The 122,143-nt window shown below is 34.3% G+C and overlaps 16 protein-coding genes and 2 pseudogenes across 24 annotated transcripts; 10 read left to right on the top strand and 8 right to left on the bottom strand.

Moving 5' to 3' along the window:
* Positions 1 to 8,918: 8,918 nt before the first annotated feature.
* LOC141683447 (elongation factor 1-alpha-like) lies at positions 8,919 to 12,652 on the top strand. 2 transcript variants are annotated; one of them, XR_012560298.1, is made up of 4 exons: positions 8,919 to 9,453; positions 9,603 to 10,460; positions 10,540 to 11,090; positions 12,533 to 12,652. XR_012560298.1 is itself a non-coding variant. In XM_074488178.1 (3 exons), exons 1-3 carry the CDS (start codon positions 9,220 to 9,222, stop codon positions 10,963 to 10,965), a joined length of 1,518 nt encoding a protein of 505 aa, XP_074344279.1. In that variant the 5' UTR covers positions 8,919 to 9,219; the 3' UTR covers positions 10,966 to 12,013. The 2 variants fall into 2 exon arrangements, 1 of the variants encoding a protein (XP_074344279.1); XM_074488178.1 differs by lacking the exon at positions 12,533 to 12,652 and having other exon boundaries at positions 10,540 to 12,013.
* Positions 12,653 to 12,660: 8 nt separating this feature from the next.
* On the top strand, positions 12,661 to 15,005 carry LOC141683449 (tubulin beta-9 chain). Its single transcript, XM_074488179.1, has 3 exons — positions 12,661 to 13,184; positions 13,743 to 14,012; positions 14,090 to 15,005. The coding sequence occupies exons 1-3, from the start codon at positions 12,791 to 12,793 to the stop codon at positions 14,782 to 14,784; spliced, it is 1,359 nt and encodes a 452-aa protein (XP_074344280.1). The 5' UTR covers positions 12,661 to 12,790; the 3' UTR covers positions 14,785 to 15,005.
* Positions 15,006 to 15,028: 23 nt separating this feature from the next.
* LOC141683450 (serine racemase) lies at positions 15,029 to 19,317 on the bottom strand. Of its 3 annotated transcripts, none has more exons than XM_074488180.1 (7): positions 19,189 to 19,317; positions 17,815 to 18,008; positions 17,551 to 17,637; positions 17,233 to 17,463; positions 16,583 to 16,656; positions 16,306 to 16,492; positions 15,029 to 15,560 (listed from the first exon to the last, which is right to left on the bottom strand). In XM_074488180.1, exons 2-7 carry the CDS (start codon positions 17,988 to 17,990, stop codon positions 15,317 to 15,319), a joined length of 999 nt encoding a protein of 332 aa, XP_074344281.1. In that variant the 5' UTR covers positions 17,991 to 18,008; positions 19,189 to 19,317; the 3' UTR covers positions 15,029 to 15,316. The 3 variants fall into 3 exon arrangements, with proteins under 3 accessions (XP_074344281.1, XP_074344282.1, XP_074344283.1); XM_074488181.1 differs by having other exon boundaries at positions 17,815 to 17,998; positions 19,189 to 19,313; XM_074488182.1 differs by lacking the exon at positions 19,189 to 19,317 and having other exon boundaries at positions 17,815 to 19,149.
* An 11,258-nt stretch (positions 19,318 to 30,575) lies between these two features.
* Positions 30,576 to 36,416, top strand: LOC141682424 (putative copper-transporting ATPase HMA5). Of its 2 annotated transcripts, none has more exons than XM_074487115.1 (6): positions 30,576 to 30,954; positions 32,652 to 34,046; positions 34,145 to 34,399; positions 34,619 to 34,741; positions 34,819 to 35,298; positions 35,770 to 36,416. In XM_074487115.1, the coding sequence occupies exons 1-6, from the start codon at positions 30,661 to 30,663 to the stop codon at positions 36,184 to 36,186; spliced, it is 2,964 nt and encodes a 987-aa protein (XP_074343216.1). In that variant the 5' UTR covers positions 30,576 to 30,660; the 3' UTR covers positions 36,187 to 36,416. The 2 variants fall into 2 exon arrangements, with proteins under 2 accessions (XP_074343216.1, XP_074343217.1); XM_074487116.1 differs by lacking the exon at positions 30,576 to 30,954 and adding an exon at positions 31,936 to 32,242 and having other exon boundaries at positions 35,770 to 36,414.
* Positions 36,417 to 37,484: 1,068 nt separating this feature from the next.
* On the top strand, positions 37,485 to 42,904 carry LOC141682747 (multiple C2 domain and transmembrane region protein 7-like). 2 transcript variants are annotated; one of them, XM_074487443.1, is made up of 2 exons: positions 37,485 to 37,750; positions 39,665 to 42,904. In XM_074487443.1, the coding sequence occupies exon 2, from the start codon at positions 39,702 to 39,704 to the stop codon at positions 42,699 to 42,701; it is 3,000 nt and encodes a 999-aa protein (XP_074343544.1). In that variant the 5' UTR covers positions 37,485 to 37,750; positions 39,665 to 39,701; the 3' UTR covers positions 42,702 to 42,904. The 2 variants fall into 2 exon arrangements, with proteins under 2 accessions (XP_074343544.1, XP_074343545.1); XM_074487444.1 differs by lacking the exon at positions 37,485 to 37,750 and adding an exon at positions 37,813 to 39,039.
* A 1,855-nt stretch (positions 42,905 to 44,759) lies between these two features.
* LOC141683858 (uncharacterized) lies at positions 44,760 to 49,137 on the top strand. 3 transcript variants are annotated; one of them, XM_074488648.1, is made up of 6 exons: positions 44,760 to 44,874; positions 45,200 to 45,238; positions 45,655 to 45,774; positions 47,019 to 47,432; positions 47,523 to 48,380; positions 48,471 to 49,137. In XM_074488648.1, the coding sequence occupies exons 4-6, from the start codon at positions 47,019 to 47,021 to the stop codon at positions 48,975 to 48,977; spliced, it is 1,779 nt and encodes a 592-aa protein (XP_074344749.1). In that variant the 5' UTR covers positions 44,760 to 44,874; positions 45,200 to 45,238; positions 45,655 to 45,774; the 3' UTR covers positions 48,978 to 49,137. The 3 variants fall into 3 exon arrangements, with proteins under 3 accessions (XP_074344749.1, XP_074344750.1, XP_074344748.1); XM_074488649.1 differs by lacking the exon at positions 45,655 to 45,774; XM_074488647.1 differs by lacking the exons at positions 44,760 to 44,874; positions 45,200 to 45,238; positions 45,655 to 45,774 and adding an exon at positions 45,914 to 46,351.
* A 151-nt stretch (positions 49,138 to 49,288) lies between these two features.
* On the top strand, positions 49,289 to 50,451 carry LOC141686559 (putative copper-transporting ATPase HMA5; annotated as a pseudogene).
* A 3,710-nt stretch (positions 50,452 to 54,161) lies between these two features.
* On the top strand, positions 54,162 to 55,792 carry LOC141682465 (uncharacterized). The gene is made up of 5 exons (XM_074487162.1): positions 54,162 to 54,423; positions 54,503 to 54,740; positions 54,826 to 55,056; positions 55,140 to 55,259; positions 55,338 to 55,792. Exons 1-5 carry the CDS (start codon positions 54,182 to 54,184, stop codon positions 55,512 to 55,514), a joined length of 1,008 nt encoding a protein of 335 aa, XP_074343263.1. The 5' UTR covers positions 54,162 to 54,181; the 3' UTR covers positions 55,515 to 55,792.
* A 4,670-nt stretch (positions 55,793 to 60,462) lies between these two features.
* Positions 60,463 to 61,727, top strand: LOC141686558 (multiple C2 domain and transmembrane region protein 7-like; annotated as a pseudogene).
* A 5,104-nt stretch (positions 61,728 to 66,831) lies between these two features.
* Positions 66,832 to 67,643, bottom strand: LOC141686557 (putative phospholipid hydroperoxide glutathione peroxidase). Its single transcript, XM_074491584.1, has 4 exons — positions 67,593 to 67,643; positions 67,434 to 67,473; positions 67,058 to 67,176; positions 66,832 to 66,864 (listed from the first exon to the last, which is right to left on the bottom strand). The coding sequence occupies exons 1-4, from the start codon at positions 67,641 to 67,643 to the stop codon at positions 66,832 to 66,834; spliced, it is 243 nt and encodes an 80-aa protein (XP_074347685.1).
* Positions 67,644 to 70,000: 2,357 nt separating this feature from the next.
* On the bottom strand, positions 70,001 to 70,642 carry LOC141686555 (putative ripening-related protein 1). Its single transcript, XM_074491583.1, has one exon. It carries the CDS (start codon positions 70,640 to 70,642, stop codon positions 70,001 to 70,003), a length of 642 nt encoding a protein of 213 aa, XP_074347684.1.
* A 1,395-nt stretch (positions 70,643 to 72,037) lies between these two features.
* LOC141687536 (putative glutathione peroxidase 8) lies at positions 72,038 to 74,898 on the top strand. The gene is made up of 6 exons (XM_074492845.1): positions 72,038 to 72,179; positions 73,003 to 73,079; positions 73,278 to 73,339; positions 73,629 to 73,747; positions 74,283 to 74,450; positions 74,587 to 74,898. Exons 1-6 carry the CDS (start codon positions 72,126 to 72,128, stop codon positions 74,614 to 74,616), a joined length of 510 nt encoding a protein of 169 aa, XP_074348946.1. The 5' UTR covers positions 72,038 to 72,125; the 3' UTR covers positions 74,617 to 74,898.
* A 188-nt stretch (positions 74,899 to 75,086) lies between these two features.
* LOC141686786 (AT-hook motif nuclear-localized protein 5-like) lies at positions 75,087 to 79,231 on the bottom strand. Its single transcript, XM_074491869.1, has 5 exons — positions 78,430 to 79,231; positions 77,788 to 77,855; positions 77,228 to 77,359; positions 75,845 to 76,006; positions 75,087 to 75,699 (listed from the first exon to the last, which is right to left on the bottom strand). The coding sequence occupies exons 1-5, from the start codon at positions 78,854 to 78,856 to the stop codon at positions 75,433 to 75,435; spliced, it is 1,056 nt and encodes a 351-aa protein (XP_074347970.1). The 5' UTR covers positions 78,857 to 79,231; the 3' UTR covers positions 75,087 to 75,432.
* A 2,226-nt stretch (positions 79,232 to 81,457) lies between these two features.
* On the bottom strand, positions 81,458 to 86,696 carry LOC141687045 (uncharacterized). 2 transcript variants are annotated; one of them, XM_074492186.1, is made up of 3 exons: positions 86,429 to 86,696; positions 83,360 to 85,240; positions 81,458 to 82,370 (listed from the first exon to the last, which is right to left on the bottom strand). In XM_074492186.1, exons 2-3 carry the CDS (start codon positions 85,223 to 85,225, stop codon positions 82,050 to 82,052), a joined length of 2,187 nt encoding a protein of 728 aa, XP_074348287.1. In that variant the 5' UTR covers positions 85,226 to 85,240; positions 86,429 to 86,696; the 3' UTR covers positions 81,458 to 82,049. The 2 variants fall into 2 exon arrangements, with proteins under 2 accessions (XP_074348287.1, XP_074348286.1); XM_074492185.1 differs by lacking the exon at positions 86,429 to 86,696 and adding an exon at positions 85,427 to 86,418.
* Positions 86,697 to 88,633: 1,937 nt separating this feature from the next.
* Positions 88,634 to 94,700, bottom strand: LOC141683765 (ASI1-immunoprecipitated protein 3). The gene is made up of 8 exons (XM_074488518.1): positions 94,259 to 94,700; positions 93,516 to 93,578; positions 91,751 to 92,503; positions 91,477 to 91,611; positions 90,787 to 90,870; positions 90,182 to 90,241; positions 89,947 to 90,033; positions 88,634 to 89,256 (listed from the first exon to the last, which is right to left on the bottom strand). The coding sequence occupies exons 1-8, from the start codon at positions 94,607 to 94,609 to the stop codon at positions 88,975 to 88,977; spliced, it is 1,815 nt and encodes a 604-aa protein (XP_074344619.1). The 5' UTR covers positions 94,610 to 94,700; the 3' UTR covers positions 88,634 to 88,974.
* A 1,976-nt stretch (positions 94,701 to 96,676) lies between these two features.
* LOC141684252 (5-amino-6-(5-phospho-D-ribitylamino)uracil phosphatase, chloroplastic-like) lies at positions 96,677 to 98,717 on the bottom strand. The gene has a single exon (XM_074489124.1). The coding sequence runs from the start codon at positions 98,087 to 98,089 to the stop codon at positions 96,944 to 96,946; it is 1,146 nt and encodes a 381-aa protein (XP_074345225.1). The 5' UTR covers positions 98,090 to 98,717; the 3' UTR covers positions 96,677 to 96,943.
* Positions 98,718 to 104,032: 5,315 nt separating this feature from the next.
* LOC141683496 (uncharacterized) lies at positions 104,033 to 106,879 on the top strand. Its single transcript, XM_074488234.1, has 3 exons — positions 104,033 to 104,124; positions 104,280 to 104,564; positions 106,154 to 106,879. The coding sequence occupies exons 2-3, from the start codon at positions 104,296 to 104,298 to the stop codon at positions 106,761 to 106,763; spliced, it is 879 nt and encodes a 292-aa protein (XP_074344335.1). The 5' UTR covers positions 104,033 to 104,124; positions 104,280 to 104,295; the 3' UTR covers positions 106,764 to 106,879.
* A 167-nt stretch (positions 106,880 to 107,046) lies between these two features.
* On the bottom strand, positions 107,047 to 114,950 carry LOC141683495 (serine/threonine-protein kinase BSK7-like). The gene is made up of 11 exons (XM_074488233.1): positions 114,762 to 114,950; positions 113,568 to 113,749; positions 113,275 to 113,495; positions 112,773 to 112,908; positions 111,067 to 111,200; positions 110,873 to 110,978; positions 110,354 to 110,439; positions 109,462 to 109,650; positions 108,834 to 108,986; positions 108,098 to 108,211; positions 107,047 to 107,728 (listed from the first exon to the last, which is right to left on the bottom strand). The coding sequence occupies exons 2-11, from the start codon at positions 113,632 to 113,634 to the stop codon at positions 107,483 to 107,485; spliced, it is 1,452 nt and encodes a 483-aa protein (XP_074344334.1). The 5' UTR covers positions 113,635 to 113,749; positions 114,762 to 114,950; the 3' UTR covers positions 107,047 to 107,482.
* Between the last annotated feature and the right edge of the window lie 7,193 nt (positions 114,951 to 122,143).

Here is a 122,143-nt window from a genome sequence, read left to right as displayed (position 1 = left end):
AAATTTTAGACTATTTAGCACTCAAAATAACATTTTGGTCCATTGTTTTCTAAGAACTCCCCCGTCTTATATTTTTCATGTCAAGGGATCGTATTAGCTCAGTTCTATCGAGTCGGGTAGATTTGTCTATAAGTTTAAATGTTTACTTAAATCAATATTCAATGTCTAACCATATCTAATTTCACACAACAAAAAAAGGTGGTGTGAATAACAAAATAATTTAATAAAAATTTTAATACCAAAAATTTAAGTGATTCGGCTAAAAGTGTGCTGAGTTCGGGTGTATGTATTCTAGAAATTGAACCCGAGTCTTCACATTCACAAACACATCACATTACTGCTACGTCACATTGCTACTTAAGTTTTTTATTATATACATAATATATGAGTGTCGTAAATAACGATAATTTATTTAACTTTAAACATGATTACTGATATATTTGTAGAGTTAATTTTGAACAATTGAATTTGAGATATAAAGTTAAGTACAGTATATAAACGGATTATTACCTTATTTATTAAATAATTTAGTTTGAAAAATATGTCTCATATATTTTTAATATATTTTTTCAATAAAAACAAATTATACATATAATTAATTTTTTTATATGTTAAAAAGAGATACACTTATATAAATAATATATATATACTACATATTTAGATAAGTTATAATTAACGTATATCGATTTATTTCGAATTCAAAATTATAATTTTACCCGTTTTTCAAAAAATACTCGAAATCTGACTAAATAGTCTGTCTGTAGATAACATGTCACTACATAAGTTTATTTTGAATTACGAGATTGACGAGAAAATCTTAACAACAAAATTAATATCTTTGGGATCTTTATAAAATCAAGTCAATTGATCTATATATCAAAATTACTAGTTTCAAAATCAGAATTTTACCCATTTTGGAAAATACTCGAAATTTGAATACATGACTCAGTCAAAAATACATCATCACTATCTAGATTTAATAAATTTAAATTACGAGTTTGACGAGAATATCTTACCAATAAGGATAAATTTTATAATATCTTATATTAGTGAAAATTAATATTTTTGAGTTTTTTATACGATCAAATCAATTGATATTATGTATTAAAATTACTATTTTTTATACTATTTTACTTGCAGAACATATATGAACTCCCGTACTGAACTAAAAATAAAGACTCTTATATATATATATATATATATACGACGAGCTACTTGGCTGCTTTCCGTAACGGCCCATCAATAGCAACTATAACAACAGGAACATGAGCAACTTGAGCTTCTTAGCTCTTTAGCTCCTTCTACCATCGACTACTAAGCTGATTCTTTCTCGATACGGCTATATTTCTGGGAGCGAACTCCGGGCGAATATGAAGTGCATGGATACAAGTTATGCCCTAGAATGAGAGACAAATCCGAATCCGCTTTGTCTACGAACAAGGAAGCTATAAGTAATGCAACTATGAATCTCATGGAGAGTTCGATCCTTAACATATATATATATATATATATATATATATATATAAGAAACTGGTAAAATTATATAATTCAATATTTTGAAAATAAAAATTAAATTAGCAATAATAAATTTACAAAAAAATATATTTAGTGTTGGAAAATATTATACAACTATTTTAAATTATTTGAAAAAAGGTTAAAACTAAAATGTTTTTTACTATTTGATTTAATCCATGTTATACTATCTAAATAAAATAATTAATATTAGTCGATATTTTGAAAAAATTAACAAGTTCAACTAATATTTAAAAAAAAAATCATCAAATTGAAAATATTTAATTTTAGAAAAATAGTATACAATGTTATCAAATTATTATAAAAAGAAATATTAGTATCATAAATGAAAGAAACATTAAAATGATTTGAATGATGATATTAGTACAAATTTCTCTTCAGAATTTTGAAAAAAAAAACTACCGAATATCTGTAGTTAATCTTGAGGATATATGAATTATTTTTCTGTCATATCCATGACTCATGCTCTATTGAGTAAATATAGATATTGTTTGATTTTGAGTGCTACTACGACTACGATATATAAATAATTGTAATCTATTTATTAGATAATTATCATTTTTGAATAATCATAAATACATGTTATTTGAGTAATTTACTGAATAAAAATTAGATATATACATGACCAAGATATTTAGAATATAAACAAACGAGATTAACATTATTTACTCAAAAATATAATAAATAATAATTTACATACATATACACACATGTGACTTTATCCTAACCAATATTAAAAAAAAACAATTTGATGTTGTATTTCAGAGTTATTGATATATATACTAGAACAAAATAACAAAAGTCTTTTATGTTCTAAAAACAAAAATGATCAATTAAATTTAAGTTTTTTTTTCAATGTGTTAAAAAACTAAATAGATTATGTCAATTTTAATTTATGAATTGACAATAAAATGACATCTTATAAAATTAAGTTTGTATAATGGAGATGATTAAAAGCTAAATATATGGTCGAGATCAACTTTAGTTAATGAATTAAGACATTGGCAATTAGCAATAATATTAAATTAACATAAACGTTGAATTAAAGAAATAATATTTTTTCTTAAAAAAATAAACTTATATTAATTGAAGTGTAAACTCTATTTTGTTGAATATTACGATTGCATCTCTTGACCACTTTAATTATGCATTAGTGATCCTTTTAAATTAAGCAAGATAATTGTAAATTAGTAATGATTTTAGTAATAAAATACCTTAGTACTCCGGGTTTATTTGACCAAAACTCAAAAAATTTACTCGACTCTGCAATATACATATATGTTATTTTTTAGTTTTTTTATAAACATATTGACAATATTTGATGGATTAACTACATTTTTTTTTCTTTTACACGTACAGTACAATGACTACCCTGCTTCTATTTATTTAATAAATACAAATTACACGACACAAATAAGAAAATATGTATTATAGTTAATGAGATATATTTAAAAACGTTATGGACGTTATTAATGTTTTACATGAAATCATACACATTGATAGATACTCAACTTATATTTGATATGTTTAGACGTTATACAATATTTATCAATAAGAAAACGATTAAAAATTTACTAATATAATTGTATGATATACAAAAAAAAATCTAAAAAATGACCCGTGCCTCGCACGGGTTATTATGATAATTATTAATTACAACATAACACAGTCGCGACAAATCCTTTTATTGCAGATACAATCCGGTTGAAAAACAAAAACCATACTACAAATAATTAGATGATTTGTTTCCTGATCGTTCAACACACAAAATTTAAAAATTTTGAAACTATAAATAAAATCTAATACATTTCAAGCAATCCAAACTTCATCAACATCCCTCAAAAAACAACATCACAATTGACCTTATAAAATAAAAACCATTTTTATAAGCAGCAGCAGTGGCGACACCGCAACTATGGATATCAGCCATACACAATGCCGAAATTGAAAACCCCAAAATGTTGAACAATTTTTTATTATGAAAGGTGGGCTCTTGCAATAATTACCACCGTCCAAGATTCGATGTTGACTTTGTAGGTCCCCAAAAACACCAATTAAATCATTCTTAACATATATGCAAACAGACATTTGTAATTCTTGTTTCCTTTCTGTTTACCTATAACGTGCTTGTATTCCCTTCATAAAGATATCAACATTGTTCCCAAATATACAAAAACATTCTCATAAATATATGATTATTCAAACTCGACTACATATGACTAATCATGAGTTGTCAAGTGGTTTTATGTCTTGAAGTTGTAGGGCAACGGTTGGGGAACTTCTTTGAGGAGTTTATCTCATACGATCCAAAGAATAATAGTATCATATGGAGAGAATGTATAAGAGTCAAAATAAGATTGGATTTGAGGAAATCATTGAAGAGGAAAAAAAAATCAAAAGAAAAAATGGATTTGAGTTTACAGTCTCATGCAAATATGAAAGATTAGGTATTTTTGTTTCGTTTGTGGATTAGTCACACATACAAAAAAGTTATGCCTTAAATTCACAGACAACTGAAATGATGGAGGAGTCAAGGCATGAGGAGTATACTTTCGTGCAAAACCACGACGAGAAACTGAACAAGGAGAAAGCAAGTGGCTGAGAGAGGGGAATGGCGCTGATTCGACTACGATAATTGGCATGAAAATAACTACCCGATCTTTCCAGATGATAATTCAGGAGAGCAAGATAGGGGATCAAATTTGAAGCGTGATATTAGGAAATACGGGGGAGAAAATTCAAATAATGTATCTCTAATATTAACCCAAGGCGGGAATGTAAAAGAAGTTGGGCCTAACTTGTTAGACCTTAAATCAATTGTAGAGGGGAGGTGAATACAGTTATAACAATCAATTCGAAATGATGTACTCAACTCATAAGAATAGTTTTTATATTTATAAATAAAAACTAATTACAAAACTCTCTCAAATAATAAACAGATATCTTTGAGAATTGCTAGGGTATGTGTATGATAAAATAATGTTCGACACATTAAGTATTAACCTAATATGTGCTTCTATACTGCACATTTACACAATCAATCAGTTGATATGATATACATAAATAAGAAATCCTAGTACATATCCAACTATTGATTGCTACAATAAGTAAAGTCATACACCGACATATCTCTACAAATCAAAGTCTTCTAGATAAAATCAATTACTTATTGAAAATCAGTCTTGACAGATGTTGATGAACAAATGCTGATATTAAACTCTGATCTGTCAAACATTGATGGCTTGATAAACTCTGATCTCTTCCGGTCAGTAAACTGTAATGGTAAACTCTGATAGTTCTAAATGATGATATCATCAATTATATCTAACAATCCCCCCGACTTGTGCATTAAACAATTATGTACAAGTTCCTAATGTATGATGTCAAAACTATCTAAATGCATAAATATAAACATATATACAGTCTTACTATCGGTGTAACAGGCTTTAACTTTCAATCTCGAACATTGGCAAAACCAGTAGCATTATCAAAGAATTTTCTGAGTAAGTTTTCTTCAAGCACATTCAAATACATCTTCATTCTATGTTTGATATCCTTCAGCACTTTAGTAGATTCATTATTTTGATAAATAGTTGCTCTGAGGTCATGAATGTTGGATCTACCAAGTGACAAGTCATCTAACTCCAGAAACCCGACTTTCTTACCATCTAGATTAAAAGTGAGAACTCTTATTCCAATAAAAGTAGTTACCCTAGCTCATCTGATAGGCATGTTAATAGTGTGACCATCTTTATTAATGTATTTTGTAATGTATTTGGATTTGATGAACATTCTTTTCTGTTTTCTGGATACCAAGTCCTTCAGACAAACAGACCACCTTGTAGTTATAGAGTTGATGACTTTCAACAAAGTTATGATATATTCCAACTCCTGCCATGGTTTGTCCCTCATCTGTTCCTGTGAGATCTTCAACCTTTTACCTGAGTCAAGAAAACATAACATATCTTCTTTTGGCTTATTTATATCAAGCACAATTTGAATTGAGATGGTCTTCTGTAAATCGTCAAGCTTCACATTTTCACCGATTCTGGTCAAATTCCCTTGCTCCCTTAGAATTAAAGCATTTCCTGTGTAATTATCAACATTTGGAAGACCCGGGCCACCTTTTCGGCCAGCCATTATAGCTTGTGAGTTACCACTATAAATTTAATTAATATTCTTTGAAGAATCTCTCTTTGGTGCTGTTGTCTTGCTGCCCCAGAGTAGCTTTTTCTTCTCTTCAAAAGTTAGCTCTGTCTTATCAGCTTTTGAGCCCTCTGTATCATAATTTGAGTCTTCTTCCAGCTTTTATGTCTCGAGCAGTATTGTCATCAACATAGTAGTATCAGAGGTCGTGACTGGTTGAACTACATTTTCTTTAACTTGAGCAATGTCAGAGGTTAATTTTATACTTTCATCAGTTTTTACCGGACTATCTGCAACATGAGCTTTGCCGGGGGCTAAGACTTCGGAGTTAGAGTTTGATTTTTCTAGTTCAAGCCGTGAAGTTTCATCAACTTTCTCTTTTCCCCTATACCTCGTGTCAGCATTTAGAATAGCTTCGAACCTTAGAACATGTCTTTTAGCATCTACAGTTTGACTGACTTCCTTGATCACAATTCCTCCTCTCGATCTTTCTCTCCCTAACTGCACCAACATCACTGAAAATGACAACATTATAATCTGTTAAGAAATCCCAATCGCATAAACTGAGGTAGGAGTTGTTACATATTGAATTCTCAATGATCAGAAGAAATTCAGGATCTGATTGTTCGGGTGTCATCAGTATCTGATGTGTCATCAGGATTTGATACGTCATCAACATTTGGATGTCATCATTATTTGAAGACGGTCTGCTTAAAGGATTTGTTTTGTTCCTTGTAATGTGGAGCAAATATCTTTTACGTCTGAGTTATAGGAATTTATCTATCGAGTTGTAGATATGTATCAGTTTCAGTTAGCTTTTGATAATGCATATCTTAGATTGATTTGTTGTAGCTGTGTAGTATATAAACACAGTTGAGGTCATCACTTAGTGGATCGATCTCTCGAGTATCATTCGACCTAGCAGCTCTCAAGAACATCAGTATTTCTTGAGAGGATTTTGTAACATTTTTTATTAGAAATATAAAAAGCTGTTATATTTTATTACTTGTTCGAAACATTGATACAATTGTATCCAACCCCCCTTAAACAATTGTATCTTTACTGGGCAACAATTGGTATCAGAGATCACTGATAAATTTACAATCAGAAACGATCTAAACATGTCTCTGAACAAGTATGAAAGTATTAAAATTCCCATTCTGAAAAAGACTGGGTATCATACATGGAAGGTGAAGATGTTCATGCACCTTGAAACTACAGATCCAGATTATTTCGACGTGATTAATGATGGATCATACATGCCAACAAAACTGGTGCCTGCAACTCCTACTGTTGCTGAACACTATCAGCTAAAGGAGAAGACTAAGTGGACACCAGAAGATAAAGTAGATGTGCTGAAAGATGCAAAGGTAAGAAACATTTTGCATAATAGTCTTGATTTTGTGATGTCAAACAGGGTTATAGCCTACAAGACTGCCAAGAAGATCTGGGATGCTCTTGAATCTCAATGTCAAGGAACCATGGTCATCAAGAAAAATAGAAGGGCTGTTCTGATTCAAGAATATGAACACTTTGAGGCTAAGCCTGATGAAAGTCTCACTGAAATCTGTGACAGATTTCTGACCCTGCTCAACAATCTGTCTTTGGTGGGAAAGTTTTTTTTATAATTTAACAATTTTTTGAAAAAACATATAAAAAAGACTGTTTGCAATCAACCATATACGCAACTTATTTGAAAAATACTAAAATTTTTGTTGGTTGCAATTAAGATTGTATCTGTTGCATATGAGATTGCATCAATGAGTTACAAAACCGTATTTTTGCAAAAAAAACATGAACGTATTTTTGCAAATGAAAATAAAAAAAAAACGATTTTTTACAAAAAAAATAAAAATCGCATTTTTGCAAAAAAAATACTCTTTATTTTATTTTAATTTAAATTGTTCGTTCTCCATTCAGTGGTATAATTTTATACGCATTAATTTATTTATTTAATTGTATACTCTCTCCCTCTCTCCATACCATTTATAACTTATAATCAAAAAATTACAATAATTTTTTTTACTAGCTTTATATCGAGAAAAATGCTCCTTAAATCCTAAAATTTGGAAACAAAGGATTCAGAAAATCACAACTTATAAAAATGACTCTTAATCTATACTATATATACTATACTATAATAAATGGTGTATAATTTGGTTTAATAGTAATCCCTTAATCTTGGTTATTAAAAAGGTAAATAAATAATGTTATATATCCGTTAAACTTATCTTATTATTAAAAAATAAATAAATAGTGGTATATATTCGCTAAACTCCTAAATTCTTAAATTATGGTTTATTTATCCTACTAAACTACGATCACATGTTATCCTATTATTATTATTATAAATTTATAATTACTATATATTTATATAAATATTTTAAAACTATAATATGACGAGATAAATAAAAAAATTAAATAATAACAAAAACAATACATCATACAGGATTTAAGCTAGTATCAAAAACGAAACATATGCATACATTAATAACTTCAAATAAAAATTATTAGCTTTTCTAAATGGGCCTCCTAGGCCTTGTAATGGGCCTCTTAATTTTGCTGAGTAGCACATTTTTTTCTTTCTATATATCTATCTATACTATTATATTAAAAATGAAACATTAAAAATTTGGTCGTTGTTCCTTGATCACTCAATCTTGAGCCGTCAAATTAAATTAATGAGTACTGTTAAATATAATATTAAATATTATTATTCAAATAATATAAGATCGATATCTAGAATTAACATATTGTTACAATTACAATTTACAATATATAATAATAAAATGACCGAGTTATATACTAGTTTATCCATAGTAAACGTATTTGCAAATCTCCTTTCTGCATTATTGACATGCATGTTGAAAAAATATTTTTTTTTAAAAAATAAATAAAATATTTGAAAATTAATAAAACACAAAATATAAATATATTTAAAAAAAACACAGATAAAAATACGTTTTTAGTGATAAAAGGGACCTATATTAATATTATGAAATTTTGGGGCCTTTCCCCTAAATTATAATTTTATGGGCCATTGCCCTAATATTGAGCTGTCTTCATAATATAGGTGAATTTTTCTTTTTTTTTTCCTTATTCATACGTGGGTTTATTTGGATTGAATTTGTAAGCGATTTTGTTTATTCAAAGCAAGTTTTCTATCGTTTATATTACGTGATTATGTTGTGTTATATCAATTTTACCAATAAAAACACTCCAATTTGGAACACTCCAATTTGGTGCTTAATATGTACTAGACAAACCCTAATATGATAATTGATTGATTCCAGGTTTTTTGTTGATATGACGACTGCTGCATCTAACTCTGACGATCAACCTTTTACTATGAAGGAGAAAAAGGTTATGTTAAAATTGTAGTTATTGGCTGGAAAATCAACCATTATTCGCCATTTGATCAACCAGCTTTGTGGTACTGGTATAGATCATAGTGAAGGATCGGAGAATGAGGCTGCTGAGGCGAACAAGAAGACGTTTAAGTATTCTTGGGTGCTTAACAAGCTCAATGCTGATATTGCCATGTGGCAGTTTGAAACCTCGAGGTGTTACTGCACGATTATTGATGCTCCTGGACATCGCGACTTTGTTAAGAACATGATTGTTGCTACATCTCAGGCTGATTTTGCTGTTCTCGTAATTGACTCCACTGTTGGTGGTTTTGAAGCTGGTATTTCTAAGGGAGGTCAGACTCGTGAACATGCTTTGCTTGCTTATGCCCTTGGTGTCAAGCAAATGATTTGTTGTTGTAACAAGGTGAATCTGAACTCCGTTTTTATATTATTGATCTTCATACAGTTTAACCTCGATGAAGTAATAATCAATAAAGTATACGTTAAAATAATATTTTTTCTTCGTCTCAAGTACCGTATTACTGTAACATAATGTAATGTTGTCTTCTATAGATGGATGCCACCACCCTTTTATATTCCGAGGCAAGGTATGATGAGATTAAGAAGGAAGTCTCTTCATGTTTGATGGAGGTTGGGTATGACCCTAATGAAATTCCTTTTGTCCCCATTTATGGACTTGAGGGTGACAATGTTATTGAGAGTTCCACAAGACTGTCTTGGTACCGGGGGCCAACTCTTTATCAAGCCCTCGAGTTGTTAATTGAGCTTAAATGTCCCTCAGACGAACTCAATTGTCATCCACTTCAGGAAGTATACAAGACTAGATCTGTGAGAACTGTGCCAGTAGGAGGAGTTAAGACTCGTGTTCGAAAGCCTGGAATGGTTGTAACTTTTGGCTCATCTAGTCTGGAAACAAGAGTTAAGTCTAACAATCCACTTTTTGATACGGAGGAAAAGGTTCACATCAATATTATAGTTATTGGCCATGTCAACTCTGGGAAATCAACCACAACTGGTCACTTGGTCCACCGGCTTGGTCGTATTAGCAATCACTATCTTCAAAGATTGAAGAATGAGGCTACCGAGGGGAACAAGAAGTCATCCAAGTATGCGTGGATGCTTGATAAGATCAAGGCTGAGCATGAACGCGGTTTTACCATTGATATTTCCTTATGGAAGTTTGAAACATTGAAGTACTACTGCACAGTCTTTGATGCCCCTGGACATCGCCACTTAATCACAAATATGATTATTGGTACTGGTACATTTCAGGTGGATTGTGCTATCCTCGTAATTGACTCCATTAGTGGTGTTTTTGAATTTGGTATTTCCGAGGAAGGTCAGACTCTTGGATATGCTTTGCTTGCTCATACCCTTGGTGTCAAGGAAATGATATGTTGTTGTAACAAGGTGAAAGCTAATTCTGTTGTTAATATAATTTCTTATCTTATTTCGGGTTTTGATTAATATGGTATGCTTACTCCTGTAGATGGATGCCACCACCCCAAATTACTCCAAGGCTAGGTATCTTAAAATTAGGAAGGCAGTCTCTTCCTACTTGAAGAAGGTTGGGTATGAAGCTGGCAGAATTCCTTTTATTCCTATTTCTGCACTCGAGGGTGACTACATGATTCAGCGGTCTGCAAGACTGTCTTGGTACAAGGGTCCTACTCTTTATGAAGCTCTTGACCATATCGACGAGCCTAAAAGACCTGTGGACACACACCGTGGTCTTCCACTTCAGGATCTGTATAAGATCCAAAATATTGGAACTGTGCCAGAGGAACGAGTTGAGAATAGTACTTTAAACTCTGGAATGGTTTTCACATGTGGCCTTTCTGGTCCTGCAACTGAAGTCAAGTCTCTCGAGATGGATCTCGATTCTCTTCTTGAGGCAGGGATGACGCTGCTTTAATTACTAAGAATGCTGATATCAAGGACTGTGCATTTGTGGCCTCCAAATCTGAGGATGATCCTGTCAAGGAGCGAATATTAGTTTATGTTATATCTCTCGTGTTCTTAAATTTTAAATATTTCCTGGTATGTTAGCCAACTGACAGTTTTTGTTATTATCATTTCTTTGATGCTTCTTATTATATGGATATTACTGGTATTTGGATATATTGACATGAAGAACTGCTATCATAACATATTAAGAGGTCTTTGTCTCTTCCTCCGTGTGTGTCAATTTGTAGTAGAGTATAAGGGAGACCTCCATAAAATTGTCATATATTGTTATTGCGGCTAAAAATGACTGGGGAACTAATACTTTCCTGCTTTGATCTGTCAAACTGGCGCTGTTGGTTGCATCTGCAACCTGTGTAAACTGTATATCGAGTAGAAAATGTACGTTTTGCAGTGTCTGCTGGGATTAGTTCATGTCTGGAAGCAACCCCTGTTCTCTAAAGCTTGTGAATTTGCATTTAGAGAAGGAGTGTCCTGGTCACTTTATGAAGCCCTAATTTCGTATTAGGGCTGTTTTGTACCTATTACTTCTAGTCTTGAGGGACATTGTTGGTGATTTCAGAACACGAGTTAGTTTGATTATACAGTAGATTGATCTGCAAGTCTCGCAGGGTCACAGTTTTACTAATAAAAGGATGTGATTATACGGTAGATTGATCTGCAAGTCTCGCAGGGTCACAGTCTGTAGTTAGAGTATAGAATGTATCCCTTCTTTGAAGCAATCTTGAGTTCATTATAAGGAGTGAAAAGCAAGTTTAGTTCATTTCATCATAGTATAGTATGATTGCATTGCATTGCACTTTGCAGAAGGTACAATACATTTTTCAGAGAATAATTACTTTTGCATTATAGCTAGACCTAGCAACGTTACGTGGCGTGTACAAACGTTCCGTTTACTTTCGTGTTTTCGTGTACTAAACTAGCTGACTTGCAACCCCTAGGTCATAAGAACCCGACCCCGACCCGGATTTGCATTCGTGTACCAATTTGGTGACACTAACCCGAAACTAATATATTCGTGTTTACCCGGTTTAATACACTAAAGTACACGAATTATATACGAAAAATATTAATTGTTAAAAAATGTAACAGATAATTAAATGGTGAAATGTTCACTCACGTAGTCAAGGAACAATAATATATATTTTAGTATTTATAATTATAAATATGTTATTTAGATTAGGTAAAATCCACATTTGGTATTTAGTATATATATGTATATTATATATTTTTAAAAATTTAATTATTTATTTATTCCGTGTACTTTCGTTCCGTGTCGAGTACCTATATTGGAAACTCAAACTCAGCACTACTTGTATTCGTGTTTTTTCGTGTTCGTGTACCAAATATTCGAACTCAAACACTAATTATTCGTGTCGTTTCGTACCGTGTTCACGTCTGTCAGTATTGCCAGATCTAATTATAGCCATCTTCGTCCACACAGAAGGACTGGCCTCAAGTTGAAGTTACATAAACATCTTCGATATGTCTTTATGATTTTTTTTGAAAACTCGCAGGCTTGATTCCAACAAAGGGTTGGGGCGGTGGTTGAGTTTTTGCCTCTTTAGCGGAGGTCGAGGAAAAATTCAATGATTTTTTTTTACATATTTTAGTTCCGAATCTTGAAATTTCACGTGCAAACGCTGGTTGAGTGAACTTTACGACCACTAACACCGTAAGAGGACCACGAGTCCACCACCTACAAAGCTCATTTTCTACTCAATCTCGCATCATATATTCATCCCTGTACATTCACAGACATTTTATTTTTAAAAATGAGAGAGATACTACACATCCAAGGAGGCCAATGTGGGAACCAAATCGGAGCCAAGTTCTGGGAAGTGGTCTGTGCTGAGCACGGTATCGACTCAACTGGCCGATACAATGGTGACTCTGAGCTGCAACTTGAGCGCATCAATGTTTACTACAATGAAGCTAGCTGTGGTCGTTTTGTTCCTCGTGCAGTTCTCATGGACCTTGAACCTGGTACTATGGATAGTGTTCGCTCTGGGCCTTATGGTCAGATTTTTCGACCTGATAACTTTGTGTTCGGGCAGTCTGGAGCTGGGAATAACTGGGCCAAAGGACATTATACTGAAGGAGCTGAGCTCATTGATTCTGTTCTTGATGTCGTTCGTAAGGAAGCTGAGAATTGTGATTGCCTCCAAGGTATTTATTTTTTTAGTGTTGTTTCTTATGCTGTACTGAATACTAGTTATGACTTGTTAGAAAGCAGGGATTCTTCGGTCACCCAACGAATCCCCGTATCCTCACGCACCCCCGTATCGGATACTCGGATTCTCGGGAACACTCCGATGTTCAATATTCTTAAAAATTCTCAACTAAAATTCATAATTTTTTTAATATTTATGCTACATATATAAGTAATTTTAGTTTAAATTCTTGTTTTATATACGCTTATATCATGTATTTGATACAATTTGAATAAAACTATTAGTTTTGTTAATAGATTTCATCATTTATAACATCAAATATATATTTATAATAAATATATGTGCCGTATCCCCCGCACCCGAATCCTCGTATTATTTTATTTACCGAATTCATGCATCCCCGCATCCCCGCACCCGTATCCTTGCTTTATAAGCAGTGACAGAACTATAATTTCAAAAATTCTTAAGAAATCATTAACTATTTGGCTGAGCATCGATATTTTTTGTAGTTGAATTTATCGTAACTGAACTGTGTTTATTGTTAAATTTATAGGGTTTCAGGTTTGTCATTCGCTGGGAGGAGGGACGGGGTCAGGAATGGGGACCTTGCTGATATCGAAGATAAGGGAGGAGTATCCAGATCGGATGATGATGACTTTCTCTGTTTTTCCATCGCCTAAGGTGTCTGATACGGTGGTGGAGCCTTATAATGCCACATTGTCTGTGCATCAGCTCGTCGAGAATGCTGATGAGTGTATGGTCTTGGATAATGAAGCTCTGTATGATATCTGTTTTCGGACTCTCAAGCTAACCACTCCCAGTTGTAAGTCACTCTGTATGATAAGTTGCATATTTTAAACATGTTGATGTGGTTTTAATAGACTGGTTTTTTTGGCATAGTTGGAGACTTGAATCACTTGATTTCTGCCACCATGAGTGGTGTCACTTGCTGCCTGCGTTTTCCTGGTCAGCTTAACTCTGATCTGCGGAAGCTTGCTGTTAACCTGATTCCATTCCCTAGACTACACTTCTTCATGGTTGGCTTTGCACCCCTTACATCTCGAGGCTCACAGCAGTACCGTGCCCTTACTGTTCCTGAACTTACTCAGCAAATGTGGGATTCAAAGAACATGATGTGTGCTGCAGATCCTAGACATGGTCGATATCTTACTGCTTCTGCCATGTTCCGTGGCAAAATGAGCACCAAGGAAGTTGATGAGCAAATGATCAATGTGCAGAACAAGAACTCATCGTACTTTGTTGAATGGATCCCCAACAATGTGAAGTCAACTGTCTGTGACATTCCTCCTGTAGGTTTGAAGATGGCCTCAACGTTTATCGGAAATTCAACATCAATTCAGGAGATGTTTAGGAGGGTCAGTGAGCAATTCACAGCTATGTTCCGCAGGAAAGCTTTCCTGCATTGGTACACTGGAGAGGGGATGGATGAAATGGAGTTCACTGAAGCAGAGAGCAACATGAATGACCTAGTATCAGAATACCAACAATATCAAGATGCAACTGCTGATGAAGAAGGTGATTACGAGGAAGATGAAGACGAAGAAGATGAAAAGGCTTATGAAGACGAGGCTTAAAGCTTAGTCAAGTAGATATTTGGTTTTGAGTGTCTGTTTCAGCTGCTTGAAGTTGAAACTTTGTGTTTTTCACAAAGATATTTCTGAGTTTTGATGCTGAGTGCTTACAGGGTAATTGTTTGTTGTCTCAGTTTTAATCCTTGCCAGTCACTTGTGTTTGTTTCACTGGTTACAATCCTGTAAACTTGCATAAGGAGGGATTCTAAAATGGTTTTGAAATTTCTCTATCAATCATAACAATGACTAACAGCACAACAGTTCAGATTTATATATGTTTTCCAATTTGATAACAATGAGTATCCAACTTCCAATTGCATAAACTTTAATGACAACACAAACTTTCCGAGGAGCTCGTATTCTTGTCATAAGACGAAATGGAATACTCGTTCAAACACGTGAACGTAAACAGATAGCTAAATGACAACTATTTTGCCAAGTAAGAAGGGAAAATATCGTGAAGAGGTTTGCTTCAATCATTTAAGAGAAAGACAGAGGCCTCTTTCTGTAGGAACTGAAGCTTCTTCTCGACTTATCAACAGAGAGAATCCCAGAGAGCACCCAGATCAAGATTTCCTCCTGAAAGGACAATTCCAATATGGTGGCAGTCCTTCCAAGCAGGATTGCCTCTAAAACTATCGGATAGAACTGCTGCAAGACCTATGGCTCCGCTAGGCTCTACTGCAACCTTGAGAATTTCATAACAGAGTCGCATGGCTTTTATTATTTCCTTATCCTCCACAACTATGACGTCATCAACAAAATCTCGGACGATAGGCCTGCATGTCAAATCACATCATCAGTAACCTGAAGAAAAATTTGCAATAGTGGAAACTTAAGATGATCTTGAAAAATTTTTTTGTTGCAAGCACGACCTTAACAGAGGTCAGTAAAAGAACAAATAGGAACGTCAAGAATAAAACCTAAAACTAAAGCAGTACATAAGTTCAATGTTACTGCAATTCCCTACATGGCGACATTATCTCTTCCACGAGAATGGTTCAACAACACCATGCTTAGGATAACTTTTATTCATTGTTTAGGAAGAAAGTACATGAACAATAATGATTCATTCGAAACATTAAATGCCCAAAAAACAAGGAGTATGCAGTAGACTTGTGCACTTGCTGCATGCCTAAAATTAAAATTTAAGATATGTACACTGGATAAAAGCTACTCAAACTATCAGTTGACTCAACCTAGCTTTCTCACATCTTATTTCAGATTGTGTTCCCTTTACTTATTACGTTACTTGACAAGTACAAATAGAGTTATTGAGGGTTTATTTTTCAAAAGGAAAAAACTATCTCTTTCGAACTTAAAGCGTTAGATGCCCCCTAGCAGCATACTTATTACATATGTTTATAGGTTTGCATATGATTTAGACTTGGACATTGAATCCAGTGTAAATCAGTAACAAATAGGAAGGGTTAGTCAAACTCAAATAGTTGAATCTGGTAGGAAGCAATTATACATAGGAAGAGTTAGTCAAAACTCAGTTAGTAATATCAGGATAACATATACCAGGTAAGATCCCCAAGAGAAGCTCGAAGACCGTCAGCTATGGTGTTCGTTTCAGACAAAGTTATAATTCTACCAGCTGCTTTGGATTGAGCTGCATCATTTGCTCCCCTGGGTTCAGCCGCGAAAATCCGAATATTTGGATTAATGGACTTGGCAGCTAATGCCACTCCTGATATCAAACCACCACCTAGTTTTACATGTAAAACATTAAAAAATGAATAAAGATTTCAAAACATCATCCTTCATTCCTTCCTAAACCACTTCAAAAGTGACATACCACTTATTGGGACTATTATAGTGTCAACTAGTGGCGCTTGCTTGAGAAGCTCCAATGATATGGTACCCTGGCCACTGCAAAACCACCAAAGATGTCTCAGAGTGCATTGTGCAATATGCACAAACATGATCATCGTATTGTCAATAATATGTAAAACTCTACAAACATAACCACTTAGGCGTATTCTTGATTAACTTTACGTGTTGGGGGTTAGAATAGACAGGTAAGGAGGACTTTCGTGAGGTACTGAATGGACAAGTAAAAGACTGTAATTAAAGTTGTACCAACTGTTTTATTACTATTTACTACAGAATCAAGAAGAATTCCTGTGTACAGAATAATTTCTGGTTTGCATTTCTTGCGAATATGAGACCAGGATAAAGTGCAATCATGTCAAGTGCATAAAAACGAACTTTCAGATGCATGTCATGGCTTGTTGTTCACAATGTCCTACTACTATAAAAAGAGAAAGAGAGGCTTTAGTAGGTTGTAATAACCCTTATAAAGTTGTGCAATGCCGCCTCTTATTAAATGAACATGCCATATTGTCTCAGAAATCCAATCATATTATAAGACAAACAGAATTATCAGACTATATTGTTTCATATTATCTGTTTAGCTTACAAATGATGTACATCTCACCACAGTACCATATAATCCACTTGTCATTATATGGGTGAAGCAGCACTGCACCAGTCTCCTGCAATACCCTACTTGCAGTCTCTTCTCTAGACTGCATGGTGGCCTCACTCCATATAATCTGACCACCATAGCGATTAACATTCTCAACCTTGCAACTTGGAGCATTCTTTGGTATAACTATATAAGCTGGGATGCCACGTAATTTTGCAGCCAAAGAAAGCGCGGCAGCATGATTTCCACTATTTCGAAGATAAGATCAGGGAATGCTTAGATAATAATTAAGTTAGAATAATTAACTTAAAAATCAACTTAGCTCTACAACCAACCTACTATGGGTTACGACCCCTTTAGCTGCCTGATCATTATCAAGTGAAAGGATGGCATTTGAGGCACCTCTGAATTTAAAAGCTCCACTGTTAAGCAATAGATGATAAATAATGATTACTTGGTCAAATCCATTTCATTTTAGAGAAATATAAGATTGATGAAATTATTACGTAACATATTCGGGGAACAGATTATTATTGTTCATCAATTTATATCCTGTCTTTAGTTGATAATCCAAGAGTAAAATGTCAAGATCTTCTTACCCTTTCTGAAAACACTCACATTTAAAGTAAAGTTTTCTTCCAGCAATACAATTCAGAGTTTCTGATGTTAGGACTGGAGTTGTGTGTATAAATGGGCTGATGCGTGCTTGTGCTTCTCTAATTGCGGATATGTCAACTCCATAAATTTCACCATATCTTTCGGTGTTCACTTCCATCTCGGATGCTGCAATAGACTGTTTTAAGTTTCAAAACTCAAAGCAGATCATACTTCATAAGCCATAACAGGGAAAAAAGTTCAGGAATATCCATATCATAAGGCCTAGATGCTTACTTCTACTCTGAACTTAAAAAAGTGGGGATCAGTCTGTCAAAAAACACTATGCCTAATTAACTAACCATCAAATACTAGTTCTATGATTGGTTTGAAGGAATGATATTTTCAATCAAACAAATAAGTACCTTCTCGTAAATATATATACACAATTCTATCCTTTCCTTCATTCCATTCCTACAAACTTCAACTACTTAAAACCCAAACAATTTTGGCATATATAATCATTCATACTTGCTATGTACCCGTATTCTTCGCAGACCTTATCATCGAAAATTTGTGCTCCATTATCTTTTCCACTCCTCTTTATGTTGGTTCTATAATTAATAATTCTAAAAACATTCCTATGTCCTACCTAGTTCCCTTCTAACCAAACGGACCATAACGATGGGCAGATACGGAAGAATTTACGGGTTCATTTGCTTCCTTTGGCAACAACAAGTATTAAAAAAATCACAAAGCTAGCAACTTTAATTCCATTTTAAAACTTGTTAATGCCTAATTTAAGCTAAATGATGTATTAAAGGTATCACAAAGCTAGCTACTTTAAACACAAATTCAAGCATAATAATCCATCAAAGAATCATAAAGATAGCAACTTTACTTACAATTTCAAGCTAAATAATGCATCAAAGAATCATAAAGCTAGAAATTTTAATTACAATTTCAAAACTTTTTTATGCCTAATTCAAGCTAAATAATGTACTATTAAAGAATCATAAAGCTAGCAACTTTAATTACAATTTCAAAACTTTTTAATACCTAATTCAAGCTAAATAATGTACTATTAAAGAATCATAAAGCTAGCAACTTTAATTACAATTTCAAAACTTTTTAATGCCTAATTCAAGATAAATTAAATAATGTATTAAAGAATCATAAAGCTAGCAACTTTGAATACAATTTCATAACTTGTTGACTTGGGGTTCTCAAGAATCACATAAATTAACTATTTCAACCACAAAGTCATATCAAGTTTGTAATTATCAAGATTAAGTTAATATGACTTAATGGCAATGGCATAGATATATAAATAATAAAAAGCTGATATATTTGACGAGGCCTAAAATAATAAGACTTACAGCAAACTAGAAGAAGAAGAAGAAGAAGAGAAGAAGAAACAGCTCTTTTTTGTCAATTCTTTAAGTTTAAGCTGTCCATCTCACTGAAAGTGAAAAGTGAAAAATACACAAAATGACTCTTTTTCTTTGTTATTTTTGTTTTAGGAAAATCACGGAGTAGTAAGTATTCTCCTTGTTTAGCTAATAAGAAAGCTAGAAGTAATATATTTTTGATTAAAATAAAAATATGTCGATAATTTGTAATATGTAAATTAGTATCTGTAATACAAAATTATAATAAACAAAAAATGAATCTATAATATAAAAATATATTCATATAGATTATATATATATATTATAAATCAATATATCTATATCTATCTATATATATATATAAAATTGCGGTGCATTTTGAACCATAATGTTAAAATGTCAAATCGCAAACCGATTGCGGTTTGTCAAAAATTCAAACCGCAATCGCACCACAAAAAATAATAAACCGGATTTCGCGGTGCGGACGGTTTGTGCGGTTTATGCAGTTTGATGAATTTTTGCAGAAGTACATTTTCTTTCTAAAAGCTTTTGCAAAAATTTCATTTTCTAAAACATATTTGCAAAGTTACCTTACGTCCTTGCTTAACCTTGCAAGCATATTTGCAACTAAAATAAATCACAATTTCAAATTTAAATTAGTAATTAAAATACTTTTTGGTTCCAGATACGTTGTTTAACAAGTTGAACAAGTTGCACTTTAAAGAATTGGTAATTTTGAAGATTACTCTTTACAAAATTAACTTTTCACTATTCTTTCTAAAAAAATTAGATTAAGCCCATTAAGTAGAGGCTGCTTGATCCATTAGACCAGAATATGCAAGAAAACAGCCCATCACAAAAGCAGATAAAATCCACCAAGGGCTGTTGAAAAGCATCAAGCCCGCGAACCTCAAAATAAATATTTCCAGCCCATCCATAAGATAACCCCTAAAAACCCAGCCCAACCAAACAACACGGACCCCACATGATAAATTTGAAATTCTAATTTATAAAAATTTTAAATCAGAATTATATTCATATGTTCGACAAAAGTGTATAAATCTCGATGTTTGATACCGACAAAGAATTTACAGTCATATAATTTGGGTGTACACTGTACAAATATCGATACTCATCTATATTATATTATAGTATAATAACTCGAATAGAATATAATATGATATGCCCTTTTTTGGTTGGTTTGGTTATCCTCATTTATGATTGTCAGATTTTTTTAACCAAGTGATCAGGACCGTTAGATTTAAATACTAAAAAATTATACACTACTAAAACTCTCAGTTTCGAACCCCGCCAATAACAAATATTTATATTATTATTTATACATTACTAAAATTCCCAAGTTCGAACTCCGCCAACAACAAATATTTATATTATTATATATACACTACCCAATATTCAGATTCGAATCCCGTCAACAACAAATATTTATATTTATTATTTATATATATAAAATAAGGTGTTGTTAGGCCAGTATATTTAGGGTTTGGTTACAATTTTTAACCTTCGTGTGCATATACTTTTCCTAATTGACTAGTACTCCCTCTGTCTCTAAAAAAATTTCTTATTTGTGTTGCACATGTTTGTCAATGCACACTTTTAATTGTTAATATCTTTAATTTTGTATTAGTATTAAATACAAAATTTTCATGATATTAAAGTAGTCATAAATACTAATTCAACGACATCACTCATGACTATATTTGATCTTATAAATTAGACGTAAATTAATAGTTAATCACTTATCATTAATAGTGTCAGGAGTCAAAATAGGAAACGTATATCGGGACCGAGGGAGTACCGAAGAGGGCGGGGAACTACTTTTCTTATCTTTCATTTCTTTACTAATTATAATTTAATACTACTAATGCAAATACATTGTCAAATTAAACAAGAATTTAATCAGGTTTTTTCTTCTTATAAGTTAAACTTCTTCCCTAAAATTCTTGATAAGATCTAGATACGCATTCATCCAATACAAGCCAACAATTAAGAGATCAAATTAATCACAAATGTGATACTAACTAATTAAACTTTATTGACCATTTTCTTGATGGAGACATAATTGGACTTTTAACTCCACCAAATTAACTACTTAATTACCGTTTCTTGGTTTGTTTACCGTCATAATCACATGAGTTAACAATGAAAGATGTTAAACAATAATTAAATAAACAATGTTCAACCTCAGACGTTAGCAAGAAAATTACCAAAATTATATAAAAGCAATTACAGAGCTGAACATCTCACTACAATACATATATGGCATTTAATTATTATGCCCGTTGTTGGAAGTTAGTTTTTTGACACAAAAATATTTTTTAAATCAAATTAGAGTTTTGATTAAATAAATTTTTAAATGTTAATCTTTTTTAATTAATTTTTTGAAATAGTTTTTTATCCCAAAAAGTTAATTTTGAAAAAAGTATTAGGAGGAGCTTTTTCAATACAAAAAACTAATTAAAACATTTATTTATCAAATAGTTGTATTCGAAACAGTTAAATTCAATCCGTTAATCAAAAAAAATAACTCAATCAGCTAATAAAAATAAATGTTTTAAGGGTGAAACAAAAATACCAATAATTTGGGGATAAATACCAAAATACTAATAGGCGGGAGCTGTCCAAAATACTCAATGAATAGACATTCTAGACATGTGTATTCACTTTTTTAAAAAAGACAAAAGTTTCACAACCACAATTGGTTCGGGGCTGCTGGTAAACCAACAAGGGATCTACAGTGATTCATTGCGGAAGTCACTTGGACTTCCGCAATGATTCATTGCGGAAGCCACGTGTACTTCCGCAATGATTCATTACGGAAACTATTTCCTTCTTTAATTATTTTAAAATAAAATAAATATATCATCCTTGTATTATATTAAAATTTTGGTGTCGATATTAAATAATTCAACTATAATAAAATTAAGTATTTCATAAATTAAGTAAAAATATGTATCACTGAATAATAAAATTATAATTCAAATATAATAATCCTCATTTCATATTTATTACTATTAGATTATTTAGAGAAACGTTTATCCGAAAAGGTTTTGATTCGTAAACTCCTGAAACCACGAGTTTATGAATCAAAAATCATGACGGGTACACGTTTCTTAAACTAATATATAATAGTAATAATTAAATGAGTAATATTTAATAAAAATTATTAACATTGTATTATTTTATGAAATATATTTTTACTAAATTTATAAAATATTTTTCGAAAGATATAAATGTGAACATAAGAAGCTCACTTTATAAATATTTAATTTATTATATTTGATATATATTTATATTCATATTTATATTTCAAATTTAAATGTACAAAATTTTTTATTTCGAAAAATATGATAGAATTTACACTCAAAGTACTTCATTCGTGGTTATGATGTGTTAAAATATTTTGATACATAATTGTATATTATTTTCTTTTAACCGAACTTTATACCATAAATAAATTATTCTAAAATTAATATTATATTTGTTATTTTTTTTTATTTTTTTAGTGTACTTATTTTACCAAAATAGAAGGTCAAATCAACAATATTTATGTTCAAAAATTTTTAAAAAATGATATCAAAAATTTATATAAAATCAACAAAGGATATCAAATTTATAATAAATTTAAAAAAAAATTATAATTTTTTCTTGGACAAAAAAAATTTATTTAAAAAAAAAAATCATCGCGGAAGTATATGCTTCCGCAATGATTCAAGGGTAAAAAACCAAAATACCCACATGCGGAAAAACTGTCCATAATACCGGCTGAGTACGTATTTGTATCATGCGTATCCCTTTTTAAAAAAATTTTGTAAAGGATACGCATGACATGCGTATCCACTGCTACACTGAATACACATGTCAGACATGCGTATCATTTACAAAATTTTTTAAAAAAGGAATACGCATGATACAAATGCGTATTTAGCGGGTAAAAAAGACAGTCCGCGCATCTGGACATTGTGGGTACTTGAAGGTGAAAAGTGGTATATTTTGGACATTTTTTCATGATTCATTACGAAATGAGAGAATTTTTTTTTTTAATTTGTGCGTCGCTGGCACGTTGGTTGTTTGGAAAATTGAATACTCCTTCCGCAATGATTCATTGCGGAAGCAATAAATACAACTTCACCTAACTTCTTGCGTATTGAATCATTGCGGAAGGAGCATTAAATGCATTCTTACCAAACTCCTTTTTCGAATTTTCAAATATAAATTACTTAAAAAATTTATAAAAAAATGAAAATAATATAAATTTGGTCAAAAAAATTACACTGCTTATTTTCAAAAAATATAATTTGTACATTTTTTTCTGGAATTTTTTGAAAATATTTTTTTTATTTTTCCTTTTTTCATCACCTACTATAATTTTCATATTTAAATTACTTCAAAAAATCATAAAAAAATAAAATTAATATAAATTTAGTCAAAAAATTACAATATTTTTTTCTCAAAATTTTTTTTTCCTACATTTTTTTTCTGAATTTTTCTAAAAATATTTGTATTTTTCCTTTTTTTATCACTTAATTCGAATTTTCAAATTTAATTACTTTAAAAAATCATAAAAAAATGAAAATAATATAAATTTACTTGTGAAAGGAGAATAATAAGAAATTTCGTCTGTCTTAATCGCTTGAAATTGTGTCGGTTATATCTAATTTTGAGTTTTAATCGAATAAAAACTGTTAACTAAATAAAATAAAATTTATCAATTTTCGGACATTCCGCGATGATTCATTACGGAAGGGTTGGTTGGTTTGAAATAAATCTCAACCAATCATGGTTGGGGAAGGGGACCCATTTTAAAAATAACAAAGGATATGCGTTACGATGCGTATTCATTTTTGTATTTTAGTGAATACACAATCTTGAAATGCGTATATAATATTTTTTGTAAAAATATTTATATAATATTTTTTGTAAAAATAAAAAATATTAAAGGATAATTAAATTGAATATAGTAACTATGTATTATTGAAATTAATGATACATATAATTTTTTTATTATACTTTTGTCGGATTCAAATTTGGATATTTAAAATATTAAAATTTAAAATATTGTTCATATTGAATATAACGATTCTCATGTATTGATTTTAAAATTTAATAATACCATCACATATTAATACTAAATTATTAAAATCGAAAGATATTAAAAATGTGACATGACTACTCATATTTTAATACTTACACCATAAATTCTTTATTTTATAACTAAAATTTTAGTGTACAAATGTAATATTTCTTAATTTTTAGAATAATAATAATAATAGGATATTGAAAAAAAGATTAAAATTTGATTAAGATTAGAATTTAAAATTTAAATTAGACCAATGAGCCATAATTTGTAGGTTAAGATATAGAGTTTTGTATCGTTATAAATACATCATATTACTAAAATTAATATTGAAAGTGTTTGGTTTTTACAAAAAAGGTAATAAAGAAGTTGAGTGTAATTAGATATTAAATTAGATAAAAATTTATAAAATTTGTAGTTATATATTAGATATTTGATTTATTTTTTAATAAAATTATATTTGTTTAAGTTTTATTTTGAAAGGTGTTAGCATACTTTTTAAGAAGGTGCTAACCAACTAAACAAACGAAACTATAATAATATACTTTTTAAATCACACAGCTAACTGTCGGGTCTGATATTAGCGTAGGTTATTTTTAACTGCAAATTGCAAGACTTGATTGGTCAAATTTCACTTGTTATTTTCCACCAATGAACTTTTTAGTAGTAGGATGTTACATTTTGTTAAACATTATGACATTAGTATTATAAATTTACAAATAAACGAATATTATTAATTTACAAAATCGAATTATAAACTTAAATTGTTAGAATGGTTCTCTATTTTTCTACTCCCTCCATTTTATTTTAATTAGTATAAATCTCGTGTGATGCACGGGTTTCCATTAATATTTTAAATTTTTATTTATCAGGTTATATTATATTTTTAAAATATTTATATAAATATATAATGATTATAAATTTATAATAAAAATAATAGAATAACATGTGGTCGTAATTTAATAGAATAAATAAATTATTTATAGTAGTTTAACAATTTAGTAGTTTAGCAGATATGTAACACTATTATTTATATCTTTTAATAATATGATAAGTTGTATTCGTAGTTTAGGAGGATAAATATACTATATTTAGTAGTAGTTTAATAATTTAGTAGTTTATTAAATATATAACACTATTTATCTATTTTTGTAATAATCAAAATTAGAGAATTATCGTTGAACCAAATTATATGTATTCCGGCTATTATAATATAATATAGATTGCTTTTAACTTTTATCTTCTATATTGGGATGTTAAAAGTATTAAATATGATAATATTTGCCACGATTTTTCTTTGACACGTTAATTTTTAAAAAAAACCCGGTTATTTAATATGTAATCATATTTAGATTTAAGATGGATTTAGATCTGATTCATGTACCCGATTTATTCAGTTCATCAATTTTTGATATCGATATTAATTACTAGCTGTTTGGTAAATCGATACGAAATGTGTCGTACAATCAAGAAATGTGTTGCATAACGTAATTAGAGGGTAAAAAACCAAAATACCCACCATTTGGGGGCCTGGTGCCCAAATTACGATTTGACGGGACGGAGTGCCCAAATTAGCTGTTGAATACGCATGTGCAACATGCGAATTTTGTTTTTTAAAAATTTATAAAGGATACGCATGTCTGACATGCGTATTCGGTTTTTTGTTTTTAGTGAATACGCATGTCTGACACGCGTATTCCTTATTTTTCAAAAACTGAATAAGCATATCACACATGCGTATTCTTTAAAAAAATGAAAGTTGTATACGCACTGTTATAATGTGTAATCCGTCGGTATTTTGGACAGTTCGCGCGCATCGCGCATCTAGGTATTTTGGGCAGTTGGACTGGAAAATGGGATGTTGTAATTAGATGGATCTTATTCCGATAAATTACCATTTTAGATACACTAATTATAATCTTAGTTTTACTTTAATATATACATTATCACAATTGGACTAGTATTTTCTTGTTTTACAAATTTCTACTATTATTAATCTAGGTCGTGGGCCATGGAATATCCCAATCGGATGCATGAATATTGAAATGAAGATTCTCGATGGAATCTAGACATCTAGTCACCAAATCTTTTTCATCTACGAGGAGAATTTTTTTACTCACTCCGGTCAACTAAAACATCAATATTACAAAATGGTAAGCATCAATACATACATCATCAAAACATTATTCTAAAAAATGTATATAATTATACACATAATGTACATAATGATAATCGATGCATACACGCGAGATAGTAATTTGTATCTTGCATTTAAGTTTGATTTCAATTATAATTTGTGGCGGATTAGTTAAAAAAGCTGTCCAGTAATTTCTTTTAAATAAACCACGAGAAGTTGATTTGAAGTTTAGAATTTTTGATAAATTCAAAAATAAATCACTGGCCATGGTATATTTAACATTCATTAAAAAAATAGAAATTTTTATGATTTCAAATTTCTTACGGTTATTTTATCAAACAGTTGTAACGTATTTTATAAGTATATCGTTCAATTGTTTCATTAATTATTTTTTAGGTGGTGTTCACTTGAATGAAATGGAACGGGGAGAGAATAAAATGAAATTTATGCTATTTTCTGGAAAAATTAGATGAAATATTTATAATTTTCATTACTTTCCAAACTTTTTAAACTAAAATTCTAACCTATATATTTTGGATGGAATGATCCATTTTTCATCCTTATCATTTTTCATACAATATTCATCATTGAAAATTTTTACTCACTCGTTTTTATTCACTATACTCTCATGCATACTCTCTTTTTTCGTAAATTTTGTTTATAATTCTCATTTCATTCATTTCTCGTTCCATTCTCCCGCACACCTTATAATTGCAAATTCGGTGAATCAAGGTAACATGAAGGGTCTTAGAAATTTGAAATACACTCACTAATCCTCACTAATCGGTGGCTCTCTCTATTTCTTGATTTTGTTCTCATGTAAATTTTCATGGGCTAGGTCTGCTTCTAAATACACCGAACATAAAATACGTTTTACCATTCAGTTCGAACTATAAATAGTACAAAGATTTAAATAAGAGCCGAGTATGAGCTGCGAATCTTTCGCAATATTTATTTGAATCAAATAACCTAATTTTTTGGGTGTTTGTGTGTCTGTCCGTTTGGAGTGTGTGTTTTGTCTCTGCTTTTAGAGTGTTTTGTTTAGTTTTTGTTTAATTATGGTTGGGTTTATTGGTTGAGAACGAGTTCCTTAATATTCTTGGTGATCTGCAAAGCCTGCATCGAATCTGGAGCGGTGTTGATTATTGCAATAGCTCACCTTTCACAACTAAAAATTGTTCATCTTTCACGGATTTACACTTTCGACATATCTATAGCTGGTATCCAGCATGTAGATACCTGGGGTGTTTTCGATATGTCTATAGCTGGTGTCGGGCAACTAGATAGCTGTGGTGTCGCTTCTCCGATCTTAGTTTATGTGATTGGTGTTTCTGAATATTGGGCTAACAATGGTTTTAATGTGATATGATCAATTGCGATTTTGCTATTTTCAGATATGTTGGTACAATTTGGATCGTTTGGGATGTCTTTAATTTCGTTTTTAATTTCAATAATTTTTAAATTCTATGTGTTAAACAATCAGAAAACAAATCATCTAATTATTTTTAGTATGTTATTTGTTTTACTACCTGGTTGTATCGACAATTGGGAATTTGTCCTGACTGTATTATATTCAAGTTAATGAAGTTTTTTGCATTTGTCAAAAAAAATTATTTTTTTTAAATGCGGTATTTTTTAAAAAAATATATAAAAAATACGACTTGTTGTGACACAATTTCCAAAAATACAATCTTTTCAGTTTCTTTTTTAAGAATACGATTTACAATTTTTGCAACCTGAAATGTAATTTTTATTTATTTTAAATAAATATTAAGGTTGATTCGGTTGCAAACTTAAAACGCAATCAATGCAATTTTAAAATCAACATTTTTAAAATTTGAAATTAAGTTGCATAACAAGTTGCATAAGTTGCAAATCGTATTTTTGAAAATGAAATTGAAAATTTTGTATTTTGAAAAATAAGTTTAAAAATGACATTATTTTGGAAAATAAGTTTAAAAATAAAATATTTTGAGTAATTTCGCTTAAATTTAAAAGAATATGCTTTGTCTCCATAATTATACATGGGTAAAAAGGAGCCGAATATGTGCGTGAATCATAATACGATAAGATTGGTCTGAATCTATAATACTTGTTCGAATATATTCGAATTTAAATTCAATTTTTTACATTTTGCTCATTTGAATTCGAATATGAATAATTATAACTGATTCGGTTCGACTCAGTTGAGTACCGAATTATCCATTTTTTGTATATTCAGATTCTAAATTTTCTAGACTTATGCTAAAAAAATTAATAATACTCGACTAATTATTTACATGACTAAAACATGATCGTTTTATAGAATTTTATTTGAATTTGTTGTACCATATGTAATAAATATTATATACCTAATTTACGAAATCAAATGATGGAATCGAATATTTTAATAAACAAATATTTATTTTTGACCATAAATAATGACATATCATAATTGTGAGTTTCGATTCAATATTCGTTTCAATTATAAGATGATATTCGGTTCTATAAAAATGTAAATTATATTCATCATTCACAAGTCGAATTCGAATTTCAACCCTACATATTATTAGTAAAAGAATTCGGATTATCTTATTTTCAAAACCTAAAAGAATGATAATAAGTATTGGAGCACTACGATCCTGAGTTCGATTCCCACAAAACACATCTTTTACACAAATATTAAAATCAGGGGTAATTTAGTCTTTTCAATGAGATATCTTAATCTCGTGAAATTATATCCTTTTTCTCCTATTATATATAGAAGAAATTACATGTGAAAGATGTAATATAACTATTATAACAAGTCAAAAAAATTTAGTATTTTCGTTAATATCATATTCCAAAACTTGAAAATTCTAATGTAATCAAAATAAGAATATTTACTTAATTTAAAATTTAAATACATATTCAGCTTAGATGTACCGTGAACACTATAATAGGAGACTAGGAGCTTTATTATAAGTATGGTTAAATTTAAATGCCGAAATTTATTCTTAAAGGCCCACCAGGCCACAACTGTGTCTGCTCCAAGAAATTTATTATGTACTATTCGTAAGATAAAATTAATATGCCAAAGTTATTTTCAGATAAACCTTGCGTTAGTCCACATTTTGTACTTTCTATAGGAGTACAGGAGTAGTAGTTTAACAAAAGTGGTTGTAAAAATCGGTAATCGGCACTAATCGGTTTGGGTACCGATTAGGGATTAATCGGCAAATTGGGGATTAATCGGAGAGATTAATCGGAACAAAAATCGGATATATTTAAATATTTTAATAATATTTAATATATTTACCTTATTTATTATGAAATATATAATTCAAAAATAATTTATAAATATTAATCGAATTTCAAAAAATAGATCGGTCAAATATTTTTTAAGGATTAATCGGGGATTTTTAAAAAATCGGGGATTTTTAGAACAGTGAACAAAACTACTAAATTACAATTACGTTTGCCACTTAAATTTTAAAAAATATTTGTGAAAATACATTCTGCAAATTTTGCAACTAAAATGTAATATAGAATGCTGAAATACAATCTAAAACATCTCACGTGAGGAGAATTTATGATTATGCCTATTAAGTTAGAGTGTCGCTTAAATGCGGTTTACCTTGGTTCACGTGATTAGCAGACTATTGCGTATTGTGTGAGCGTGTGTGGTTTGCCCAGAGCGCACCTGAATGGTATCGGCTGCAGGTTATCCACGATAAAAAAAATACAACCTAAAACAGTTGCACAATGCAATTTGTTATGCAACATCATATTCTTACAATTCAAACTAAATGCATTTTGTTATGCAACATCATATTCTTACAATTAATTTCACAAAAAATAGTATTCTTGTAAAAAAATTCAGAAACCGGTAAAATCGTAAATAATTTTACAAAGAATTATATTTTTGATAAATTTCCAAAAATTAATTATATGTTATGGTAATCATATAAAACAGTTTTTTTTCCTTAAAGGTTTAATAAGTTTATGTAATAATTTACCACGTAAAATATGATGAATACCGCGAATACACGCGAACATATTCAAATATATATTATATATATTTCAAGATAGGTCATTTTGCTATTATAATGTTTAATTCGTAAAAATGTCAAAAACGTAACATTGCCGCCTGTTAATATTTAATTCACACCGAACATCTCATCTTATATATTAGGGCATTTTCAAATTTGATTTCACATCTTCTTCTCGTTACAGAGAAAGCTAGCTAAAGATCACTATTAATAATATGGCGTCAAGATTATTATCGATAACATGTATTCGACAGAAGAGTCATGGAGATTTATCACCTACACCGCATTATCCGTCCATGACAAAGTATCCGAAAGGTGTTTCATCTGAACAGGAGAAGCTCGTTCAAGGATCGGAGTCGAAAGCTCTGTTTTCGGTCATTGGAATGACATGTTCCGCCTGTGCTGCCTCCGTCGAGAAGGCGGTTAAACGGCTTCCCGGTATTAAGGATGCTGCTGTTGATGTTCTTAATAATCGCGCTCAAGTCATGTTTTATCCTTCGTTTGTTAACGTAAGTGGTTTTCGTTATAAGGATTATTTTATTTGAATTATTGTGAATTGACGATGATGTTGCTGTGTACGTGCTTAATAATCGTGCTCAAGTCATGTTATCGTTTGTTAGCGTAAGATTTTTTCGTGATCAGTATGATTTTATTTGAATTATTGTGAATTAAGGATGCTGCCCTTTATGTGCTTAATTATCGTGCTCAATTCGTGTTTTATATCGTACTTTATTAACGTGTTCCGTTATACGTATGATTTTATTTGAATTACTGAAGGGTGGTAGAGTTGTGTAGTTTAAGATGAATTGCAGTAAAACATGATTGTGTGTTTGTATTCTTGTTGTACTATACAACGAGTGGCGAAACCAGAGATGAGCTAACCTAGGCTGAAACTCGTCTAAGTTAAAAAAAGTAGTGTTTTTTTTTCATTCTAAGTTCATTTTTATCCTTAAATATCAACAGAATTTTTATTAGTCTGGCTGATCTGTGAAAATTTTATTATCAAGCAATTTAAGCCTGACTCATTTTAAATTCTGATTCCGCGGCTATATGCATCACGGATATGAAGAAAACTGGACTTGAACTCTACCTGTGTTCGAGCTAGAGTAACGTATAAAAGAACCATACTTACTCTTGTTGTTTAGATGTTCTTATCAGTTGCAACTTGATGCTGAGTTTTCAAGCTATGATAATGAAAAATTAGCACCGGAATATTATTTCTTAACTTAACAGCATCTACTTATATGATTTCTATTCTTTAATTAAGTGTTTTAACTTTTTCTACGCAACAGAACTGCAGTACTGATGGCTATTTTTGCTTTCACTTCCGTTTAAAATATGGCTATGAAGAGAGCAATATATGCATGTTTTGTTAAGGCCTTTGCCGTGTGATATGTTCATTAACAGCACAGCTGCACAAACTAGGCATGAAATCCGTAATTTTATAACTTCTTATGATTAATCTTATCACTTGAAGAACACAAAAGGGACATGCAGTTACAAATTCTAATTATCTGATTGTCTAAGTTCCTTGCTTTCTAGCTGTTCCTATTAACGACGCCACAGTAAAACAGGATATTTACGTTTGATCTATTTTTAGTGTTATCATGAGTACTCGATGAACATGATTACACAGGATTCACATAACTTTGTACTGGAGGCTAGACCGGCCTTATGGACAACAAAACACAGTGATTTCACTATTGAAACCATGGAGTTGCATTAAAGGACTCCATGAATCATAGCCAATTTCTGGTTATGTTTGCGGACTTGGGGAGGGACAGACGATAAGAAAAGGTTGTTTGAAAAGATTTGCTTAGAGACATCATATTTTTGTCATCCTCGCAACCTCATCCAGTTTAACATTTTAAACTATAGCATGTAGATATCTGAGTTTTCCCCGGACACTGGGTGGAAACACTTGAACTTCATACTGTACATTTTTTTCGGATATAAGCTAGGATAGTTGAAGTGCTGATAATGGTTAAACTTTTACGCTTGAATTCAAATTTTAATTGTTTCAGATAGTTGATGCCTACTGTATGATAACTAAACAAGTACTTGATGGATTGTATGAGCAGAAATCATATTGTTCCTCTTCTTATTGTTTACAATCTTATCTTTTTGTGTAGTTGTGATCCATTGTCTTTTAAGTAAACCTGTTTTTTTTGGACCAAAACTTACTGTGTTGTGTTATCGTGTGCAGGAGGAGACAATCCGGGAGACCATTGAAGATGTTGGATTTGAAGCTACTTTGATAAAAGAAGAGAACGGTGATAAATCCACACTAGTATGCCGAATCCTCATCAAGGGAATGACTTGCAGCACTTGCTCCACTACTGTTGAATCCGCTTTGCAGGCTGTACCTGGCGTGCTTAAAGCTCAAGTCGCATTAGCAACTGAAGAAGCTCAAGTTCAATATGATCCGAAGATTGTGTCCCAAAGCCAGATTTTGGATACAATTGAAGACACTGGTTTTGAGGCCATACTGATTAGTTCAGGGCAAGATCTTAGTAGGGTTGAACTCAAGATTGATGGAATGAGATCTGTTAATTCTATAAAAATTGTTGAAAATTCTCTTGAAGCACTGCCAGGAGTTCAAGATATCGATATTGATCCTGAGCTCCAAAAGTTTTCTCTTTCTTACAAATCAAATATGACTGGACCTAGAAATTTCATCAAAGTCATTGAATCGACGGGATCAGGTCGGTACAAGGCAAAAATCTATCCAGAAGGGGAAGGAGGAAGAGATGCGCATAAGCGACAGGAAATCAAGCAATATTTCAGATATTTCCTCTGGAGTTTGATTTTTACAATTCCGATATTCTTAACATCCATGATTTTCATGTATATACCTGGAATTAAGCATGGTTTGAAAAGAAAAGTTGTCAATATGTTGGAGATTGGGGCGCTAATGAGGTGGATACTGGCTACTCCAGTGCAGTTCATTATCGGAAAGCGATTCTACACTGGCTCCTATAAGGCATTGAAGCATGGCTCTGCAAACATGGATGTTTTGATTGCACTAGGAACAAATGCAGCCTACTTTTATTCTGTCTACCTGGTTTTGAGAGCTGCTACATCCCCACATTTCGAGGCTACAGATTTCTTCGAGACAAGCTCAATGCTTATTTCATTTATTCTCCTCGGGAAATATTTAGAAATTTTGGCCAAGGGAAAGACTTCTGAGGCCATTGCCAAGCTTATGAACTTGGCTCCTGATACCGCCACACTATTAACCTTCGACAGTGAAGGAAACGTAGCAAACGAGGAAGAAATAGACAGCAGACTGATCCAACGGAATGATGTGATTAAGATACTCCCTGGTGCAAAGGTAGCTTCAGATGGTACTGTCATATGGGGACAAAGCCATGTAAATGAGAGTATGATTACAGGAGAAGCTCGTCCGGTGGCTAAGAGGCAGGGTGATACAGTGATTGGAGGCACTGTGAATGAGAATGGGGTGCTACATATTAAGGCAACACATGTAGGTTCAGAAAGCGCTCTTGCACAAATCGTTCGACTTGTTGAATCAGCACAGATGGCTAAAGCTCCAGTGCAGAAATTTGCTGATCGCATCTCTAAGTATTTTGTGCCAACGGTAAACTTTATGATGCTTTCTGCAATGAAGATTTTTAAGTACACCTAATACTTGAATCCAATTTTTACGATCTTGTCAACAAGTTTTAATGTCTGCAGGTTATAGCTCTCTCTTTTTGCACTTGGCTTGCCTGGTTTTTAGCTGGCCAATATAAAAGTTATCCAAAATCTTGGATTCCGTCTTCCATGGATAGCTTCCAGCTCGCGTTACAGTTTGGCATCTCTGTCATGGTCATTGCCTGTCCATGCGCTCTTGGCTTGGCAACTCCAACAGCTGTGATGGTTGGTACTGGAGTTGGTGCCACTCAAGGTGTGCTGATCAAAGGTGGCCAGGCATTAGAGAGTGCTCATAAGGTCAGAACTCAGAAAGCCCCAAGTGATTTTATTAGTCGGATCAAATAATTATCTATAAACAGTCAAATATATTACTTCAACTATTTCCTTCAAAACTTTAAAATTCGGAGCACATTGTGAATTATTCAAAAATTATCACAAGTCTTAAGAGCTAAGAACTTAAACTATGTATGTAGGAAGACAGCATTTAAGTTACTTTACACTTTTTATCATCTTTAGGTAAACTGCATTGTCTTTGACAAGACCGGGACTCTCACAATGGGCAAGCCACTGGTAGTTAACACTAAGCTTCTAAAGAATATGGTACTTCGAGAATTCTATGAGTTGATTGCTGCAGCTGAGGTAAATTTTTGGCTTTGGGCTACATTATTATGCGCAATAACAATGCATAATTACTGCGGGACTGAATTTTATTTCAGGTAAACAGCGAGCACCCCTTGGCGAAGGCAATTGTAGAATACGCTAAGAAATTTAGAGAAGATGAAGAAAACCCTGCCTGGCCAGAAGCTCGAGACTTTGAATCAATCACTGGACATGGTGTGAAGGCCATTGTTCGTAATAAAGAGATAACTGTGGGAAACAAGAGCCTGATGTTGGATCTCAACATTAAAATTCCAATTGACGCAGAGGAAATGCTTGCAGAAGCTGAAGAAATGGCTCAAACTGGGATTCTTGTGTCCATAGATGGGGAGTTGGCTGGAGTTCTTGCCATATCAGATCCATTAAAACCTAGTGCTCGCGAAGTCATTACTATTCTTAAGTCAATGAATATCAAGAGTATTATGGTGACAGGTGATAACTGGGGAACTGCCAGGTCCATAGCCAAGGAAGTTGGGATCGACACAATTTTTGCAGAAGCCAAACCTGAGTTTAAAGCTGAAAAAGTGAAGGAACTACAGGTAAATACTTGAAGTGCTTTAAATAGACATACTACAGTCACAAGATATTACACTAGTTGTGCTCATGACTAGAGTCTAAACCAATGCAAACCATATATACTTTCAAGAGTAAGATGTACACAGACCCTATCTGATGTTGTTTCTGTCCCGGCTTCAAAATAACAAAAGGCGCAGTAATAAGAACATGACCAGAGTCTAGTCTGAGTTATACAATTTCTTTTGGTCAGTACCTTTTCAGCCTAGTCATGTTGCAGAAATTATGGCGCTTTAAGGTCACAATTTTGAGTAAAAATTTAGATGACAAAAATAAAAAATCGTGGAGGCTCGATTACTTGAAATTTACATATAGGTTGCAGATCATAAAGTTGACTAATTCAGGGTTTAATATGCATTCAAGCTTAATTTTTGTCATGTATTTAGGGCATGGCTTGTATTTCTAATACTACGCTAATGTGCATGCCTTACTGGTAGGCTTCGGGACAAACTGTGGCAATGGTTGGAGATGGAATTAATGACTCTCCAGCCCTGGTGGCTGCTGATGTAGGAATGGCAATTGGAGCTGGTACAGACATTGCTATCGAGGCAGCTGACATTGTTTTAATGAAAAGCAACCTGGAAGATGTGATCACTGCCATTGATCTTTCGAGGAAAACCTTCACTAGAATCCGCCTGAACTACATATGGGCCTTGGGTTATAATCTACTAGGAATTCCTATTGCTGCTGGAGTCCTTTTCCCTTCAACTGGATTCCGCTTGCCACCATGGATCGCGGGAGCTGCAATGGCAGCATCATCAGTCAGTGTGGTTTGTTGTTCTCTCCTGTTGAGGTACTACAAAAGGCCCAAGCAGTTAGATTCACTTGAGATTGGTGGCATAACAGTTGAGTGACATAAGTTGATACTATGGTCTATGCTTCATGTTTATAAGTGAACTGCTCTTTTACTTCAGTTAAGCTTTAAAATTGTGATTCCCAAGTCTTTATCTGTAATAAAGCAATAAGATAGATTTGTAAACTCATTAAGCTTGCCTAGTTCTTGTACAAATTGTAGTATAAATAAGAAGTTTCCAATAGTTTAACAAGAATGCTGGCTAATGGCTATTGTTTACGTTTGTCTAATAGATAACGATAATGCTGGCTTACGTTTGTCTAACAGATCTCGACTGTCTATACCGATGTTTAGAACACTACTCAATTTACTACCTTATCCTCGAAAAAATAAAAACTATGCAGCATCAGATTGTTATCTTCAGATTCTAGCTGGAGTAATCTGAGTGCATCGATATGCGAAACATCTGAACTAATCACCATTTGTTTTGTATTAGTACCAACTTTGAATCCATAAGTACACTGATGACATAATTAGTTGAAGAAAATCATAAGATAATGATCTGAAGTACAGACATAAGAAGGTGACCACTCCCTAGGCACAGGTTCAGGTTGAGGACCCATCCCCATAATGCTGCACCAACTGCTTCATTGCATGTGTTTGTGTAATTGTAAAATGCATAAATTATATCATTTTGCAGAAATGCAGGGGATCAAATATCAACAGAGCCATTCCTAATGGTCCATTATTATCGCTTGGAACCTTCTTTCTTTATAATTCTATCTCCTTTGTTAATACACACTAGTACTCTTAGTAGATTTGGTCCCTGATCTATTATTTACCTGTAGATACTGATACATATCATGTGACCAACAATTGTACACTTTCTCACCAAACTGCATTTTTAGACCTTTGAAAATTTCGGAATTTAACATTGAGATGCTGGTCTTTTAAGTAGAAATATGTGTGCGTAAGTAGGTAGAACGTGTCTCGAAAATCTTGTAGTTCAATTGATATTGTTTACCATTATTTGAATATTCAGTTGTACACAATCTTTTATAATAGGGGTCCGATCATGAACAAACGATCATTATACCTGCAAAAAGTCCACCCATACGTGTACTAGAGGATTTTTGGTATGTGTATATGTTGGCCTATCTTTGATAGGCACCGTGAAAATTTTATTTGTATGATGTGCCGTGACAATCGTTTCGTCAAGCAAGGTAATAACATGAACATTGAGTAAGATTTGGTCAGTCAAAAAGCAAGTCAAATCTTTTGTACATAATGTAACTACTACTCCTAAACTAACACATCCTTCCTTGAAGATCTCACTCAGAATCACTCTCCTTTCTCACAAGTTTAATATGGTCTACTTAACATAGAGACACTAATGCCACCCTTTTGATAAAAGCCCCCTTAAATTAGTCTCTCTCTCTCTCTCCCCCCCCTCTCTCTCTCTCCCTCTCTCTCTATTTACTCCTTGCAGCTCTCCCCATACAGCCACACTTCTCTCCATGCTCATTATATATTTTAGTTTTTCTTGTCTTGCTCATTTTACTCATTCACTAAGCCTGCGCTACTCTTTAAAGATTTCAACTTTCAAGACCTTCAAACCAACCCAGGTACTGACCTTCTCTAACCTTTCTCATTTCAATAATGTGGTTGCATTTTTACTGTTCTTTGTGTGTTTATAATCCTGAAATTTTTCAATATAGTTCTAGAAACTTCAGTGAAGTTCAATTTGAGCATTCTACACTAAGATCTTTCTTGCATTTTCAAACACAGTCTTTACAGAAACATCCCTACTCTTCGAGCTAAACTCTGCGTATATCTTACCCTCCCCCGTACTTACTCCAAAACAAATATGCATCTAGTATGATTTGCTAGGAAACACATTGTATGTGGATGTGAGAAAAAAAAATGAAATGTACTAAACAACCTCTACCACTTCTCATTAATTACACAATCTACTTATCTGGAAGATGTACTTCCCTGACAGATCTACTCTTATTGGTATTATTATTTTCTCTGATACCGACTCCGTCCTAAAAATGTTTCCTATTTGTGTTGGACAAAACGTTTGTCAGTGTACACTTTTGATTGTTAATATCTTTAATTTTGTATTAGTATTAAATATAAAAACTTCATTGTATTAAAGTACTCATAAATACGAATTCAACAAGATCACTCATGACTATATTTGATCTTATAGATTAGAAGTAAATTAATAGTCAATCGCTTACCATAAATAGTGTCAGAAGTTAAACGTATAATGGGACGGACGGAGTATTTCAAATTTTTACATGGTAATTGAACATTTTTAATTTTAACTTCTTTATAATACCTTTATTACTACTGTATAAAGAGTACTTTAAAGTTATGTTCTTTTTGTTCAGATTAAAGGACTATAGCTTTCTTTTTGTTATTTTGTATCATCACCTTTCACTTTTTACCATAATACTTTTTAGAACACTGTACTGCTTTGATGCTTATCTATTTGGTTGAGCTTAAGTAAAGTTTAGTACTTGTAATCATGTGTCATTACCGGTAATTAAGGATTGTATCTTTAAGCTCATGCATGTCAATGTAAGTTATAGTTTTTTTAGTTTTATAAACTCATATTTTAAAGTCTTAGATCTTTCTACGAGGTAGTCTAGCACATGGTTCCAAAAAAGTATTGACCTGTTTGTATATCTGAATCTTACTCAAATTTAAAAGAGTTCTTATGACTCAGTTCCAAAGTAAAGATCTTTCATCATAGTATTGGCAAATTTTAAGCAGAGACATTGTTTTGGTTTTGCATTTGGTTGGCCATTATTCTCAATGTGATTTTTGAAAGAAATTTTTTCGGAATCTATGCTTAATCTACAAACCTGGAAGCTGCAGTAGACGGTTTACGATACAACCTCAGGTAAGCTAATTGAGGTCAAGACTGCTGCATCCATTTGTGCTAACCTTTTGTTGATTTGTTCTTGCATGATTTATGTGATCTGATGGGAATTTTAAGAATGTTATTAGTGCTTTGTATTTTCATAGATGCTAATTTTTGTAGCAGTAACAGTTTTACAATGACCATTCTTATCTATTAGTATTAGAGCTTCTGAGAACTATGCACTGTACCTTATCTGCTGTATGTTCTTCTAGTTGCTTCGTAATTTTAGGTTGAAGACTAAAAAAGATGCCGGTTTATAGAGGCTGTTATGAACTTCTAAGGTCATTGAAATGTTTTAGGCTGCCAGGATGTTAGAACTTAGAAGTCCTTGCATTGTCAGTACTCCCTCTGTTCAGCAAGTCTTGATAGTCTCCTGTACTACAATTAGTGTATCGTCGTATCCTTAAGCTGTATCTGCAAGACAGGTCTGCAGCTCCTAACTAATTGAAGTGATAGATTCAATAAAAAGTGTTGGGTTTGCTTGTTATCACTAGATTACAATATGACATGATAGGCATTGGCAGCTCTGCAATGTTGTACCCATTTATTTCTAGCGCTAACAATGTTTTTTGTTAGACTTCTAAATTTTTCCGTACCTTTCCAGATTCTTCTGATTACATCTCATCTCCAACAAAGTTGCGATGAACAACCTTAAGCTTGGAGTTGATGTAGCAAGTGCCCACAACCTTCTGCCAAAGGACGGGCAAGGCTCATCCAGTGCTTATGTTGAACTCTACTTTGATGGCCAAAGGTACCGCACAACCATCAAAGAGAAAGACCTTAGCCCCGTATGGGATGAAAGCTTCTACTTCAACATCTCTGACCCATCCAACCTTCAAAATCTAACTCTTGAAGCGTACATTTACAATAATATCAAAGTCGCCCAATCACATTCCTTTCTTGGTAAAGTTTCCATCAATGGGACTTCCTTTGTTCCCCACTCAGATGCCGTGGTCCTGCACTACCCTCTGGAAAAGCGGGGAATTTTTTCACGTGTGAGAGGAGAACTCGGTCTTAGGGTTTATATAACTGATGATGCATCGATAAAGTCCTCTAAACCACGAGTTGCAGCTGAAGAGACTGAAATGCATGCCCACTCGGCTGATGGTCAAGTATCAAGGGCTTTCTCTAATATCAAATCCGAATCGAGGCACAGTTTCCATCATCTCCCAAATCCTAATCATCAAATGCAGCAGAATCATTCCCCTTCTCTGTCAGTTTATGAATCAACAAAATATGGGGTTGAGAATATGAAAGCTGAACCACAACCTCCAAAACTTGTCCGCATGTACTCTGCAGCATCAGTGCAACCAGTTGACTATGCACTTAAGGAGACAAGCCCATTTCTTGGAGGAGGACGGGTTGTAGGGGGTCGAATCATTCATACAGACAAGGCTGCTTGTACTTATGATCTTGTCGAAAAGATGCACTTTCTTTTTGTACGAGTTGTTAAGGCTCGTGAACTTCCCTCCATGGATATTACAGGAAGCCTTGATCCATATGTTGAGGTGAGAATAGGAAATTATAAAGGTGTCACAAGGCATATGGAGAAACAGCAGAACCCAATGTGGAATGTTGTTTTTGCATTCTCAAGGGAGCGAATGCAGGCATCTGTCCTGGAAGTTGTAGTGAAAGACAAAGATCTGCTGAAAGATGACTTTGTTGGCCTTGTAAGGTTTGACTTGAATGAGGTTCCTATGCGTGTTCCACCAGATAGTCCACTGGCTCCCGAGTGGTATCGGCTCCAGGATAAGAAAGGAGAGAAAATAAAGAGTGAACTGATGCTTGCAGTGTGGATTGGTACCCAAGCAGATGAAGCCTTTCCTGATGCATGGCATTCTGATGCAGCAACGCCTATTGACAGCTCCGCAGCTGCCTCAACACTAATTCGCTCAAAGGTCTATCATGCACCGCGATTATGGTATGTTCGTGTTAATGTTGTTGAGGCACAGGACTTGGTTCCTACAGAGAGGACTCGCTTCCCTGACGTATATGTAAAGGCACATATAGGGGGCCAGGTTTTCAAAACAAAGACAGTTCAAGCAAGGTCTCTGAATCCTTTTTGGAATGAGGATCTGATATTTGTTGCTGCAGAACCCTTCGAAGATCATTTGGTTCTTACTGTTGAGGATCGTGTAGGTCCTGGAAAAGATGAGATTCTTGGGAGGGTGATCATCCCATTAAACATGGTGGAGAAGCGTGCTGATGACCGTATCATCCATTCTCGTTGGTTCAATTTGGAGAAACCTGTTGCTATAGACGTAGATCAGCTAAAGAAAGAGAAGTTTTCCAGCAGGCTCCATCTCCGAGTCTGTCTAGATGGAGGTTACCATGTTCTTGATGAGTCTACTCATTACAGCAGTGATCTTCGTCCGACAGCAAAACAACTTTGGAAGCCATCTATTGGGGTTTTGGAACTTGGTATCCTCAATGCTGTTGGACTCCATCCCATGAAAACAAGAGATGGCAGGGGAACATCAGATACATATTGTGTAGCAAAGTATGGTCATAAATGGGTCCGGACACGCACAATTGTCGACAATCTGTGTCCAAAATACAATGAGCAGTACACTTGGGAGGTGTTTGATACTGCTACTGTCCTGACTATAGGTGTTTTTGACAATAGTCAGCTAGGGGAAAAAGGTTCTCACGGTGGCAAGGACCTGCAAATTGGGAAGGTTCGGATTCGCCTTTCTACACTCGAGGCTGGCCGTGTTTACACACACTCTTATCCTTTACTAGTTCTTCACCCTACTGGTGTCAAGAAGATGGGTGAAGTGCATTTGGCAATACGGTTTTCTTGCACATCTTTTGTGAACATGATGTATATATACTCTAAACCTCTGTTGCCGAAAATGCATTATGCTAGGCCATTTAGTGTAATGCAGCTTGACATGCTGCGCCACCAGGCTGTGAACATAGTTGCAGCACGCCTGGGACGTGCAGAACCACCTCTTAGGAAGGAGGTAGTGGAGTATATGTCTGATGTGGACTCACATTTGTGGAGCATGCGTCGCAGCAAGGCCAATTTCTTCCGTCTAATGTCAATTTTCTCAGGATTATTTGCTGTGGGGAAATGGTTTGGAGATATATGCATGTGGAAAAACCCCATCACAACAGTGCTTGTGCATGTCCTTTATGTTTTGCTTGTCTGCTTTCCTGAACTGATTTTGCCTACTTGTTTCCTTTACATGTTTTTGATTGGAATCTGGAACTTCAGATACCGGGCAAGATACCCTCCTCACATGAACACAAAGATCTCTCAGGCAGAGGCAGTACACCCTGATGAACTTGATGAAGAATTTGATACATTCCCTACAAGTCGCAATCCAGAGATTGTCAGAATGAGGTATGATCGCCTGAGGAGTGTAGCCGGTAGAATTCAGACTGTGGTAGGTGATATTGCAACACAGGGTGAGCGTGTTCAATCATTGTTGAGCTGGAGGGATCCTCGAGCTACATCCATATATGTCACATTCTGTGTAATAGCTGCTATAGTGTTGTATGTGACACCGTTCCAGGCGATTGCTGCATTGGCAGGAGTTTACATGATGAGGCATCCCAGATTTCGCTATCGTCTGCCTTCTGTGCCTGTCAACTTCTTCCGTCGACTTCCTGCAAGGACTGATAGTATGCTCTAACTTAACAAGAAAATGTTGCAGAATGCAGGCTGACTCTTATATGTTACTGGATGTGCCAATTATTGCTACTAAAGTAACTTGTACCCTATTCAATCATCAAATGTGCCATGTATTTTCTGGCCATGGTGCTAACTTTGTGATCCTAATAATATATTTTTTGTGTTCTTTTTCTTCCTGCTGGCCAGAATCTTTGTTATAGTAAAACCTGGATATAGCAAGACTGCAACTGTTTTTTCTCGTTTCAGGTGATCTAATTTGCATCTATTTATCCGCATATTCTATCATAATCGCAGTCATCTAAGACTAAAGATGATACATAGAACTGAGATCAGAATGTTAGAACTTAGAAGGAGATTTTTAGTGCATGAACTGATGACTGGATTGATTATTCATTATCACAGAAATTACATCATGAGACTTTAGAGCTCATAGAATACACATTGCAAATTTGCATTATATGGCTCCAACAACAAAAGCAGTACAGTACTACATATAGTAACAAAGAAATCTGCATAATCACACTAGCTATTCTCCGCATCCATTACACACCAGATAATATTCATCAGTCGTCAAAAACTCAAGCGACTCCCAGAACTTTCTTGATATCAATCTGCAGAAAGTGAAAGAACACGTTAGACACAAGAAAAAGAGCTTAAGATATTGATTTTATAGAAATGCAGACACTGTACTATCTAGTAAGTTTTAGACAATTTTTACCTCAAAGCTAAGTGGAGTGATTAAGGGAGCATAACGATACAAGTTTTCCATCTCTATTATAGCACAATCAAAGATTGCAGCAAATGTAATATCTGTTCTAGGGGAGGCTAAAGACATTTTTCAGCAAAATATATCAGCAAAACAAAGAAAGCTATTGGTGGCTTTTAGTAAAAAGAGTTAGTTGCAGTCAACTAAGTCAACATGTATAGGTGTTATAATATTAGAGGTAGACTTTGTAATATAAAAGATAGATATCTTACTCATCAAGTTTTCAATCTATCATTTTTGTCCATACCTCTCTATATATATAGTATGTAAAGTCTACATGGTATCAGAGCTACAGAAAATCAAGATAATAGCGAAATAGTTGGACGAAATTCACAAAGCTTCGTTTCTTGATATAAGTCAGATATAGAAGTAAAAGAAGAATATAAATTATACATTTAAAGCTAGATGAATTTCAAAAAGGGTGAAATCAAAAATTGATGAAACCAAAAACGTATAATATATTAAATTAGCAATACATAAGGGAATTAAGAATACAAATGTTTAAGTTAAAAGGATGAAACAAAAATAAAACAAAACTAAATAGGTAGAAGTATAAAGAAACAAAAATAAAACTAAACTTAATAGAATCATACGACATTCTAGTATAAGATAATAAAAATAAAATCAAACTTAATAAAATCATAATACATGTAGAAGTATATAAGGAAGTTTAAGTTTAGTAGAATTAAAAGACATACTTAGCAAAAAAAAGACATACAAAAATAGAATTATAAGATATACATGAATGAATAACAGAATAAGTGAAACTAAAAGTTGGTGGTACCAAATATTTGGTGAAACCAAAATTAAGAGTAAGGAGTTTCTCTTATTAATAAAGGTTATTAATGAGAAACAGAAACAAGGAAGCCATATCTCTAGTTCTTTTTCTAGGTGCAGTTGCAGAAGTTTATCATAAATCTTCTATTCAACATGCTGGTTTTCAGAAACACACATGTAATTCCACATAGTAATGACAATAAGTCATTTGCTGTTAATAAATCTCGATTGAAGTGTTCTTACTGCCACAAAGATGGTCATCTCAAAGAACAGTGTTTCAAATTAATTGACTACCCAGACAAGAAGAAAGGCAAAGGCAAATTTCAGTTTTAGAACACCAATTCAGCTCAGTCTTTTGGTTTCAGACAGTTACCGCAGGCATTAAATGTTGCTAACCATGCTTCTTTTCAACATAACTTTTCTCCTGCTGCTGGTAATACACAAATGCAAGGTGCTTTTTCAAATCCTGCACAGAACTCTGGTGGTTTCTTCTCTGGCAGGCAGAATTCTGTATCTCCATTAATGGAACAACTGCAAAATCAAATGACTGAAATGAATCAAATGATAATGTTCATGATGAATAACAAACAACAGAATTGTTCTCCTGGAGAACATATTACTCCCATGGCAGGTATGGCCTATAATTTCCATACTCATTCTTTACAGAAATTTTCATCAAACATGTGGATTATTGATATTGGAACATCAAACCACATGTGTTGTAATAAGAATCTTATGAAGAATCTCATTGTTATTCCTCAGTCTTATCACATTGCTTTACCTAATAAATAATTAATTCCAGTTATTCATGAGGGCATTGTTATTTTAACTCCATCCATAATTCTTAAAAATGTTTTACTGGTTCTATATTTTCATTGCAATTTGTTGTCAATTTCTAAACTTACACAAGATCATTCCTGTGTTGTTTCCTTTTTGGCAAATAAATGCATTTTCAGGACCAGAAGCATCAGAGAGTGCTGGTAATCAACTTGAAGGTCTATACTATTTCTCACCTGACTCTACTTCAAGTACTTCAACATATGTTCTTTCATCTTCTCTTTATAGCATTCCTGCTGTCAATTATATTTCATCTTCTATTTCTAGTTCCAGATTATGGCATATGAGATTAGGTCATATTTCAGACAATTTACTTAGTCATATACCTATATCTGTTACTTTTTCTGAAGCTTGTAGTAAAGAGTGTCATGTTTGTCCTCTTTCTAAGCAATGTAGCAACCAACACTGATTGTAAATTCTTTTGCTGAATCTTTTGCTTAATTATGTTTCTAAGCAAAAGATTCAGTAGACAATTATGTTTCTACTGAATCTTTTGCTTTAATTCACATGAACATTTGGGGTCCATATCATGTAGCAACCAACACTGATTGTAAATTCTTTCTGACTATTGTAGATGACTTCACTAGAGCAACATGGGTTTTCTGATGCCTAATAAGCAGAATGTTCTCAGCATATTTCAAAAGTTTGTATTACATGTTGCTACTCAATATCAGATATCTTTAAAGGTTGTAAGGTCAGATAATGACGATGAATTCTTAAGTCAATCTTTTACTTCTTATCTTTCCGGTATTGGTGTTGTTCATCAGACTTCTTGTCCATATACACCACAACAGAATGTCAAAGTTGAAAGAAAACACATGCACCTTTTAGAAATGACTAGAGCATTGATAATTCAGTCTGATTTACAAAATATTGTGGGGATTGTGTTCTTACTGCTACTTACCTAATCAATAGATTACCCGCCCCTGTTCTTGATAATAAATCACCTTTTAAAATGTTAAATCATAAGCTACCAGATTATCAGGTGGCTAATAAGAATAAACAGTCTTTTTTGATCTTCAGCCATTTAAAGCAAAATTTACTGCTTTTCTTTCCAAATTTTATTAGTTATAGTTGTTTTGTTATTTTTGTGTGATATGGTTTTAAAATTGAAAATTGATCCGAATAAAATTGAATAAAAATTTTTAAATCAAAACTGAACCATCAATTTTCCCTGTCATCTCTTTCCTTCCATAGGCGAATATCAGCTTCTCTCTCTCTCTCTCTCTCTCTCTCTCTCTCGACAAATGCACACACACAATCAATTAATTGTAATAATCCGTTGCTAACTTTATATTGAGTTTTATTGGTTATATACATGGTGTTTTTCTCTTTTTCATACGCGGTTTTATTATGTGTTTTTTTTGTGTAGTATGTGAAATTGATTATGTGTTTTGTTTATGTAGTATGTGAAATTGTTAGTGTAAGATGATTTTGTGGTGAAATGTTTTGTCGAAACTCGAAAAAATTGTTAGTTTAGGGTTGTGCACATAACCTGTTTGATAAAATGCCGATAAGTGGGGAGGATATAATGTGAGGGAATCCGCCTATAACTGCAGTAATTAGGAATTATAGAGGCAAAGATTGGAGTATTAAGACTTATCCGTACGTTACGTTGTTTTGTTGGTTACATTATTTGCGTATACTGCTTATCATGCTTCGAGTATTGTATTCGTGGCCTATTGGGGAGGTTTTAGTAAGAGGGGATTGGAAGGGGGGGGGGGGGTGAGTTGATTGTGTATAAAGTTAAGGGGTGGGCTCCTTTTGATGGGAAGGATGGGACATTGAAGTTAGGGGAGATTGATGTGGCGTTTCTTGCGTTTTATTCGATGGGAGATGTATGTGGTTGGTCATTTAGGGGACATGTTGGATCTTACGTTGTTTTTGTTCTTTTGGGCTTTATTTATGGATTTTAATTGTTAAGAGTGGTTATTCCAGATGACGACTCGGGTTCATGCTAATATAATTTTAATTGGCCATGGTAACTCCGGAAAATCAACAACTATTAATAACTTGATCGAGAAGCTCAAAGAGGCTGCTAAGGTGAACCAGAAGACATTCAAGTATGCTTGGGTGCTCAACAAGCTCAATTCTGAGTACGAACGTGGTTTTACCCTTTATCTTGATTTCTTCAAGTTTGAAACCTCGAAGTATCGCTGCTCAGTTATTGATGCCCCTGGACATATCAAGAATATGATTATTGGTATGTCTCAGGCTGATTTTGCTTTGCTTATTGTTGACTCCACTATTGATGGTTTCGAAGCTGGTATTTTTGAGCGAGATCAGATACGTCTACATGCTTTGCTTGCTCTCACGTTTGGGGTTAAGCAGATGATCTGTTGTTGTAACAAGGTGAAGCCTAACTCCGTCATTTATATTTATTGATCCTTGTTATGTTTTGTGTTTTAACTAATATTGTTTCGTCATGCTTATCTCCTATAGATGGATGCTACCACCCCAAGATACTCCGAGGCAAGGTATAATAAAATCAAGAATGAAGTCTCGTCTGAGTTGAAGAATGTTGGCTATAACCCTACCGTAATCAATTTTGTCCCCATTTCTGCACTTGAGGGTGACAACATTATGGAGAGGTCCACAAGGTTGTCGTGGTACACGGGCCCAACCCTCTATGAAGCATTTGACATGTTAACCAAGTGTAAAATTCCCTCGTGTAATTTCCCTCATCCACTTCAGGATGTGCAATATATTAGAGGCCTGGGAACTGTTTTTGCAGGACGAGTTAGGACTCGTAGTCGAAAGCGTGGGAATGTTGTTACTTTTGGCTCCAACTTGGAATCCTTTGTTCAATCTGACAACGCACTCTCTGATATGGGAGGGAAGGTTCACATCAATATTATAGTGATTGGCCATCTCAAATCTGGGAAGTCAACCACCACTGGTCACTTGTTCCACAGTCTTGGCGGTATCAGTGATAGACATCTCCAAAGATTGGAAAATGAGGTTACCGAGGGAAATAAGAAGTCATTCAAGTATGCGTGGGTGCTTGACAAGATTAAGGCTGCGTTTGGACGTGGTTTTACCATTGATATTTCCTTATGGAAGTTCGAAACATCAAAGTACCACTGCACAGTCTTTGATGCTCCTGGACATCGCCATTTAATAAAAAATATGGTTATTGGCAGTGGCACTGGTACCTCTCAACCTGATTGTGCTGTCCTTGTTATTGACTCCACCAGGGGTGCTTTTGAAATTGGTATATCCGATATAGGTCAGGCTCGTGGATATATTTTGCTTGCTCATACCCTTGGTGTGAAGGAAATGATCTGTTGTTGTAACAAGGTAAAAGCTAACTCTATAGTTTATATTGTTTATCCTTTATCCTCTTATTTTGGGTTTGGACTAATAAAGTTTTGTGTTTAAATCCTATAGATGGATGCCACTAGCCCAAAATACTCCGAGGAAAGGTATAATAAAATCAAGAAGGTAGTCTGTTCCTATTTGACAAAGTTTGGATATATTGCTGATAGTATTCCGTTCATTCCCATTTCGGCACTTGAGGGTGACAATATGATTCAGTATTCGGAGAGACTTCCTTGGTACAAGGGCCTAACGCTTTATGATGCTCTTGACTCTATCAACGAGCCTAAAAGACCCAAGCCAGCGGGTGGACAAGTTGAGAATAGTTCTTTAAACTCCGTAAGGATTGGCTCACATGGCCCCTACGGTCTGACAGTTAAAATTGAGAGGCATCATGAGTCTCCTCTGGAGGCCTTCCGTGGTGACGATGATGCCTTCAATGTTAAGAATGTTGCTGTCAAGGATTTGGGAATTGTGGCCTCCAAGACTGAGGATGATACTGTCAAGAGAGTAAATGTCAAGGCTGTTGACGAGATGGATCGTGTTGTTACTTGTGCAGCAGCAAAAACGGGTGCATAGGGGATTTCTGTTTTTCTAGATTTTGTAGTTAAATTCTATTAACTGAACTTAGTTGGCCTTTTGATAAGTTTCTCTAATGCGATATTCTAGAAAAGATGTCAGGGTGTGGGACACACTTTATCTTAATCATATGAGAGTTATACCAGTTAACTGATAATCAGTATGTGTTATTTCTCCTGTGTTTTAAAAATTTTAAGAATTTCCTGGTAAATGTAGCAGATGCTTATGTTGTGTTTGGATCAGGAAATGGAAAGACGTTTATATCTAACTAGGAGTTTTGCCTACTGCCGGGGGGCTATCTTTATTAAATTTATGTTTCATTTATTGGGATCAACACAGATTTTGCAGAAGCCAAATCGGAGTTCAAAGTTGAAAAAGTGAAGGAACTACTACAGGTAAATACTTGAAGTGCTTCAAATAGAAATTATGTCACAAAATATTACACTAGCTAGTTGTGCTCATGACTAGAGTCTAAACCGAAGCAAACCAGACGTACTTTATAGAGTAATATGTACACATAGCTTGTCTGACGTTGTTACTGCAGACCCCCGGCTTAATATGACAAAAGGCAATAATAATAACATGACAACAGTCTAGTCTGAGGGATATTATTTTTATTGGTTAGCAGTTAGCACCTTTTCAGCCTATTCATGTTGCAAAAATTGCGGCGTTAAGGTGACAATTACGAGCAAAGGTTTAAACAACAAAAATAAAGATCGCGGTGGCAAAGCATAAAGTTGACTAAATTCAGGGTTTAGTATGCATTCAAGTTTAATTCTGTCTTGTATATAGATTTTAGAGCATGAATTTTATTTATAGTACTACGCTAATGTGTATACCTTAATGGCAGGCTTCGGGACAAACTGTGGCAATGGTGGGAGATGGAATTAATGACTCACCAGCCCTGGTGGATTGAAATGGAAAATGGCGCTGATACAGACATTGCTACGGAGGCAGCTGACATTGTTTTAATTAAAAGCAACCTGGAAGATGTTATTACTGCCATTGATCTTTCGAGAAAAACCTTTACAAGAATCCGACTGAACTACATATGGGCCTTGGGTTATAATCTACTAGGAATCCCTATTGCTGCTGGATTCCTTTTCCCTGCAACTGGATTCCGCTTGCCACCCTGGATCGCGGGAGCTGCAATGGCAGCATCATCAGTCAGTGGGGTTTGTTGTTCTCTCCTGTTGAGGTACTACAAAAGCCCTAAGCACTTAGATTCACTTGAGATTGGTGGCATCACAGTTGAGTAATATAAGTTAATGTTATGCTTCATGTGTATAAGTGAACTGCTCTTTTACTTCAGTTAAGCTTTAAGATTGTGATTTTTATGTCTTTAATTATCTGTAATATAGCAAATAAGTTAGATTTGTAAACTCATCAGGCTTGCATGTGTGTGTATAATTGTAAATGCATAAATTATCAATTTGCAGAAATAGTACAAGGGATCAAATATCGTTTGGAACCTTCTTTCTTTATTTCTATCTCCTTTGATAATACACACTAGTACTATTAGTAGATTTGGTGCCTGTCTGCCTGATACATTATTTACCTGTAGATACTGCTACATTTTATGTGACCAACAATTGTACACTTTCTCACCAAACTGCATTTTAAGATTTATAAAAAAATCGGAATTTAAGGATAAGAAGATGGTCGTTTAAGTAGAAGTATGTGTGCGTGAATAGGATGTGTCTTAAAAATCTTGAAATTCAAATAATATTATTTACTGGTATTTGGATATGTAATTGTACAATTTTTTTATAATAGAGGTCCGATCATGGACAAACAATTGCTGAAGCATATCATGTTGATTTTTTTAATGTGTATATGTTGACCTATATTTGATACATACTGTGTAATTTTCCGTAATATGATATGTTATAATAATCACGTGCTCCAATAAGGTAATAACATGAACATTGAGTAAGACGTGGACAGTCAAAAAGCAAGCCAAATCTTTTTTACATAATTTAACTCCTCCTAAAACACATCCTTCCTTGAAGATCTCACTCAGAATCACTCTCCTTTCTCACAAGTTTAATATGGTCTACTTAACAAAAAGACACTAATGCCACCCTTTTGATAAAAGCCCACTTAAATTAATCTTCTCTATCTTTTCTTCTTCTCTCCTCATATTTACTTCTTGCGCCTCTCCCCATACTAGACATGCACAAAAAGCCCATCAGGTCGGGTTTTATCATGGCTTTAAAAAATCCGGTTTTTTTTAAAACGGATCGGGCGGGGCTTTCTTAAAAATCGAGCCGGACCGGGCTTCCTAAGAAATATAAGGCCCGTTTTAGGCTCGCGGGCCGGGCCGGATCGGGCCGAACCGGGCTTTATCCGGGCTTTTTATTTATATATTAAAAAAATATTTTAATATTTTATAACTCGAATTATGAGTAGTTTAAATACCGGAGAAAATAATATCTTGATATATCAGATAGAGTATTTTAGACACCGAAATAAATAATTATTTTAATATCATATATAAATAATCATATATACTTTAATTGTTTCTAATAGACTTAATTGCACGAAAATGGCCTCAGTTATAATATTTTTGCACAAAACTGGCTCACGTTTAATAATAGGCACCCGCATGACCCTTGTTTATATTTTTTAACGCTCGATTGCATTCCGTCTGTTTCAACTAACGGACGTTACATATTATCATTTTTAAAAATAAGCAGAGGGCTAAATTAGTAAAATCACAGTTGATACACACATAACCCCTGTATTATTGTCAAGTCGATCATCTTATTTCCCTCCAAAAGAAGTCTCACAATTCCCCCCAGAACCCTAAATCTAATCGTAACCGGGACTTCAATCAGAGCAAAATGGCGTGGAGATTGAGGCATAAGGAAGATTCAAACCGTACCACTGTCCAGAATATACCGGTAATTTCTATTATCCCTCTGTGCATGCATATTCTGTTGTAAGGGATCATAAATTTGGGGGTTTAAGGTTTATTGTATGTTAAGTACTAATTATTTGTACTAATTATTTGTTGTGTTCGATTGTGCAAACAATGGTAATGTTAATTTATTTAGTTATTAGGGATCATAAATTTGGGTGTTTAGGGTTTCTTGAAGAAAAAATGTTAATGTCATATGGTTTATTGTGTGTTAATTACGTCTTTGTACTGATTTGATTATTGTATGTTTCTTGAATAAGTGAAAATTTGTACAATTATTTGTTGTGTTCGATTGTGCATACAATGGTAATGTTAACTTATTGATTGATTTTTGGGTGATTTATAATGTCAGATGATGATCTTTTCTCAATTAAACTGTACTATGATGGTGAACTGCTAGATAACCCTAAGAGATATAATGGTGGCTCTGTTGTGTATGTTGATTTTTGTGATAGTGGTGCAATTAGTCTATTAGAGATTAAATCTATGCTTGTTGAAAGTGGATCAAAGGTTGGGTATGATGTAATATACAATAAGATACCAGGGACAACAATGGAGAATGGGTTGTTTGAGTTAGAGACAGATGATGATCTAATGTTAATGTGTATATTGATATCTAATAAGGAAAGACCTAAGACTAATAGGTATGTAGAGGTATTTGTAACTCAGCCTCTGGAGCCATTAGATGTTATTCCTAGCCAAGAAGAGATTAATATGGACAATCCCTTTGGACAATCTACACAACAAGAAATAGATGAGGAACAACAGTTAAGGGAATTGGAGGGTATTTATAAAGATTTTTCAGATCCCGAGGATAGTGATGAGTATGAATTGAATGTGAGTGACAGTGATGATGAGTCTTGGCACTCAGATGCCTCTAATAAGGATGAGAGTGATGATGATCTGGTGTTTGAAAATAATGTTGATAGAATGGTATTTGAAGATCATGACACCCCTGAAGAGCCTGTTAAGGATACAATGTGGGTACGGATGAGGAGAGTGTCTATGCTGGGAGTGATGATGAGAGGATGCCCCTAATTCTACAGATGAAGATGAGCCACATTTTCCAGAATTCAACGAAAATATGGATATGGAGAGACCTGTCTTTGAGCTGGGTATGTTGTTCAAAAGTTCCCAGATTTTTAGAAAAGCTGTAAGGAATCATGCAATCATGGAGAGAAGACCAATTGAGCTTGTCAAAAATTATGGAAGAAAAATAAAATATGTGTGCAATAAACCTTGTAAATGGACTGTTTATGCTTCTCCATTTAACAAGACTCCTACTTTTCAGATTAGAACATTGGTCAGAAAACATACTTGCATGCGTACATTTAAACAAAAACAAAAAAATTCAGTTTGGCTTGCAGAGCATTATGAGAAGGAAATCAGGATGAACCCTGGCTGGCCTGTTAAGGCTTTTCATAAAAAAAATATTCAATGACTTGAAAGTGGAAGTGTCAAAGCATGCTGTTTATAGGGCTAAGACTAGAGTACTGTTAAAGATCAATGGCACTCACAAAGAACAGTTTGGTCAGGTATGGGATTATGCATATGAAGTGAGGAGGGTTTTGCCTGAAAGCACTATTAAGATATTGTGTGAAGATTTAGAGTCAGGTGAACAAAGTGGGAGGTTTATGAGAATGTATATTTGTTTGGGGCCATTGAAGAAGGCTTTTGTTCAGTTCTGCAGAAAATTAGTTGGCCTAGATGGTTGCCACCTTAAAGGACCATTAAAGGACCATTTGGTGGGCAACTCTTGGCAGCAGTTGGGGTAGATGCCAATGATGGCATGTACCCAATTGCATGGGCAGTAGTGGAATCTGAAACTACAGAATCCTGAAAGTGGTTCATGGAGTTATTGAGCCAAGACTTGAAGATTCAAAATGATGCAGAATGGACCTTCATCTCTGATAGGCAGAAGGTAAATATTTTTGCACAATTTCAAAATATGAATTATATGTACATTGATGCAACATAGTAATTATTTGTTATGCATAATGTAGGGACTTATAAATGCACTGGAGGAGGTGGTACCAAATGCAGAACACAGATTTTGTGTTATGCATTTGTACCAAAATATGCATAAAGAATTCAAAGGTGTGGCATTGAGACAACTCCTTTGGAAGGCTGCAAGGTCTACCACTGATTGGGAGTTCAATTTACATATGAATAAGATGAAGGAGGTATAAATGTCATTATACTTGTTTAGGTAGTTATCTTTAACTTTATCTTACATATATTTGTTTTTTCATAGATTGTTGTTAAGTGTCATGAGTGGTTAATGGCCAAGCCCAAAACACAGTGGACAAGGGCAGCTTTTAGAACACATGCTCACAGTGATATGTTTGTTAACAATCACTGTGAGGTGTTTAATAGCTCTATAAGAAAGTTCAGGGACTTACCTATCATAACAATGTTCAGAGATTTGCACAAGGTTGTGATGAAAAGAATCCAAGTGAGGAGAGATAAGTTGGCTTCAAGAGAAACAATTATTTGTCCTAGTGCCCTTAAGAAATTAGAAAAGTAAGTACTTCTTTACTGAACTAGTCTAAGCCTTACATTACTATCATTTTCTAATATTTCTGTCATGGCTTATATGTAGAGCAATTCAGTATGCTGGGAATTGTGCAGTATCATGGTCTGGAGCCACCAAATATTTGGTAACTTGCACAAATGGGGGTCATGAACTAGTGGTTGACCTACATAACAGAACATGCACTTGCAGAAAATGGGATCTCACTGGGATCCCATGCTATCATGCTTGTGCATGTATAGCTATTAAGAATGAACCATGGGAAATGCATATAAACAACTGTTATAGCAAGGAAGAGTACATGAAGGTATGTATTTTTCATAAATAATTAGTACTCCTTATTTGTTCAACATCTATATAATTAAAAACTAAGTATATTATTTGTTCAACAGCTATACAATTGCACACTGGACCCCATTGTGGGGCCTGAATTTTGGCAAACAAGTGCTGAACCAAAGCCCTTACCCCCAAATGTTAAGACCCATGCAGGAAGGCCAAAGAAAAAAAGGGTGACAAAGAATGATATCCCTCCTGATGCCACAAAACTAAGCAAGGCCGGGACAATTGTGAATTGTCATTATTGCAAAGCAAGGGGTCACAATGCTAGGACTTGTGTTGCCAAGGTAAACTTAGATTCATGAAATATTTTCTTGCAATTTTAAAGACTTAATTTCAAGACTTACTTAGATTCATTGAAAATGTACAGAAAAATGATGCAATTAAAAAGGCTGCTAAGGAAGGAACTGTGCCTAATATAGCCAAGTCAACTTGTGTGTGCAAAACATGCAATAAACCTGGTCATAATTTAAGAACTTGTTCAGTTAAGGTACAAGTGTGTATACTACAGTTTATGTTCTTAAGATAATGATTTGTGCTAACTTGCTTTTATTCAATTAATTCACAGAAACAAATGGTGCAAGGGGGCAATTCTTCTACAAATCCATCAACAGATCAAGACCAGCAAAGAATACCTGAGATGATGCATCAACATGAAGACAGACAGATTCATGGAACCCAAGGAAGCTCAACCTCTGCATTTCAAGAACAAACCAGGAAAAACACCCCAAAGAGAAAGAGATAAATGTCATGTTTTATGGTTTATGTTGTGTCCAAGAAGAATGGTGGTGTAGTAGCAATGTGGGTGAACATATTTATGACTGTCTTATTTTGTGGTTGGGTCTGGTAGTTAGCATATGGTATGGCTAAACTTTTAATTTCTTTTGTTTGCCATTAAGTTTGTTGGGCATGTAATAGCTGGTATTAAAGGCTTCAAGCCTTCCTTTTGTCAACTGGTTTTTGGTTATCAGGACAGACTATTGTATTGCCAACAATGTCGTATGTTGGATTTATGATATCTAATCAAACACTTTTATGTCTTTATATTACAGTTAAGGTACTTTTATATTGCATTAGTTGGTATAAACATGTAGTGATAGGCTAACAATTAATTCATAAACATAAACCATTACATTAGACTTTATTACAAGATTTAAATTTCTTCTTTGACATCTTCAACTGCTGGTACATTCCAAACAAAAAAGAAAAACATAAACACTAAAAAAAGGCAGACTAATTTCCATCTTTTAGCTTCCAATTTACTCTTCTCCACTTCAACTTGTAGCACCCTGCATCTTTGGCAACCATCAACCCATCTGAAAAACCCACAACCTCGACTACCAAGAACACAACCAAGAAATTTTCGCCTCCCATTTGCCTCTGTTCTAGCAGTCCTCTCCACAGCCCAACCTCCACAAAAGCATTTGTATGCCATGGTATTTGTCTGAGTAGGTTATTTAGGATGGGAGTGTAAGTTGTTTAGGATGAGAGTGTTTATTTTAGGTTTTGTATGTATTTATATAGAGATACATCTCTCTATTCTAGGATAATAGCCGTTGGAAATTAATTTTTCCAAGTTTACCCTTCTTATTTAACGTCCGTTAGTTGAAACAGACGGAATGCAATCGGGCGTTAAAAAATATAAACAAGGGTCATGAGGGTGCCTATTATTAAACGTGAGCCAGTTTTGTGCAAAAATATTATAACTGAGGTCATCTTCGTGCAATTAAGTCTTTCTAATATTATGATATATTATTTTAAAAATCATAAAAAGTATTGTATATTTTCAAAAATTTATATAAAAAATTGGTTTTTTAATCGGGCTTTTCAAAAAGCCCGGGCTTTTATCCGGGCCGAACCGGGGCCCATACATCCACACTTCTCTCCATGCTCATTATATTTAAAATTTTCTTGCTCATTTTACTCATTCACTTAGCCTGTACTCTTGAAAGAATTCAACTTCCAAGACTTTCTCTAACCTTTCTTTGTTTCAATAATGAGGTTCCATCTCCTGTTTTTTTGTGTGTTTATAATCCCGAAACTGTTTAAAATAGTTCTAAAAATTGCAGCAAAGTTCAATTTGAGTTAAAAAGTTCAATATGGAACTAAGATCTTTCTTACATTTTCAAACACGGTCTTCACGAAAACAACATTCCTGCTCTCGGAGTTGAACTTTGTGTATATCTTACTCTCCCCGTACTTGCTCTATAGTGAATATGCATTTAGTATGATTTTCTAGGAAACATATTGTTAGGACCTGTCCAGGCCCGCTCTTTGGATATATATATATAAAAAGAAACGAATTCTTTTATTGATAAACACACAACTAGGTGGTATTCGAGAGACCACCCACTCTCCACAAACACACATAAGTCAATCTTATTTCTTCCTTCTCTCAAACATATAAATGGCTTCCCTATTTATAACCCCAATCTCAACTCACAATCCCTAAATTAAAGCTAAAATATTATTATTCCCACCAAATCCTCCCTTTGAAATCCATAACTGATGCACACACTAATTATTCAGATTCGTAACTGATTTAATATTTATTCTATTTATTATGTTTCCTAACATTACCCACCGCCCAAACTTGAACCTTGTCCTCAAGGTTCAAATGAGAAAATTGTTTCATTCTTTCTTTTTCCTTTTCTTTCTAATCCAGAACCCCTGCCTCTCCGCCAATAATTTTCTATATTCCTCCCAGTTACAAGAAGGCTGCTGACATTCCCCGCAATAGTCCAAGAACAAAAGATCATTTCTCAAGTATACTACAGCCGACCATACCTTCTTAGTTGGCGTTGAGAGGTTTACTAATTCAAAATAACTGTCAAAATAACTTTCTGCCTTCAACGACCCACCTTCAAGTTTTAAGCCTTCGAATATTTCAAGTCTTTGTGATAAAGAGTACATGGATGAGCTTGGAGGCGATGAGACATCAAACAAACAAGTCTCTTATTCTTTGTTGTTGCCACTATTAGAATTTAATGGAGTCTGCCCTAAAACCTCCAATACTGGTGGTTGCTGATGAGACCTTTCATCTTCTTGAAGTTTTCCAAAATCAATTTTTTGAAAATCTGATTTAAGTTCTCTATCATTCGCTTTTACTCCCTTCAGCTTCTCCTCAGTTTCGTGGACCGACTTCTTGGCCTGTTCCAAGCCTTGAGAATCCTCACAAGCAGACGAAAATGGTCCAGTAGTCTTGCGACTATAGTTGTCCATTTTTGCAAGTATAGCAACCATACCTTCTTTGAGGAAAGAAATGTCATTTTGAAACTTTTCAATATCCAACTTCAAAAATTTTGCTTGCATCTTTACAAAAAAAAAAAAAAATCCCTGGAAGTCGTCGATTCGATTTTCAATTTATTTTGCACTTGTCGTTGCCCCAAGAATAGAGGTGCTCTGATACCACTGTTAGGACCTGTCCAGTCCTTATATTTGTATAAGAAACAAATTCTTTTATTGATAAACACACAACTAGGTGGTATTCGAGAGACCACCCACTCTCCACAAACACACATAAGTCAATCTTATTTCTTCCTTCTCTCAAACATATAAATGGCTTCCCTATTTATAACCCCAATCTCAACTCACAATCCCTAAATTAAAGCTAAAATATTATTATTCCCACCAAATCCTCCCTTTGAAATCCATAACTGATGCACACACTAATTATTCAGATTCGTAACTGATTTAATATTTATTCTATTTATTATGTTTCCTAACACATATTATATGTGGATGTGAGAAAATTTTAGAAAAAATGAAAGTTACTCACTAAACAACCTCTGCCACTTCTCATTTATTTCATAATCTACTTATCTGGTAGATGTACTTGATGACAGATCTACTCTTAGTGGTATCATTATTTTCTTTAGTCTTTTAAAATTTTCATATATCACTTAAATTTTTCTTATAACAACAATATAATTGGTAAAACTGTATAAAGAGTACTTTAAAGTTATGTTCTTTTTGTTCAGATTAAAGGACCATAGCTTTCTTTTTGTTATTGTATCATCATCTTTCTCTTTTTACTTTTTGGGACACTGTACTGATTTGATACATATCTATTTAGTTGAGCTTAAGTGAAGTTTAGAACTTGTAATCATGTGTCATTACCGGTAATTAAGGATTGTATCTTTAAACTTCATGCATGTGAATTAAAGTTATAGTTTTTTTAGTTTTATAAACTCATTTTTAAAGTCTTGGATCTTCCTACGAGGTGGTGACACATGGTTCCAAAAAAGTATTGACCTGTTTGTGTATCTGAATCTTACTCAAATTTGAAAGAGTTGTTTATTTTAATGACTCTGTTCCAAAGTAAAGATCTTTCATTTTGGTATTAGCAAAATTTAAGCAGAGACACTGTTTTGGTTTTGTATTTTGTTGGCCATTATTCTCAATGTGATTTTTTTGAAAGAATTTTTATTGTAATTTAAGCTAAATCTACTAGCCTGGATGCATCAATAAACGGTTTATGACATAATCTCCCTGTTTCATCTGGCTGTTAGAAGGTAATATCAATTTGTAAGCTAAAACAAGTGAATTGAGGTCAAAACCGTTGTATTCATTTTTGCTAACCTTTGTCAACTTGTTCTTGCATGATTTCCGCGATCTGATGGGAATTTTTTAAATGTGGTTGGTGCTTTATCTTATTATAGATGCTAATTTTTTCTCGCAGTGGCTGTTTTGTGATGACCATTTTTATCTAGTAGTATTAGAGATTCTGAGAACTAGGTGTGCAGTACGCTTCAGCTGCTGTGTATTCTTCTGGTTGCTTCGTTTTTTAATATATTGAACATTTATAAATTTAGGAGGTGTAGCTAGGTTAAAGACAGGTCATTGAAATGTTTTAGACTGTCCGGGATCTTAGAAGTCCTTTAATTGTCCAGTACTACCCCCGTTCTGCAAGCCTTGATAGTTTAAACAGAAATTACAGCAAATATGGTAGTACTAATAAGCAGGGGTAGCTAGTTGCTGGTGTCTTCTCCCTGTTCTACAATTAGTCTATCGTTATATCCTTAAGCTATATCTGCAAGACCGATCGCAGCTCCTAGTTAATTAAAGCGATACTCAATAAAAATTGTGGGGTTTGCTTGTTATCTCTAAATTACAATTAGCATAATTTGATAGGCATTGGCATCTCTACAATGTTGTACCCATTTTTTTAGCACTAACAATGATGCCCTTCATACTGGTTCCCCTCGGGCATGCAACATTATCTTCAATTGTCTATTCCTTGAATTACATTGTTTGATCAGTTCTTTTCACTTTTCAGGCTTATGTTTTTTGTTAGACTTTTAAATTTTTCCCGTACCTTTTCAGATTCTTCAGATTACATCCCATCTCCAACAAAGTTGCGATGAACAACCTTAAGCTTGGAGTTGACGTAGCAAGTGCCCACAACCTTCTGCCAAAGGACGGGCAAGGCTCATCCAGTGCTTATGTTGAACTCTACTTTGATGGCCAAAGGTACCGCACAACCATCAAAGAGAAAGACCTTAGCCCCGTATGGGATGAAAGCTTCTACTTCAACATCTCTGACCCATCCAACCTTCAAAATCTAACTCTTGAAGCGTACATTTACAATAATATCAAAGACGCCCAATCACATTTGTTTCTTGGAAAAGTTTCCATCAGTAGGACTTCCTTCTCTATCAGTTTATGAATCAACAAAATATGGGGTTCTGAATATGAAAGCTGAACCACAACCTCCAATACTTGTCCACATGTACTCTGCAGCATCTGTGCCACCAGTTGACTATGCACTTAAAGAGACAAGCCCATTTCTTGGAGGAGGACAAGTTGTAGGGGGTCGAATTATTCATACAGACAAGGCTGCTTGTACTGATGATCTTGTTGAGAAGATGCACTTTCTTTTCGTATGAGTTGGTTAAGGCTCGTGAACTTCCCGCCATGGATATTACAGGAAGCCTTGATCCATATGATGAGGCGAGAATAGGAAATTATAAAGGTATCACAAGGCATATGGAGAAATAGCATATCCCAATGTGGAATGTTGTTTTTTCATTCTCAAGGGAGCGAATGCAGGCTTCTGTCCTTGAAGTTGTAGTGAAAGACAAAGATCTGCTGAAAGATGACTTTGGTGGCCTTGTAAGGTTTGACTTGAATGAGGTTCCTATTCGTGTTCCACCAGATAGTCCGCTGGCTCCCGAGTGGTATCGACTCCGGGATTAAAAAGGAGAGAAAATAAAGAGTGAACTGATGCTTGCAATGTGGATTGGTACCCAAGCAGATGAAGCCTTCCCTGATGCATGGCATTCTGATGCAGCAACGCCTATTGACAGCTCCGCAGCTGCCTCAACACTAATTCGCTCAAAGGTCTATCATGCACCGCGATTATGGTATGTTCGTGTTAATGTTGTTAAGGCACAGGATTTGGTTCCAACAGAGAGGACTCGCTTCCCTGACATATATGTAAAGGCACATGTGGGGGGGCCAGGTTTTCAAAACAAAGACAGTTCAAGCAAGGTCTCTGAATCCTCTTTGGAATGAGGATCTCATATTTGTTGCTGCTGAACCCTTTGAAGATCATCTGGTTCTTACTGTTGAGGATCGTGTAGGTCCTGGAAAAGATGAGATTTTTGGGAGGGTTATCATCCCATTAAACATGGTTGAGAAGCGTGCTGATGACCGTATCATCCATTCTCGTTGGTTCAATTTGGAGAAACCTGTTGCTATAGATGTAGATCAGCTAAAGAAAGAGAAGTTTTCGAGCAGGCTCCATCTACGAGTCTGTCTAGATGGAGGTTACCATGTTCTTGATGAATCTACTCACTACAGCAGTGATCTTCGCCCGACAGCAAAACAACTTTGGAAGCCATCTATTGGGGTTTTGGAACTTGGTATCCTCATTGCTGTTGGACTCCATCCCATGAAAACAATATATTATTTTTGTTCTTTTTCTACCTACTGGCCAGAATCTTTGTTATCGTAAAACCTAATTAGCCTAAAGTTTTTTCTGTTTAGCAGCTGAAGAACATTCACATGGTTCTTATCAAGCTATCTCCACTAAGGCAAGTGCATTATTTAAGTTGTTAGAGTATCTTTGTTTTATGATCTTGTGATTTTATCTTCCTATTTCTATTTCTCTCTTTTCTCTGTTTTGGCCTGTTGATATTCAATCAGCAAAATCAGGAGACTGAAGAAGTTTTTTATTTTTTCTGCATTGCTCAATATAAAGAGCTAATATAACAAACTGAAAGATAAGGATAAACCTTATCAGGAAACTGTTCCTAAAAATAATCAACAAGAAAAGAAAACACATCAACGACATCTAAAAGGACTCGGTCAATGACCAATTATTTAGCAACGACCTAAGGCATATTTCTAACACTCCTCCTTGCCTTGGTAGTAGCACAAACCTAATTTGTTTCTTAAAATTTCAAATCTAGCTTTTGGAAGAGCCTTGGTGAATATATATGTTGTCTGATCCTCACCCCTGCAATAAATCAATTTAACTTCACCGTTCTTTTGTTCTTCTCGCAGATGATAAAATTTGATCTTGAAATGCTTTGTCTTGCCATGAAAAACAGGATCATTCGAAATGTCAATTGCAGCTTGGTTGTCGACATTAATGGTTGTTGGTTCAGTTTGCTCCATGTGTAAATCTGCAAGTATTTTTCTAATCCAAATTGCTTGGTTCACAGTAGCATTAGCTGCTACATATTCTGCTTCCGCTGTACTTTGAGCTGTAACTTCTTGCTTCTTTGAGCTCCATGTAAAAACTCCAGAACCAAAACTGAAACAATAACCTGTTGTACTTTTCATTTCATCATCAGAACCTGCCAAATCACTATCCGAATAACCATTTAGTTTCGAATTTTTACAGGTTCTGTATTTTATACCATAATCAGTAGTGCCTCTGATATATCTAACAATCCGTTTGGCAGCTTGGAAATGCACTTCGCTAGCACAATGTTGGAATCTTGAAAGCAGACTTACAGCAAACATTATATCTGGTCTGGTGGCTGTGAGGTACATCAAACACCCAATAAGACTCCTATACTGGTTCTCATTAACTTTTTCTGCTCCATCTTTAGTGCTGAATTTCTCCTTTTGATTCATTGGCGTGCTAGTGCTTTTGCAATTTTCCATATGAAGTTTTCTAAGTATTTCTTTTGCGTACTTCTTTTGACTAATGAAAACTCCATCTTCATTTTGTTCCACCTCCATTCCCAGAAAGTAGGTCATTAAACCAATATCTGTCATCTCAAATACTTTCATCATTTCTGTTTTGAACTCTTTTATTAACACCTCATTGTTTCCTGTTACGAGGAGATCGTCAACATAAACAGAAACAACAAGTACATTAGCACCAAATTGTTTCACATATAACGTAGGTTCACTTAAACTTTTAACAAAACCAAGCTCGTGAAGAAATTCATTGATTTTGCTGTACCAGGCTCTAGGAGCCTGTTTAAGACCATACAGTGCCTTCTTCAACAAATAAACCTTCTCCTCCTGTTCTTTGACTTTAAATCCTTCTGGTTGCTCGACATATATTTCCTCCTTAATCTCTCCATTCAGGAAAGCTGATTTGGCATCTAACTGATAGATCTTCCATCTTTGTTGTGCTGCCAAAGCAAGTAGCATTCTGATAGTATCCAAGCGAGCTACTGGAGCAAAGGTCTCTGAAAAATCAACTCCATGCACTTGATTGTATCCTTTCACAACTAATCTGGCTTTGTGTTTGTTTATAGAACCATCTGCATTAAGTTTGGTTCTATAGACCCATTTAACTCCAATGACTTTCTTGTGTAGAGGTCTATCCACCAACTCCCAAGTTTCATTCTTTTCAATCATTTTAAGCTCCTCTTTCATTGCTTCCATCCATATATTATCCTTTTCCGCTTCCTTGAATTCTGCAGGCTCAAAAATAGCAATGTTACTACTTGCATAAATATCAGATAAGGATCTTGTACCTCTCACAGGATAATCATCAATATTGTCATTAAGATATGGTGAGATATCAGACAACCCTTGTACAGATTCTTCCCATTTCCATTGTCTATCTTCCATGAACTTAACATCTCTGCTTACAAGAAATTTTCCAGTTTGTGGTTGAAAAATTCTATAAGCCTTGACATGATCGCTATATCCAATAAAAACACCTGCTTCAGCCTTTTTATCAAGTTTATCTCGCTTTTCCTGTGGAACGTAAGAAAAACAAAGACAACCAAAAATCTTTATATCATGCATATCTGGTTTGAAACCATACCAAGCTTCGTATGGAGTTTTCTTCTGCAAAACACTAGTTGGCAGTCTGTTAAGCAAATAAACAGAAGTATTGGCAGCCTCAGCCCACAGCTTCTTTGGCAAATTCTTCTCGTGCAACATACATCTTGTCATTTCCATGATGCTTCGATTTTTTCTTTCACTTACACCATTTTGTTGCGGGGTGTATGGTGCTGTAAATTGGTGCTCAATACCTGCTTCTTCACAAAACTTGTCAAAAGTTTTATTCGAATATTCTTTTCCATTATCCGACCTTATAATCTGCAACTCATAATGACTTTGCTTTTCTACCCATGATTTAAATTTCCAAAATATACTAGGAACCTCAGACTTGTATTTAAAGAAATAAATCCAAAAAAACCTTGTAAAATCATCAATAAATATAATATAATATCTATTACCATTTATTGATGAAGTTTTCTGAGGTCCTCCAACATCTGTATGAACAAGTTGCAGCTTGTGTTTTGCTCGCCACGTTGCTTGAGGAAAAGGTTTTCGGACTTGCTTTCCATATTGACATGCCACACAATCAATAAATCTGTGTTCAAGTGAGGGCATACCTTCCACCAAAATATGTTTCTTCATATATTGAAGGCCATCGTGATGAAAATGCCCAAGCCTTTTGTGCCATAGTTCTGCATTGTCATTTATGCTTGAGAAGGCTATTTGATCTTCCTCCATCAGATTTAAAGCAAAGCTTTTTGCTCTCATTTTGATCTTAAAAATATCTTTGCCTTTTGAATCTTTAATCAAGCACCATTCGTCATCAAAAATTACTTTATAACCTTTTTCTATCAGCTGTCCGACACTAAGCAAATTTTGATCAATATTAGGCACATATAGAACATCAGTAATGTATTTCAAACCTGTTAAGCTTTCTATTGCAACGGTTCCTTTTCCCTTGACTGAAATCAATTCTCCATTCCCAATCCTTACCTTGGAAATAATCGTCTTATCCAATTCTTTGAAGATTCTTTCATCATTACTCATGTGATTTGTGCAGCCACTGTCAATAAGCCAGGAATCACCGGAACTTTTACTTGTGGCAAAGCATGTTGCAACAAAAAGTTGTTCTTCATATTGCTCAATAGAAGTTTTTGCCTCAACATGTGTTTGAGACCGACAAATCCGCTCCATGTGCCCCATATTGCCGCATTTTCTGCATTTGACATCAGGGCTCCACCAACATTTCGATTGCGGGTGGTTTGTTTTCTTGCAATTTGGGCAAGATGGATAGCTCTCATCTTTGTTTTTGTTGTTGTCATGTATCCTTTTATTTTTCTTCTCAAAGTTTCTTTTGTATTTTCCTCCTGATGTTCCTGCCTTTGCTTTAAACGCTCCCTCAACATAATTCTCATTCCTCATCGTTCTCCTTTGTTCCTGTGCTTGCAATGCGTTCACTAGTTCTGCCAAGGATATGCTCGACAAATCTTTGGATTCTTCTAATGAAGAGATCTTAGACTCATATTTTTCTGGAAGAGTGACTAAAATTTTTGCACAATACGTTCATCAGTAAAATCCTTACCAAGAAGTTTTACCTTGTTTGCTATGCCCAATAGCTTATCAGAATAGTCCTTGATGGTTTCAGTCTCCTTCATTTTCATCATCTCAAATTCTCTGATTAAGTTAAGCACCTGCATGCTTTTGGTTCTTTCATTCCCCTGATATTCTTTCTTTAGATAGTCCCAGATCTCCTTGGCTGAAGTCAGGTTCATTATCCTTGTGAATATAGTGTTTGAAACACCAGAAAACAAGCAGGCTTTAGCTTTATGTTTCCTGGTCTTCTTATCTTTATGATTCTTCAGTTGTGCCATTGTTGGATTTTCTGGCAAAACCGGTATAGCATAGTCGTCCTCCACAGCTTCCCAAAGATCCATAGCTTCGAGATGGACTGTCATTTTAATTGACCAGGCCTGATAGTTTTCACCATCGAAAATTGGTGGAGCAACATGAGAGAAAGTTTCCATGTTTAAGGATTGTTATTTCTCTAGGTTTTTTTTTTTTGTTTTTTTTTTGTGTTTCTGGTTAATATTTTTGATTTTACTCACTTCACAGATCCCTCAAGATGATTCGCTCTGATACCATTTTGTTGATATTCAATCAGCAAAATCAGGAGACTGAAGAAGTTTTTTATTTTTTCTGCATTGCTCAATATAAAGAGCTAATATAACAAACTGAAAGATAAGGATAAACCTTATCAGGAAACTGTTCCTAAAAATAATCAACAAGAAAAGAAAACACATCAACGACATCTAAAAGGACTCGGTCAATGACCAATTATTTAGCAACGACCTAAGGCATATTTCTAACATGGCCCAAGTTCAGCTCATCCCTTTTACCTTTGATTTCACAGTTATGTTACCTGGATTTAGCAAGACTGCAAATGTTTGTTTCTCGTTTCAGGTAATCTAATTTGCATCTATTTATCCGCATATTCTATCATAATCACAGTTATCTAAGACTAAAGATGATACATAAGAACTGAGATCAGAATGTTAGAAGGAGATTTTTAGTGCATGAACTGATGACTGGATTGGTGTATGGAGTAGAGATGAGTCAAACATTTTAACAAAAATAATGACTTGTACTACTATTCATTATCACAGAAATTACATCATGAGACTTCAAAGCTCATAGAATACACATTGCATTATATGTTACCCTTGCTCCATAGAGCACACTCATAAACCTCTCAACAAAAATAGCAGTACTACATATGGTAAGAAAGAAATCTTCATAATCACACTAGTTATTCTCCGAATCCATTCCACACCTAATACTATTCATCAGTACTCGTTAAGAACTCAAGCGACACCTAGAACTTTCTTGATATCGTTCTGCAGAAAGTGAAAGAACACGTTAGACACGAGAAAAGAGCTTAAGATATTGATTTTATAGAAATGCAGAAACTGTACTATCTAGTAAGTTTCAGACAATTTTAACCTCAAAGCTGAGTGGAGTGGTTAGGGGAGCATAACGATAGACAAGTTTTCCATCTCTATCAACCAAGAACTTGGCAAAATAACAGACCTTGTTGAAAATCGGATATTCAGCTTTAAAGGGAGTGCAAACAAAATTTGCAATCTCTTCATTAGTCCCAGGCTCCTGTCCTCCAAACTGGTTGCATGGAAATGCAAGAATATCTGGTCCTGTAAAATCAGTCGAAACATACAGCATTAGAAACAAGATGCAAATGCATAAATCCAGGGGCGGAACTAGGATTTTCATGCAGGTGGTACTGGATAATATTTAGGGGGACCGATCCAAGTTACTTCAAAATATTTCAAAATTTTGTATTAAAATTTCTATGATTTTGGACAGTTGACAGGACGGGGGCTCCCTCGGATCCCCCAGTTCCGCCCCTGCATGGATTCGGATCCAAGTTAATGCAAGCTCAAAACTTTGCCCTTGTATTTGCTTAGTGCTACATCACTACCCTTTGCATCCTGAATATTAAGCACATCAAAATCATAAATTAATACGAAAAACATTATAATTCTCGAAACATTTACCAAATGATGTACCGAACGATATTGTAGTACAGGGTAAATAATAAAATTAGTACCTTGACTGTGAACTCATGGATGGATAGGACATTGCAGGATTCACTGACCATTTGAACAAATTTATAAATCTTAAAATATGAGAAATTCAAAAAAAAATATATGAAGTGAAAATCTTTAAATGCTTTTGCAGTAAAGTGAATATTTTGTCTGAGCTGATAAAGATAGAGCAGCCCATATCCTCACTGGATGCGTCATCTTTTAGCCATTATGATTTTGTCTATATTGTTTTTTAAATAAGGGGAACATCAAGTGCTACCACAATATCTCACTGACCCCCTACCTGATAAGTGATAATGGTGTTTTTACCTACAACAAAATCTTTAATCCTTAAATGTGTTCTTTTATCCAAGCTATCAGTGTTCACAAAATTGTTATTCCAATGTTGATGCACTCTGTTTATGTGTTTTTTTATACATGTCAAGGAACCAAAACCTCAAGATGTTAGAGAATAGCCCTTTTCAGGATCTTATATTATTCTAACATTCTGTTAGGACCTATCCAGTCCTTATATTTGTATATATATATATAAAGAAATGAATTCTTTAATTGATAAACACACACAACTAGGTGGTATTCGAGAGACCACCACTCTCCACAAACACACATAAGTCAATCTTATTTCTTCCTCTCCCAAACATGTAAATGGCTTCCCTATTTATAACCCCAATCTCAACTCACAATCCCTAAATTAAAGCTAAAATATTATTATTCCCACCAAATCCTCCCTTTGAAATCCATAACTGATGCACACACTAATTATTCAGATTCGTAACTGACTTAATATTTATTTTATTTATTATGTTTCCTAACATTACCCACCGCCCAAACTTGAACCTTGTCCTCAAGGTTCAAATGAGAAAATTGTCTCATTCTTTCTTTTTCCTTTTCTTTCTAATCCAGAACCCCTGCCTCTCCGCCAATAATTTTCTAAATTCCTCCCAGTTACAAGAAGGCCGCTGATATTCCCCGCAATAGTCCAAGAACAAAGGATCATTTCTCAAGTATACTGCAGCCGACCATACCTTCTTAGTTGGTGTTGAGAGGTTTACTAATTCAAAATAGCTGTCAAAATAACTTTCAGCCTTCAACGACCCACCTTCAAGTTTTAAGCCTTCGAATATTTCAAGTCTTTGTGATAAAGAGTACATGGATGAGCTTGGAGGCGATGAGACATCAAACAAACAAGTCTCTTGTTCTTTGTTGTTGCCACTATTAGAATTTAATGGAGTCTGCCCTAAAACCTCCAATACTGGTGGTTGCTGATGAGACCTTTCATCTTCTTGAAGTTTTCCAAAATCAATTTTTTGAAAATCTGATTTAAGTTCTCTATCATTCGCTTTTACTCCCTTCAGCTTCTTCTCAGTTTCGTGGACCGACTTCTGGGCCTGTTCCAAGCCTTACGAATCCTCACGAGCAGACGAAAATGGTCCAGTAGTCTTGCGACTATAGTTGTCCATTTTTGCAAGTATAGCAACCATACCTTCTTTGAGGAAAGAAATGTCATTTTGAAACTTTTCAATATCCAACTTCAAAAATTTTGCTTGCATCTTTACAAAAAAAAAAAATTCTCTGGAAGTCGTCGATTCGATTTTCAACTTATTTTGCAGTTGTCGTTGCCCCAAGAACAGAGGTGCTCTGATACCACTGTTAGGACCTATCCAGTCCTTATATTTGTATATATATATATAAAGAAATGAATTCTTTTATTGATAAACACACACACAACTAGGTGGTATTCGAGAGACCACCACTCTCCACAAACACACATAAGTCAATCTTATTTCTTCCTCTCCCAAACATGTAAATGGCTTCCCTATTTATAACCCCAATCTCAACTCACAATCCCTAAATTAAAGCTAAAATATTATTATTCCCACCAAATCCTCCCTTTGAAATCCATAACTGATGCACACACTAATTATTCAGATTCGTAACTGACTTAATATTTATTTTATTTATTATGTTTCCTAACACATTCCCCCTCATTCGAAAGCCCATTTATAGGTCGAAGAGTGGATCACGGACGCCCATCTTTGGGGCATAAATTTGCCTTTCGTGTGAGTTCTGATACCATGTTATGGAACCGGTTACTCTAAAACCTCAATGTGTTAGAGATTGGCCCTTTCCAGGATCTTATATTATTCTAACAATACATAAACTCAAACAACGCTTGATGAATGAATTCGACATTATATGATTCTGCAATCCATTGTAAAAGATACTTATGTGCCTTCTGCAGATGCATGATCTTGGTAAAAGAGGCTACACAGAATCACAGATAAGGAGTATTAAGGATCACAATGTTGGTGCAGAAAATACTGACGTATGGCTTCATCGTGTACTAAGGGCCTAATCGCGTGACCTGTTGGAGAGTTAGCACAATGCAATGGCAAAAAGTAGTTGAAAATCAGATATCGTCGGACCAGGAGATTTGCATAGATCCCCAGTCACTGCTTGGAACACCTAAAGCAGTCCAAACAGCTTCAGAAGCATCAACAATGTTATCATCACAAGGTGGTTGATAAGCATGATCTTTGTCACAGCCCGCAGTTGAGTCACATTCATCGACCACCATTGCTTTGACACTCATTCCATTACCATAAATAATAATGTTCTTGTTACACCTGCTCATATTGTTGAACCATCCGGTCGATAAGGCCACCACCGGATCCTGATTGGAATGGTACTTCTCATCACACTCAGATGGCGCTCCGCCATCTCCACTATCCTCAAAACTGTTTATTGTCAGAATTGCATTTGTAGCTCCGGAAACAGATGGAGAACATGTAAAAGTGTTGTAACTCTTGCCTTCTTCGCAGCATTGGGCTCCGTAGGCTGTGTTGCACTGATTATTTGGCGGGTTTATTCCATTGATTGTTCCACTTGACTGACATTGTTGAGCTTCTACACTAGTACAAGACAAGACTAAGAAAACTAGGAAGTGAATTACACAAAGGTACATTTGTCTCCCCATTTTCTTGTCTGGAATGAGTTGAGGCACTCTTGTATAAATAGACTCAAAGGCCTGGAAACACATGACAGCTGACATTACTGGAACAATTTGAATAATTCTGTATTGTTTTATATAGGTGTTCCTTGACGGATGATTGTTGCAGCATACTTCCCGCGGATAATAAACACGATAAGATGAAAATATTGAAAGTTTTTCACAAATATGTTAAAAATTCATTATTTTTTCTTAATCCGCTGATGAATGCAATAAAGTATGTTGTAACAATCGTATGTTATACGATCCAACCCATTTATATAGATTTATATAGATTAGTTGTGTACATTTAAGAATCCTAGTGTAACTTGTGTTCACAATGTAAATTACAGTCTACATATTGTGAATACATTCCCTGACAAGGGACTTTTTCATACTTTAGCATTTGTCACACTAGTTTGTATAGTAATATCAAGTTCCAAGAATTGTAATGTAGTTTCAAATGTGATTTTGTAGATGTCTACAATTCATAGCTATGGTTTTCCTAAGCATTGGCCAGCTAAAAACCAGGTTATATTACAATGCTAGAACCATCCCTAGTCTTTTTCTTTGGAGATCTTTTGAAAAAAAATGAATTTTTGAACTTATATTGTAAAAATCTGTTTTTTTGTTTCGCAGAAATAAGACTTTACAACCAAATTCAACCAGAAGCAAAAATACAACTACATTTTTAAGCAAGAGGAAGTTGCATATAATTGCAAATCGTATTATCTAAAAATATTTTTCAAAAAATTGTAAAATCGTAAAAAATGTCAAAAAATTAATTTTTTTAGTAGTTTCTTTTTTTTCTTTAAAACCACTCATGTTTAACAAAATAATACATAATAATATTGTCCATTAAGCTATTCTTTTTGAAAGAATACCCAAAATACACTACTTTTCGGCTCCAACTCCCCAAAATGCCTACTGACGGTACGTTCACCCAAAATACCCGTTGAATACGCATCCAGGACATGCGTACTCCGTTTTTAAAAAGAAAAATAATGAATATGCATCATGTACATGCGTATTCTTTTAAAAAATTTAAAGAAATACGCATTACAAGAATGCGTATTCACTAAAAGACAAAAATGAATAAGCATTCATGTGATGCGCATCTTTTGTTATTTTTAAAAAAAGTGAATGTGCATGTAAAGAATGCGTGTTCAACGGATATTTTGGACAGACACTCCCGACAAACGCTATTTTGGACACTAACCCCCCAAATGGTGGTTATTTTAGTTTTTCACCCATCCTTTTTTTTCTTTTTTGGCTCAACTATCTTCACATATTACTCTAATAAAATTCATGTAAATTATGAAATTAGAATAAACAGAAAAAAAAACTTTCATGTATGAATTATTGTTAAATAAACATAAAAAACTAGACTAGACCAACACAAGATAAAAAAAAATCTACAGCATTTCTTACAAAAAGGTTGAATTTTTACATTTTAAATTTAGTTAATTAGCTTTGTATAACTGTGTCACATCAAAAAGTCCAGGAGAATATTGAGCTCTCTTCTGCTTTGCTTTCTCCTCACCAAATGGCAACTGAAATTAACAAGAACCCAGAATCAGTTTATGATATCACTGTCAAGGTTTGCTTCTTTCAGATTCAAAAACTATAAATATAATTGTGTATAACATCTTTTATGTTTTTGTTTTATTTAATGCTTGTTATCTATATTTGTTCATAGTTCTTGAAGTTAAAAATTTGAAGTTTATGTAACATGGGCTTAAAGAATGTGAATTTTGCTGGTTCTTGAATCTTGATTAGCTAATAAATCTCGGGTGAGCAAGAATCGAATTCTTGGATGACGGGAATTAAGCTTTTACCACTTGAGCTATCTTATTGCGCTAAGAAACTGGAATTTTAATTTACAAGTAACTGAAATACTATGAAACTGCATTTTTGAAGAAATTTTTTGAAAGTGGAAGTATATGTGATATGTATCATCAAATATTGTGACTCGAGTTAAGGGGAAAGAGCCTTATGATGATGCCGAATTAAGTTAATGTAACCCGGTGTGGCCTTTTAGTTCTAGCAAAAAAGGAAAAACTCCTATCTTGATCATAGTCACACCCATTGTCCATTGATGTATGATGTTTGCCTTGTCGCGAATGGAAGAATTGTTTGAGTAAGATTTGAAAGATTATTTTGAAAAGAAAAGATTAATGTTTATGTCGATTAAAACATTAGTGATGCTATTAATTAGGTTCGAGTCCTCAATGATGAATCTTGTGCTCTACTGTCTGTATTAGGTTATTATAGGTAGGGTGCAGTCTCCTCTTTATTTGAGCCAGCAGAAATATGCTGATAATTCATGTTGGATGTTTTTAATGTAAATTATACTGCAAGACCTCATACGCAGATCTTTCAGAAACTAAAAGGATGGTGTAAAATTCTTTTAAAATTTGTAGAATGCCATGGGAAAGGATGTAGATCTCGACATTTACAAGGGAAAAGTCCTGCTGATTGTCAATGTTGCCTCTAAATGGTATGAACCCATTTTCAACTCATCTTATTAATTTCATTGATCTTTTATATTTTGGCACTTAAGTTTATATGTTAACATCCATAGTCATAAACAATCATTCAGACTTCCGTCTTTTGTAGCTGAACTTTTTAATCTTTACGGATTGTCACTAAATTTTCTGGTGTCTACCAATGATATTTGTGTATAATGGTTTTGCAGTGGAATGACGAACTCAAACTACACCGAGCTGAACCAGTTATATGAAAAGTATAAAGACCAAGGTTTGTGATTTTGAGCTCTTTGTAGTTGTCCAATTTATCATTCAAAACTAATTCACAAGTTTATTACGTGGAAGTATTGCTTCTTATATCTGCTCTTATAGTCCTGTAGGAAGTGGGGACAGTATTTCGAGTATATATGTAAAAGTGCAGGTTTTCATCCATATATATGTTGTACATGTCCATATACAGTCTCTCTATTCTAGTACATAATAGTGTTGAAGACTTTTTTTAAAATGTTGAAATATAAATTTAAGATGCTGATTAATCTTTAATGTACATAAAAACATAGGTTTAGAGATATTAGCATTTCCTTGCAATCAATTTGGTGAGGAGGAACCAGGAAGCAGCGGTCAGATCTTAGAATTTGTTTGCACTCGTTTCAAATCAGAGTTCCCAATCTTTGATAAAGTAAGTTCCTAGATTACAAAGAAGTAATCCGTTCTGTTCTGGTATAATTAGTAATAACAATGCAAATGATAAAATCTTTCTTCTGCTCTTTGTGTTAATGCGGGAGCCATTCATGTGCATCTTATCGATGTTGAGCAAACTATGAAATGTGTTTTAGTAGCTTTGCTGTTAGTTCTCACAGCAACTGATTAGTTATTGTGCATCTGACTAAAGGTCTTGACAAAATGAAGGTGTTGAACTTCTGAATTATTGTTTTTTGCAAGAAATCTTCACCTGTAGAGTGGTAAGATTATTCTAATTGAATCCTGTTTCACATTTCAACATGTGTCTTCTTTGATCTTGTTTTTCCTTGTTACCATACCATGTTGATAACTCTGAAAGACTGATTCATGACAATATGAGATAGAAACTGATTTATTGCGTACTCGTTCTTAGAAAATATTAAAGGTGCTACATATATTTGTTGTATATGACCTACAACTTGAAATTGGATAGTAAATCAAAGATTGTGGGTTTCATGTGCAAAACGAACCAGATTGAAGTAAATGGCGAGAATACTGCTCCACTGTACAAGTTTCTGAAGTCAGGAAAATGGGGAATAATCGGAGATGATGTTCAATGGAACTTTGCTAAGTTCCTGGTTAGTAAGGATGGGCTAGCTGTTGACCGCTATTACCCTACAACCTCCCCTCTTACCATTGAGGTAAGCTACTCTTTACTTCACATACCAAATATTCCTTTCGCTTAATGTTTTTCTTTAAACTTTGGATATATGTACGCAACACAGGGATTCTGAAGTATTTAGTTATCTGATTCATTTCATTTGGTTATTGTTGCAGAGGGACGTAAGGAAGCTGTTAGGTTTATAATGCATCTTACGACATTTCTTCTTGTCGATCACATGGAGTGTTACACCGTGATGTTGCTGTTTGATACAGAATAAGCTGAAACTGCAATTCTTGTTTAGCCTCTGGTACTTTAACAATCTTGCAAGTTTTTGTATGAAAACAAATGGCAGGCCACTCCATTCGTATCCTGCAACTGTTAGCTATCGATTCTGAGCTGTAAAAGAAGATCTCTTCAAAACTCGAAAGATGATAATTTGTGATTATAACATGTTTAAGCAAGAAATGCATATTTTTTTTAACTCTTTCAATATTTTTTAACATACCCTAGCAGCATTAACAATTTAAATGACCGTCCCAGGTCATTTGTTTATAGTGGCCACCATAGGCCCTTTTTGTTACTCTCTACGTCCAGCTCATTTCTTTACGGGTTTTTTTCACATTTTAAAATGTATATTGCCTTGCAAGATCAACAAAAATGGGGAGAAAATATCAATACAAAGCACAACTTGAGGACCTGATCTTTATCACAAGATTCAACACAAGTTATTTGAACAAATTCAAACCTTAAAAACTAAACAGAAACTAAACTGAAGTCCACTACCAGTACTTTCCTATCACTTTACTAGGCCTAGCCAAAGGTTTAGGTCCCAAAACAACAGCTTCCAATAACTACCAACCTACATTGTCATCAAAACATCATAAAACCGTTTTAACTACACCAACTTCCTAAATTTGCTACTCTGAGAACCCGAAAATGGAGTTCTGTTACATCAACGGTCAAGTTAAACCCACTTTCTAACTAACATCTTGCAACAAGATGAGATTAACTTATCCACATCATCCATGGGCTAGGTCAATTTCCGTTTTTGGTTCTGTAGTACCCGGCCAAGAATCTGGGGGGCCACCAGCCATTGCCGAGTTGGGGGTAATATCTTCACTACCAGTCATTGCTGAGTTGGGGGCAATATCTTCACTGGGGCCTGCGCTACCTGGCGTGGATGATTTTTCTGTGTGTTGAACTTTAGAATCATGCTCGGCTTTGGCTTCCCCATTTGGAGTATTCTTTGTCTTCGAATCACCATATACAAAGCTGCAAACAATGGCCTGCAACAAGTGATGTTCAATAAGCACTCTGTTGAGAGTCAAAATTACACATATTTTCTAGAGCACACACTACATGTTTTTATTATTTATTTAGTTGGATCATGGATGAGAGGGAAAGGCAAAACAAGGGGGTTTAGGTAAAAACCTGAACCAAGCTTGCTGCAATAAGCCTCCCCCCAACTGCACCTCCTATCACGTGGCCATCCTGACTGCAGACAGATACACTTAAACCCCCTGTTCGATCACGTGGCCCGCCTTCTTCAGAGAGCAAGTATGAGCCTGACAGACACAATATCTGGAAATGGCCCTAAAAAAACAGAAGAACAATATAAGATAAATGATGGATGCACAAGTGTACATCCATTCATTTATGTGAATTTGGGAAAAAAGTGGAGTCGTTTGGGTCAAAGCAAAAAGATGTAGAAAGAAAAAATGTAGTAAAAATTTCAAAAATAATTATTGAGAATCAAGGTACTCCAAATGCTTGGAAGTTTAAAACACCCCTCTCCTTCCCGGCTTCCCCAATACTTCAAAACTTAATACATTGAAATGTAGGTCTATTACCCAAAACAAACTATCAATTCAATGCATTATGCAATCACATGAGTAATGATCCTAAGTATGAAAACACAAGGACTTTACTGCCCATCATACAATTTTGCAAATTTCTTCTTTGTTCCTTATTAAACACTGTTTACTGATCCTATTTTCATCCCAGACTAGTCATTAGAAGAATATATTATAATACTAATCATTGACTGTGAGTCAATTTGCATTACTTGAGCTAATTGGTAAAAAAAAATCAGTTTTGTATATCTACTTTCATTTTAAATTTTGAATCATTGGCATATCTCGCATGGTGCTCTTAGGGCAGGCAGCTAATTTGAGTACACCTAAACACTCTAATTCACCAGGATCTTTTTAGCTTCTTGTTTAATCCATATACATACTTTATCAAAACATACAAGTAATCATATCAAACAAAAAAGTAAAACATCAGAAATACAATAGAAGTTGCAGTTTATTCTTCTAATATCTCCGCCAAAAAAGCATGGAAAACAAGAAGAATATATCAACTACTCAAAATTTTAGACTTCTATAATATAAAATGGCAGATTAAAAACTGAATACGAAACCATATGTGACTTAAACATGTCAACATTGTACATAGCAAGAATTGCAAATCATAAAAGGTTCAGGAGCTGCATCATGCAAATTCACATGCAGATATTTATAATAATCGTCTGTAAACACAATTATCATAACAATAGATGTCACACCAAACAGAAAAATGATCACAATGGCAATATATAAGATAACTATAAGAGCCAGTAGAATTCAGAGTATATCTTAAAAATATTTGCCTAGATGAACGATGTCAAATTACTCCCCAAAGGATTTGGATTGTTGCCGTTTCAAAGGATATTAAAAACTAAAAGTGTCAAGCTATTTACTATTTCAGCTAATAAAGTGAAAAGCTTTCTTCTTCGTATTATAGAATTAAAGAACATGTATTTTGCAGTTTTACCTCATATGTGACCGAGTCATGAGAAGATTCAGCCTGGGTTAGAGTCACGGCAGAAACTGTGCCATGTGCAGACATGATGCATAGAGCTCTTGGCCTCTGTTGAGCAAAGAGTAAAATCTTTGATGCTATATCCTGCAGTAGAGAATAGAAAAACCAAGGAACTTATATTATTGCATGAATAGCACTGGTCCAATCAGAATTGCAAATTATCAGAGATCAAAGAGGAAATTATTTTTTAAAGAAAATCTTCTTGACAAGTATATTGAAGATATTTCACACACAAATATCATCAGCCAGTCCCTCCCTTTCTTTCTAATACCCAAATTCAGTAGCATCAGCCAATTCCTCCCTTTCTTTCTAATACCCTTAATCTTTCCTCATTTAACTAAAAGCAAACAGTTTTTGTACCTACTATGCACCCCTGTGAATAAAGCCTTATTTACTTCTTATCGCATATCAATATTAGTTGATTCATGTTACCAGAGACCTCTTAAACAGGTTTGTTCCTCTTTTAGTTTTTCATATTTCTATATTATAGGGACTTTCACATAGATCCATACCTCTCCTTCTCCAATGTGAATGACGTGCGGTGTGAAAGCCATTCCAGCTGAACTATTCATCCATTCTCCTGAAAACAAAAATGGATTTTGCAATCAGTAAAACATCTGCTCTGCTTTTTCTTGATAGCCTATACTCTCGAAAAGTGATGTTTACTTAAATTGTCCAAAATCTATAATAAAAAAAAATACAAGCTACAGGATAAGCGATTACAAGGTGTAAACAAATAAACTGACCGTAAAAACTTGACAGAAATAAAGAACATCATCAAAGGAATATGGAAAACACACACCTATACCTAATACAAGAAGCACCAGATAATACAAGTAGTTATTGCTATCAGTAATCAGGCTTTTAGTTTTAAGATCCGGCTTAGTTTCCACCAACTAACATTATTGCATACACACCAAATACTCACCTATAACATAATCCCCAAAATTATGCCAATCTAGTAATTCATTTCAAAACACTAAAAAATTACAATAGATACGTGTAGCTACACCATTTAATAGTAGCAAACAACTAACAATTTTACCCGTAAATAACATCTACTATAAGCCATCCCCATAAATTAAATTACATATTCCAAAAGAAAACATCAAATACAATAAGAACATCAAGCACAATTCGAGAACGGAAATTACCAAGAGATGCTAATCTTTGCTTCCTTCCAGTCCCTTTAGGCCTCCCTCGATTCTTTCTCTCCACCTCAGAACCCGGGGAAAGATTCGACGACAAAGGAGACAATGCCAAAGACACATTAGCCCCATCAGGAACATATTTCCTAGGCCTACCCCTCTTCTTCTTTGCCAAATCACCAGAACCCATACCACCACTACCAGAATTCACACCCATATTCATATCATCACCAAAACTAGATGGTGAATTCTCAACTTTCAAAGTAGGACCCACATGGCCCACCATCACATTAGTCTCAATTGAGCTATTAGGGTTTGAAAAGTTCTTGAAATCTTGAGAGGATGATCCAAAAACAGAACTTGATGAATTAGAGATGGGCCCACTAACCCCTGTGTTGTAATAGTAAGGTGTCATTTCTTCTCTACAATCCATGCATTTACTCAACAAAAAACACAAAATTACAAAAACCAAGAATCTGTATCTATCTGTATCTAACCAAAATCTTGATGGGTTTTTGTTGGTTTGTTCTAAAACAGGTGAATTTGTGAAAAGAATGCTCAAACAACACTAAAAAGTGATAAAGATGAATCTTTAGTGATATAGTAGTGGCTGTTGAGTGAGAAATCTTGAATGAAAAAAGAAGGGTTTGGTTAAAAATGTGTGTAAAAATCAAAGATTCAGAAGGGGTGAGAGGAGATGAGAGAAACCCTAGATTTGAAAGCAAAAGAGGGGAAGAAGTGGAGAGGAGTTGAGGGGAGAGTGGGGGTGAAGACAAAAGAGTGAGGAAATACAAAGAAGAAATTTTCAAGAACTTTGAATTGAGAGTAGCAACTCCCTTCTTTTTTCCTTTTACTTTTTAAATTTTTTTGGTTTTTTACTTTATTAGATAAATTATTAAAAATACTACTTTTTATAAAAATAATTTTCCCATTTTACTATATTCTGAAAATATTTGTAAAAATACGGTGCAATTCGAAATAAGACAAATATTAAACTAGTTAAATCGACTTTTTTTGGTTGTATTTGAGGTTGCACAAAATTGCATCGAGTTGCAAAAACTCGTCGAAATTTGCATCTGGTTGAATCGAGTTCAAAAAAATCCTAATTTTACAAAAAATGAAAAATAGTTTTCTTATAAATAGAAAAGTATTTTCACAATTCCTTTTTAAAATTGGCGGTATTTTTATAAAAATATTTTTGAATTTGGGTATTTTTAAGAAAAACCCCTTTTATTTTAAACAGAATAGAATGTCGTCAAGAAAATGAAAATTAGTTAAAGGGTAGTAAAAAATAAGGATTTTTTTGATTTTTAGAACTTTATGTGTACATAATTTAAATTTAACTAATGTATTTTTATTTTAATTTGTGGGAGAGAGTCTATGATTTTTAATTTTGTAGCTTTTAATCAATCAAATTTGTCACATATTTTGTTTGAGATATTGTTTTAAAAAGGTTTTGGATCATTTAATTTATTGCATGAAAAAAAGGATAAAATAAGCAAAGAGAAAAGGTAAAAGATATCCCCCGAGTATATTTTGAGGGCCCATTAAGAATTTGGTGCACCCAACATGATTATAACATTACATGTAAACCCTTTTTGAAATAGATGCGCCCACTTGCCACAATCATGAAATAGTAAACAAAGGCCCAATAAAAAAATTCCATTTTCTCACTAAAGAAACAAAGGTTTTTTTTAGCATGACATGTACTCCCTCCGTCCCATATTATATGTCTCTTTCGAAAATATTAAGGAAAATGTTAGGTGGATAAGGTTTTCCACCGAATACCCTTATTTAATGCATTGAAAAATGAGAATTAAGTTAAGTTTTAAAAAGTCAAATTTTGAGAACAATAAATATAGGGATAGTTTTGGAAAATTACCTTTAAATTTGTATTGAAACAAGAGATGGACAAGTAATTTGGGACAATTTTGTTTTCCAAGCGGGACATCTATATGGGACGGAGGGAGTACTATATACTAAAAATTACTCCCTCCCTTTTCATTTCTTTACATTTTCTTTTTGGGATGTCCCATCCATTTCTTTACATTTCAAAACTTGCTAAAAATAGTCAATGGGTCCCACCATTTTTCCACTTTTTCTCCCTTTTCACACTACCTTTACCTCACTATCTCCCTTTTATACATTAAAAATTAATGGGTTTCACCACTTTACACACTTTTCTTTCTCTTTTTCACTACTTTATACTCCCTCCGTCCCTCCCAAATGTTTACATTTGGGTGGGGCGCGGAGTTTAAGAAAAATGATAAAGTAGTGGAGAAAAGTTGAAAAAATGAGTAAAGTAGTGAGACCGATTAATATTATATGTATAAAGTGACTATAGTGGAGGAAAGTAGTGGATGTAGTTAATTTAAAAATTATAAAAACTTTACTATTTTTGGAAAATTTTGAAATGTAAACAATTGGATGGGACATCCCAAAAAGGAAAGTATAAACAAGTGGGAGGGACAGAGGGAGTACATATTTATTAAATTCCGTGTCCAATCATTTTGATAAGAAATCAAAAGGACGGAGGGAGTATCATTACTGAAGAGGAGTAGCCAATCAAATTGTGTTAAACCAATAAATTTATTAAAGAGGGCTTATCATCTATTGTCTCTGGGCTCGATACTCGCTCACCCCGAGAATTTATGAGAACGGATACTCATTTATAAGGTTATAAGCTATATTTGTCAAAAAAATAAATAAATTTAGTGTTTAGTGTGCTCACGGACAGATCACAAAAAAAATCTAAGAAAGAAACTATTATCAAAGCCGGTGGACATTTATAACAAATGTCTATTTACTTTTTTTACGGGATATCGAGAATTCAATCCTTCGACAAGACGGGAATGTGAGTATGTTGGGCGAGAAAAGAACAAAGACCTGCTCTTTCGGGCTAAAAATTGGAGGTGGCTAAATTTACTTTAATACCGCCGAATTTCATTCATCCCGACCAAGAGTTTACGCACATGAAAATCACAGATAAAGTTTCCATCTCCATAATGTATTGGACTATTGGGGAGTGTAGGGGTTGATTCAAGAGTTATCTCATTATTCAAACACACATCAATATGTATGTAATACTTCTTGTTTTGCATGTTGAATCAAGTATAATAATAAGTTACATAAATACACCAGTGATTACCTCCGAAAAATTTGAATGACTACATCTCTTCCGCTACTAACTATATGCAGTGTGGCGTTTACTTTGAAATTTGAATGTTTTCTGGCTGGATGAGAAAGACAAATGTGCATGCCTCAAGAATACGTCGACTTCAGCACAGCAACCCCTTCAATATGTGCAACAGAAAAGAAGCTCCCGACATCTTACCATATTCAATTTCTCTGCGACCCTAATAATTTCTAAATCCGGTATACAATTGATCTTTGGCATCTTCGAAATTCTAAACCATAGTATTCTTCTGCTCTAGATTGCGTTGGAAACTCCCAGGTCTTCATCTCCACAATGCTAAGCATATATTTATATATACTCTACAGTTGGGAAGTATAGAGTTGATCTCTGGCATCTTTGAAACTCCGAACCATTGTTGTCATGCTGCTCTAGTTCCCCCTTGGAAACTATCAGGTTTTCATCTCAACAATGCTAAGCATATATTTTAACTCTAAACTCGGCCTATTGGGGAAAAAGGTGGATCGAGTTTAAAGGACTGGGGTGTTTCAATCTTTGGATCTGCTTTTCTCTTTTCCCCAAGTGTGATACTATCAATCAAACATTTAACATCCTCATCTACAAAAAACCTAAGTGGATCACATTTCAGTAGTTTCTTGTTTCTCTCATGCACGCCTGCAATTTCTGTACAATGCAAGATAGCAACACATATAGAGAAGGCCTGTAAAGTGGTTAACTGTGCATGAAAATCAACTTCATACTCTCCCTCCTTAGTTACGGTCATCCTTAAAGATGGTACTTCTTCTTTCCGTCCCTAATCACAAGTATGATCAAACAACAATTACAAGTCTAATTATAGGATTTAAGGAAAAAAATTAATCAAAATATGATGAAATGATTTTGCAGAAGCATGAATAGACTGTGTGCTTTTCAAAGTACGGATGCATTTCATATATAATAATATCCAAGGAGAATGTTAAGCTTTCTTGTAATTCTTATCCCTTCACTGCTACAAATATATGACTAATTGCAGTAGAAGTAACAGTTAAGCAATCGTTTCATTCAGAGAACAGTCAAATCCGTATATCCAAATTCTTCCACCTTATCAAAATAGTTCAAGAGTTGTAGAATAGTAAAGATACAATGACCTTTAAAAGTGCAGCTTTTAAGAGCAAATGTACAATTTTGCAAACTCTTACATCCAAGGGAGCTAAAGCTAGACCGTTTCCGCAGCACTTGAACTTGTAAACATCTTTCTTTATTGCATAAACCAATTATATGCAAATAGAATAGATGTTTCTTACAATTGTCTATAGATAACAGTCAACAAAAACGGATTTTTTTTTTAGTTCACATGACTTGGTTTACTTGGTTTTCTTATCTATGTATTATATTAATGCATGCAAGATTCTAATAGTCAATAACATTGTTTCTTTTTAAGTGAAATTTCTCTTTGTCATTCTAAAAGAAGCCTCTTAAACATGATTAATAACAATTTCTTCAGCCTTCTGCAGTTTACAGTCTTGTTTCCTTCTAAATTTTGGTTATAGCAAAGAAATTAGATCAAGAGCTGAGTAAACAGTTGTTCACAGGCTTGTTTGCTGACTATGAGAAATTGGTGATTTTAAAAAGATCAAGGCATGACTAAACAGTTCGCAGACTTGTTTACTGATTATAAGGAATTGGTTATATTAAATATCACCCGGTGTCAAGTTATATATAAATCTCTACAATGCTTTATGTATAAAAATTGTATTTTATGCTATGCTCATAGACTCTATTTTCACTGTTAGAGATGCTTACCTGCACATAGAGCTTCCAAGGCTGTTGGTTAGTGACAGCGGAAACATCTTTAGCACTTTGAATATCTGAATTGCCAAACACTACAAGGGGACACCCCATATCCCAGCCACCGCAATCACAACTTCCACTTAACTTCCATCTATCTAGCAGTCTTGAAGGGCCAGGACTTTCAGTGGTCGGCAAACTGTGATTTCCAGAACTAGTCACAACATTTACCTTTGTAGGGATTGAGCAATTTTTTCTCTGCTCAATCCCAGGAAGGACAAGCAAGTCACATAGTGGTTCATCACCCTTCTGATCCCCTCTCTTCACTTTCAAGCTTTCCCTCTTCTCAAATGGAACTTCTATAACAATGGCTGCAATTTCGAGATTTGGTTGCAATTCTGTTGGAGTCAGAATATTAACTTCAGAAAAATGTTTCCGCTGAAGTTTAGTCCTGTTTGAGTCACCGTTACTCACATCCAATTTGCATGCTCCCTCGGCTGAAGTTTCATTGTAACTAGTTGGAGCTGTAGCGGCGTCAGATAAGGAGACATAACTACTTTGAGCAGACAATTTTTTTTTAACCTGTGCAACATCATATAATACGAACTCTGTCCGGAGAGTGTTGTTAAAAGCTCTAGCATCCTCAAGTTCTGCATACAAAGAACAGGAAACTTGCATTTGTCCCACCATAGAGGAAACCTTGTTGCCCTCTCTAAAGTCCTGCCCACTAGCATGACTTTTCCTTTTATTTTGACAATTATGAAAGGTATACACCCAATCTACAGCACTTCCTATTTGCCATGCCTTTGCCAAGAAAATTTGTTCCGGATTCTGTACTGAAAACTCATAAGATAACACCCCATGCTTATTAAGTAACTTCATAGTACCACGTAAATGAGCAGGTGAATAAGATCTAAGGGTCTTATCACACTCTTTGTCAACCGAATGTGAATTAATTGGTGCACCTGACAGCATATTTGAAAAATCATGCAGGGGAGGTTTACTCAATGCCATTTTCCTGGTATTGCAACCTTTATTCACCGAAGTCACCTCAACACACTTGGAAGCAGAATCCAGTGAACTTCTATGCAATTTGGACTTTGTAAATGGATCAAACACCTTCCTAATTGGGCTAAAACGAGACCTGGGACTGCTCGAAGTAGAGCAATCACTTTCTGAGTGAGAAGGTGAATGAGGCAGGGCTAGTTTAGCAGAAAGTGATTTGTGCAAAGTGAAAGAAGGATCTACTTCTCGAGGTCTATTAACGTTTCTTAGGGGACGGATAACTTGATCACATCTGCCCATAGAATCCTTAAACATCTGTCCCTCTACCTTTTCAGTTGTTTGGTTTACTTCTGCTGAGAGCCCTTGTTCCAGTATAGGCTGTAAGGAGTGACCTAACTGAAGTTTTCGAGGCTTGTTTAAAGATGTAATGGAATCTTGGTTTATTGACCTCAACGTGGGTCTTTTCTGTTCGACTTGCATGTCATCCTCATCCGAATTGCACAATGAATCAATAATACCAAATGACAAGGCAGTGGCACTACTTCGTGGGAATTCTATTTTTCTCCTACCACCATCATCTCGCATTTCCTTCATACTCCTAGCTTCTTTAGAGCTTTGATACACTGAACCCCTCCTTTGCACTTCAAGACCTTCTGTTTTCTGTGACATGGTTTTACAGGATGCACTACGGTACCGTTGAAAACTAATATCAGCAAAGCCCTTGTTTTTGCTCATCAGGTCATTCCCAAATTTGGGAATACTTCTAACCTTTTTCCTATCAGATTTTGAAGAATGCCGAGGTGATGGAAGAACAGTATTAGGACTTCCATCTACTACACAGTATTTGTCAAAATCCAGGTCCATTCCCAGTTTCATTTATAGATCTGTGACCTATTATTAATTGAGAAAATAGTAAGAATTCAAACATTTGACTAGGGTAAACAAGTTTCGACAAACAAGGAAATCCATATCATAATAATAGCATGTTTAACACAAAAAAGTAAAAACACAGTATAAAATGAATAACTGTGGCGATTCAAATTAAAACAATGAACACATAATATCAAATAGACTTACATTCTGAACCAAAGCAAAGCAAGCTAATCAGTAGAGCATGTACATAGAATGCCCATTAAATATCCATGTAATGATATCTAGTAGCAAAACCGAGGGAATAGCCTCTTCTCTTGGTAACAAGGGTTTGAGGTTCGAGCCGAAGTATAAGCATGTAGCACAGTGGCGGAGGCATAAATGTTACTGAGGGTACTCCAAAATGATAACTTCGCCCGGAAAAATAGTTACGTAGGCCAATTTGGCCAAATAATGTTTAAATGATAAGTGATTGTCCTCCAAGATCTTTGAAGATGACAAGCAATTCATAAGATAAGGAATTTATTAAACCACTGGGGCAGTCTAGATTTTCGGAAATATGCTACATATGATATAAAAAATCTCTAATATTCAAGGTATTCCAAGGCACCCTCTGGTGTCTTAGTGCCTCCGCCACAGTGTCTGGTGGATTTCAAACTTCTGCACAGATCAGCTATAAAAAAAAACTCTGATATATGCAGCTAGTTAATAATAACAAAAAATGATGGTAACAGGGAGAAGTGAATCAAGTACCTAAACACTTAAATAATTACGCTAAGACAACTACACAAGTTTCGGCTATAGAACTACATCTACACCAACAAATGGCGATACCCATTTGCTCAAATAAGAGAAAAGAAGCTTTAACAAATATAAAACTTACATTTAAAGCACAGACATTGTCGAAAAAATGCAAAAAACCCTTATAAAGCGGATCAGAAAAAACCTTGTTACACTACTCCACTAAACTAAACCCTTGATTCAAAATCAGTGACTCTCGTTACAATTACAATGTGAGTAACATAAACAAGAACCAAATCCAATTCAAAAGTAAGAAAGATTTAATTTTTATACACATTTGCAATTCAAGAACACATAAAATTATTCAGAAGTAAAAAAAGATTCAATTTTTATACACCTTTAAAATTCAAGAACACATAAAAATGAACAAAAATCAAACAGTAAGAGCAAATGTGAAAGTGAGCATACCCTACAACAGTGGATCTCAGTGAAGTGAATGCAAAGAAAGCTCCAATACAAACATATGGTGGGACACTGAAGCAATCATATATAAGAAATTATAGACACAATGTGAGCTCAAAGTCTTGTTAATTATATGTAAATGTACCAAAAGCCCTGAAGCAATGTGAAGCCAGTCATTACCCAAACGACACAAAAGCAGTGAGAATTCACAAAGAAAAGCAAATGAGAGAGAGAGAGAGAGAGAGAGAGAGAGAGAGAGGGGTAGATACAAACAAAGAACAGTACCCACAAAAGCCCAACAAAAGTAAAGAACCAAAAAGAAAGTCTTGAGAGAGAAAATGAGTCAAAGAAGTGAGAGAGAGAGAGAGAGGAGAGAGAGAGATTAGCTTAATAAATCTTGCTTGTCTTGTCTTAAACTATGATATTTTTGCATTAAGGATTTAATTTCAAACTTTTTTATTGTAGTTGTAATTTTTCTTCATAAATAGTCTTGTAATGTTAACTCCAAATAAAAGTTTATACATGTTTCATTTTTATCGATCAAATTAACCAATTTTTATCAAAGATTAAATATCATTCTTATACAATTTAAAAGAATTAAAAATTATATATTAAAATAGATTATATATACTTTTAATATTATATTTTGTATTTTATTCAATTATAAATTATTAATAAACTTAGTTCAAATTTCAGTAATTTGACCGTACAAAAATCAAATATGATAATTAAAAAATTACGGAGGGAGTAACAATTAAAACACGACACTTGACATACAGGAATTAGTTTAGGAAAATCTATATTTTCTCATACCTTGGTTGGAAAAGAAATATTGAGAACTCAATCTATATTTTTTGAATGACATCAAATTATAATTGAAAGACAAAACTAAACCAAAATAAATTTGTAGATTGAGGGGTAGTTTAGGGATTTAGAATGCAGGAGACATGTGAATAAGCTGTAGACAGAAACTGACACATGAACATATTTTAATGTTTGGGGAAGGGGAGATACAATAATTAACTTGGATTTTAGTACTACAGTCACTAATTACTGTTGTTTACACTCTACTCCCGGTTTTAATTTTAATTATGCAGTTCATCCATGGAAAATGCAAGTCCAGTTTACGCAACCAGTAACACAGGTCTGGAAACATGAGTGCAAAGGGAAAAAAAAAATTCGTCTCAATTTAACTGTCTTGTTTGATTTACGCTGGTTAAATTTATCAAATTTTGACTGTAAGTAAAAACTCATTTTTATTATTTTGAAAAATTAAGGTACATTAAACATACTTTCTAATGATATAATTTTTACAAATATTTTCAATAATATACTATATGAAATTTTCAGTCAAAATTTTATCAATTTGACCACAATAACTCAAACAAAACTAGAAAAATTAGGACGGATGGAATAATAATTCAATGCAAGCATTTCAAAAATTTTGAACTTCCTTAAACACTACTCCCTCCGTCCCGTTGAATATTATACGTTCACTGTTTGCACGCATTTTAAGGCTTTTATAAAGTATAGTTTCATAATGTTTTTTCTAGAAAAAAAATTGAATAAAAATTTAAATATAAAACTTTTATTCAGGAAAAAAAAATTAAAAATATTATGGAGTTATGTTTTAAATGAGCATTGAAAAACGTGTCAAAAAGTAATGTATATAATTGAATGAGACAGAGGAAATAATAAAAAAAAAAAAAAAAAGAAAACATGTATGTGGTCCGTCCAATTCCCTGGCTTGAGGTCGCGAATTTGACTCTTGTTATGTAATTAATTACAAAAAAAAATCTACATACGAAATTTTACAACTGATTATTCCCTCGTCTCTCCCAATTATTATCGTTTCTAAAAGAGTGTCCGACATGTATTTTAAAATGAATATAAAATATAGTTTTATAACTTTTTTTAAAAAATTTCTTTTTCTGAATAAAGTATAAACATTCTATTTTTATTCAGAAAAAGAAATTTTTTTTAAAAAAATTATAAAACTATATTTTATATTCATCTGTCAGATACTCTCTCAGAAACGATAACAATTGACCGGGACTGAGGGAGTATTATGTAAAAATCTCATTTGTAACATTTTGTATTAGAATAATGATCATATGGGTCATGTGATTTGATTTAGGCGGGAGGAATCAAATTGGAATCAAATTTTTGTGGGCGGTGGTCAAGTCACATTAAAATGAGAGACATTACATATGCAAATGACAATTACCACATTCTTAGGAGAAACTCATTTGTTTATTTCACAAGTGATAGATAAACTATGTCTTTTAAGGAGGCAACTTATCAGACATAAGCGTAAAAGAAACACAGAAATTATGTTAGATCCATCTTCAAAGATTTTCAGTTACCCTTTAAGCTTCATTCCTTGATACCAACATTGGGCAGCAAATGAAATTACGAAACACTAATACTACAAACTAAGTGTTGCCCAATTAGGCACCCGAAAAAACACCCAACCTGTACAACACGGTAAAGCAACCATGTGTAGTATCTAAGTATGAGCAGGTGTATACAATAATTAGGTGGACGGTATTCTAAGATTCGGTGGTTGCAGCTGCTACATTATCCTCGGTTCTGGACTTGTTGAAAGATCTCTGGCTATCAAGGACAGGCATTTTAGCTTCGGTGGTTTTCTTGATAAGATCGTTGGCAGACTTCTCATGTTCACGGGGACTCACCAGCTTCTCAACATCTTCAAACTTGGCAGTGGCCAGTGGTGCAGTACCTACATTCCTAGAACTTGGCCCGTCTATCGTAAGTGTGGATGCTTCATCTCTGGATGTCCACCAATCATTACCACATGCATGGCACTCCAGCTGAAAACACAACAATAATACTTGGAGAAATGCAGTAGAGCTTAGTGTTGGCTATTGGCAAACTAGCCTTAGCCAAAAGGCCCGCACAACCCCCCCCCCCAAATTGGTCATGAATCCGAATCCTCACTTCTAAAGAAAAAGTTAGAGCTAGCAGTGTCCACAAATACCAATCTTACCCTCAAATTAGACCAATAACTTGCAATTATTGTTCATGGTAACATGCTATAGAGGTTGTCCGTTAATGTCTACTCTAGAGATTCATACAGATAACGACATTACAGCAATGCACAAACATTTTTTCTATTTGATCTTTGAACCTAGTAACTAATTAGTAATTACACCTTCAGTAATTGGTCTAATTTTAAGCAACCAATATCAGTCGGCACAAAAATAATTTGTTGGTTTAACTATTAAGTTATACATATCTACTCAGTCCACAACATTTTAAAAAAATTAATACATGACATACATAAATGATAAACCTACATGAACTAATTGCTCCTCCATCCCCTTTCCTCAATATCTCATCCCTTATAAAATATGTCTTCACATAAAAACTGGAGATTTCATGGCCCCAAATAAGCACAATAATAGCAATATCATATCACAGCTAGTAGAATGTCTTAAATTTTATGCACTCTGTGCATACAGAAAAACTTATTGATATATGCACAAAATCAATTTGGATACCCGATAACGATCTCCATGTCCAGCTTGGATGATTTCTGTCAGACCCACTTTTTTCTCCATGCATCTTTTGCAACGAGCATCGGTCATCTGTTATTAAATAAAACATCTAATTCATTTCAGATATTTTTAGATTTAAAAAAGAGGAAAGAAGCAGTGTCAAATGTCTAATGCAAAGTCCATATGAGATAGTTACTTGTATCATGGGAAACTCAGTAGTGGAATAAATTTAACAAACCTGAATGTGTGCAGATTCTTCTGGCTCCTTACTAGCTATTTCCTCTGCCGTAAGTCCCTCCTGTCGTAGAAATTAAAAAAGTAGGTACCGAGTTCTAAAGATGTTTCAGCTTCAAGTCCTAATTCAACAAGTTTAGGATGTGGACGACAAAGGACATAACTTTTTCGAAAAACCAGTAAATGGCGTATCTTTCTTATTCCCTTGCAAATATAGAGTATTTTTTATTGATACAAAACTGGGATAAATTACTTAAAAACTCTGCTATATTTTAGAAGTCCAGAAGCAATCTTAGTTTGTTTCCAGATTTTTCTATGCTGCATGATGGCAACATTCATATCAACATGATTAAAAAATAGAGAAAGCACATGTAAAATTTTGATTTTCGAACAAGGAAATGTATTTTGGCAGTAACATATCAAAATTCAGTAAAATAACCTATGCTTCAGGATTTTGACAAAAAAAAACTAATGCTTTCGGAAAGTTGAATTCCAAAAGCTATAATCATGAGAATAGAGTGAGACATCGTATGCACAGTGCACGGGATAATAAAGGAAAAATGATATATAGACAATCAGCAACGGCTAAAATATGTGAAACGGGTATACCTTCAACTCAACACTGGACATTTTTAGTATTTTTTTAGGTTCCAACTCTCCAGCAAGTAAACGCCGAGATAACTGTGCATTGCTCTGCCAAAAAATAAGAAAGAAAAAGAAAATGTTCAATGCATTGCTCTGCCAAAAATAAGAAAGAAAAAGAAAATGTTCAGTGCAAATATCATGACATATATAGATCAGCATCTTCTCTGAAACTTAATTTGTTAATGCTGCATTGGTTAAAAGATTATTGTCAACATGCTTAAACACCAAACCTTTTTCAAGATGATCATATTTTAATATATTCATGCAACTGGGAATGATCTGCACAAAAGACTCCTGACACACACTTAAAAGTCAGCTGTCTTCTGCTTGTCGATTTACCATTAATAATTAGCATATAATTCACAAAATGATTCCCCTAAACTGATATGTAATACTCTCTTTTTACGTGAGCATGTCGATTTTAAAAGCGTTATAAATTCATAAAATGAAGGATTTAAAATAATTAGTATTGGTCTTATAATTATCTATTTTCATATTTCCAAATCATCATAATCAACAAGGGTGCAAAATAGAAATTTTAACACACACTCCTCTTATATCTACTCCGTAAGTCGATCCAAAATTCTACGTATTCAAACTTCTCAAAATCCAAAATATCCAAATACAATAACCCAAGGAGGAACCCACTATTACCTTTAAATTAAATTGTAATTGCCGCATCTTTTGGTTATACTTCTCAAAAACAGCAGAAAAAGCTTCATGTGATGCCTTCTCTAGAGCAGCTACAGCAGGAACAGCAGAATCAGGCCAAAGAAAGGTAGGCTTTCCCTAGAGAGAGAAACAAGCAAGGAGAAAACATATCAGGAGTCACATCCAATTTTTTTAGTCCAAGTAAAAACCCATCCCCAAAAATGAAAAGAAAAATTAGGTCTCTCAAGGACCAATGCAACAGTTATTGGCTACTTACAGTTTTACTTGTCTCTTCTGGAGCACTTCCAGTTCCTTCACTAGGAACATTATTCCCATCACTTCCCGCCTTTTCTTTACCTTCAACTTCACTGCTTGCTGAAGGGGTGCATATAGACTGAATCCCCTCAAGAAGCTTTTCTAGCCATTTATCACGCTGTGATTCTCCGGTCAAGACCTTGAAGTTTGCCAGAATTTTGTAATATTCTGACGCATTATTGTTACAGCTTCCTGGCGTTTCTGCTCTTTGATGTTGACTAGATATTCCAGATTTAACGGTGTCTTCATCCACCCTCGAAACATCTAAAGAAAGCATGTTCTTTCTTCTCAACAATCTTTTATTTCTCATCTGATCCTCCTGATTAGCTTCACCATCTTCAGTCTCGATGTCAGGTACATCTCCCAGCCTCGCAAAGGTTTTCTGAACAAGAAGATCGATCTCATGCTGCTTGCTATCTTCATAATCTTTATCTGTCAGCTTAAAGAGTCTCCTTTGTTCAGTATCATATACTCTCTGAACAATAAAACCCGGATGCTCTTTACGCTTTGGAATCTGCTTGTTTAAAGGAATGAAGTGTACCACACACTTGTGCATCATAGATTCTGCAGCAACCTCATCACGGTGGAAACTATAAAAGAGTTCCCTTGTATCAGAAGAATTCCAGTGTCCTCCACCTTTCTTTTCTGCCTCCTCTGGACGGTAAAACCACTGCCCAAGCACCATCACAGCACCATCCTTGTCTTGCATGATGTCCTGTCAATAGAATCAAATAGAACAATTGGATGCACGTGCCGGTTATCGAAGAACATAATCTTAAATAATCTCTGCTCATATTATTAGCAAGATGACCTAAAAAACTAAAGGTAGTAAATGGGTGAAGCCCTAGTCCTCGGTTAGATTGTATGAACTGCAGATACCGTGATTTAATTGGAGAATCCCCAACATAAATAAAGTGTGTGCTAACAGTAAAAGTATTTGTTGTTTGTACTTAAATTTATTTTCTTAGTCCAATCCTTTCACATATATCCAATGTTGTAACATCTTGGTTCACTCGATGATACTACCACAACAGGAAAAAAGTATTGGTCAGTTCTATAAGGCCGGATAGAACCAACTCAAACAAATGACTTCAAGAAGCTCAACTCAAAACGAAACAGACAAACCTTTTCAATTAGATCATCCTTTTATGAAAAAAAATCATATAACTTTATTTTACTCTATTGTTATGACTAAAGTACGCAAGATTCTGTCTTTGAGAGCATTACACCATTTATAAAGTTTAATTATTCTAAAAATATATTATATTATTACATAAAATCAATTTTTTCTTTGAAACTACAGCTTACATATGATATCTTCATTTTCCCAAGTGGATGTTCTTAGTTCTACTTACTCCATTTTCAATTGGGAGTTGGGACAGAATAAAACAAGACTGGGACTTAATTTTCAATTGGGACAGAATAAAACAAGACTGGAACTTACGCTTTGTGTTCACAATTTCTTCAATGATAAATTCTACCACTCGATGCCCAATGCTCCACCCAATAATTGAGGTGTTTGCTTTACGAAAATGCAAGAATTTAAAATTTTGTTCGTGGTTGTTTCTATATCTACTTGAACAAATATTACATATTTACATTTGTAGCAATTATCTGTAGTTCTGAAAAGAATTTTTCTTAATTATATAGTACCTTGAACATCAAAAAATGTATTGTTATCACATAATCATCACGAGATTTATACATTTAACAAGAATAGAATTTACCTTAATAATAGCCACATAAGGCTTTTGATTTTTCTCCTCGGGTACTAAAAGTACAGGGTCCTCCTACGCAAACAAACAATCCCTCCAAAATATCAACAACACTAAAAAAACACAGCACATCACTTTAACGAATATTACTCGTAAATTATAGTCTATATAATATACTAAATCATATCATTGAGAAAAAAGACAAGCAACCAACAAAACAAAATAACAAACTTAGGAGATCATATCATAAACCATCATATTCTTATTAACATTACATATTACATATTAATTGATTACTTAACTAAACCAAACCAAAACTTACGAGATCACCAAGTGTTATATTCACGAGAAAGAAAACTAATAAAAACTACAAGATCATATTGTTAACAAGCTAACACTGCATATTAAATAACAACATCGAAATGGAGCAACAATATGAAATAAAATAAAAACTTGGGACATCACAAAAATGTTAATTCACATGCAACAAAACTAACTAAAAACCTACAAGATCACCATATCGTAAAACACCTCATACTAAACATTAATTAAGTACATTAAAATGCAGCAGCAAAAACTAAATAAAAACCAACGAGATCATCATATCATAACAACAAGCTCATACTAACTATTAATTTAGTACATTATAATGCAGCAACTAAACTAAATTCCACGAGATAATAACGTAAACAACCACAAACTTATACCAAAAATTAAACAATTAAACCAAAATTGAGCAAAAAATCGAAACATACGAGCTCGTATTGCAATCCGTCGTACTCGAACATCTCGAAATGAGTCCGCAACTTCTTCCCCTTCCCGGACGTCTTCACCGCTTCACCAATCGGCTTCGCATCCATCACAACTTCCTCCTCTTCCTCATTCTCCTCCTTTTCGCTTTCGAAAGCTTCCTCCTTTTTCGGTTTCTTCTTCTGCGGGCTGTTTTGTGTCTCTTCTTCTTCGTCTTCTTCGTCAATGAGTTTGATTTGCTTGCGTTTTCGCTTGCTCCGGCGGTGATCGTCGTCGGAAGGAGGCGACGGAGGCTTCGCCGGAGGATCGTCCTCGTCGTCGCTCATCGCTACTTGCGCGAATCGACGGTTTCGCATTTTGCGAATTGGGGAATTGAGTAATTAGGGTTTTAGAGATTTTGGGGATTTTTTATCATGTAGTTTGTGTGTAATAACAAAGAACTGTGTCCTCGTTTCGGAATCAAAGTTTTATATTATCTCCGTTTCAAAACAAGAGTCCATTTGTAATATTTTAAAAAATTAAATAAATATATGTGAAAATACTTTTTTAATATATGATGATTTGATTTGGGGCTGATATCTCGATTTTTATTATTTTACTTGATCCCGTTTATTGGGTCTTATTCTATTTTCTATTTACTCATGAAAGTTGATTGGTGTTTGTTTTAATATATGATGTCTTGCATCTTTTATTATAATGTATTGGGAGAGGTGGTTATCAAATTGCACGTAAAAATCGTTCGCACCGTTTCATGTTGTACCATAAAATATGGTTTTAAATTTTATGTGATGCGGTTATGGTTTGAATATTTAATAAACCGCACATTATAATTTGACACGGCACCGCTTTATATTTATTTATATATATTATAAATTTATTTCTTGTTTAATATAATTTTGTATAAATCGCACTGTATTGCACCTCATTTTTTTCATGTCGTTTATGCGGTTTATGATTTTACGCGGTATAAGTGTGATTTGAAATTTTGATCAAACCGCGTGATCGGGTTGGTTTGCGGTTTGAAAAAAAATCGCACCACCCGTGCCACGGTTTGGCTTGGACTGATTATTTATTGTTCTAATATATGATAAACAAGAAAGCGATGAAAAATAACAAAAAAATGATTAGTGACAAAGCGTCGGGCTGCTATTCATGATTCCTTTACAAAAACGTTTTATCAAGGTATCTATGGTCCTTGGTCTGTTGATTCCTCCGTCGTTCGCGAGATTACATGATGTCTAAATCTTATCGAAGATTTGATGTCACATTTAAGACTCAATCCTCCTTTTCATTTTATAATCTGGTTAAGAAATCGAACATTCTCCATAACGCAACTTCAATGCCATGAAATTCCTACTTTTATCTTTGTTGTAATTGTCACATTGACTACACATATCATCATCCAAATGATCATCATCGTTAATTTGATCAAGAACAAGAAGCAAAAGTATCATCATATCCAGACTTCAAGAATAATGAGAAAATGTCTAGTCCATGCACCACGGTGGAGAAAGAATGCAGGAGTCATCGATTGGCGGTTGACAACATTTGACGGCAGTTTCCTTGCCGATCATCGACACACAAATTGGGGCAAAGAGTATCAACATTGGGTATGAGATTCATACACACACTTTAATTGCATTGATGATGAAAAAAGAAAGTTGTAGAGTTGTTTACGCGGTGGTTATGATTGGGTATAGAGATATAGAGACGTAAGTTGTTTCTTTCTCCGGCGGTCATTGTAAAATAATTTTTGCATTGGAGTCTGTGACTGAGATGACCACTTATTTGTGTAGTTGCACGGATCCAAATTCTACGGACTTGACGAACATTTGTGTGAATAATTTTGGACATCAGAATTATCGGGATATGTATACAATTCGAGTTATGTCCCATATGAAAATTGTCATGAACTCAGATAATATCAGTATTTTTTTTATTACACATACTTTATTTTTGTGTATTAAGATGATGATTTTCACGAAAACAGCCTCCCTATTTTCAGGATAAGGACAGAGTATACTATTTTTCTTACACGATTATTGTCTCAAAATACGGTAATGGACATAATTTTTTTTCTTTTTGGTTCTTCAGAATAAAGAAAGCAAGGCAACATGTATTTGGGTTTTAAATCATCCCTTGATATCTAATTTTGAGCCGCTTATGAAAATAGGAATTTTTTTTTTGTCAAGAAAATTGGATTTAACTGATTTCGAAATCGAAAGATGTTCGAAGTATATTGAATCAAATGCAACAATATGATTAATCATTTAAGTCCTTCAAGGTCCCATGATCCTTGGTCATTGTACTTGTACTTATAAATCAAATAAACTAGAAGAACAAAGTTCCTGCTTTAAACTTTTGTACTAATTTCTTTTGTAATGAACTAAACAACAATGTGTATATCTTAAATGCCAACAGTCTACAAGTTGATGATACATATATTAGAAGAACAATGAACTTCAGTTTTCAATTTATGTACTGGTACAGAACATACTTACATGGTACATGGAGGGTTTCGAAATATAGAACCCTTTTCCTTTTCTTTTTTTCTAATACAATTACAGTTTTTTTTTCATTTTGTGTAATTTACTTTGTTTATCCCCTATCTATTTCTTGTACAAAGGGGAGTCAATATCGAGCCTTAAGAATCAATAATTAGATTGTAAAACTATACATCACCGTGTCGATCACCAAAAGTCATCATCAGTCGCCACTGACCTGGATGAGGGTAGATCAGCCTCTTCCTCGAACTCCATCTCCAACTCTGGCTCACCAAATTCGGGAGAATCAATATCAGCGAGGTTCTTCAAATCAACAACAGAAAGCTCGTCTAAGCGTTTCACGACTAAGTCAGCAGCACCAAGTTCGTAAACTGGATGCTTGCTAGCGACAGCCACGCACTTCATACGTGCATCATGAGCTGCCTCCACAGTTTGATTGGAGTTTCCAAACACTATACAGCGCTCTGGTAAGAACTGTAAAAGCTGTGCTGCATACATATACATCTCTGGATCTGGCTTTCCTCTATATACATCTTCTGCCGTCACAATCACACTGAAAACCCCTTCAATCCCAATTGCTCCAATTGCATTTTCAAGAGTTTTCCTTGGCCGTGTGGATACCAAGGCAATTGGTATCTTATAATGTATTAAAACATCAACAAACTCTTGAGAACCAGGTCGAAATCTATAGATTCCACCCTGCAAAGCTTGGTAAATCTCCTCCTTTCTCGTTGCCATTCGCCTAAGCTGAGAGGGTTCCCTTGACCAACAAAGGACTTCAGAAATTGCCTGCTCATTCTTCATACCTTCAATTCTCCGAGTAACAAAAGTTGGCGGAGGTGATTTCCCTTCTTCCTGAGAAAGAACCAACCAAGCCTGCTTCTCAAGATCAGGATTTTCCTCAATCAAGACTCCTTCCCATTCAAATATAGCACCTAACCACCCACACCCCATCCTTTCTTGTCGAAGCAATGGATTATTAAGTGCAGCGTTATCCGCCCTGTTTTCTGGAGGCCACAAACCAGGTTTACGATCAACACCACTATCAGACCCATTACTAAAATTCCTAGGTAACCTCTCCTCGTCCTGATAAGAATAAGCTTCTTTCGCTAACCCCATAGCCTGAGCCTTAACCAATAACCTCATAACCGGACGACCAACTCCCACTCCTCGCAAAGAACTACAACAAACCAACTTCCCACCAAATCCATTTCGTGGAATCCTAACAAAACTAACTTCCCTCCTTTTACCCCCCACATCCTTACAGTAATGTAATCCAAACACCGGGCTGTGCCTCAACAGAGACGTCGCACCAATCGACTCAACCATCATCACCGCGTAAACAAAGTTCCAAAAACTTCCCTAAAGCAACCCAAAATCCCAAAAACTAAAACAAAGTTCCTATCTTTACAAATAAAACCAACTCAGCTCAACAATCCCAAATCAATCTTAATCAATCAAGAACACATACAACTTACAAAAGTACAAAAACCCCACTTCACTAATTCATCAACAAACTCAAATTACCACAAAAAAACACAATCTTTATACAAGAAAACACCACAAAACCCAAAACATCCCCAATCAAACACAATTAAAGAGCATAAAGACAATAAAGATCCAAACTTTATGCAAGAAAACACAACAAAACCCAAAATATTCCCAATCAAACACCAAAAGAGAGCATAAAGACAATAAAGATCCAAACTTTATGCAAAACCCATCAAATAGAACACCTTCAATCACACAAAAAACAGATTAAACACCCCAAGATTCAACAAAAAGCACAAGACTATATACAAGACTTAAAGGATAAAAGAAAAGAATGAAAATGATTGGGAATAATGAAGAAGTAGTTAAAATGAAGAGAAGAGAACCTGTGGGTGAAAACGAATTGAAAGAAAGATTCGTGTTCCAATCAAAAATGTTATATTTATAAATTTTTGTGGCTTGTGTAGAGACAAGAATGTGCGTCTAGAGCCTTTGCGTACCGGTGGCGCCGGCAAAGCTTTTAAATACACACGTGTCGGTCATCTTATATTTTTATTGCTTTTAGTAAGTTCGGGCATGACACCAAAATCGGACATCGTTTAAAAAGACGAGAATCGGAATTAGTTGTAATAATTAATGTGATATTTTTTTAACAGTCGTTTGATATTTTTTACACTCATTTTAAAGTATTTTGATCGTATAGTAATTTTTTTTTAATAAAAGTATAATTTAAATTTTTATTTAAAAAAATAAAAATAATAATTTTTAATATGCGGTCAGTGAATTTTGATATGTGTGCAGAAAAGTGTTAAAATGAAATAGAGGGAGTAGTTTATTAATTATAAATAATTTAATTTAATAAATAATTATATGTATTTTTATTTCAAATGAGATTTTACACCTGATAAAAAAAGAATTTTATTAATTCATAGTAGTAATCCATAAAATGGATCTTGACCTTATTTTAGCAATTATAAAATTAATTTTGGATACACCAAAGACTACTCTAAATTGGTCTTTCTTATCCAAATGAAAGATCTAAGCAGAACTAAATTAAATACAATTTTAGTGAAAAACAAGGAAATTATAGTGTTAATATGTACAAGTCACTATTTAGTGGTGTGTTGGAATGATATAGATACAAGTCATTATCATGGAGGTGAAATATAGTTTTATAGAGTACTAGTTGTGCATGGATAAGAACAGAAGTCATGGGTGCCTTTTCAGTCCTCCGATTAGTTGTTACATGTAAATTACTACATTAACTGACTTATATTATTGACTTGTATTAACTTTAATGAATAATTTTATCTTCTATGCATGTTTGTATGCAGGAGTAATTGTACATGATAACTCCTCTTCTAAGCCCACCTCGATTTGGACTTCGTTAATGCGGGAATGTGAGAGAGTATAGATTTAGTTGTAGGCGAGGCTTCTGTAAAACATAACCGGAGGGGGCGGTGACCCCGTGGCACCTCTAGCATGAGATGAGATTTTGGAGAGTAAGGATAAAATAAGAATTACTCAAATATATGTGGTGTGTGTAGGTGAATAAGAATGTCCTTTCAAATCCCCTTTTTGGGAGCCTTTTATAGGATTCCAATTAGGGTTTAGGGTTGGTATCTTGGATCCTGATTGTTGGAAGGTTCTGGAGTCAAGGCACATGGACGTCTTCAATGGAACACGTGTCCAAGTCCTCTATGTCATTGGAGTATGCCAAAATGGGGTTGGCGTGTGCCTGGAACGCGATGACGTGTGCCTGGAGCGCAATGGTCTGTGGGGATCTAAGTGTGGGAACATGTGAGCCATGACTGGAGGGAATATCCTGAAATGACAAGGCGTCTTTGGGTCCACTAGCTTTCCGGGGTCACGACATCCTGAGTGGTTGGGTCCACTAGCGCTCTGGAGTAACAACGTCCAGGGATCAACTGCCATATGGAGTCATATCATCATATGATTCATATTGAAACGAGACTCATTTCTCTTGGATTTTTGGAGTCATATTTCGGTCGAATTGTATTATGGCCTATCAGTACATGCGAAGGACAATACATTACAGCACACATGTTCGAGATATTATGCCCAACAAAGAAAAGAGAGTGAAATAATGAGAATTATGAGAATAAAAAAAAATTATTTTATTATAAAATATATTAAGAGATGAATAAGACGAAAGAAATTGACATCGAGAAGGCTTTACTTTTACTTGCTCTTAGGGCTGTAATTCGGGCCGAGTGAGCCGAATTTCGAGTCGGGCGTAATTCGAGTCGCGGTTAATCGAGTCGAGCGGAACCAACTTATTTAACTAATTGAGTCTAAACGGGCTCGACTCGTTTAATTTCACGAGTCGAGTCGAGTCGAGTCAACTCGTTTATCTAAAAGGGTCAATTTTAACGAGTCGGGTGAGCCTCTTATTTAATTTTACACTTAATCGAGACTAAAACTCTACCCGAACTCGGCTCGCTTAATTTCACGAGCCGAGTCGAACCGGCTCATTTACTTAAACGAGCAAAAATCTTTGTCCGAACTTAGAGCAACTCCAAAAACTTACTTATAAAGGATTCTTGTCTAAAATTATAAGGATTCAATCAAAATTGAAACTCCAACAGCATTATAGTAATTCCCTAAAAAGTTAAGATCCTCTTTTGTTTTCTTAAAAATAAGGGGTGTTTAACCGTTCTCTATATTACTTTTATTAATTAAATATTCATTTTCCTCTTTTTTCACACTTTTTTCTTCTCACTCTTTTTTGTCTATCTTCTTTAAAAAATATGAATAGAATTTGAATTTCGTATTATAATAATAGTAAGTAATCAAAATAAGGATTGTTGTTAGAGTTATGTTATCTTAAATAACTAGAATCTTATTTATTTATATTATTGTTAAAGAACACACAAAGATACTATTGAAATTACTCTTAGCACGTTTAACTAAACGAGTCAAGTCAAGTCCACTTACCCAAAACACACTCTCATAAATTGTTTACCTAGTTTCAAAATAGAAGGCTGTATAAATTAACAACAAGAATAGTCTCTTGTCTTGCTAGGCATAGCTTGGTTGGATCTTGACTGTTTGCATTTCAATAACTTTCTGAAAGTTTTTGTGATAATACTGTTATGTTTAGTTTAGGCCGTAATTTGTTATTAAATTATTTTTTTTTGTAATTTTTAATTTCTCGGTGAAATTGATTTGATTGAACATCACTGTCCTAAAGTTTTATATACGTAATCAAAATAAAGTGAAAAGACAAAATTATCCCTAAAAATACTTAAATCAAGAATATTAACAAGGGTGGCTTTGTCTTTTCACTATAATTTTACTCCTGACAACAAAAAATCAGCCCCTAAAATAACATTTTTGTTCCTGAAATTTTAGAGAGAAGATAAAGATCACATATTAGAACTATTACATGTCATATTTTGGGTAAAAACTGTACAAAATTACACATAAAACACTTGACATTAGATAAAGGGATATATTCAACTAGGATTTTAATACATTATATCTAATTCATGTATTTTAATGGATTATATCTGATTTTGATTTCACCCGGATTCTAGATAAAATGTCGTAAAGTTGATGAAAAGTCTTAGAATTTAAACATAATCTTTCAAAAATTATGGTGGGATTTCAAAACCCATAAACTTCAATGAACAATCCCACAAAATCCATCATTTTATGAAATCTAAAAAATTCCGACAACATGTGAATACCTTCATATTTTAATGGATTTTAAATAATCCCAGTTGAATACCATCAGATTTTTAAGTATAATTTAAAATTCTGATTAAATACCATCAGATAATTTAAAATCCTAGTTGAATATCATAAAATTGTGATACATTTTTTAAAATCACAGTTCAATACACCTACATTTCATGAATGAAAAAAATTTATTTAAAATCTCAGTTCAATACACCCTCTATGATCTTACCAGACTGCATTTCATGGAAGAAATCAAGATACATGACATATCAGGACTCAGGAGCTTTTCTAATGTTCTTCCATTCGGCATTGTACTGACTACCACCACTAGGACCGGCGACAGCTTCAACCCAAAACTTGCAATCGCAGATTGTGTAAAATTTATAAAGATTTTGATAATTATTTTTCTTAACGATAAATAAATACGGGATGCAACATACGGAGGATGACTCCCTGAAGTTTAACAGACGGAGAGGGAAACAAGAATCTCGAAAATATAGATCAACATTGCAGTAATATGTAAAGGTAGTGAGAAATAGAGGCAGATGAAATAGATAGCTAGGTTTGATGGTGTGTTACAGCAAGTCGACAGCTCTCTTATATGAGCTCTTAAGTTTAATTATAAGGATTTTGACAAAAAATGACACTCCAGTACTTCCTTATATCACTAAGACATGAACTTCATTCTTTATTTTTAAGAAACTTCTAGTACTCCCTTATAACATTTTTAGTAATAAAAAATTCATTTTTTTTACATTTCTCTTTCTCTTTGTTCCACTTTTTTTCCATATCTTTTCAAATTTATTGATACTCCCTCTGTCCCATCCATTTCTTTACTGTTACTATTTTGAGCCGTCCCATCCATTTCTTTACATTCCAAAAATAGTAAACTTTTAATAATATAAAACACTATTACACCCACTAACTTCCTCCACTCTCTCAAATCTATTACTCCCTCCGTCCCATTGAGAAGTATACGTTTGATTTGGGAACGGAGGTTAAGAAAAAATGGAATGTTGAGAGAAAAAGTAAGAAAAGTGGGTAAAGTGGTGGGGTCAATCAATATTTAATGTATAAAGTTAGTGTAGTGGAAGAAAATAGTGAATATGAGTGGGTGTAGTTAATTTTTTATATTATAAAATTTTTACTATTTTTGGTAAATTTTGAAATGTAGAGAAATGAATGGGACACCCCAAAAAAGAAAGTGTAGAGAAATGAATGGGACAGAGGGAGTATTAAATATTGATAGGTCCCACTACTTTAACCACTTTTCATCACTTTACCTACCTATATATATACATATATTGGTCTCCGTGCCCACCAGAAATGTAAAGATCCTGGTGGGACGGAGGGAGTATAATAATAATAATGAAGGAAGATAAGGATCATGGTTGGAGTTGAAATTCAAAATAATGTCTTAAATCACTAAGAGTTAATATTTTATAATATTTATAAGTAAATTGCTCAATGACCGGCTATCAAACCCTGATGTTAGCCATTTATATAGCTGTATAGCTGGGCCTTTTGTTGCTTTCTTTTTATTGGGCCTTGGCCTGTTAAAAATGTCATCGACTTTAGGTGGTGCGTGGTTGAATTAGTTTGACAAAAAAATGAGTTAAAAACAAACTATAAAAGAAATAAAAAATTACTTACATTTTTACATACAATTTTTTCTTCTTCAACCTTTTTTTTATTTTCTTGAACCATGGTTATAAAAATCGGTAATCGGTACTAATTAGTTTAAGTACCAATTAGGAATTAATCAATAAATCGGGGATTAACTACAGTGATTAATTGGAACAAAAATCGTATATATTTGAATATTTAAATAATATTTAATATATTTACCTTATTTATTATGAAATATATAATTCAAAATTAATTTATAAATATTAATCGGATTTAAAAATTAAATCGTATTTTTTAAGAATTAATCAGGAATTTTTAGATAACTGACAACAAACAAAAGTGATAATCATTATTTTTATTTCAAAAATCGAACAAATACGAAGTAACAAAATTATTTCTTGGAATATTTCCCCTAATTAATATTTCGAATTAAACTTTATTTATTTATTGATTTAATTACTGATAAAATTGCATAAACCAATTGTACAACCCTGAAAGTGAAAGTGAACCCCAGGCGACAATTCGTTAAAACATCGATTCAGGTCAGTTCCCAACACTATATCTACCTTAATTATGTCCCTGTATGCATTAGTACTTGTTAATTGTTAATTTAGTTGCACTTACATAAGAATTTTCTTGTTTATAACAATTGCCCACCACCTGTTTGTTAAAATGTGTGACTGAAAATCTTGAACAGTTGAGTTTTTTACGACATGGGTAAGAGAGGTTCGCAGTTGAAAGGGCGAAATGCGAGAAATTCGGGCAATAATTCAATGACTTTAAGAGAAGAGGCTTTAGGGACGAAGCAAGTTAAGGTTAGTGCAAAGTCGATGTTGAAAGTGCAGCATTTAAAGAATCTTGCGAAATGGGCTAGTGTCGAAGCGGCGGTGCCTTCGTTAGGTGCTTTTTTCGGATACCAGTTGGCGGATTGTATAGAGGATCTGGGGATACCTGCTGATCCTGCTTTGTTTACGTGTCAGAGGTTTGGTTTTTTATCTTGTTTGCTGTGTATAGATTTTGATGTGCGGGTAGTACATTGTTTTGTTATTTGGTTTTATTCTTTGTAGACGCGGTAGGGTGTGTAGTTATTCTTGTATTTGTCGTAAAAAGCTCCCTGTCTCTCCTCACCAAGAGGCAATTTCTTTAAAAGAATATTAACGTTAGTTAGTGCTATTTACAGATTACAACATACTGGTTTTGATTATGTGTACGAGTGCATGTTTAGAATAAGTGAATGTATCTGGTTTTTCTTGAGAGCTCTAGCTAAACAATAGTCGAAGATCTCAAATAAATATTTAATGGTGTCGGACCTAAAATTGAACGATGGTTACGATATGTTAATCTTTTAGACAGATTTTGAACAATTTTCTCTGTTGTACTTTTGTTTTTTTCGGGAAATTACAAATTCTTGGAGACATGCTTGAGGTGTTGAATTGGTGATTCCCCCTTATCTTCTTGTTTTGCCCTATAAGTGTATGCTATTTTCTTCTGATATAGGAAGCAGGGGTACTTGGGTTACCCAACGTATCTTCGTGTTAGATAGCTGCACTCAAATCCTTGTATCAAATACAGTGACACTTGAACAATTCCATATCACTACATCATTCTTACAAATTTTACTCGAAATTTGTTTTAGTTAACTACGTACACAAACTGACATGTCGATGTCAATCAGAAATTCAAAAAGTATATATAGATTTTTTTTTCTTTTGCAAAAGTGAATATTCTCACTTAAAGTGTTTTCTTTTAGATGATAAATTTGCATTATGTTTTTACTTTTCTTAATTGGTCATATCAAACATAATATAATATCACGCATATTATTTTATATTACAAATATATATGCGATACACTGTCATCCCCTCGTTCAAATCCTCATATTTGTCGAATCCGTCTATCACCGGACTACCCGAAGCACCGCACCCATATGGACGGAGCCATAAAACATGAGTGCCCATGTGTCCTTGTGTCTTAGCTTATAATCATTAAATAATTAGAGAATCTTTACCATAATAATAATTCAATTTATTCCATTGATTAGAAACTTTAGCCTCTGTGAGGTTTATTTTAGACACGGTTGTACTTATCACATGCAAGCAGGCATGCCCAGGCTAGAGTAGGTATCGTAATGGACAGGCTTTCAATGGACCGTACATCTAAACTGATACATGCCTTGATAAACGGAGATGGACCATGGATGATCTGATCAGATTATTTATATATGATGTGCTTTTCATATATTATATATCTAACCTTAAGATATGACTAAGCTAATTTTGTAGTATCATGTTATTTTATCAATTTGTTGAGGTTATTAACAACTGATTTGCTAGAGATGCATGCCTCTCCTGTTTTAAATAGATACAGTTACTAGATGGTAAATGACTGAATTACTTAGATCTGACTATTGTGATTTTGATTTTTATTCAAGTGTTATTAAAGAGGCAACTGCTTTATAGTGAACATCAAACTTATTTCAAATCTCTGTATTACTTTTCTTTATAACATACCAAAGGTTTGAATTATCGAAGGAAGTTACTACTGCTTTCTGACCATCCTCTGAATGTGCAGATGTGAATCTATTCTTCAACCTGGTTCTAATTGTACAGTTCGAATTGAAAATAACAGAGCAAAGATAAGCAGGCATAAGAAATCAAAAGGTCCCTTGCAGAACAATGTTGTCTACAACTGCCATTTCTGTTCGCATCGTAATATCACAAGAGGAACACCAAGAGGTCACTTGAAAGAGTTGTATCCACCAAAGATTAAAACACATCCAAAGTTGAAGGGCGCTAATAGCAAACTTGGCAAAGCGCCCATCTCAGACAGAGTGGAGACTTCCATGGGTGACAAGAAACCTGAGGCTGCGTTAGGAAGGGATATTACGGCAGTTCCCGAGGTTGCTATACCAAATGTACCCAAAGATGACTTGAACAATCCTGTCACGCCGCTAGCAAAAACAGGCATGACTTTGTTGGAGGCTAGGAGCAAAAAGAGGAATAGATCAAAATCTAAGAAAGCAACTGAATCTCAAATCAGCTCTACAGAGGCTGGAGAAACTGCCACAGCATCGAATAAGCGAAAGAGAAAAACGTGGACTAGTTTGAAAGAAATTGCTGAAAGTAGCGATAATTCTAATCGCCGGAATTTAACTGAGTTACCTATTCCCTTCTTTATTTGAGGCCGTTTTTGACTGTTGAATGCTGCCATGTGTGTTGCTTAAAGAACTTTATATATCCAACACTTGAAAGTCCTACTGATAATCTGTTTATGACATAAATGAGATTCATTTTCATCTATGCTGTGATGACAGATTTTACCACTGCCAATTGAACCTAAAAGCACTTGTAAACTGTGTTATTTGCAGTTTTTTTATGCCAAGTCTGAACCAATAGCAACAGAACAGGAGAGCCATACTTGAAATGATACAACTCAGTTCTTTGTAAAGAACAATCATCCCCAAATTAGAGCATAAAAAGGACCATCAAATTTTCAATCAGTATTAAGCAGTTTAGTTATATACATAGTTACAATTTACAACAATGAGAATTAAAACTCACTTCTATCTTTTTTGCATGTAATAATTTTTAGGAAACACATAAGAGGAATATATAATCACAAAGGAACATTACTTTCAAATATTGTTCCTCAGAAATTTTGGCCACCTGTCAGAAGGGCAAATGCATCAATACAAACTGACCAAAGTAACCTTTCCAATAATGTTGCGAAGAAACCTCAGTGAAACCAGACCAACAGCATATAGGAACATCGATACCGTTTCTATCCATCAAAATTTGGTACTTTCTGAGATAACAAAAGGCTTCAATCCTATCTAGAGTTGAGTAGCATCAGTTTAATTACTGTTGTATATATTTATGATTGTGGTAGACATTCCGGCACTTAGGGATTCTCATTTCTTTTCTCCTCGAGGACTGTACCTTCTTTAAGTGCTACTTGTCCCTCATTCTCCCTCCCCTGAGCAAAAAGAGCAGTTGCTTGCAAGTAAGATGCAATATGCCAAACAGGGGATATCACTTGTGCTTGCATGGCATCATTAAGAGCTTCTTGAGGCCTCTCATTCATCAGGTAAGACAAGCTGCGGCGAGCAAAAACAGTGGGGGAGACCATTGTCCCTACATCAATGAACTGCAAACAAATGCAAAATATTTATGAGATAACTCTAATACATAAGATAAAGAGATCATGTATCTACTATTTTCTAGAGAAGTCATCCTCGACATGCTAAGAACTTTTTATGTAAGTTAAGATTGCATTATGATGTTTTAAAATGTAAATGACAAGCTTCACATACAACTTTCCACTTAACTCCTCTTGTACGCCAAATTAAGTCTACGCTAGCGAACGAGTTGGAAGAATTTAATTCTTAAATAAAAAAAAATAGGTTTTTGCATCTTCTTATAATACCTACCGGGCAATCCCGAATTCAGCCATCTAAGCACCTCCCATGTACAATCTATTTTTACTTGCAATTTAATATATTTGGACTTCTCATACCTGTGTGTAGCAGTCAATTGCAGCAGTAAACTCTTTTTGCCTAAAAGCGACATCACCTTTCTTCTTTGAGTTCAAAGTTTCCTGCATCTGATTGGTCCACATTTGAAATGAAAGCTGCACACAGCATGAAAAGGGAACATTATTTAGATGATTTTGGTTAAAGACCTTGCATACAGTACAAGATCTGTAACTTACAGAAGATTAATTCAGAAAAAAAAAAATCGACATTAGGAAGATGTCTCAATTAACTCTTCCCCACATCGGAAAATGTATGACCTAGTTTTTATAACCATAATTTTCTAAATTTAGTTTTAATGATATTATAGTCAATTGTCTAATTGAATTGGCAGAAAGGAATAATCAGCAGAAAAAGTGTAAGATAAAGCCATTAAGCTTTTGATGGTGAAAGACACAAATCAACCATTTGAACGAAAAACGATTATATAAGAGGTCTAAAACATATGGATAGATTTCAAGAACACTAATCAATGAAGCTATCTCAACAAATAGTTCATTTATATGTATAATGGAAACTAAAGGGAAAAAAATAAAAAACTTAAACGCTATCTACGCCTTTTACTAATCTAAAAGGACCCTCTGAATCTAATGGATTCCACTTTTTTCTTAAAAAAAACGCTACAAACCACACAAATAATAGGTAGATAAATAGGAACCGTGATATGTACATATTTTAAAAATATATCATATTTTCATATGTAATATAGTAGAATTAAACCTCAGTTGCAGCACCCTCATCATCTTTGTACCCAAGCATTTCCAAAATCTCATGTATAGCTGTCAAATCCTTTCTTAAGCAAGCATCACCAAGCGGGGAAAGGGGGAAAGCAGCAGTACTATCTGGTATGCCCATAAGTTCATGAGAGGAAACCTGCAAAAGACACCTTTTACTTCATACATTCTTTAAATTTGTATAATAAATGAACACACATGTTGACAAGAAATGATGCCTAATACTTGCCAAAGGTGCTAACAATGAAAATATAGAAACACTGAATTTAATTAATTAAAATGGAAAAGAGCCCCATACATGCCAAACACTAGATGTTACAATCATGTCATTTAAAACTCATTCAAGTATGATACATGTTATTGGAAAAGTTATCTACCAACACCGTATAATCATCATGCTGGTGAACATGTATCTCTGGTAACATATCAGTATTGTACATTACATGAAATCCAATGTTGTTCTAAGAGTTTACAATAGATAATTACTGGATAATGGTTGTTGAATCTCAGAATGAATAAAAAAGTCTACTGAATAATTTCATAATATAATGTAGCATGTCGGTGTATGAAGTGCCACAGAGCCTGTCGCAACTGCGTGATAAAAAATAACACACCTCGATTTCCTTCTGCAGAGGAATTAAAGCAGTCACTAGTGATTTTGGATTTGGACGCTCCCGAGGCTCATACTGTAGACATCTTGAAGCTAAACGCACCAACTCAGTTCCATCATCATTAGAAAACTGACCTTCCAGACAAGAATCTGTCAGCATCTGAAGGTTCCTGTCCCTGATCAGATCAAGGGCCTGGAATATAAAATATTATACAAAAATGAGCATTCTGCCTTAGGTCGACTGAAGTAATTTTCAAAAATTTTACAGAGTATTCCTTGCATTACATTTTAATTGATAATAAAACTACACAAGTCAGTTTAACAAACATATTAAGACGAGGTTGAGAAGAAGAACCAAGGGGAATGGGAAAAGAAAATGAAACAAAACAAAACCAAAATTCTAAACATATATGCACGAAGCTTTAGTAAATGATTCCTATAATTGTTATGATGGAAGGTTATATCAGTTTGTTAGGAGACATGAAATCCGAACATATGGATCAAAGATACAGTCTCCAGCAGTGGATCATAAGATCCTGAATAGAGTGTGAGGTTGTAGACAAGAAAAAGCTCTTTAAGGCTTTCAAAACTTGGAATTTTTTTTACTGATAATAAATTAAAAAACACTTAAAAATATGAATAAATATGACTACTAAATACAACTAGTTGTGGCTTGGTTAGTTAGAAACCTTTTCTTTGCTAAGCAGTTACAAACCTTTTGTTTATTAGCGCATACAATTATTAATTTTCGGCCAGTAACAATTATCACTTGGCCCCTTTTTTTTTGCTATTTCAATTGGCCCCTTCAAATTCACAACAGTAGCAACAAATCTCCGCGGGCAAGGATAATAACAAATGCACTAAATATCAACATGAGTAGCATATGACGAACTTACATGGCTAGGAGGAATATGTTTTCCACTAAGAAGGTCCAGCAAAAGGGTGCCAAAGCTATACATCACACTTTCTGGAGTTACTCTTCCTAAAATAAAGATCAGGAAGTTATCTCAAAGTAACATTCATTAGAGGACATATACAATTTAAAGTGCAAAGGATGCCTCTCCACATCAGCTATTTAGTACAGATTGTCAATGCATTGTATTGTAAAAAACCAAGTGTCAATTTATGCATACTTTACTGTTCTAGTGTTTCTTGTTTGAAAAAGTTGGTATATTTGCAAAAATACTTCAAAAGAAACTTATATAACTAGAAAAAAGGATTACAAATGCTCTTCAAGTGCGCACAAAAAAAAACTTGAAATGACGAATATTATTTTTCATCGGTGCCTTCAGATCAAGTCCTTTAAAATGAACCATAAGCATAAATAATTAAAATGTCGAACAAACAATGAGTGAAACATCTACGTCATTATAGCGTTCATGAATAACTCAAATTGAACCAGAGAGTATTGATACCAGTTTTTAGGTACTCCGGAGGTGTAAATGCTAAGTTAGTGCTGTAACTTTTTCCATCTCTACTGTTTTTCATTAACCCAAAGCACGAGAGTCTAGGATTAGCATCCTATGAGGTGACAAAGACAGAACAAGATTCTTTTCAGTCACCACTCTTAAATAGCCAGAAGGCTACAAAAAATAAACAACACACTTACTTCATCAAAGACTATCCTGTATGCATTCAAATCATGATACAGGGCACGACCTTCACTTGTACAATATTCAAGAGCCTCTGCAAGATACATAGCCACCCTCAACCGCATGGCCCATTTCATAGGTTGTGATTCCCCTACGCAACATTGAAAGACATCCTTATCTACCAACAGTTATGAGAAACGGCTAGACTAAGACATCCAAATCACGAAAGAGGAGGGAGGGAAATACAGCGTTTACTAACTGCAGATGCCACCCAGTAAAGTACAGGACAGATATCCATCAATCTATATGCAAGAAAAAGTTATCCGGCGATATACTAAGTTAATATTGAGTTGTAATTACCAACTGAAATTTGCACTTCGTTCAGTTATCCTTGTATGCTTGATATATTAGCATACATTGAAAGGGATTTCTTAAGGACATGCATTAAGGCTACTGTTGCAATATTCATTCTTCACAATTTCTATCTTTGAACGACCAGTAACTTTATAAAAAGCACCAGTATTGATTAAACCGAGTAGGAAGATTGATAATTTATCGAAAATCGTAGCAAAAATTTTAGGTATTTGAAAATAGATATATACAATTACGTGCATTAGTTAATAGAACTAAAACATTAAGAAAACAACGACAATATGCATATACAACAAAGGTTTATATATCAGGAATGTTGAAGTAGACTTTTACTTCAACAGTCAATACAGTAAGATTCGCTCTCTTTACGATAAAAAAATAAAGCATATGGAATATGTCTACCCTACCTATGGTTGGAAGGAACGAAATTGGGTGACAGAGAACGAAATCTGTAGTACTTTCTAGACATTTATTAGTAAGTTGCATTCCCTCATACATTCCTTTCACACAAATTTATATAGAACTCGATCCCATAACCCACCAATCCTATCTAAAGTGAATGCTCATTCCTACTTCCTGCATGTATATTTCACAAACCTTTCATTGAACAATATACACACTCAAATTATCCCCCGTTCATCTTTTCCATAATTTTTTCTTCCTACATGTTTTCATTTCATTCGTACCCCATACTATTCTTTTCAACCAAATCGAGATTTAACAACCCAAACTGTAGTTAAACGAGTATTCAACTATTATACTGTTTACCTTAAAACAATTGTCCTTTGAAGAACAACTGCCAAATTATACAAGTACTAGTCATTTATTTAAGGTTCCTTTAAGCCCGATCTTGTTCCCTTTTTACCATTAAACATTATCCTGATAGTTATCCTCCGTGTCATAGACTTTTGTTACATAAGATGTTGCAGAACCATTTTCAACTATAACCATTTTCAAGAAAGAAAAAGTCGACAGTACAAAGTATCTGCTACATTACCTGACATCACACACCAGACTAAAATTAAACAAAAAAATGTTCTTAAGAGAATTAGGGAGTTAGGTAAAGACAGATTAAATGATGGAAAGAGCATGAAAAGTTGCATAAATTAGTTTTTTCTCCTCATAAGTGTAACAATGTTTTTTGGTTGTTCCTAACGTACCAATCAAAATTTATGTAGGCTCGGGTGTTTGAAACCAGAAAATAGGTGATGTCACAAAAGAAATAACTAACAGATTTCTAGTGAAAAAGGTATTCTGCAAGATTCATAATCAACACTAATGTATACTTGGGGGTTTTAAAACCAAACAAAATAGGTAATGAAACAAAAGAAGTTTTATATAACAAACTTACAGTGAAAAAGGTGTTTTGCCAGAGTCTCATTGGGCATAAATTCTGCGACAAGAAGTCTCTCATCACCTTCACAACAACAACCAAGTAGATTTGCCAATCTATGATTTCTGAGTTGCCCAACAGCTCTTGCTTCTTCCTAAATTATTAAATTTTCATGTTAAATCGCAATATCGGTTCCCCTTTGAGCTTTCTATTGGACTAAGAAACACAAGCAGCAGTCATAACCAAAAATGAAAAGTGCATAGCCAATTCTGACCAGTTGCAGGCAAGTCAATATTGCATAATTGACGTAATTAGGCAATCCTCTACTGATTAAAATTTTAATATTGTCAGATCAATGTAATAACACACACCACGGCAAATAGAAGAAGAGGACTTAAGTTGGCCTTAGACATATTGACATGTACTATCTAATGTGTAAGAAACTTGCACGTACCCAGATTTCAACTACATTCGGGCCATTTAAATTTAAGAAAAAAAAATGGTTCAGCATGAAACTTACAAGGAACTGCTGACGATCGGGCCATGCAGATCTATTAAAGCGTTTGACTGCAACCCGCCTTTGATTCTCCAATTTCCCTTTGTAAACCACATTTGGGGCCTTCTCTCCATGTTCAGAGACTATGTTTTCCACCGCAAATCCAGAGGTAGCAATCCTTAATTGTTCTAGAGTGTACTGACGAAAAGAAGGCAAATCACCAGATTCACCAGAGTCCTCATGTTCTGTCAAACATTTTCAACAACAAAATCCTCATCGCCAGTGTAAAAAGCGAGGCTGTAAAAACATTTACGTACCAGGATTTTGGGCATCTGACCCTCCATTGTGTTCCGGCTCCCAACAACAGGTGAGTTTAGCACCCATCCTAGTATTGAAAATTCCAATTCGTACTGAAGCTCCCTTGATACTATATTTACCTCTTTATTGATGTTTTCCAGTTATGCACAATATCTTCCCAACTTAAAATATTAACCAAATACTACAAAGTGTAAACAAATTGTCAATCCTTTTTAATCAAGTTACAGCTGCTTCAATGTTAGTCATTAGAAATGTAAACACCTATAACAAACTCAACACATGATCCCGTACTCCATCCATAACTCCAAAAATTAACAAAAACTCAAGATTTTAAGCATACTTTCTACAAACAATACCACTAAAAGAAAACAAACACATAATCAAATATGCACATAAACATGATTGTTCATTCAAATTCAAGCTAATTTAGTTTACGAACTACAATCCGATAATTCCTAGTAATGTGATTAGTAATTTGTACTATTGTAACTCCTACATGGTTTGTAAGAGCATCTCCAATGGGGGTGCCAAAAAGGGTGTCAAAATGCCATGTGGCATGACATGGCACGACACTCTTGTTGACTACCCATTGGAGGCTTAAGGGTGCCAACCAAAGTAGTCAACTTTTGGCCCCCTCCCTAAAGGGAAACAATACTAAATACATGTACCTTCGTATCTATTTTAAATTTTACTGAGTGATAATTGTTGGAGTGAATTTCAGTAAGAAGGGTGCCAAAAGTACAATCAAAGGAAGTGACAATAATATATTAATATTATTGATGAGTAGCAATTTTGGCAATCTTGATTTAGCACTCCACCGGAGATGCTCTAAGTGGACAAATTTGTTTTATAAGATAATCCCAAATTCAGGCACAAGCCTTGATTTGTTTATGATAAGTAAACAATCCTTATTGCGCTAATAATAATAATTACACTAACTTTCAGTAATTACATCAATAATAACACGTTAACAATGTTACATGTACCTATATGCATTCATATACAATACTTAAGCAAAAATTCCACTTAAAAACACTACTAAAATTCAACCAAGATGATCAACAATACAAATCATTAATGCAAGCCAATTTCAAGAACATGTAGCACAAACCCACAAAAAATCAAACATAATTCACCAAAATTCAACTGCAAAAAAAAAAAAAAAAACTTGATGACATAGTAAAGTTAAGTACCTTTTGCTGTAGTAATAAAAAGAGAATCTTGAAGTAGCTTGATCAGAAGCAGATAAAAGAACCTTAAAATCTTGAAGTGTGTATATACAAGATATATGTACGTGAGATTGAAGTGGGAATAGATAGAAGTATGTAGGTTTGAGTTTGTGTAATAAGAATTGAGAGATACAAGACAGAGAGCAGATGTAATAAAAGAGATGGAGGAAGATAGATAGAGATGCGGGTGGATCCCACTCTACTAAATGTATCAATTACTTGTCTTATTTTGTTTTCTGCTCTTTTTTCTGTATTATTTACTTTTCCACCGACATTTGTTTTTACGTTTCTGAAATATATTTCAGTTAAATCTCGATTAAATAATAATCGATAAAGTAATAATTTTATTAAAATAATATTTCTTTCCGGTCTCAACATAGGAAAAACCTGATCGCATTTCTGTATGGATTTGTGGGATATTATTAGAAAAATTGGATTTTTAGATCATAGTTTTATTATGTTCTTGATAATAATCCTAAAATCTAATGATTGGAAGTTGTTCCATAATATGTGAACTTAAACTTTCATGTATGGTTTTAAAAATTTTTCTTAATGAAATCCATAGAGAAATAGAGTTGAAACTAGTAGCTTGTAAAAGCTTGAAATGGAGAATGTGTCATTTGTCCCACATTGAAAATAAATAAAGTGAGGATTTTATTTATTTGTGATTTAATTTTTTAATTAGAATTGATTTATCAGTCGGGCTGGGTTATTGTCTCTGTTGGGCTTGGTCACTTTGTAAGTGGGCTGAGTCAGATTCAATGAATCTGGACATGTAACTGATAAATAAAGATTCATAATTAAAAACAGTAAAACTGATTTAATGTGTGGATTAAATACAAAAGCTGTTACATTTTATCTAAATTCCAAATCAGCAGTTTTGATTTATGTATTAATTGAGCAGTTTTGATTTCTGATATTAATGTATATTAAAGTCTATTAATGTTATGTTTGTAATTTACACTTCGCCTCTACTATAAATAGAGGCCTAAGTTGTTGATGAAATATACAACACAACATTCTCTTCTCTTATCCCTCTCTGCATTTCTCTCCAAAAAACACAAGTTCGAAGTGCTGTTATTTTCCGGCGACTGAGGTGTTGGTCGAGGTGGAGGTTTTGTTGCTGCTGTTAACATAAACTCCGAGTTATTTTATCCCGGTGGAGATATTGCACGCATCCCAAACGCAGCAGGTAGGGGGCAATATTCTCTTCAAGAGCAGCCAGGACTTCGAGCAAGGCCTGGTGACTCAGCTGTGATCATATTTTCTTGGCATTTTGTATATGTGCACCATTATTTTCAGTCACTGTTGAAAGCTATGGTTTCGGGTACATCTTCGTTTCTCTCTTCGTTATTTCAGTTACTAATTTTGTTTACATGCATGCTTTGTTTTGTTAACTGTGGTCTTGGCCTGAACTTGCTAAATTTTATATATACTTGCCTCTATGTTGCAATATTTGTTAGTGAAATTTACAACATTCTTGAAGAGAATATTAGTTATTTAGAATTTAGCATAATGGTTAACGAAAGTGAGGTTATCGTTGGTGGTGGTAGCGGTTCGGGTGCAACTGCTGGGGTCATTGATTGAACCACCTATAGTTTCCCACAAGCTGTTGAACTAACCGGTTTACCGGAAAAATTCAACGGTGGCATTGGCTTTTCTCGCTGGCAGAAAGGATGAAGTTGTGGCTGACTATAAAGGGTCTGTGGCCAGTTGTGGAATATGAGAAACCAGTATTAGATCAAGAAAAGGCTAACACAGTTAAGGCTTTTGCGAAGTGGGCTGAGAAGGATGGAGTGGCTAGGGCGACCATTTTGGCGGCACTAACAAACACTTTGTTTGATGTCTATTCTTTTGATGCCTACTCTGCAAAACTCTTATGGGAGAAGCTGGACCAGACACATAATACTGACTCACAAAGTCTAGAAAAGTATTATGTGGCAAGGTTCCTCGAGTTCTAGCTGGTGGACAATAAGTCCATGACTGAGCAGGTGCATGAGTTCGAGATGATAGTGCATACTTTGAAGGAGTCTGGAATGAACCTCCCGGAGAAGTTCAAGGTGATGAGTGTGATTGAAAAGCTCCCGAAGTCTTGGGAAGAGTTCTCTCTCTCCTGGAAAAGACAGAAATGAGAGATCACCTGGACCAACCTTATGCTGGACATCTCGGTGCAACAACAACACAAGTCCAAACAGGGACATGTGATGCCAACTGAACACGGTACCTCGAAGGTAAACATAGCAACTGTAGGACAGAAGAGGAAGGCTCTTGTTAAGAAAGCTAATAGTAATAAACCCAAGAGTGACAAGGACAAGGCCAAGAAACCCAAGGCAAACAAACCATGCTGGTCTTGTGGGCAGGTTGGGCACTGGAGTAAGGACTGCCCTACGAAGAAAGCGAAGAAAACCGAGGTAGCGCAAACGAATGTTGTGCTTGGAACCGCAAGTGGGCCTGTAGTGAACATGGTCGTTGGTGAGGCTACGGCTTCTGAAACCGACATTGACCGGTATGTATCCTACAACCCTGTGATATTTTCTATCTATCTGTCAAATGAATGGTTGATAGATACTGGAGCTAATGTACATATTTGTGCTGATATTAGTATATTTGTATCTTATCAACAGAGTCATAGCCTGACTGTGAAGATGGGGAATGCTAGTGCTGCTCAAGTACATGGAGTTGGAAACGTGGATCTGAAGTTCCCTTCAGGATGTATTCTATCTCTGACGAGAGTGCATCATGTTCCTGACATGCGTAGAAATATAATAAGTGGAAGCTGTTTAGTTTCTAGTGGTTTTGAAATTTCGTTCAAATGTAATAAAGTAGTTCTTATTCACACTGGTACATTCTTTGGCAAGGGTTACTTGTCAAATGGTTTATTTGTTATTAATGCGGATCCCGTTTTGGGAAATTTGAATAATAATGTTATTCCTTCTGTTAACTGTATTGAATCCTCGAATATATGGCATGCTAGACTAGGTCATTTAAACTTTGGTGCTCTTAAGAACATGATGAACTTAGAGTTGATACCAAAATATACCATAGAAAAGAATTCTAAATGTCAAGTATGTGTGTCTGCTAAACAAATAAGGAAACCTTTTCATAACGCTGTTAGGGATTCAGACTTGTTAGATTTAGTACACACTGATATTTGTGAATTTGGTGGTGTGTTGACCAAGGACCAGTTTAGATACTTCATTACTTTTATAGATGATAGTAGTAGATATTGTTATGTTTATTTACTTAGACATAAGGATAAAACACTTAGTAAATTCATTATATATAAAACTGAAGTAGAAAAACAAACTAGTAAGTTACTTAAAAGGTTGAGATCTGATAGAGGTGGTGAGTATACGAGTAATGTTTTTAATGAATTTTGTGCAAATAATGGTATAGTTCATGAAGTTACTCCACCATACATACCTGAGTCTAATGGGGTTGCTGAGCGAAAGAACAAAACATTTAAAGATATGATTAATAGTATGCTTATTAACTGTGGGTTGCCTAAATACATGCGGGGAGAGGCTCTAAATACGGCTTGCCATATTTTGAATAGAGTCCCTCTGAAACACATGGATAAAACACCCTTGGAGTTATGGAAAGGCATGATGACTAGTCTTAAGTATCTTCGTGTGTAGGGGTGCCTTGATAAGGTGCTTGTTCCTGAACACAAGAGAAAGAAACTAGGTCCAAAGACTGTTGACTGTATCTTTCTGGGCTATCTTGAAACCACTACAGCTATGAGGTTTTTAGTGTTAAAATCTGACATAGATGGTATAGTGGCAAACACGATAGTTGAATTTCGAGATGCGACATTCTTTGAGGATGTCTACCCTATGAAGACTGGAATACCTGAAACGACTTCTGAGGAAGATCCTACTCACACATCAAGTTCTATTCCTGATCATGTGGAAAAGATGACAAATGTGGGGGCGGAACCTAGTAGTAGCTCTATTCCTAAGGAACTAGAGGAACCAAGGAGAAGTAAGCGTGCAAAGGTAGTCAAGGATTTTGGAGGTGATTTCATCACTTACAATATCGAGGACGAACCTTTAACTTTCCAACAAGCTATGGATTCTTTTGAGTCAAGGCACTGGAAGGGCGCTGTAAAGAGTGAAATTGACTCTATTGTTTCTAATGGAACATGAGAGTTGGTTGATCTCCCTCCCGGGTGTTCTACTATTGGGTGCAAATGGGTCTTTAAAAGGAAGTTGAACCATGACGGCTCAATAGACAAGTACAAAGCTAGACTGGTAGCTAAGGATTTTAAGCAAAAGGAATGAATTGATTACTTTGATACATACTCTCCGGTTTCAAGAATGGTAACAATCCGAATGCTTATAGCATTGGCTTCAGTCCATGGTCTTATCATCCATCAGATGGATGTAAAGACGGCTTTTCTTCATGGTGAACTTGAAGAAGAGATTTATATGGATCAGCCTGATGGATTTGTTGCATCAGGCAATGAAAGGAAAGTATGTAAGTTGATCAAGTCCATCTATGGCTTGAAACAAGATCCAAGATATTGGCATAAAAAGTTTTATGAAACTGTATTGCCTTTCAGTTATAAGATTAATGAAAGTGATAAGTGTGTCTACACTAAAGTTAAAGGTAATGATTGTGTTATTTTGTGCCTATATGTGGATGACATTTTACTGTTTGGAACCAATATTGAGATTATTAACGAGACTAAAGAATTCTTGAAAAGGCATTTTGAAATGAAGGATATGGGTGAGGCAAGTATGATTCTTGGAATCAAACTGATTTAGTCCACTGAAGGAATAACCTTGACTCAACCTCATTATATAGAGAAATCTATACTTGAGAAATATGGTTATTCACAGTGGTAAACCCTATGATTCAAAAGTTGCCCTTGTCAAAAATACTTCAGGAGTGCCTGTGTCTCAGTTAAGGTATTCTCAGATTATTGGGAGCTTGCAGTATCTTGCTAACTGTACTAGACCAGATATTTCATATTCTGTGTCTAAATTGGCTAGATATACAAGCTGTCCAAACATAACTCATTGGGATGCTCTTGATAGAGTACTTAGATATCTAAAAGGCACAATGTACCTTAGTTTACACTACAGGAGATTTCCTGGTGTGCTTGAAGGGTACAGTGATGCAAGTTGGATAGCTAAGAAGTCTGGTTCCAATGGAGTGACTGGATACGTGTTCACCTTGGCTGGTGGAGCAATATCCTAGAAGTCAAGCAAACAGACTATAGTAACTCGGTCTACTTTTGAGGCTGAGTTGTGTGCACTTGATGCCACAGGGACGAAGGCTGAATGGTTACACGGACTTATGTCTGCAATACCTGTAGTAAGCAGACCGCTTCCTGCTATTGCTATTCACTGTGATAGTCGAACAACTATCGACAAGATTAGCAGTAAAAAACATAATGCTAAAACCAAGAGACACATCCAAGTTAGACTCAAGTCTATAAGGGGTTTAGTGACTGATAGGATCATAGCTATAGAGTTCATAGGAACTCAGAATAATATAGCTGATCCTCTTACTTTAGGACTGGAACCTGCAGTGGTCCTTAAGTCAAGGTTGGGGATGGGACTGTCAACCCATCATAATTCATCAACAGTGGGAACCCAATACACATGAGAGGAGATCTCTCGAAGTGTATTCAATGGGTAATAACAAGCTGTAAGGATGAATTGGTAGTACATTTGCTACATAGATGATACTATAGTATCTGAGTCTATCCCCTGTAAACCTAGAAGGTACTGACACTGCTAGAAAAGCAAGAGTGTTAAAACTCTGAATGGGGTCAAGTCATTTGACGAGATAGAGGCAGTATATCTCTGGAGATGCCCAACTAAGCGAATGTAATTGTGTGGTCGCAATTAGAGGTGGAGGTTTTGTTTCTGCTGTTAACATAAACTCCGAGCTGTTTTATCCTGGTGGAGATATTGCACGCATCCCAAACGCAGCAGGTAAGGGGCAATATTCTCTTCAAGAGCAGCCATGACTTCGAGCAAGGCCTGGTGACTCAGCTGTGATCATATTTTCTTGGCATTTTTTATCTGTGCACCATTATTTTCGGTCACTGTTGAAAACTATGGTTTCGGGTACATCTTCATTTCTCTCTTCGTTATTTCAGTTACTAATTTTGTTTACATGCATGCTTTGTTTTGTTAACTGTGGTCTTGGCCTGGACTTACTAAATTTTATATATACTTGCCTCTATGTTGCAATATTTGTTAGTGAAATTTACAACATTTGTTAGGTCCCGAGTTCAATTACAAAGGAGGTGAATGTAATTTAATTATTTTTATCAAAGTTTAAGCAGCGAATCAAAACTAAAACGACTTAACACAATATTCGAGGTTAAATTCTTATATTAAGAAAAACAACCACGAGGGTTTGCTTACAACTCCAAATACAAGAGATTCAAAGCAACAAATATAAAAAGAACTGATACAATAATCTATCAATCTATGGTTCTCTTTATCACTCTAACAAGCTAGATATATGATCAAAAAACCTATCAAAACATATATCCAAAGCTTGTGAATATATCCATGTAAGTCTTTATGATGTGAGTAAATTTGGCCACACTTCTCCTTGTACAAACCTTAAAAGAATCAAACTAGTTCTCACAAAAAGAATTCTGCAGAATTTCGTTACTGTATTTCTGGAGAAGACCGCATGTGACTTGGTTGAGAAGATAGGGAGAAGTGGCTCATTGTAGTCCATTCATTTGAGCTTGGAGTCTTACAAATCGACCAAAGAGGTGCTAGAAATTGACCACGAAGCCCTATCTTACTAGAAATCGACCTTATAAACTTGTAGGAACTACTAGTCGATAACACAACCTTGCAAGCTCTAGAAATCGACCAAATGGGGCCACATAGAGCTACTAATTGACACCTTCTCTCTCTTGAAGCTAGAAATCGACCATGTTGTGATTTAGTCTCCTAGAAATCGACCAACCACTCTCATTTCCCTTGCTAATCGACAATAGCTTTATTAGATAGGCTAAAAATCGACCAAGAGAGCATATAGAAGCTTGATGATGACTTGACACTTCCTATGAACCTACAAATTGACAATGCACTTGTTGGAGAGCTACAAATCGACCAATGGCTCATCCAAGACTACAAATCGACCACATAACCTTACTTTTGATTATACAAATCGACAATGCAAGGTTATGATCTTGTACCTGGAGTATTTTCAAGCCTTTAAGCCATTCATGTGTGCCTTAAGTTGTAGTCTTTTGTATTTTCAAGTCTTCAGTCTCCAGTCTTCTAATCTTCAGGTCTTCATAATTAAATCATTTGGCATTAACCTTGATTATGAATACCACTTAACAGTCTTTCTGAGAATAA

Source organism: Apium graveolens, chromosome 9 (assembly GCF_009905375.1).
Source record: "Apium graveolens cultivar Ventura chromosome 9, ASM990537v1, whole genome shotgun sequence".
Classification (NCBI taxonomy): domain Eukaryota; kingdom Viridiplantae; phylum Streptophyta; class Magnoliopsida; order Apiales; family Apiaceae; genus Apium; species Apium graveolens.
This window is presented reverse-complemented; position numbering and strand designations above follow the sequence as displayed.

Bases quoted from the DNA above. Each gene is read 5' to 3' on its own strand.
- LOC141683765 (XM_074488518.1), bottom strand. From the start codon at position 94,609: ATGCGAAACCGTCGATTCGCGCAAGTAGCGATGAGCGACGACGAGGAC. The intron at 92,504-93,515 runs GTAAATTCTATT...TTCTATTGACAG, and splicing joins CTTATGTGGCTATTATTAAG to GACATCATGCAAGACAAGGA. The intron at 90,034-90,181 runs GTTTGTTAAATT...ATTTAATAACAG, and splicing joins AAGAATCTGCACACATTCAG to ATGACCGATGCTCGTTGCAA.
- LOC141687536 (XM_074492845.1), top strand. From the start codon at position 72,126: ATGGCAACTGAAATTAACAAGAACCCAGAATCAGTTTATGATATCACT. The intron at 73,340-73,628 runs GTTTGTGATTTT...ATAAAAACATAG, and splicing joins TGAAAAGTATAAAGACCAAG to GTTTAGAGATATTAGCATTT. The intron at 73,748-74,282 runs GTAAGTTCCTAG...AAAACGAACCAG, and splicing joins AGTTCCCAATCTTTGATAAA to ATTGAAGTAAATGGCGAGAA.
- LOC141682747 (XM_074487443.1), top strand. From the start codon at position 39,702: ATGAACAACCTTAAGCTTGGAGTTGATGTAGCAAGTGCCCACAACCTT.
- LOC141683496 (XM_074488234.1), top strand. From the start codon at position 104,296: ATGGGTAAGAGAGGTTCGCAGTTGAAAGGGCGAAATGCGAGAAATTCG. The intron at 104,565-106,153 runs GTTTGGTTTTTT...CTGAATGTGCAG, and splicing joins GCTTTGTTTACGTGTCAGAG to ATGTGAATCTATTCTTCAAC.
- LOC141686557 (XM_074491584.1), bottom strand. From the start codon at position 67,643: ATGGTCAGTGAATCCTGCAATGTCCTATCCATCCATGAGTTCACAGTC. The intron at 67,474-67,592 runs GTACTAATTTTA...CTTAATATTCAG, and splicing joins TCCATGAGTTCACAGTCAAG to GATGCAAAGGGTAGTGATGT. The intron at 67,177-67,433 runs GCAAAGTTTTGA...CTGATTTTACAG, and splicing joins AGCACTAAGCAAATACAAGG to GACCAGATATTCTTGCATTT.
- LOC141686786 (XM_074491869.1), bottom strand. From the start codon at position 78,856: ATGGATTGTAGAGAAGAAATGACACCTTACTATTACAACACAGGGGTT. The intron at 77,360-77,787 runs GTATGGATCTAT...TCTCTACTGCAG, and splicing joins TTCACATTGGAGAAGGAGAG to GATATAGCATCAAAGATTTT. The intron at 76,007-77,227 runs GTAAAACTGCAA...CTGTTTTTTTAG, and splicing joins ATGACTCGGTCACATATGAG to GGCCATTTCCAGATATTGTG.
- LOC141683450 (XM_074488180.1), bottom strand. From the start codon at position 17,990: ATGGAAGTGAACACCGAAAGATATGGTGAAATTTATGGAGTTGACATA. The intron at 17,638-17,814 runs GTAAGAAGATCT...ATTGCTTAACAG, and splicing joins TGTGAGTGTTTTCAGAAAGG to TGGAGCTTTTAAATTCAGAG. The intron at 17,464-17,550 runs GTTGGTTGTAGA...TCTTCGAAATAG, and splicing joins GGGGTCGTAACCCATAGTAG to TGGAAATCATGCTGCCGCGC.
- LOC141683447 (XM_074488178.1), top strand. From the start codon at position 9,220: ATGTGGCAGTTTGAAACCTCGAGGTGTTACTGCACGATTATTGATGCT. The intron at 9,454-9,602 runs GTGAATCTGAAC...TGTCTTCTATAG, and splicing joins TGATTTGTTGTTGTAACAAG to ATGGATGCCACCACCCTTTT. The intron at 10,461-10,539 runs GTGAAAGCTAAT...TTACTCCTGTAG, and splicing joins TGATATGTTGTTGTAACAAG to ATGGATGCCACCACCCCAAA.
- LOC141682465 (XM_074487162.1), top strand. From the start codon at position 54,182: ATGGCCAAGCCCAAAACACAGTGGACAAGGGCAGCTTTTAGAACACAT. The intron at 54,741-54,825 runs GTATGTATTTTT...TTTGTTCAACAG, and splicing joins GCAAGGAAGAGTACATGAAG to CTATACAATTGCACACTGGA. The intron at 55,260-55,337 runs GTACAAGTGTGT...ATTAATTCACAG, and splicing joins TAAGAACTTGTTCAGTTAAG to AAACAAATGGTGCAAGGGGG.
- LOC141683858 (XM_074488647.1), top strand. From the start codon at position 46,328: ATGCACACACACAATCAATTAATT. The intron at 47,433-47,522 runs GTGAAGCCTAAC...TATCTCCTATAG, and splicing joins TGATCTGTTGTTGTAACAAG to ATGGATGCTACCACCCCAAG. The intron at 48,381-48,470 runs GTAAAAGCTAAC...TAAATCCTATAG, and splicing joins TGATCTGTTGTTGTAACAAG to ATGGATGCCACTAGCCCAAA.
- LOC141682424 (XM_074487115.1), top strand. From the start codon at position 30,661: ATGGCGTCAAGATTATTATCGATAACATGTATTCGACAGAAGAGTCAT. The intron at 34,400-34,618 runs GTCAGAACTCAG...TATCATCTTTAG, and splicing joins CATTAGAGAGTGCTCATAAG to GTAAACTGCATTGTCTTTGA. The intron at 34,742-34,818 runs GTAAATTTTTGG...ATTTTATTTCAG, and splicing joins AGTTGATTGCTGCAGCTGAG to GTAAACAGCGAGCACCCCTT.
- LOC141683449 (XM_074488179.1), top strand. From the start codon at position 12,791: ATGAGAGAGATACTACACATCCAAGGAGGCCAATGTGGGAACCAAATC. The intron at 13,185-13,742 runs GTATTTATTTTT...TTAAATTTATAG, and splicing joins GAATTGTGATTGCCTCCAAG to GGTTTCAGGTTTGTCATTCG. The intron at 14,013-14,089 runs GTAAGTCACTCT...TTTTTGGCATAG, and splicing joins CAAGCTAACCACTCCCAGTT to TTGGAGACTTGAATCACTTG.
- LOC141683495 (XM_074488233.1), bottom strand. From the start codon at position 113,634: ATGGGTGCTAAACTCACCTGTTGTTGGGAGCCGGAACACAATGGAGGG. The intron at 111,201-112,772 runs GTAAGTTTGTTA...AATGTTGCGTAG, and splicing joins GGCAAAACACCTTTTTCACT to GGGAATCACAACCTATGAAA. The intron at 110,979-111,066 runs GTAAGTGTGTTG...GTCACCTCATAG, and splicing joins ACAGGATAGTCTTTGATGAA to GATGCTAATCCTAGACTCTC.
- LOC141687045 (XM_074492186.1), bottom strand. From the start codon at position 85,225: ATGAAACTGGGAATGGACCTGGATTTTGACAAATACTGTGTAGTAGAT. The intron at 82,371-83,359 runs GTAAGCATCTCT...ACTTGTGATTAG, and splicing joins CTTGGAAGCTCTATGTGCAG to GGACGGAAAGAAGAAGTACC.
- LOC141686555 (XM_074491583.1), bottom strand. From the start codon at position 70,642: ATGTCAGCTGTCATGTGTTTCCAGGCCTTTGAGTCTATTTATACAAGA.
- LOC141684252 (XM_074489124.1), bottom strand. From the start codon at position 98,089: ATGATGGTTGAGTCGATTGGTGCGACGTCTCTGTTGAGGCACAGCCCG.